The 144,179-nt window shown below is 37.4% G+C and overlaps 8 protein-coding genes across 13 annotated transcripts; 3 read left to right on the top strand and 5 right to left on the bottom strand.

Annotated features, from left to right (window-relative positions):
- The first annotated feature begins 4,283 nt into the window (after positions 1-4,283).
- fam13b (family with sequence similarity 13 member B) lies at positions 4,284-42,430 on the top strand. 4 transcript variants are annotated; one of them, XR_001610551.1, is made up of 24 exons: positions 4,284-4,440; positions 4,954-5,134; positions 7,241-7,450; positions 8,619-8,796; positions 9,785-9,929; positions 19,162-19,277; positions 24,084-24,125; positions 26,092-26,211; positions 26,335-26,458; positions 27,807-27,910; positions 29,588-29,642; positions 29,725-29,827; positions 30,651-30,716; positions 32,147-32,357; positions 32,437-32,575; positions 33,500-33,581; positions 33,911-34,060; positions 35,004-35,224; positions 36,377-36,460; positions 36,553-36,648; positions 36,935-37,200; positions 39,046-39,147; positions 40,638-41,369; positions 41,582-42,430. XR_001610551.1 is itself a non-coding variant. In XM_016289639.1 (23 exons), the coding sequence occupies exons 2-23, from the start codon at positions 4,984-4,986 to the stop codon at positions 40,759-40,761; spliced, it is 2,889 nt and encodes a 962-aa protein (XP_016145125.1). In that variant the 5' UTR covers positions 4,284-4,440; positions 4,954-4,983; the 3' UTR covers positions 40,762-42,430. The 4 variants fall into 4 exon arrangements, 3 of the variants coding, with proteins under 3 accessions (XP_016145125.1, XP_016145127.1, XP_016145126.1); XM_016289639.1 differs by having other exon boundaries at positions 40,638-42,430; XM_016289641.1 differs by lacking the exon at positions 33,911-34,060 and having other exon boundaries at positions 40,638-42,430.
- Positions 42,431-44,761: 2,331 nt separating this feature from the next.
- On the bottom strand, positions 44,762-63,628 carry klhl3 (kelch-like family member 3). The gene is made up of 15 exons (XM_016289642.1): positions 63,338-63,628; positions 62,672-62,794; positions 60,443-60,549; positions 59,815-59,936; positions 57,472-57,634; positions 57,239-57,348; positions 56,712-56,828; positions 53,341-53,490; positions 52,078-52,195; positions 50,876-51,073; positions 49,485-49,586; positions 49,132-49,260; positions 48,893-49,033; positions 47,284-47,427; positions 44,762-46,307 (listed from the first exon to the last, which is right to left on the bottom strand). The coding sequence occupies exons 1-15, from the start codon at positions 63,349-63,351 to the stop codon at positions 46,279-46,281; spliced, it is 1,767 nt and encodes a 588-aa protein (XP_016145128.1). The 5' UTR covers positions 63,352-63,628; the 3' UTR covers positions 44,762-46,278.
- A 173-nt stretch (positions 63,629-63,801) lies between these two features.
- Positions 63,802-70,894, bottom strand: LOC107598338 (heterogeneous nuclear ribonucleoprotein A0-like). Of its 3 annotated transcripts, none has more exons than XM_016289645.1 (4): positions 70,057-70,894; positions 66,753-66,865; positions 66,588-66,648; positions 63,802-63,962 (listed from the first exon to the last, which is right to left on the bottom strand). In XM_016289645.1, the coding sequence occupies exons 1-2, from the start codon at positions 70,853-70,855 to the stop codon at positions 66,810-66,812; spliced, it is 855 nt and encodes a 284-aa protein (XP_016145131.1). In that variant the 5' UTR covers positions 70,856-70,894; the 3' UTR covers positions 63,802-63,962; positions 66,588-66,648; positions 66,753-66,809. The 3 variants fall into 3 exon arrangements, with proteins under 3 accessions (XP_016145131.1, XP_016145129.1, XP_016145130.1); XM_016289643.1 differs by having other exon boundaries at positions 66,744-66,865; XM_016289644.1 differs by having other exon boundaries at positions 66,588-66,651; positions 66,744-66,865.
- A 3,474-nt stretch (positions 70,895-74,368) lies between these two features.
- Positions 74,369-86,098, top strand: LOC107598359 (zinc finger protein ubi-d4-like). The gene is made up of 11 exons (XM_016289666.1): positions 74,369-74,400; positions 74,779-74,786; positions 74,862-74,969; positions 76,150-76,346; positions 76,451-76,543; positions 77,281-77,365; positions 78,107-78,238; positions 78,536-78,667; positions 78,758-78,870; positions 81,185-81,266; positions 85,273-86,098. The coding sequence occupies exons 1-11, from the start codon at positions 74,369-74,371 to the stop codon at positions 85,353-85,355; spliced, it is 1,065 nt and encodes a 354-aa protein (XP_016145152.1). The 3' UTR covers positions 85,356-86,098.
- Positions 86,099-87,269: 1,171 nt separating this feature from the next.
- LOC107598360 (muscarinic acetylcholine receptor M3-like) lies at positions 87,270-90,547 on the bottom strand. The gene is made up of 2 exons (XM_016289667.1): positions 89,730-90,547; positions 87,270-88,054 (listed from the first exon to the last, which is right to left on the bottom strand). Exons 1-2 carry the CDS (start codon positions 90,456-90,458, stop codon positions 87,386-87,388), a joined length of 1,398 nt encoding a protein of 465 aa, XP_016145153.1. The 5' UTR covers positions 90,459-90,547; the 3' UTR covers positions 87,270-87,385.
- A 4,213-nt stretch (positions 90,548-94,760) lies between these two features.
- LOC107598374 (vesicle transport protein SEC20-like) lies at positions 94,761-96,213 on the top strand. Its single transcript, XM_016289682.1, has 6 exons — positions 94,761-94,851; positions 95,156-95,248; positions 95,317-95,408; positions 95,516-95,620; positions 95,698-95,816; positions 95,900-96,213. The coding sequence occupies exons 1-6, from the start codon at positions 94,768-94,770 to the stop codon at positions 96,094-96,096; spliced, it is 690 nt and encodes a 229-aa protein (XP_016145168.1). The 5' UTR covers positions 94,761-94,767; the 3' UTR covers positions 96,097-96,213.
- Positions 96,214-100,178: 3,965 nt separating this feature from the next.
- Positions 100,179-101,875, bottom strand: LOC107598375 (homeobox protein Nkx-2.5-like). Its single transcript, XM_016289683.1, has 2 exons — positions 101,530-101,875; positions 100,179-100,780 (listed from the first exon to the last, which is right to left on the bottom strand). Exons 1-2 carry the CDS (start codon positions 101,873-101,875, stop codon positions 100,179-100,181), a joined length of 948 nt encoding a protein of 315 aa, XP_016145169.1.
- An 8,535-nt stretch (positions 101,876-110,410) lies between these two features.
- Positions 110,411-116,714, bottom strand: LOC107598361 (stanniocalcin-2-like). The gene is made up of 4 exons (XM_016289669.1): positions 116,419-116,714; positions 114,276-114,418; positions 113,965-114,020; positions 110,411-112,114 (listed from the first exon to the last, which is right to left on the bottom strand). The coding sequence occupies exons 1-4, from the start codon at positions 116,555-116,557 to the stop codon at positions 111,742-111,744; spliced, it is 711 nt and encodes a 236-aa protein (XP_016145155.1). The 5' UTR covers positions 116,558-116,714; the 3' UTR covers positions 110,411-111,741.
- Between the last annotated feature and the right edge of the window lie 27,465 nt (positions 116,715-144,179).

Genomic DNA, 144,179 nt, shown 5'->3' on the forward strand with positions numbered 1-144,179 from the left:
CAAACTAATCTGGCTCTTCCATTCCAATGAGACCTGTTCAACACCATATATATATGTTAAGACAGCTATAGAATAGCCTAGTGTTAATATTTTGAGTGCGACTTATGTTTTGCATAAATGCAGTGCTGCATCAGAGGCGGTTTGCCGTTGTCATGGCACTCAGCATGCATGTTGTTTTCAGTCTGGAATCAGTACATAAAGCAACACCGTCTTCGCAGTCTAAAGGGGTCTGTAGATGCTTAAATAATCAGCAGATTCAAATAAATGCAAGAAAGAGGGCCCGTTGCAATTCAGTATGCAAATATTTCAATAGATCATCACTGCTGGTTCAAAACAAACTTAGAATGTGTTATAGGCTAGTTTATATATATATGGACACATTCCAAATTAGCGTCTCTTCACAAAATGACTTGAAAGCATAACAATTAGGCTAAACTAAAATGAATGAAAATGATTGAACTTAATGAATTATGGATATGTGGTGGTGTTTGAGACATCACTGATCATTTAATGTTTCTATAAAAAAAAATAACTAACAGTAATACTAATAAAATGGGAATGATACTAAAGCTCTATTCAGACAGTTATTGTTTCTCATGTGGACATCTGTAAAAATAAATTTGCGTGGCACCGCAGTGATAAACTCGTGCCTTCCGATGGTGATTTTATTTACATTGGAAGAGCGAGTTCTGTAATCCTACAAACCCGCTGCTCACATGGTCAGTCATGTGACTCATATTTAAATTAATAATAGGAAAATAATATCACGTTTATACTTGATATTAATATTTTAACTGGAAAATTGGCGTGCTATGGTTAAATGGTTTTCTGTCTTGCATTTTATCTCAAAATGATGGATGTGCTTTTGTAAAAGATTATTTTACAAAAGCACAAAGATTTGTTTTTATTGTGAATGTACACAAATAAAGGCAAACCTTTTACAATTCCGATTATCTTTAGGACTAAAAGGAGTAGTTTCTTCCACTGTTAGAAGGAAAAAATTCAAGTGATTGCACCGGCGCCGCATGCGCGCACACAGTTAAGCATTGCTACCTTGACGATGCAGCCAGTTCATTATCATAATAAAATACAGTCAGTCAAACATATGGAAAAAAAAATTTAGTAAAATATTGGAACTATTGGAAATATCGTGGATATTGGAACGCGAGTGAAGTAGGCTACATAATAAATAATAATTTGCCATTCAAATACATCGCAAATATGGACACATTTGATTTTGTTTGGAATGAGAGACCCAACGTTGGTTTCAGTTTCGTTTTATACATCTTTATTTTTAAAAGAATAATCACATCTGTTTTCTTTTTAATTTTAACAGTAAACCTCTGTTGTGCAGCACTTTGTTTGCCAAAAAATAAAAGGGTTTACTTTAATTTAATTTATCCTAATCAAATGAAATGTTTTATGCCTTCATCTGATTACCAGAAAAATTAAGAACATTTTATAGGGCCCTATTATTATTTTTTTAAATCGAGAGCTTGCGAATCGAAATCGGAATCGAATCGAATCGGGATATCTGAATCGATACCCAGCCCTACATTCATGCTGCTCACATATTATTGTAGCCCAGTTTGTGCTGAATACAGTGTTATCAGTCTTTAGTCATTAATATGTTTTTAAGATACATTTATATATATATATATTAGTGCTGTCAAACGATTAATCACGATTAATCGCATCCAAAATAAACATTTTTGTCTACATAATATATGTTTTGTGTACTGTGTTTATTCATTACGTGTATATATAAAAGCACACACATATAGTATATATTTTGAAAATATTTGCATGTATATATTTATATTCATATAATTTATATTATATTTAATATATAAACATTACATATTTTTCTTAAATGTATACATGCAAGTGTTTGTTTGTATTTATATATACATAATAAATATACACAGTACACCCACATATGTGTGTGTTTTTCTGTCAATATGGGGTGCTGTGTGTACATTAATGAGGAAATTTTTTTTACTTAAAATGATTTTAGCAAATGGCTGCAATATAACAAAGAGTGAAAAATTTAAGGGGGTCTGAATACTTTCCGTACCCACTGTATATATATATATATATAAATGTGAGTTTATATAACTATAGACTAATTAATTTACACAATGTATGTAGCGTTTCTTATTTTTGTAGTTTTTTTTGTCATATTGCTTGCAATTAGTTTCTTATCCTTATTTAATCAATGACTGTTTATTTATCTTCAGTGAGCTTGAATTAATTTTTTGTTTTTTTGTCTCTTTTTAGGCTTGAATTAGTTTGATATTGACTTTGGTGACAAGGATTATGAAAATGCTATGGTATCAAATATTTTAATATCATAAAGTATATCATGTTATATATCATTATTGTGATATAAAATTACTCATAACGTGATTTAAGATTTTGGTCATATGGCCCACCCCTACTAATGACAGACATTATTTAGTCACCTGGTGCAAAATTTAGTCGCGTGAGTGATTTACTCGTAGTGTAAAGGTTTGAGGTGAATTAATGACATACAATTATGAGGGAGAAAAATACAAAGTAGAGACATTTCAGTGCAGTGCTGCCTCGTGAGACAGTAAAAATTCATATCAAGAGTTTTTACTACTAGTGCCATAAAGTGTTATATCAGAATTTGAAGTGCTGCATTCAGCCCAGTTCCCCTGATTACCTGTTATTACCTGTTATCTGATTACCAGATACCACCTACAATAAAGTACTGAATGGCCAGATCTAGTTTTAACCTTGAGCACCTCCTAATTGCATATCCTTTTTAAAGACATCCCTAAAGATAGCTGTAGTTATGAATTAGTCATTGGCGTTTGAGATTTGGTTTGTGTGCTGTCAGTGGGCTGATAATCTCCTTGTTAGGTTGTCTTCAGGACACTGTTGTTCCAGGGAATGTTCTGGAATGTTTGCAGCCGCTCTTTGTGTATCTATCACATGCTTTTCTGTGACTGCATCTACAAACTTGCCAACTAACCAGTAACCAAGACAACTTCGCTTTGCAAACATCATGTCACCAAGGAGATGCGGAGAGATTTGCCTGCAGAAAATTCCAGCATCGTCCCATTATGTGTTCTCCAGAGCTCTGAGGAATGAGCCATGGTCATACTGTGCTCTCTGCTAACTGTCTCAGCACTGAGCCGCTTTTAGCTTCTCTAACAATGGCCAACATTGTGAGTGAAAGGTCATCGTGCGTGATATGTGGGATTAGAAGCATATCTACTCTCAATTGTCTGCAGATTATAACATCTGCTGTTAGGGGTCAGTTCGCACATCGTTCCTATTTGTTTTCGGGACGTCTTGTTCCTGTTCCACATGGTGTTGGGTAGTTAGTCGTGCCTTAAAGAGGTCTGTAATTTGGCACAGTGCTCTTAACATCTTAAAAGTCATTCGTGTAAATGATAGTACAAGTAATGGAGTAGCTCTAATGACCTGTAACACTGTATACATTTCAGAAAAAAGGTCCATCCTGGAAGACACTTGGAAAAGTGCCATTCAAAAAAATAATTTTTATTTTAGTTCTTTTGAACTTACTATTCATCAAAAAAGCCTGGGAAAAAATGCATCAGTTGTCACAAAAATATTAAGCAGCTGAACTGTTTTCATCATTGATGATAATCAGAAATGTTTTTTGAGTAGCAAATGAGAATATTTGGATTATTTCTGAAGGATCATATGACACTAAAGACTGGAGTAATGATGCTGAAAATTCAGCTTTGCATCACAGAAATAAATTACATTTTACAATATATTCAAATAGAAAACAGCTATTCTAAATTGTAATAATATTTCACAATATTTCTGTTTTTACTGTATTTTTTGATCAAATAAATACAGCTTTGGTGAGCATAAGAGACTTCCTTAAGAAACATTAACAAATCTTACAACCCAAAACTTTTAAACGGTAGGTTTGTCATGTTTAGAGTCTTTGAACACTTTTATTAACATTCCTTTTCCAAGAAAAATGAAAGTGAAGCATCAAGGCTTTCAGTTGCATGATTGGAAACCTTGTTTGGATTAAAATTCCACTTAGTATTAAATGTGGTTCATGTGATGCCATATGCAGCAGGGTGAGCAGATTGCCTGCCGTTTTTCTGCCTAATTGAGATTTAAACTTCACCAGATACGTTTTTCAGACCACAGATGTTCATAAGTGGTTTGAAAATGTGTCCCAGCTAGTATTTAATCAGAAAGATTATTATCCGTTTTGATGCATTTGCTGATGCTGCTATTCTCTGTGTGTTTTATTTCCTCCAGCTTAACCACTGAAGTCCTGAACAGGATTTGCGGTCCGTCAATGAGGAACTACAGGCTCATCTTCTGCCATAACCTGAAGCAACCATAGCTGAACAATTCGTTTACTACTAGTGAGTGGAGCAGGAGATAAAGTGAACTTCTGGGCATTTCTACAACAAGGTAAGCTCTGCTGTGACGAAAAAATCAATTCATGTTGCAATCATACTTGCTGAGATGAGATGTGTGAGACCAGCTGGTGTTGTCATGAAGACATCAGGTGTCTCGACGGATCAAGTTCAGATTGTGTGTACATTTCTGATCATGCCGAACGCTAATCAGATGCAGTCGCAGAGTTTTTCCTTAACGTGAACAGCTTGTTCGCTGTGTTTGTGATGGAATTTGCATGTTGAAGGAGAATCGCACCTGCTACCATCAACCAAATCGGCGTGCCGCATCTGACGACTGTACGATCCTTACACATGACAGTCGCTCTACTTATTTAAGCTCTCCTCCTCTCCACGCTCACACACGATAAGAATGGGAGAGGTCCCGCTCCAATTTTCTGCTTGTTTTGTTCTCGTTGTCCGGAGTTGGTCATTTGAGCTCGCGCCCCACCCATGATAGCGTGTTTGTACAGAGAGGTGACGAGCTGGCCGGTCGACGTGACCTTGTTCTGGGCATCTCTGTGTGCAGACGGACTGAAGCAGCTAGGCTGTGGAGGCGATGAGGAAGAGCCTCAATACTTCCCTCAGTGACTCCCTCAGCACGACCAGAGTGTTCGGGATCCCCCTGGAGGAGGTGCAGCACAGCGGGCAGCCAGGACATGAGGTCCCTCTGCTGGTCAGGAGCATCGTCGAGTACATTGAAGAGCATGGTGAGTCAGGGGGGACCCTGGTGATTCATGGGACTTTCTTTCTAGCCATCACTGATAGCAGCATCATAGTTACTGAAATTACTCCAGGGACAGAAATGAAGACCAGATAGTGCATATTTATCATTTGAATCATGGCTTTATGAGGTTTGCGAAACATTCAGGCAAATGAAAATGTTACATATACACATTCATACAGATATCAAAATATGTTCAAGAATATACTAAAGTCATCAAAGAATGTAAGCTTACTTACTTTACATTCTTTATACATAGATTACAGTATTCAGATAGTTGGAGCTTGTTGTGGTTTTCAAATACCATGCTGTTGTGATTTATTGTGTTTGTTTATTTATTTTTTAACAATCACTTGAATTTAGTTGGTTTTAACTTCATGAGTTTGTGTATCAAATATGCATTCCAATCCAAAAGTTTGGGGTCAATAAGACTTTTTGTTATTATTCAGCAAGGATGCATTAAATTGATTACAAGTGTCAGTAAAGACATTTAAAATGTTACAAAATATTTCAGACAAATGCTTTTCTATTAATCAAAGAATTCTGAAAATAAAAACATGTTTTCAACAAAAATATTAAGCATTACTACAGTTTGATAATTAATTTCAGCATAAAGTTCAACATAAAACCAAATCAGCATATTAAAATTATTTCTAAAGGATCTTGTTACACTGAAGACTGGAGTAATGATGCTGAAAATATATTTTATAATATATTAAAATAGAAAATATATATATAAAAATAGAAAACTATTTTAAATTGTAATAGTATTTCACAATATTACAGTTTTTACTTTATCAAATTAATTTAATGAGCAAAAGCGATTAATTTTTAAAAATATTAGGAAAAAAATACTTACTGTCCCCAAACTTTGGAAGGTTGTGTAATTGGTATGATGTGATGTCATAATAATTGTGTTTATATGCCTTCAAATCCCCCCAAAGTCGTTACTCTCAAATATGCAGCAAGGTTGTGTAACACAAGAGTATATAGCAGCTACATAAATAGTTTAAATATTTTTGTATTTATCAAAGTTGCAGAGCATGACATTTTCATCTTGATAAGGCCAAAAATGTTGTTTGGTTTGACTGTACGATAGGAGTGGCTTCCCTGTACTCCCAGATCAAAGATGTACTTCCTTTATTGTGCAAAATCACAGAGTTAAAAGCGAAAATAAGAAAATTTTTCGGCCCGAGGCTTTTTATAATACCACGGTATCAATACAGCGAGTCTCTCACCTACTAATTAACTGCTGCATGTAGAGACGTAAATGCAGAGTCCTTCACGTTTTACTCTTTTTCAAAGACTGGTATCTGCAAATTGCTGAACTTCTCACTCGCACATCCAGCAGACTGTGAGAATATTTTAAATTATCTTTAAAGAGATGAGGACTACAGCCTGATGTTTAAACTGCAGCACAGGCAGGATGTTGAAGATACGTTGGCAGGGCTGTTAAGTTCTTTAAAGGGCTTTAGCCGCCACTGTCGTCTCCAAACACCAGCTCTTCCTCTCTGAGTTCAGCACACTGGCAATTCTCCTCCACCGTTTCATACGGAAGGATGTTTTTGTACTGAAGCTAATTTAGACATAACAGCGAGCGACGTTGTGGCTTCCCCTCATGCGGTGAAGAGTCTTATATACACACACAGAGCACCAGGAATGGGAACCGAGACAGACCGGCTAATGCTGATTTGCCAACTGAGCTTTTAGGAAGCTTCTGATCTGATCTGGCAGAAATCTAGAGTTTATTTTAAAAGTGCTTCAGTCAAGAACCCAGCCGTAAAAATATCCATTATTGGTTTTATTCTAAACATTTGGGTTGAAGAATGTAAACTTGTTCCGTACTGAAATTAAAATTTGCCACAGTTCTCTTTAAAAAATCTGCAAGTCTGTTTCATTATCTCATAGATGGCAGACGGAGATAATGATCTGACAGATCTGACTAAAGGGATTACGAGTTTAACAAGCAACTGCTCCACTTAGTTAGCTTCTCTGTGCAATGATTCAGCGATTAGAGTCTCTTCGGTGAGATGTTTATATGTTATTCTGCACGTAGGTTTGTCTTAGTGAGCTGTGTGTTTGTGTTTTGTAGGAGGGCTGCACCTGGGTCTATTTCTAGTGAACGGGAACGCAGAACGCGTGGAATGGCTCAGGCAGCGCTACGACAGCGGCGTTGAAGTCAACCTGGAGAAGGAGGCCGACCTGGCATCCGCCGTCAGCCTGCTACGCCTCTTCCTGCAGGAGCTCCCCGAGCCCATCATCCCTGCAGGCTTACAGGCGCAAATAATGCAGCTCTATCAAGGTGGATGAAGCTCTGTTATCCTACCAGCTGTCCGAATTGGCTTGAAGAGATAATTCACCCAAAATTAAAATGACCCCATGATTTACTCACCCTCAATCCATCCTATGTGTATATGACTTTCTTCTTTCAGACAAATACTAGCGGAGATGCATTAAAAAATGTCCCGGCTCTTCCAAGCTTTATAATGGTAGTGAATGGAGGGTCGAGATTTTTAAAGTTTAAAAAAAAAAATTTCACCATCATAAAAAGTGCTCCACACGGGACCAGGGGGTTAATAAAGGCCTTGTGTAAGAAAGATCATCCTTCTGAGATGAATCAATGTGTCTGTGCAAGAATAAAATCCATATTTAAAACTTTATAAACCGTAATCTCTAGCTTCCTCTAACTGTCGTAGGCTCCGGTGAGAAGCGACAAACGTGGAAGCGCGGAAGAGAGAGCAAAACGGTCACGAATTAGAAGTACAAAACGAGGATTTGTAAAGAAAAATGTCGGAGGATTTCGATATAAGCCAAGAAGTGACAGACTGGTTTGCTGTAAACAAAACATGGTTCTGGCGAGTCTAGCATATTCTCTGGCTTACGCTACGGCTACATCCTACGTCATCCGCTGGAACACCACTCTCTCATGAACACTTGTAAGACAGTTAGCAGAAGCTAGAGATTACGGTTCATAAAGTTTTAAATATGGATATTATTCTTACACAGACACATTGATTCATCTCAGAAGGCCTTTATTAACCCTCTGGAGCCGTGTGGAGCACCTTTTATGATGGATGAACACACTTTTTTGTGCTTCAAAATCTCAGCACCCATTCACTGCCATTATAAAGCTTGGAATAGCCAGAACATTTTTTTTATATAACTCCAATTGTATTTTTCTAAAAGAAGAAAGTTATATACACCTAGGATGGCTCGAGGGTGAGAAAATCATGAGGTAATTGTCATTTGTGGGTGAACTATCCCTTTAAGTTGCATCTCTCTCCAAATGCTCGTTTTACCTTCTGGAATGTTCTGGCAATTTGACAGACTTGTAATATGATTGCATCATCAAAGCATGGCCATAGTCTTTCACGCCTTTACATCAGCCAGCTCACCTACTATCATAATAACTGCACGTCCCTCTGAACTTCCTCCTCATTCTGACCGCTGGTTTGTTTGCTCTCCTTTAGACTACAGCAGTGAGGAAGAGCTGGGCAGAAACATGAAGTACTTCCTTCAACAGCTGCCGCAGGTCAATTACAGTTTGCTCCGCTTCCTCTGCCGATTTCTGTCGGGTGTGGCGTCTCTTCAGGAGGAGAGCTGGAGCATAGGAGCTCTCGCTGCCGTCTTTGGGCCAGACATTTTCCAGTAAGATGCTTTTATAGTTTCTGATAATTCATATTAGCTATTTTGCTTGCGGAAGAGAAAATCATGTTGGAAGAGCGAACAGTCATTTTTTCCAGTGTAAGACTGTTTATACTGGTATACGCCCACACAGAATCTTCACAGTTTCGATTGTGTGGGAAAGTCTAAAATAGGGTCAGATGATAAACAGAGCTAAGATTAATTCAAAGGGCAGGGTAGATGATGTTGAGGTTGACTGTCGAATCAATTGTGTGGAGATCCGTGAGAAAATTAGCTCTGAAATGTATCATTTCTGCAGCATTAGGGGGCGTTCACACAAAACGCGTCTAAAAACCAGAAACGCAGTGCTCAGGAATGCTTTTTTTAAAAGCACAGTGCAGAATGCCTCCTCTGCCATGTTGCCGTCAAATAAAACAGTTGCCATGCCAACTTGCTACTGTAAAGAATAGCTCACACTGCTTGCCCCGCCTCCGGGGTCTTCTGATTGGTCCACTGTTTTGGAACTGACATTGATGAGTGACGCTATGTGTAAAAGTTTAAGTTCTTTTAACTTGACGTGGCATCTTAAAAATGTGGCACTCGCAAAAGACGCGAGCACAACGGTTACACATCCATCTAGCGTTTACATAGAAAAACAATGGAAAAGTAGCACATTGGAATGGAAAAAACGCGTTCTGTGTGAACGGCCCCTTAGACTCACCAAATGGAATAGCATTAAGTTTTCAAACTGATTCCCAAACACTCATTTCCTGTTAGACAGACAAGACAGTCTTGCCCCAAACTCACACGAATGGTTTAGCTCATGTTTTAGAGCCCAGATGGTTGGATTCTCAAACAAACAGAGCAATATTTTAATTATTTTGCACCAAAAAGTCAGCATTTACACAGTTGAGGAAATCAGTCTACAGACATATTAAGCTGATATAGAAGAAAGTATTTTACCATCAGAAAATGACACGCGTTTAAATACGTTGCTGTCTACGTTCTGCAGTTTAGACACGGATGCGGAGGATCTGAGAGAGCAGGAGTCGGTAAGCCGTATTCTGGCAGAACTGCTGGAGAACCAGGAGGACTTCTTTGACTCAGAGGACGATGACATTTCCAACACCAATGACTACAGCTCCATTAATGACCAGGTGAACTTTCTTTCTTATGTGCTTCAGCAGTGCTATTATTGACATAAGTGCTGCTCATCTGTATGAAACTGATGCTATTTATTCAAAGCCCAGAAAAGTTCATGACAAGGATGCACCATTCAATCAACCACTGATCTCTACCAGATGATATTGTGAATCGCTGCATGCATCACACAGTACACGGACACTAATAATGAATGAGCTTAGTCTCAGTGCTCTGCATATGACGGCAGCCACGGAAGTAAATTGTTGGATTCAATTCAAGTTTATTTATATAGCGCTTTTCACGATACAAATCGTTGCAAAGCAGCTTTACAGAAAATTATGTTTCTACATTTTATCTATCTATTTATTTATCCTAATTCCATTTTGTTCCATTTCAATTTTTCTGGACTCTTGTTAAGGGTTAAATTAAATTTGTCAAAAGCATGTCTAATTCAATAAATCATGAAACTTGTACAATTTAACATCAATTTTTTAAAAGTGTTTTTTTTAAATAATTTTTTTTCCTCCGTACTGTAAGAGACGGCATAAGAAACAGAAGGGACAGAAACAAATGTAAGCAGCATGGGAAAGGTCCTGGGTGACCTATCTGGATTCCGGCCAGTGCTCAAGGAGCTGGCATATGCTGAAATCAATATGGGCATAAATCACAGATTTATTTCTAAGCGTGTCCCGCTCCAGAGACTCTCCAAAACACTGATCATATGCCTCACCCGGGGCTCATTGAGATGAGATGGAGCTGACTTGTGTAATCGTTTGGCCCATGTCAAGGCTGGCGTCATTTAGCATTGAATAAAGCATTCTGAATTGGCAGAGTTTGTTACATAAGTGCCTAAGATTAAATCATTTTGATAATTGCATATTACTAAGAGATTGGACTTGGGACAGAGGTGGACGATGTTCTGTCCATATAAGGATGCACGGCTTATTATGAGCAGCCCTGACTGGTGACCGTGCCCTAATCTCCCTAGCAACACTTGCTGTTGTGTGTTTATCATTCAAACTCTGGTGATTGTAAAAAGGTTGTGTCCTTTTGTTTTTCAAATTCCTGTTTCTGCCCTGAAATGTTCAGACCTGTTGTGGCCAGACACTGAAGTAAAGCATGTCACCGTGCAACGCAGCAGATCTTTGCACACACAGTTGCTGAGCCTGTTTTTCTGATCCTCAGAGGCTGTGAGATGAGTTCTCCATTCGTGTGGGTTGTTTTTCCTCTTTGGTTTGCGTGTGGGGTTGACAGCGTTTTTACTAATTAATGAAGAGCGCCTTTAATTAGAGTCTCAGTCAGCTCTCTGCTGTTGGTTTTTGTATGCAGATGTTGTATAATCTGGAGGCGGCACATTAACAAAGCCTCTGAGGCCAAACAAAGGTCTCAAAGAGTTTCTGCGTGCTTCAGCTTCCTGGAGGTATTAAAACATCATGGATGAAGCTGCGAGGATGTTTTCCCCACGCTGGCTGCAGCATCAGTGCTTAAGACTATGTGGTCATGTTTTGAAAGCAGTAGTTTCTAATAATGAAACGGTGAGAGGCAGGGCTCATTTCCTTCACATCTGCAAGTTTTACTTTGTTGATTTTCTTACAACACCTCAGTTTTTGTGTCCATTGAGACATCAAAACAATTCTACATCAGTCCACAAATTATTAATATTAATAATAATTATGATTGTTATTTACTTATAACAAATAGAATAGCAATGATACATACTAATACTTCTACTCATAATAATAATTGTTGTTGGCATTATTATTTTTAGTTATAATAAACAAAATTAATAGTAATAATTGTATTAGTATTTTGTAATTTTATGTTATTATTATTAAGTTATAAGAAATAGAATAATGATATATACTAATAATAGTAGTTATTGTTGTTGGCATTATTATTAGTTATAATAAACACAATTAATAATAATTGTATTGGTATTTTGTAATTTTATATTATTATTTGTAATTAAGATATGAAATAGAATAATAATAATACATACTACTAATAATAATAATAATAATATTAATAATTATTGTTGTTGGCATTTATTAGTTATAATAAAATTAATAGTTGTATTAGTATTTTGTAATTGTATTATAATCTATTACTATTATTATTATGCATTTTGCCACTGTTGTTATTACTATTATTAATTCTGATAATTGACAAAAAAACATAGGAGGACAAATCATTACAGACATTACACTGCATGTAAGTTTTCGGCTAGAAAGCAACCAACTAGCATTTTGCATCATTATGTACATTTACTTTTATGCTTTTGGCACCTTTATCCAAAAGCAGTTTTACCCAAAGTGACTCAGAATGCGTTAAAGTTATACTTTTATGCTAGAGCTTTACATAGATGCACATTTTGAGCTGTGCTGTTGCTGAATAATCACAATGCATTGTCTTCCTGAAAAAAGCAGATCAAATCAAATGGTGAGGTCCCTAAGGATTCCCACCTCTAAGATGTGCAATATAACACTCTAGTCTGGAGAAATATAGTGTGAAAGGCAGGTAAGATGAAAGATCCTAAAATAAAAGGGCCTAAAATTGCAGAATCTGGGGCTTCAGTGTCCAAAAGATAAATGAGAGTGAACCGTGGCTGGAAGCATATAGAGATGTGTGAAGATGCAGTCATCCTCCGAGCCTTCGGCAGCCGTTCTGCACGCTGCATGTGACTCATATCTGCACGGTCGCTCAACAGCAGCCCCGCTCGGCCAATCAGATGTGGAGGGAAATGGTTGCTATGGCAACATGGCAGCAATACTGCAGCAGATGCAGGGTGCATTTGATGGTGTGCTAGTGCCAAAGTTTGTCTGATATTAAATACTGTCAGATGGATTTACACACGAATGTGCAGCCTTGAACGCCGTGTGCCGTGGTTTGAATTCCTCTGACTGACTGTTAGCACATATTTCATCAAAACCTATTTTTCACAAGACTCTTGTGTTACGTAATTCATTCAAGTCTTCAGGAAAGCCACACTAGTGATAAACGCATGCACTCAGATATACAGTGGTGGCCAAAATTATCAGAACACTAGTATTTTTTAACCAGCTAAAATGATTTTAAGTCAGTTATTTCTATCTTTCATATAAATTGTAGCATGTCTATTTTCACATTCAGCTGAAGCGCTGTCCAATTAGAGATAAAAACGAAAATGCAAACAGATGCAGAAGTGAATTAAACAACAAATACATTAGTGGTGGTAAATCTGTTGTATATGCAGATGTTGTATATGCAGTGTGTTTATCCTGGGTTAACATCACTGAGTAGTTTTGTAAATGCATTATTAAAAGTGGTTTGTGACAACTTAAACCAAGCCCCAAAGAGTAAACAAATCGCAGATGCCAATAATTATTTAGAGTTAGTATTGGATAAAGTGGGATCATTGCTAATATCCCAAAGAGTGAGAACAGAATATTACCATAAATGTTGACATTTTACAAAAAGACATTGTAAACCGATGATAAAAAAAGGCGTTAGAAAATTATCGGTGATTTGGATTCGTTTCAACCTGTAACAGTTTTAAAATGAATATATATTCATATTCATCATATTTCCTGATCAGTGCACGGCTAGTTGTTAGTGTAGCGCTTACAAATGCTTTAGATGAAGTTGTACATTTGTTTTCTAGATCAATGGGCTTAGTGTAAGTCGGTATTAGCTTTGTTCCTCATGAAATACTTGCCCAAACCTTGCAAATGCGATATTGCGATTTGAGTTTTAAAAGGTGATTATATCCTTACGCTCTGTGTTTGTTTAAAGCTTTTAAAATGTGTGCCGTTTGCCCAGTTCCTGGTGGAGGCAGCGCTTTACACAAGCAGATGTGAAGCACAGAAAAAGGAAAAGCAGTGTTAGAAGGATATTAACGTCTGCAGTGTTATGTAATCGACTGAAATCCATCCCAAGGCGTGTGTCCTGCGTTCGGTGTGTCTGTGAGCGTTTGCAGACTGCAGGTTCTCTCACGGTCATTTGTTTTCTTTGAAAGTGCAGATCGTTTTAAATCTCATTTGTATGACACTCACATCCTTTTAGGGAGCTTGAGATTTCTTACATCACCAGACTTTACATGTCTGGTTAATAATGGGCTGTAAGTTCTTTCCAAGAGTCTTCTCCTTCTCCTTCTCCCTTAAGTCAGACTGGCAAAAAAGAGGAAACAACCCTTTTGTACAAAGACAATACTAACCACAGTTACATAACCGAGTGATGAAAGTTTGGTTCTGGCACCTGCGCTGGTCTTTTCATAACAGGCAGAAATATACAGACCTGGGAAAGGTTCATCTAAACAGCATAACCTGGAGAGCTGCCTTGCTGTCTAATCTCTACATAGACAGCTGCCTTTTCAGTCAACACCTTAGCCATCATTAAACTGCTTTACATAGACGTAACTCACAACTGATTCCAGTGGACTGCTGCAGGGATGACGTGTTTTTGTAGGCCAAAAGACAAAGGGTTTTGAATGTGTTTTTGGTTAAATGCCAGACGTAGGGTATGTGGTTAACACAAGCTCAAAATATTTTCACATTTAATTCTATGACATACAATACTTCAGTAATACCTCAGTTGTGATTTTGTTCAAGCTTTTGCTTTTCTTGAAAGAGGCAGTTGCTAACAAGTCGCTAAATGGCACTACAGAGGTTGTCAGAAACATTAAATAGCATCACACTTTTTTAAATCAAGACTGAAAGAGCCGTTGGAAATGTTTGTTTCTGGCAGTTGTATAATGTATTTAGGCTTTAAAATTCATAGAAGTTGTGTTCATTTGTGAAGAATTTGATCATGAACAAAACGTAAGAATCATTAACGTTTGTTTTTCACTGGGCTTAATTTCTGCAATAATCCAGAAGCCAGCAAGAAAATCCTGTTGGGTTTTTGTCAAGGGAAACGACTTCTGTACTGTAACTTCCAGCTTGGCCTACTAAATACTTCATCACTGCAGCATTTAATAGTATTCGCATGCATTATGTAAAATAGTACAGGTGTGGTCATATAGCAACATTTCAGCAGAATTTCAGTATAGTGTTGTGGGCAAAAAAAAGGTCCACTGTCTATTGTCAACTTGAAGCTGGTGCCAAATCTGAATGTGAAAATCTTCCAGCCTCACATGAAATTCCAGATTGCACAGATTCCTATTGATATTACTGGATTTTGCATGCAAAAATAGCTAAAAACAGTAAATGTAACTGTACAATTTTGCTGCCAAATGAAATATTCGGGACCAGGCCTTCACATCGATGATGCCTTAAAATGCACACTATGTTCGAAGCTCATTAAGTTTTGGACCAGAGCTGTGAGCTAGTTGGGCCCTGTGAAATTAGTTTTATTTTTTCCCAAATTACATTTTATCTATCTATTTATTTATCCTAATTCCATTTTGTTCCATTTCAATTTTTCTGGACTCTTGTTAAGGGTTAAATTAAATTTGTCAAAAGCATGTCTAATTCAATAAATCATGAAACTTGTACAATTTAACATCAATTTTTTTAAAGTGTTTTTTTTAAATAATTTTTTTTCCTCCGTACTGTAAGAGACGGCATAAGAAACAGAAGGGACAGAAACAAATGTAAGCAGCATGGGAAAGGTCCTGGGTGACCTATCTGGATTCCGGCCAGTGCTCAAGGAGCTGGCATATGCTGAAATCAATATGGGCATAAATCACAGATTTATTTCTAAGCGTGTCCCGCTCCAGAGACTCTCCAAAACACTGATCATATGCCTCACCCGGGGCTCATTGAGATGAGATGGAGCTGACTTGTGTAATCGTTTGGCCCATGTCAAGGCTGGCGTCATTTAGCATTGAATAAAGCATTCTGAATTGGCAGAGTTTGTTACATAAGTGCCTAAGATTAAATCATTTTGATAATTGCATATTACTAAGAGATTGGACTTGGGACAGAGGTGGACGATGTTCTGTCCATATAAGGATGCACGGCTTATTATGAGCAGCCCTGACTGGTGACCGTGCCCTAATCTCCCTAGCAACACTTGCTGTTGTGTGTTTATCATTCAAACTCTGGTGACTGTAAAAAGGTTGTGTCCTTTTTGTTTTTCAAATTCCTGTTTCTGCCCTGAAATGTTCAGACCTGTTGTGGCCAGACACTGAAGTAAAGCATGTCACCGTGCAACGCAGCAGATCTTTGCACACACAGTTGCTGAGCCTGTTTTTCTGATCCTCAGAGGCTGTGAGATGAGTTCTCCATTCGTGTGGGTTGTTTTTCCTCTTTGGTTTGTGTGTGGGGTTGACAGCGTTTTTACTAATTAATGAAGAGTGCCTTTAATTAGAGTCTCAGTCAGCTCTCTGCTGTTGGTTTTTGTATGCAGATGTTGTTGTATAATCTGGAGGCGGCACATTAACAAAGCCTCTGAGGCCAAACAAAGGTCTCAAAGAGTTTCTGCGTGCTTCAGCTTCCTGGAGGTATTAAAACATCATGGATGAAGCTGCGAGGATGTTTTCCCCACGCTGGCTGCAGCATCAGTGCTTAAGACTATGTGGTCATGTTTTGAAAGCAGTAGTTTCTAATAATGAAACGGTGAGAGGCAGGGCTCATTTCCTTCACATCTGCAAGTTTTACTTTGTTGATTTTCTTACAACACCTCAGTTTTTGTGTCCATTGAGACATCAAAACAATTCTACATCAGTCCACAAATTATTAATATTAATAATAATTATGATTGTTATTTACTTATAACAAATAGAATAGCAATGATACATACTAATACTTCTACTCATAATAATAATTGTTGTTGGCATTATTATTTTTAGTTATAATAAACAAAATTAATAGTAATAATTGTATTAGTATTTTGTAATTTTATGTTATTATTATTAAGTTATAAGAAATAGAATAATGATATATACTAATAATAGTAGTTATTGTTGTTGGCATTATTATTAGTTATAATAAACACAATTAATAATAATTGTATTGGTATTTTGTAATTTTATATTATTATTTGTAATTAAGATATGAAATAGAATAATAATAATACATACTACTAATAATAATAATAATAATATTAATAATTATTGTTGTTGGCATTTATTAGTTATAATAAAATTAATAGTTGTATTAGTATTTTGTAATTGTATTATAATCTATTACTATTATTATTATGCATTTTGCCACTGTTGTTATTACTATTATTAATTCTGATAATTGACAAAAAAACATAGGAGGACAAATCATTACAGACATTACACTGCATGTAAGTTTTCGGCTAGAAAGCAACCAACTAGCATTTTGCATCATTATGTACATTTACTTTTATGCTTTTGGCACCTTTATCCAAAAGCAGTTTTACCCAAAGTGACTCAGAATGCGTTAAAGTTATACTTTTATGCTAGAGCTTTACATAGATGCACATTTTGAGCTGTGCTGTTGCTGAATAATCACAATGCATTGTCTTCCTGAAAAAAGCAGATCAAATCAAATGGTGAGGTCCCTAAGGATTCCCACCTCTAAGATGTGCAATATAACACTCTAGTCTGGAGAAATATAGTGTGAAAGGCAGGTAAGATGAAAGATCCTAAAATAAAAGGGCCTAAAATTGCAGAATCTGGGGCTTCAGTGTCCAAAAGATAAATGAGAGTGAACCGTGGCTGGAAGCATATAGAGATGTGTGAAGATGCAGTCATCCTCCGAGCCTTCGGCAGCCGTTCTGCACGCTGCATGTGACTCATATCTGCACGGTCGCTCAACAGCAGCCCCGCTCGGCCAATCAGATGTGGAGGGAAATGGTTGCTATGGCAACATGGCAGCAATACTGCAGCAGATGCAGGGTGCATTTGATGGTGTGCTAGTGCCAAAGTTTGTCTGATATTAAATACTGTCAGATGGATTTACACACGAATGTGCAGCCTTGAACGCCGTGTGCCGTGGTTTGAATTCCTCTGACTGACTGTTAGCACATATTTCATCAAAACCTATTTTTCACAAGACTCTTGTGTTACGTAATTCATTCAAGTCTTCAGGAAAGCCACACTAGTGATAAACGCATGCACTCAGATATACAGTGGTGGCCAAAATTATCAGAACACTAGTATTTTTTAACCAGCTAAAATGATTTTAAGTCAGTTATTTCTATCTTTCGCTGTAGTGTGTCAGTAGGAAATATCAGTTTACATTTCCAAACATGCCATTAAATGTAATAATCCAGTGAAATTTTTGTTTGCTCCACACAGAGATCTGATCTGATCATCATCAGTCTGTCTGGAATGACATGAAGAGACAGAACAAACTGAGACAGACTCAATCCAGAAGAACTGTGGAGAACAACGTCTCCAAGACGCTTCAAGAAACCTACCTGCAAAGCTACCTGAAAAACTATGCGCAAGTGCACCGAGGGCAAAAGCTGTTTTAAACACAAAGGATGCTCACACCAAATGTTGATTTCATTTAGTTAATAGAAGTTAATTGACAAAGAAAATCTATTTATGACATTATTTTAGACAGCATCCTCATTTTACAGCATTTTTACACAAGTGGCTAAAACTTTGAACAGTGCTGTAGCTTTGCAGGGAGGTTTCTTGAAGCGTCTTGGAGACGTTGTCCTCCACAGTTCTTCTGGATTGAGTCTGTCTCAGTTTGTTCTGTTTCTTCATGTCATTCCAGACAGACTGATGATGATCAGAGCAGATCTCTGTGTGGAGCACTCAGACAAAAATCTCAATGGATTATTACAATTAATGGCAAAATTGATGTTTGGAAATGTAAACTGATATTTCCTACTCACACACTACAGCAAAATATTTTTTAGCTGGAGAAAATACTAGTGTTCTAATAATTTTGGCCACCACTGTATAAAGATAAGATATGACTTAAAACTATTTAATGCACCATAATTGTCTAATATTACATTTGTTAAAATGTATATGAATTACATGCTCAAAATAAATAAAATAATAATTTTAATGAGTGTATCTAATTAATAACATCAGGATCCATGGCAGCATTATATAACATCCTGTAGTTATCACCATCGTATGTGTGATGTCACGAGTCAGCATGCGTGTAATCGCGTATGCAGGCGTGTAAATTAGGCTCCCTGCTGATAATCGGCGTAGGTGTGGGGTGTTGCATAATGCCTGGATCTCACAGGGGTGTAAGATGTTGACATGTAATGTAATAATACTAATGATGAATTAGACATAAATGCTGCTGAAGTGGTGTCAGCAGGCCTGTGGTATTCACATTTCCCTCTCTCTCTCTCTCTCTCTCTCTCTCTCTCTCTCCCCTGCAGATCACCGAGCTCCTGGAGGAAGAGAAGTTGGAGGCTTGTGAGGAGCTCCCACGGGACGGGGAGGATGGTCCCTCCTCCCTTTCACCTAAACATGCCCATGTCGCCCCCTCCCCCAGGTAAAAGCAGTTTTAGAAACATCTTCATCTGGGATCTGTCTAGTCTGAGATCCCTCTTAGGCATCTCCCTGTGCAATTTAATATGAGCTTGTGTGTGTGTGTGTGTGTGTATATATATATTTAAAGGTACAGTAACACAAGTTACCTTTACATAACCTCACATCTGTGCCACTTACCACATGCTGACATGTTTTCCATCAGCTCTTGCACCAGATATGAATCATTTGATTGTGTTAACGTAACAAAAATGTTGGTTCAATAAGATTTTTTTTATAGAAAGTAACTGATCAAAAGTGACAGCAAATACAGTTACAATGTTACAAAGGATTTCCATTTCAAATGCATTCTATTCTTTTGAATTTTCTATACATCAAAGAATTCTGGGAAAAAAATGTATCAAGTTTTTCCTTGCTAATATTAAGCAGTACCGCTGTTTTCAACATTGAAGATAATTACATTTTAAAATAAATTCAAATAGAAAAGTTATTCAATTTTTTTTTTTAAAACAAAGCCTTGGTGAGCAGAAAAGACTTCTTTCGAAAACATTTCAAAATCTTACTGAAAATTCGATACTAAAAGTTATGATGCTACAAAATGGTTCATTAGTCAGTCTGACAGTTTTTAGTTTCAGTTGATTAGTACATTTGATTTATATAGGCATGTTTTTAGCTTTTGCGGTGTGGGAAAGTGGAAAATCCTGTTCTGACAGTTCATGTAAACTAAATATTTATATAATTTAGCATGATATAAGTTAGGCAGTATTTCTGGTTATTTGCTGTGGATTTATCTGTCCAAGTTTATTGTTGTACCCTAAATGGGAGTTGACCTAAATGAACGAACAATAAATGAGTTAAATGAACCATGTTTCTGTGCAAGAAAAATATGCATCAGGTTAAATTATCAATTGCATGTCGATTAGTAAGTAGTTTAAAAAAATGCGTTTTTAAAAAAAAAAACATTTTGTCTTCAAGTAGCTTCAGTGTATTTAGCTACTTTTTGTTTGCATGTTGTAGTTTAGCTAATTACTTTACCTAAAGAGTAGCTTGATTATAGTTTAAAAATATGAGTAGCTTTTTTCTTTCTTAACACTGGTGTCTGCCCGCTGCGTTTGACACCCATAACTGACCTATCAGCCGTCTGAGCTGTGAACTCTCTTGGCCTTTGTTCCTCTGAAGTCGATCAGGACACACTTTCAGAGGGTGACTTCAAACTCCAGCGTCCTAAATGTCAGATGGCCTTGCCTTGATGCCATGTTATAAACCTAGCACTTCAGAGCCATACCAAGTCAATGAGTCTGGCATCTTTTTTTATGTGTAGCTGTTTTTATAGACATGCTCTAGATTTTAAACATGGTATGTAAGGGTGTGGAGAGTATGATTTATGGCTGTCATTAACCTGTAGCTCTTCCCGTGAGACATCGGGCGGTCTGCAGAAAGGTGTCTGGTATGGTAACACAAAATGGATTGGTAGCATGTTTCTGTCTGACACAAGCTAAATTGGATAAGTGTTTTGGATTGAGACGAAATGTGAAACGTTCGTGACTCAAATCAGTGATAATAAGGTAACGGTGTTTGGACAGTCGCTCCGTGTTTAAGGTGATTAAATGCTTCAACCTTTAATCCTAATAAACAGACGGCCATGAGAGTTGGCATGTGTCAAAACAACATTGAGAAATACTTGCTGAAGCGAGACAGATTTATATTCTTGCATTCTTTCCAAAAAAACTTATTTGTTTGGCTCTGCTGCTGTCATTGGTTTTGTTCCATTAGCCGCTCCCCTCTAAGGGTTCTCAGAAGTGAATTATTTATAGCATTCATAGGCATTGCATCATGGAAATAATGCACAAGAAACTTTATTCACAATTGATTTTTGATTTTGACTTTTGACATTGCTTTTATAACAATTTGACACTAATGAATGTTACAAAATACAGACCACACCAAAATATGGGCCAATTATTTTTTTTAATGATTTTTTGTTGATACTTTTTAATGTTTTTGAAAGAATTCTCTTATGCTCAACAAGACTGCATTAATTTTATCAAAAATGCAGTAAAATTCTGAAATATTATTGTAATTTTAAATAACTGCCCTCTATTTTAAAATATATTACAATGTAATTTATTCCTGTGATCAAAGCTGAATTTTCAGCATCATTACTCCAGTCTTCAGTGTCACATGATCCTAAAGGTTGTTCACACTGATATTGATAACTTGATGACTTACAAAGTGACTTTCAAGTTGTACGTGTAGCGTGTTCATTCCCTGGGAATCGAACCTGTGACCTTGGTCCTTGTGTTGCTAGTGCTGTAATCTACCGTTTGAGCAAAAGGAACACAAATTTCAACAGCTATCCCTCTGGAACGCAATGGAGATTGCTCATTGATTGACATTTGTGGGATTCAAACCTACAACCTTTTGGTTTCAAGCTTAGATCTTCAATCACTATGGCACACTACAGTTTGAGGACCGTGGTATATTGTGGCATTGGAGACCTCCTGGACAGATCTGTGTCAGCACATTTGAGTCTTCCCTCTGGATCAAGTCTCCTACTTTTCCCATGCACTCTTGTACTGAGCCATCAAAACAAGTGCAGTGTTGACTCGACGTGAACTCTTGGCCTATTTGGTCAGCCATTTATGGAAAGTGTAATAACTCATTTCCACTCGTCTTTTTAAGTGTTACCGCAGGCATCCAGCTACATTTATTGGGTTTCACCCTTCTTTCGACATCCTACCACCTGAGCATGTCAAGCAGCAGGCATAACACGCTGGGAAATTTGATACTCGCTGTGACCAAGCTATCAGAGTACATGCCATGAGGACAATGTCAGTATGACTCTGCGATCCTCTGTAACTCTCTTGTTTAATGGGGTTTCTCGTTCTCCTATTATCTCATCAGAATTACATTGGGAATGACAACTGGGTCATTTCACTGGTTACTGAAGTGGAACCTTCTTATTTTGTTTCCAGTTAATTGATACACTTGCTTATCCTTAGAACTCCAGGAAGTGTGACATGTACTCCATCTGGCTGAGGCCAGTGTCTAGTTGACAGTGTGCTGCTTAAAGGGATAGTTCACCCAAAAAGGATAATTCTGTCACCATCAACCCTTCAGTGGTAGCGATGAAAATAAATAATTTCTCTATTGAAACAGAAAAACTGAAAATATTTTTTTTTTCATTTACCCTCAAAAATGAAACACATATTTATTTAATAATCAACACTCAAATAAAACAATTAGTTGCGTATAAAAATTTAAATTGCACATAAGGCAGTTTTATGTCGACTTTTTCCATTACATAACCCTAAAAAGGCCAAGACCATAAAGAGACACCAGAAAATTAATTTATGGGTATTTTGCATCTTATTAGGATGCAAATAATACAAATTCATGATTTGTTTATTTGTTTTTTGATGATTTCTTTAATTTTTTTATTTAAATTTGCGATATCGAGCGATGCACTTTTCAGTGTTGACTAGCACAAAAAAAAACACATTTTTCAAAAAGTGCTTCTCTTGTCCAGTTGTCCCAGCAGCCGTTTGCTTTCTCCATGACACTTCCTCTTTTAATAGCAATGCTATTTTTAAATAGGCAATGCCATTTCAATGTGCCATAGATCTGCATTAAGTTAACTGAGATGATAAATGCAATGTGTCGTGATTCATTCAAAAATATGTTTTTTAGTTTTCTATTGTGGCTTTGTGGCCTCATATAATTGTACAGAGAAACATAGAAGCTTAAATGAGCACTAAGAAATTAGTATTATTTAGTATTTATAATTTTTTCTTAGTGTAAAGTACATTTTGAAGAACCCTTTTCCACCGTAAAGAACCTTTTGTGGAATGCAAAGATTTATTGGATATTAAAGGTTCTTCATGAATTAGAATGAAGTATTAGCTGGTTATGTGATTATATCTTATTTGTTGTGAGTGAACACTATAATTTATTTAAAATATTAATTATTTTTTGGGGGGGGGTGTAGTGGAAAAAGCTACTTGGTATACTTTTAAAATGAAGTTGTTGCTTTTTACAAATTAATGAATGAGGAAAGAGATCTCAAAAATCTTAAAATCAGAAAAACTGAGAGATTTAACAAAAAAAGTGAACTGGTCTGATTCGGTGGTCGTTTCTTTTTATAAATGCTCACATCCTAGAAATCAGGAAATCATTTGACGCTCTGACCTAGCACTAGACTGTAGTTTCTAGAAAGTGTCAGGTGTCAGGATTTTCCTTTTTCATGGGATCACATGGGTTGGACACAAGCCTTCCTAGCAGCCTAGAGAGCTTAAGGGGTCAAGACATTGTACCATAGACCGCACAGCTGCCGCCAAATGACACGGGACCTCACGCTTGTCCTGTTCCTGTACACGCTCATTTGCGTGTGTGTTTGTGTGCTGATGTGGCTCGGCCTGTGAGCACCTGCTGTATCAGTCAAGGCCTTATTTGTTCCTTTCCCAGAACCTGACACGGGTGCTAACAAGTAGCAGGCAGCTAGTGTTATTTAAGCAAGCGTTCCTAGCATGTCTGAATTTGTTTATGGGACAGCAAAGTCCCCCTGCCCCCAATTCGTCTCCGATGCCCACTTCCTGACACTTCTGACGTTTCCTGTGACCTTTACAGGAAATGAAAAACCATGTTTTTCTACAGTGTACGTGACTTGTGAAATGTACACTAAATGAGATGTATTTTCCCCGATGGCACATACAGAGATTATTGCATCAGGATGCTGGGTAGGAAAAATCATACAGTTATGTTAAATCATAAAAATCATCCTAATGTTTCCTTTTGTTTCCTCTCTTTCCAGTTCACACATTTCTTCCATCAGCATTCTTCCAGGATCTGCCGAGTAAGTGTCTACTTCTTTTTTTAAAACAGTTTAATGGCAACCATATATGTGACCCTGGAGCACAAAACCAGTATTAAGTAGCACAGGTATATTTGTAGCAATAGCCAAAAATACATTGTATGGGTCAAAATTATAGATTTTTCTTTTATGCCAAAAATCATTAGGATATTAAGTAAAGATCATGTTCCATGAAGATATTTTGTAAGTTTCCTACCGTAAATATATTAAACCTTAATTTTTGATTAGTAATATGCATTGCTAAGAACTTAATTTGGACAACTTTAAAGGTGATTTTCTCAATATTTTGATTTTTTTGCACCCTCAGATTCCAGATTGTCCTATCATAACAAACCATACATCAATGGAAAGCTTATTTATTCAGCTTTCAGATGACGTATAAATCTCAATTTAAAAAAATTGACCCTTATGACTGGTTTTGTGGTCCAGGGTCCCATATGTATGTGTAAATAATTCATACGTTTTATTCTTAGAAGTCTCATCTAGAACCATATGGTTTGCTCTGAGTCTTGTTTGTTTAATATTGACATGAACAGCATGCAAGATCTTTCTTTAACCAATAGGTCCATTTGAAGTTCATTTCTCTGACGTTAATTTGGACCATATGCAATTATCCTCTGGTCTAAATCAGATTTGTTGACTCAAACGGCCACAGTATGCAATAAACAGACCTTTTAGGTGGACAGAAGGCAAAATGTAGCTGAACAAATGTGATTATGGTCTTAAAAGCAGATAACTAGGGCATGCCGTCTTGCCGACAGAGAGACCGTCTGGACTTTGTGACTTAGAATTGAAAGTGGAATTCTGCCATGTTGCTGACATTCCGCTAATTGTGTTCATAATGAAAGAAACCCACCTGCAAATAGAGGGTTAAGCTTGTCTGTATTTTATTTATTTGATACGACAGAACTAAGAAAACTAGAGGAACAGCTATTAGACCAGAAAAACAACTGAAAATGTTTTTGGTCCGATTCGATGTTCGTTTCTTTTTATAAATGCTCACATCCTAGAAATCAGGAAATCATTTGACGATCTGACGTCAAAAACTTTTTGTTTGCTTTGAGGAACCAAAATTCTCAAAGCCTTGGAAAACTTGAATATATCATGTAGCCTTATTTTAAAAGTGTGATTTCTAGACGTGAAAAGGTTTTATTGCGTAGAAATTGCAAGTAAGAAAAAATGAAATCTGCATCCTTAGTCCTTATCCTGTAAAACACAAACAACTGGAAGAGGCATGTAGATTAATTGGTTTAAAAGAGTATGGCTCACTGAAGAACATTCAGCTCTAAACATTACATAAAGAACGGTGAAAAAATGACATTCAGCTTTTAGTTTCCTACTAGCAAATGGCTTTTCAGCTGAAGCCTTGACAATCAGCAGCGTATTGTGGCAGCAGGAAGAATATTATCCAATTTTGAAATGGCCTCGGACCAGAAAATGCATTAAAGTATCTGTAACCGAACAGCGGCTTCAGGCAAAACTAGTGCATCTGGCCATGAAATTCTGCTGCACTTAGGTGCACAGCACAAACAACACCATCCTCTAATGATCTATTGCTGGAATTTTGGTGAACACAGAGGCGGCGTGACTCAATGAGCCTTTTGGCCCAGATGGGCACGTGGAGGTTGGTTAGTTAGGCATGCTGAGGGTCCATTGTTCTTATGACTTCAACATAGCCAGAACCTCAGTGCAGGACACATCAGAGACTTGGATGTTGTAATACTGAAGGTCTAGTGCTCTCAAAACACTTCTATTTTCAGACACAAGAATCTGTGATACTCAGAATGGTTATTTGTTAGAACTTTGAGCTTGCGCTGAAAACTCTTTGGCTGACCTTGTTAAAAAGGTTGAACTGTGATAAATATGGATACTGTGTGTTCTGGCCTCAATAGGAATATTTTTTTTTATATATAGTTGTGTCAGACGCCTTGAATGTGTTTATTTGCAGTATAATCCAGAGGAGCATCCGTGCTGCAGTGGAACAGCACTTGTTAGACTTACAGACATCTATTGACAAGGAGCTCGGCAGCTATGAGAGTCAGGTGTTGGACTCCCAGCCCTTTCAGGGGTGAGTTTGACAATACACACAGCACATCTGTCGATGCTGAACCTGGTGTTTATTTGCTTGTAGCTGAAGTTTGAACGTTAATGTTTGGTGGAAATGTGAATCTATATGTATTTTCCTCCACAGAAACAGCCCTGCTCAGAAGACAGCAGGGCCTGAGGAGCATGAAGATGTGCAGTCTGAATCTGAGGCAGAGACTGAGACTCTCCCGGAGGTTACAGAGGAGGGCCTACCATCAGAGAATAGCGAGGTAAGCAAATAGAGGGTTAAGCTTGTCTGGATTTTATTTATTTGATACGACAGAACTAAGAAAGCCAGAGGAACAGCGATTAGTCCAGTGATTCTCAACCTAGCTGAAGCTAAAATCAACTGAACATAATTTTTTTTTTAATTAAAATTCACCCCCTCTGCACCTTTTTGTTTGCTTTGGAGAACCAGAATTCTCACAGCCTAGGAAAACCTTGAATATATAATGCAGCTGAATTTTTAAAGTGTTATAGACATGTAAAAGTCATGCAAATTAATAAAATCTTAAAAAAAAAAAAAAAAAAAATTTAAGCCATGTGCATTTTTAATGAATGCACATACTTACTAGTTATGCTAAGCTCTGAAATATTTTATTGGATAGAAATTGCAAGTAGGAAAAAATAAATAAATCTGTATCCTTAGTCCTTATTCTGAAAAACACAAACGACTGGAAGAGTCATGTAGATTAATTCGTTCAAAAGAGTATTGCTCCCTGAAGAACATTTCTGGAATCCTGAAATGTAATTATTTAAATTCAAATTATTTTAGAATGCACATAGATTACGTTTTCAAAAAAAAAAAATAGGGCTAGGGGGGCTTTGAATATTGCTGTGGACAGTGGAGTCAGAAAGGTAAAGAACCACTGCATTAGATCATTTCTGTAGTCCTTGAACATATTTAGTCTCTATGCTATCAGCAAGGTCTGTAATACCTCCTCCTCAGCAGAGTTAGAAACAAGGGCCTTCCTGTCAGATAAACAGACCATCATCTGTTCTCAGCGGCCACAAGCGCTCTTCCCCCGTTTAACACCATGCCAGAGCGAACGAAACATTTCAGATAAAGCACTTTCCTCAAGTAGCTAATTAAGTAATGAGATGAAGCTGGTTCTGAAGAACCGTCACCAGAGCTGATGATAAAGGTTTGCATCTCTTGACTGTGAGGTGTAATAAAATGACGAGCGTGTCTGGGGTCCTGGCTCGCTGATTAACAGTCTCTTTGGGAGGCTTCTCTTCCCTCCACACGCACGTGCATAAAGTTCTTGTGGCCTGGCCACAGGTTAGGAACATATGAACTGGGTCACCTTCTTTTAATAGCCATCCCTGAGGAATGACAGCGCCACCTGCTCAATGCAAACACTCCCTCCCTCAGAGAGCCACCCCATTCCTCAATGTTATCAGCTCCCGACCTTGAGACGCCGTCATCAGTAAACACACACAAGGCCTTGATGTTTTTGAGTGTTTAGAACATTTGGCATTGTGGATTATCTCCAGTGCAATGCCAAAATGTATTATCTTTTTCACTTGTAAACCTGTCAGTACAGTCAGTGGTAATTACTCTCCTTTTCCCCGCAGGAATCTCAAGGCTCTCAACTCAGCAGCCCTGTCACGGAAGAAAGTTCTGGGATGGACCTTGACACGGAGACTCTCATAGATGCTGAGAATCTCAACACAGAAAGGTTAGATTGAAAGCGTTGATATGCGATCACAATGAAGAGTTTGCACATTTTTTGGAGGCGAAATCCACTCATTTCAATAGTAATCCATGCATCTGGAATTGTGCCACTCATAATTTCCTCATGCAGATTTCTCTTTTAATCAAGATGTAAACATATGTCAAATTCCTCCCTCAGAGATCAGGCCTATTATTAATCGTTATATATGAAATGAGTGGCAAGAAGAGTGGGATACATGTACAAATAATAAATTACATGAAATGCATCCGGAAATTTCAAACAGATTTTTAATCTCTTTTAAAACTAGATTTTATCAAGTGGTATTTACCAGTTGTTGCATAGGTCATACAAGACCGACTCATGCATTTTTGCTTAAAGGTGAAGACCCTGCTCGATGCATGTTCTGCAAGATTCCCCTTTCTGTCAGACATATTTTATTGGACAGTCTAGCTTTTAATGTATGTAGAAAACTCTTTAATAAAGTGAACTCACTTAAAGAGTTATTTAGTATAATTTTGCCATCATATGATAATGTAAAAACTCTTGTGTAATATAACTTGTGTTTGTTTGTTTGCTGGTTTTTATTGTATTTGTTATTCTTTTTTTTAACCATTTTTGTAACGGTTTTTGCCATGAAAATAGCCTAAGATGCTGACATGGCATTAAATAAAATATACTACTACTACGAAAAATCATCTTTAGGCCTACATGAATGCAAATGCTTCTAGCTACTTTCAATATCACGTTGTTGCATTTAAAAAGCATGCATTGTAGGGTCATAAACAATTACAGTCACACTTTATTTTAAAGTCCAATTCTCATAAACTATGACTTTTGCCTCAATAAACTCCTAATTTGCTGCTTATTAATAGTTAGTAAGGTAGTTGTTAAGTTTAGGTATTGGGTAGGATTAGGGCTGTAGAATATAGTCATGCAAAATATGTGCTTTATACGTACTAATAAACAGCCACTATGTTAATAATAGGTATGATAATAAGCAACTAGCTAAAGGGGTCATATGATGCTTTTTTTAAAGATCATTATTTGGTGTAACAGAATATGTTGACATGCTTTAATGTTCAAAAAACACATTATTTTTCAAATACTGTACATTATTGTAGGTCCTCTATGCCCCGCCTCTCTCAAACGCTTCGTTTTCTACAAAGTCCCTCCTTCAATGCAGTGGCCAGGCATTCATGTCTGTGTTTGTGTACTCACGTGGAGTATATTTCTGGACTGATTTTGAAAGCTACCAAAAATAACATTTTACAAGGAACATACAAAATTGTTCTGTTCCTTTAATGGAAAATAATAATAATAGAAATCTCTAGCTAGAAATTCCTTGTAAACTTCAAATTGTGTTCTTGTAAAAACATTTGTAAGCCTGTTACACCTTGCATCGGTTAAGCTAGCGTCCTAGATTCCAGAGTCACAGTCTGTTAGCTTGTATAGTATGTGTGGGTGTGACTTGTAAAGTTTCAATACGCTTAAACTTTTGCCATCCTGCCTGAATTCTCTTTGCTTGTTTTACGCCCTTATTAATAGACTAAATATAACTAGGTTTTTTCCAAGCAAGACATTTAAAGAGCTCTGTAACTGACATGCGTGAAGGGAACAGATCACACAGTTGTCATCACCTCACTGTGGAGTTCATAGTCATTTGTTTCCATCTTCACACAGACTGGAGAACTACCCAGACTATGAGCAGATGGACCAGGCTGATGTTATCACCCATGTGAGTATTTTTGAATAGCACCAGGATTCGGTCTGTTTTTCTATACTGAAGCGTCTAATCAAAGCTCTTCAATGATTCGCAGGAGCCCGGAAGCTGTGACCTGAATGCTAATAATGAGTCGACAGAGCCAGACAGCGGCCCTCATTCTTTGACCAGAAGCATTTTCTCAGACAGTGAACAAGAAGGTAACTATTTCTGTTATTTCTCTATAAAAGATAAGTTGCACTGTATTAACTGCTAATGTGAAGAGAAAAAAAAATTAAAATAAACATTTAAGCAGTTTCCTATCCTTGAAATAATATGAAAGAACACTAATATTGTTATCTTGATTTTTTTAAAAATTCAACGTTAACCAGTTGCGTAAGCTAAGGGCAGCATCTGTGTAACTGACCAGTGGAAGTGGGGAAACTTTTTGAAATCAGTCATTATTTTTAAAATAAACATTTAAGCAGTTTCCTATCCTTGAAATAATATGAAAGAACACTAATATTGTTATCTTGATTTTTTTAAAAATTCAACGTTAACCAGTTGCGTAAGCTAAGGGCAGCATCTGTGTAGCTGACCAGTGGAAGTGGGGAAACTTTTTGAAATCAGTCATTATTTTTGAAAGTTCAATTTGGTACAGATTGTGGTGAAGAAAACACACACTTCACCTTTAAGCTCACATGGCTGGCTGAATGTTAACAGTGCCCTTGAATTTAAAACTCGAGAAAGATGAATTTAATGGATCACAGAGCTATAAATACGGAAAGTAAACCGTTATTATTGATAAACCACCAACATACACAGTTCTGCTTTCTCATGTATATGTAGATGTATGTGAATCATAAATATGGTTCATGTGGTCTTGAGTGAATGCTAGTTATGACTATGTTATTTATTTGTATTTCAGCCATAGATCCACAGCATTATGTGTCTGTTTGTGTGTGTGTGTGTGTGTGTGTGTGAGGCTCATAGCTCACTGCACTCTTCTGTGCTATCTCTCTCTCTCCGCCCATGTCTGGTCAGCATCATGCCCCATCAATTTCCCACCCATTGACTTCACATGTATGCACCTGCAGGGAGAAGGGAGCGGTAAGTCGCATCTCCACAGCCCTCGCCCCAGCTCGTCCATCGCCCGCTGCTGCTCTCAAGCTGTTTTCACTCGTTTCGAACCCGAGTTTGGCTCCGCCCCTTCCCTTTCCTTTTCCCACACAGCCACCTTCTCATGCTGCCTTATTCTGAATGCAAACCACAGTACACTGTCAACATCTACCACAGAGTTACATTGTGAATAGACACTAAAAATGTAAAGCTTGCCATTATTGTTTTTCTACCAAAACTGCACCCAGAACGACATGTGTGGATGCTCTTGTTGCTTGCCAGAGGTGATTTCTTCCAGGACAAGTAGCATTAAAGAGGTCCAAATGGAAACTATTGGGCCTTTTTTGTATTTTTCCACCTTGATTTTAAGGGAAAAACTGGAATTTTGCAGAAGGGATTTAAATGTGGAAATGCATGTTGAACGGAAATCAGAGTATTAAATTTAATGTATTAAATAATCCAAAATATTTAATATACATACATGACTATGAGGAATGTTGTGAATCGATGTTCCCAAAGCTCTGACAATTTGCAGAATTTTCTGTGTGGAGTTCTGTGGGCTCGGATTCCATGTAGAAATAAATGATCTTATAGTAGACAAATTACATTAAGTGTGCTTGTACAAAAGCAGTTTACTTCTGCAGATGGATTGCTTTCATACAAATGACCAGCTCCAACAATAACTATAACTGTAACGTTTTACAGAGTCTAGCATTCACGCCAACCAAATTCAGTTCTAACGTCAAATCTCTAGTGTGAAAACGCCTTCAGTTTGAGTTCGCCCCCTGAGACTGACTAACCCATCGGCTCCTCACATGCACCCAGTTGGTCCTGCTGACTCCCACTATTTACCATCTGCCATCAGCAAATGCATCAGCTTTCTCCTAATCAACCACCATGTCAGACATCTAGGCAGTGCACATTTGATCGGCTAAGTTTCCATAGCAAGCCCCAGTCCAGTACATTCTCTGCCCTCTCGGGTCAACGTGACTTCTGCTCCGAGCATGATTCCCTGCATCGAGCACGATAAACAATGGCTGCTGTCATTGCTGATGTGGCAGCTCTTTAAATACTTTGGCTCCAGAATGTATGTGTGTGAATGTTTGCCTGAGTGGATGACATTCAACTGTGCACTCTTACCCTGAATCGTCACTTGCCAAATAACACCGTGCTCGTCTATTTCCACAAAGCGTTCTGAGGAAGTCTTGGTTTTTATGTGCTGTATGGCTCGCTCACTATGTGTCAGAGTAGCTGTGATTTCTGCGCATCCGTTTAGACTTTGGGTAAATAGCACAAAGCAACCCAGGCCTGTTGTGTTGTGAACTTCTAACTCTGTGTGGAAGTGTATGCGATTGATGTGTTGAGTTATGCTGATGATATTGTTTTTAATGGCAGTGCATGTGTCTGTGTGTCTTTGTCAGACCCTGTGCCAGTGTTCATGCCATGGAAAGAGGAGACTGAGTCAGGGGAGGCCCAGCTGTCCCCGCTGGCGGGCCGCATGATGCCCCTGCCGCTAGAAGACGATACTCAGCCGCTGCTGGCCCGACGCTTCCTGGACTTTGGCCACAGTCAGCGGTTCTTGCAGCAGGACCACGATGCTACATCCTCCACCAAAGCTTTGCCCTGCGGGAGGTGAGCAGAGAGACCACAGACACTTATGAATACTCCGATACACTGACAGCCAAACTCACGCTCCTGTCACGTCTCCCAGGCCTCGCCGTGCTTCCCTCACTTCCAAAGACAGTCTGAAGGGAGACAACGTCTCCCACCAGCTCACCAAGAAACTCCAGAACCTCAAGAAGAAGATCAAGCAGTTTGAGGAACAGTTTGAAAAAGAGAGAAACTACAAGGTTAGAATGATATACACTAGTGGACAAAAGTAAATGTTTTTGAAGTAATCTCTTCTGCTCACCAAGGCTGCATTTATTCGATCTAAAATACAGCAATATTGTGAAATATTATTGCAATTTAAAATAACTCTCTTCTATTTTAATATATTTTAAAATTTAATTTATTCCTGTGATCAAAGCTGAATTTTCAGCATCATTACTCCAGTCTTCAGTGTCACATGATCCTTCGGAAATCATTCTAATATGCTGATTTTCTGCTCAAGAAACATTCATTATTATTATCAATGTTAAAGTCAGTTGTGTACAATTTTTCTCAGGATTATTTGATGAATAGAGCAGCATTTAGCTGAAATAGAAAGCTTTTGTAACGAAGTCTTTAATGCTACTTTTGGTCAATTTAATGCATCCCAGCTGAATAAAGGTATTCATTTCTTGCTGACCCCAAACTTTTAAACACAATAGTGTATATAATGTTACAAAAGCTTTCTATTTTAGATAAATGCTGTTCTTTTGAACTTTCTATTCATCAAAAAATGCAGAAAAAATTTTACACAACTGTTTTCAACATTGATAATAATCATAGATGTTTCTTGAGCAGCAAATTAGCATATTAGAATGATTTCTGAAGGATCATGTGACACTGAAGACTGGAGTAATGATGCTGAAAATTCAGCTTTGCATCAAAAGAATGAATTGCATTTTAACATGTATTCAAATAGAAAACAGTTCTTTTCAATTGCAAAAATATTTCACAATATTTTTTACTGTATTTTAGATCAAATAAATGCAGCCTTGATAAGCAGAAGAGGCTACTTAAAAAAAACATTTTAAAAATCGTACTGTTCTAAATCTTCTGAGCTGCAGCACATGCATTAATAATTTCAGAAATCATCAGTTAAATTGATATTTGTGCTTCGCTTGCAGCCGTCTCACGCTGAAAAGGCAGCTGATCCAAAGGTGCTGAAGTGGATGACTGATCTGACCAAAATCCGCAAGCAGCTCAAAGGTAAGAGTGGCTGTGTGGGCCGGGGGAGTGATATGGGTGTGGAGTTTCTGATAGTCAGTGTCATATGTTATTGGGCGGTCTTGGTCCAGGCCTGCTCCCCTGTCCTCTGTGGGAGAAGTGCACCTTACACTGCATGTCTGTAGAGGCTCTGGGGCTCTCTCTCATGGGACCACCCTCATACTCTACCGGAGAGTCCTCCGCTCACTGTGTTTGGCCCCCCACACTTCCCATCATCCATTTCCATTTGATGCCCCCCATCAGAGGTGCACTGTCGTATAAAGTCTCTCTTTCTTTTTAACTAAATCTACTCGGATGGCCCGCATCGGCAGGACGACAGCACCTCTTACCCAAAGGTTCCCTGAGGCACCAGGCCGTGCTTCAGTCATACAGACGCCACTCGTCCTCTTCCTCCGTCCCGAACACACCCCATTTTACACTGTCACGCCCCCTCAATGCCTCTAAACAGGCGCCCCACTTCTGTAAGTACTCTTAAGCAGCAGTAAGTAGACTTGAGTTTGACACTCTTTGCTCTCCTCTCTCTCTAAATTTCTCTGACCACGGTCTCGCAGACGCTTTCCCCCTACGGGACGCTCTCAGCCACGTGTCTCAGCTTCTTTAATCATCTAAAGTGTATGTTTATGAGGAATTTCATATCAGGTTCAAGGGCTCACAGGCTGTTCTCAGTCGCCGAGCCTGTGTTTCCAAAATGCTTCTTTGGCCCTCTGATAGTGTACTTTGTGAGGTTGTCAGTGCACTACTGATGGAATTTTTCGTAGTTTGTGGTGATGCTGAGTGAGGTCAATCACTGACCTTGTATTTCTTTCAGTTAGTGTTAGGACTGCGCGATAAATCGCAATGAAATCGCAATCGCGATTAGGCAGATGCTGCGATTGTCATGCGCATCTTGGCTGTGAAGCACAGTTCTGTGATCAGTAGTAAATCTCCATCCGAAGGCCAGAGGGCGCTCTCGCGCTGAAACTCCAAATATGCCCCGCAGAAGAAATCCAGGAAATCCCTGTAGTGGTAGCTAAATAAACAGAAGATTTAACGGCTTTCATTGATTCAGCGTGACTAATAAACACAGGACTATGACAATATCTGATTTATCTGAGTTCTTATAATTATTATTATAATTTTCATTATAATAAAGTATAAAATAATGCAATGCCTTTATCACTGCTTAGAATACTATGAAATTTGTTGCGTGCCTTATTCTATGTAAGAAGCCACATCTCACAGAAGGATTTATTTCAAACACTCGACTGACGTTATGAAGTGAGTTTGGAGGCTGATGAGATGCACATGACAATCGCATTCGATTAATCGTGCAGCCCTAGTTAGTGTGGTCAACTCCATCCTAAATGCTCCCGGCAAACCTCTTGGCCTCCTAATTCGGTCTTTCTTTTTGTCTCTCTCACCCAGATGCCAAACACAAGGCTGAGAGTGAGCTGACTCCGCAGACACGTCCACGCAGTAACACTCTGCCCAAGAGCTTTGGATCCACACTGGATCAGTCGGCTCACGAGGACCCCGCGGAGAGTGAGGCACGGGGTCACCGGCCCACAAGAGAAGAGACGCTGGAGCTCATTCAGCACTGCATCCAAACCAAAAGAGCAGAGGACGACTGGCCAGAGGACGTCAGAGTGAGTTCCAGCTTCTTAAACTTTAAAGGGTTAGTTCACCCAGAGACTTTCCAGAGAGCTCTTAGATTTTTGGATTTCTGGGTAAGATTTTTGGGTGAACTATCCCTTTAATCAGCAGCTTTGATGTATTTCGAATTCATCTAAAAAGTTCTCAGAAAGTTAGATTTGTAACATCTACATTCCATTCCATGACTTTTGCACAGATGTTTGCCCTGATTTACAGTCTGGATGAGTCAACGCTAGTTGTGGAAAGTCAGAGCTAGTCTTCAGATTTTGGGCTGCCGGTGTTGGCAAATTTCACAGAAAATCGAAGAGTGTGTAATGAGCACAGACTTTTTTTTTTAGCCTCAGACTATGATTCCATGCAGTTCAAGGATATCAAATGTGTAATTATTTAGGCTGATTTCAGAACACATTGTTTTCATTCATCATGTGCCGTTCAAAAGTTTGCGATCAGTGAGATTTTTTATGTTTTATAAAGAAGTCTCTCATGCTCATCACGGCTGCTTTTATCTGATCACAAATACAGAAAAAAAACGGTAATATTGTGAAATATTATTGCAATTTAAAATAATAGTTTTCTATTTAAAACTATTTGTTCCTGTGATGCAAAGCTGAATTTTCATCAGCCATTACTCAGAAATCATTCTAAAATGCTGATTTATTATTATTATCAATGTTGGAAACAGTTGTGCTGCTTAATATTTTTTGGGAACCTGTGATATTTTTTTTCAGAATTCTTTGATGAATAAAAAGTTGAAAAGAAAAGCATTTATTCAAATATATTAATGTATATTAAAAACAGAAAACATTTTACATTGTAATTAAATTTCAAAATATAACTTTTTTTCTGTATTTTTGATCAAATAAATGCAGCCTTGATGAGCATAAGAGACTTCTTTAAAAAGCATTAAAAATCCTACTGATCCTTTTGAACAGCAGTGTATTTCTGCATGGGTTTGTTGTGTTCAAAACAACCTAAACGTCTGTTATTGTTGTCATCAGCCGTTCAGTGCATGTTGCCCAGATTTTCTCTATCACCATTTAACGCAAGCTTTTTTTGATGGCTAGTATTTTAAATCGGTTCGGATATCATGTAGTTTATCCAGCCGTAACATTTAATTTGAGAGTTTAATTTGTTGCTTTATACAGAAAATGACCAAGGAGCAGCTTGCCAGTGAGAAAACAGTACTGCAGAAGAATCTTCTGTACTATGAGGGACTTCATGGGCGCCCAGTAGGTGTCTCTCTCTCTCACACTCACACACACACACTCACACACAAACTTCCTTGTGTATGCAGTTCTCTTACAAAAGTGTCCTCCTGCAGGTGACCCGAGAGGAGCGCTTGATTGTGAAACCCTTGTATGACAGATATCGGCTGGTCAAGCAGATGCTCACCCGTGTCAGCATCACCCCTATCATAGTAAGACACCCTGTTCCTCTTTTTTCCACACCCACATTAGCCTTTTGGATATTTGGTGTTATGAATAATACATAATTCATTTTTGCAATCTGAAACCAAGTCTGGAGTTTATAATTAATGCATATTCTAAGAATGATATTGAAATATGATAGGATTGTTAAATGAAAGCTGACACTGCTTTCTAGAGCTGAAATCGGATCTAGTGTTGTTTTAGGATCGTATGGTACGCTGGCTAGACGTTTAGCACAGAGGAAGCAGAATAACCAGACTCTCCTCTCTCGCACAGGCTTCTCCCTCCAGCAAACGGCGCAATCAGATGTTACAACCCATCATCGAGGGCGAAACTGCCCACTTCTGTGGTGAGATCGAAGAAGAGGAGGAGGAGGAGGGCAGGGGCCAGCAGGAAAATGTAGAGATGCAGAGCGAGGGCTCAGAAATCATCATGGACCCAGTAGCCCAGCCCAGCTCCCAGCAGCCCACTCAGGAGAACATCCTCAGCTCTGGGAAGCTCAATCTCGATCTGCGTCTGTCCAGTTCCAACGCCTCCTCAATGTGAGTGTGGACCAGAAAATCTAAATTGATACTACTTTCTTACTAACGGAGGTCAAATGGGAATGCTGTTTCATGTGGATTTAAAGGAATAGTTCAGCAAAATATGAAAGTTTCCTCCCCCTCAAGATAGAGCTGCACGATTAATCGTTAAAAAGATCGCCATTTCTCGATTCAGATCGACACCCACATGATCTAATTTCTAAATGATAACAATTCGACCTGTGTCTGTTAAACCTTTGAAAGAGTCATACCAGAACATTCAAATCTGTGGTCGCACTGCCGCTGACACAGAGAGCAGACATTTACCATGTTTAGCAGCTTCTTTTCAACTACACAGAATTATTTCTGTCTTGCAGTCATTCATGTTATGATAGAAATACTGGGATGAAAGTCAGCAAGTCACTGTTAAAAAATGTGTTTGTCATCGAATCATTCATTCAAGAGATTCGTTCAAACACGCTGATTCATCCAGTAATGAAACAAGTGAAGTATTTATGAGTGAGTCATTGAATCATTTCATAATTGTAATATAAAAAATTGGTGCATTAAATAATATATTATATTTTAAATATATATATTATATATTAAAATGTTAAACAATTCATTCAAATTAATTAAACAGACTGCAGCAATTAATATTTTTTCACACATTATTTTGTTTAGTTCAGAATCGTGGGAGAATCGTGATCTCTATTTGAGACAAAAAAAAAATTGTGATTCTCAATTTATCCAGAATCGTGCCGCTCTACCTCAAGATGAGTTCATCGTAACTGATTTGGGTGAAATGTAGCGTTACATCACTTGTTCAGCAATGGATGCTCTGCAGTGAATGGGTGCCGTCAGAATGAGAGTCCAAACAGCTGATAAAAACATCACAATAATCCACACCACTCCAGTCTATCAGTTAACATCTGGTCAAGTAACAAGCTGACAAGTGATGTTTTTAACTTCAAACTATTGTTTCTGGCATAAATACAAGTCCTCTACCCATAATACTGCTTTCTCCGGTGAAAAAGTCATCTGGTCTGAATCTGGAGAGAAATATGTGCAGATCAAGCACCGTTTACAAGTGAAAACAATTCAAAACAAATATGTAGGTGGATTTTGATGTGAGAGGACAACAGGGAATGGATTACTGTGATGCTTTTATCAGCTGTTTGGACTCTCATTCTGACGGCACCCATTCACTGCAGAGCATCCATTGCTGAGCAAGTGATGCAATGCTACATTTCTCCAAATCTGATGAAGAAACAAACAAATCTACATCTTGGATGGCCTGAGGGTAAATAAAAATATTATCAGAAAATTTGCATTCTTGGGTGAACTATTCCTTAAAAATCTGAAGCAATGTTGAAGGCCTCAGTCTGGAATTACCCAGCAGGTTTTGGGATTACAGTGTAACCTACATTAGCAGAGACCTCGATTTCTACACCTTGATTTATGTGCATGCACGTCTACGCACGTAGTCCCGCGGTTTATCAGGTAGGAGCAGCAATCGGCTCATGCTCTCATCATATGAGGTCTATTAATAGAGCTTGGCAGAGACCAGGAAATCTGCAGGAGTCAGTGGCCTGAAAGTCTCGAGCTGGATCAAGCCGTAATCCTGTATGAAGGAAAACAACTGTACTAGCAGCCAGATCTAAGTCTAGTGTACTGTATCGGGTGCCGCCGAGATCCATGTCACCTTGTTTCTAACTTTTACCGACCCGAATTAACCTCAGAGCCATTCAAAGGTTGTATCCCGCTTGGGAGTGTTTTGAGTACAGTTTTCTGTTGCTATAGCATCCGGAGAGTTACAGCTCCATATGTGGAAACCAGCAGTTTAACACCACTTGTATCCCACAGGCCCGAGCTCCTGGAACAGCTATGGAAGGCCAGAGCGGAGAAGAAGAAACTGAGGAGGACCATCAGAGAGTTTGAAGATGAGTTCTACCAACAGAATGGCAGGTAGGCCCTCCCACGCTCATTTCATCCGAACGCTCAGAGGGGGCGAACATACAGGATCAAACACACTAGCCGGGAGTCAGCGGAGGGCCATATACCACCTGAATTGATAAACCAGTAGAAATGTATGATGTTTTCAAGCAGGGAACATGAGGTACTTGTTCCAAAGAGCAGAATTGTCCTGCTAAGCTTCGCCCTCTTATTCTTGTCTGTATTGTACTTTTCTACTAGTGCCTTTTTTTAGATGTAATTAGATGAATTACTATAGAAATGAAGCCCAAAGATTATGATAGATAGATACAGAAAAGAAATTTAAAATACAGTTTATTCCTGTGGTGCAAACTGTATTTTCAGCATCATTTCTCCAGTCTTCAGTGTCACATGATCCTTCAGAAATCATTCTCATATGCTGATTTATTATCAGTGTTGGTTTTTGCTGCTTAATATTTTTTGGAACCTGTGATACTTTTTCAGGATGCTTTGTTAAAAAGTTAAAAAGAACAGCATTTATTCAAAATAGAAATCCTTTAATATATATGAACGTTCAACAGTTTAAGGTACTTTTTTTTTTTTGAAAGAAATGAATGCTTTTATTCAGCAAGGATGTGTTAAATTGGTCAAAAGTGATAGTAAAGATTTGTATTGTTAGAAAAGTTTTCTATTTTGAATACATGCTGTTCTTTTTGACTTTTTACTCATCGAAGAATCCTGAAAAAAGTATCACAGGTTCCAAAAAATATTTATCAGCACAACTGTTCCCAGCACTGATAATAATTAAGTAGCAAATCGTATAAAGAAATTAATACCTTTATTCAAATTGATTAATACAACACATTTATAATGTTACAAAGATTCATATTTCAAGTAAATTATGTTCTTTTCAGCTTTCTATTCATTAAAAAACCTGGAAAAAATGTATCAGTTTCCACAAAAATATGAAACGGAACATTTGTTTTTAGCATCAAACATAATAAATGTTTCTTGAGCAGTAAATCAGCATATTAGAATGATTTCTGAAGGATAATTGGCAATATTACTGTTTTTACTGACCAATATTGAAAAAATATTCAGATTGAAGACATTTTGCTTGTATTGTTTTGACTTGAAACAAATCCCAGCAGCATTGTAAACCAGAAAGCAGGAGTGTTTTCTATGTCTTTTAACACACTGTCTTGTCGTTGCGTGTTTTTGTTGTTAACAGGTTGTTGCAGTTTTCTTGTTGATATGTTGCACAAGTCATGGTAACAGACACTGCGTGATAAGAGCCTCCTCTGACACTCTACCAGACAAATGTTACAGTTGCTAAACACTTCGCCAGATTCTGTTCAGTTCATTGTTATACAACTGACATTGATCTGCTGTGGAACAAGCATTAACTTGACGCCGGCTTGTTGCATGAAACGCTGAACCAACCAGAATCAAAGAGCTCGCTTCATTTTACCTTCTTCATATCAGCATTGTTCTCAAACACAGTGTTTTTCTTTCCCCCACAGGAATGTTCAGAAGGAAGACCGCATGCCTATGATGGACGAATACAAGGAGTACAAGCGCATTAAAGCCAAACTGCGGCTTCTGGAGGTCCTCATCAGCAAGCAGGATTCATCCAAGTCCATCTAAATCAGACATGGCCTGCACCATCTCAAAGGCCCATCCTGACAGAAGTCCATCAACGTGCACCGCCGTCCCTCCTCACTCAACCACTACACCTGTGTCCTCCGTCATCCAAAAAATCACCTACAGGAAGAACGAAGTTCCCTTGAGTTTGATATTCAGACTTTTGTCTTTCTTTTCCACATTGACAAGCTTTCTCATACTGAGAATCATCTGCGTTGAGTATCACATCTACATGTGTGTGTGTGTGTATATATATATATATATATGGACATCAAGCACTAAACTCTTCCTCAGACCACACGGATGGTCATCATATCTCAACACCCACATCATACTCCTCCTCGCCCTATTCATAGGGGTCTTCATGCTCTCAGAGGGTGTGATTTGGGTTCTGTGTATGTATACTTGTACAGATCTATACTATTCTGTATGTAGGCTTAAATATTTCAGTGTTTTTCTTGATTGAGACGAATTATCCAGTGCGATTTTTCAGTTACAAATCAGAGGACTCTTGTATCAAGCTGGTGCTCTTTTTGTTTTTTGTAATGAGACTTGGATCATCTGATCGGACTGACAAAAGCTACTCCAGCTGGACTCTTCCTGATTCATATGTAAATATCATCTGTAATATGCATCTAACGGACGATGTAACGAAAGTGAATATATATATATATATGCCAAACTGACATGTTAGTTCACAGTGGTACATAGTAGATCATTGCTGACGCTATAGTTAGTATGAATAGATGGAGTTTGTTTGTTTGGGGTTTGTTTTGTTTGTTTGATACGTTAATGTGTCCTTATTGGTTTTTCTCACCTCTAGACTCTTGATTTGCAAGTGTGCACACATTCATCATTCAACTTCAGTCTGAAAGCACCCGCTCATGACCAATAATGCTATTAGTTGGAAGAACGTGATAATTAGATGACCGCGACTCCTGATGTGTGACGTGCATGCTGTCATAATCATGTGTCATGTGACTTCATGGCACAGGATGAGGTTTCCTGCACTTTGCAGCGTATCATCTGATCTGTCACGGTCACTTTTCGGCTGCCGGCTCATATCGTAACAGTATCGGCTTTACCGTGCTGCTGGCATTGAGCTCAACTGATGATAAAGTCTCATCGAAGAGAGCGTGAAGGGAGGATGCGAGGATGGAGAGGTCAGATGAGAGAAGCTACTGGTCAAGTTTTTGATATTGGCAAATGCACAGAAGGGATGTGTTCGTGACGGATGAAGGAGGTGATGGAGATTATTTGCACAGCATTCTGGGAATGCAGTATGTTTAGTTTGTTCCAGTTGTTTCTCATTTATTCAAGCACTACTTGCTGTGAGTGCGGGTTGTTATCGGACGTGTTCTGGCCCATCTATCACTGTGTTGTGTCGTCCTTTTTTATGACCATTATTTTGTATTCTGGTTTTTTTAATCGTCTCACTTTTCCGCAAGTTCATCTTAATGGCGTGATTTCCTCTGTATTAGTGAAGCACCTGCTTTGTCCTGTTTTGTATAAGCTTGTCAGTAGTAGGTGTTTGCATGGCAGAAATTTGTATTTCTGTTTTTGTGCCATGAAAATGAAGCAATAAATTAGCACCGGGGCCTGTATCAGTGGAATGAGAGCCCTCCTGTATCCAGTATGTGCATTTTCATTAAACAGCTTGTGAGTATTATTACCTGATGTGTTCGTGCCGTTTTGTGCCTGTAGGAGTGCTCCAAAATCAAAATCAAAAAAATAACATAAAACACCACAGAAGAAGTCTATGAAAAGGGTCCATGGTTGTGGCTAGAAACTAACAATAAATTAATACATTTTACTATTAGATTGTGTTTTATTAACGTCTACATCTACACCAACCCTAAACCTACCCCTTACAAGGATGCAAAAATAGTAATTATTGTTGCACAGTGACTAAAACGATGCTATATTGATGTGCGCATGCCCGGTTGCTGCAGCTGTATCCCTTCTAGCCTGAAGCACTGTCCATTGTCAATAGTGCAAATGTGTGACGCACAGCTCACACAGAAGTCACTTTCAGAGCAAGATCAATGCAGCGAGTCTGTGTGACCGACTTGAACGCATTGTGAAGTTTGTGTGGGAAATCTTTTGTCCTCACAAAATTCCTGGATTCCTGCTGCAAAAGCTGGGCTGCGTCTGTGAAAACATGCAATGGTAAACCTTGCTTGATTTTGCAACTGAATTTTGCATTCATTTCAAAGGTGCATTCTTTTTTCTTTTTTACTGAACTAAAGCATAAAATACCATATGTTTGCATATATTTAGGAAACGTACCAATTTCACATACTTGCTTCTCTGAAAAACAATGCTACAGACAGTTATTCTACTTCTCGTTCCATGTCGGAATGTCTGTTTTTGTTTTGGTCTGTGTGACTCCGCCCACTTTCAATTTATCCAACAGTATTTCCACATTTCAACGAACGGAGTCAAAGATCACAGTCTACCTGACCTAAAAAGGATCCTTGCTGTCTGTGGAGGGTCAGAGAGCTCTCGGAATTCATCAAAAATATCTTAATTTGTGTTCCGAAGATGAACGAAGGTCTTCCGGGTTTGGAACGACATGAGGGTGAGTAATTAACGACAGAATTTTCATTTGTTGGTGAACTATCCCTTTATCCGTTAGCTGTCAATATTACATACACCTTTAATTTTTTTATTAATTAGTTTTATCATGTACTACACTTTAGGTGTGTCCCTTATACACTTTTCTATGCTATTTTGTAGTATAAATAGTGTGAGTAGTGTTTACACCGAAAATTCCAATAAAAAGTGCACATTACCCATAGTATGCACTTAAAACTATAGGCAATGTTTTTCATAAACATTTTTGTTATAGTGGTTGAAAGTCGCTTGACATCCTGATAGCAATCAAATGATATTAAAATCTGTGAAAGCTTCAGGACCATAAAATGTTTGTCCAATCATTACATTGAACCCGAATGCAGTGATAGGATGTCTTACCTGCCTGTAAAATTGCAGCCAATAGCGAGAGTTTGGGGGCGTGGCTGCTGTTCAGTGTTGAGCAGGTGCGGGAAAAGACATTAAGATTGCCTTACAGAAGTGCAAGCCAAAAGGTGAAGATTTGTCAAATACACAGCGACAGACAGCAGGGTAAAACAACATTATTGGCAGTGTTTTTAGAAGATGTAGGAATTTCATGAAATGATTGTTTAAATCGAGAAGAATCAGAGTTCCCTGCTGGCTGCGGCAGGTAAAGTTAATGTTGTAAATAATGTTCAGTTTCTTGCACAGACCGATTGTTTCGCTTCATAAGACCTCAATATATTGTAAGGAGCCACGGGTATTCATTTTGTGTTCACCGATAATGCTTTTTTATTCTCAAACCCGGACAGTTGCTGACTTGCTGGTTTCAGCTAAAAATACTATTTGCTGTTCTAGTGAAGAAGAAAAGTCTCCTACATCTTGGATGGCCTGAGGGTGAGTAAATTAACAGCATATCTTCATTTTTGGGTGAACCTTTTAACTTCCGCCGGTGACGCTAAAAACAATACATGTAACACTGGAAAAGCCTTCAAAAACCATGAATTAACTGGAAAAAGGAAGTTTGTAATGTTGGACACTTAATGCATTCAGCGGTCACAGCTTTCCTTTTATAACGGCGAAGGATGAGCTATCAGACTTCAATACTGCATAAACTAATAAAGTCCATACACTAGACTAGACTGAGTGCATAAGTGCATAATAGTGTATAGTATGTCATTTGGGACACTGTTTGTTATTCTTCTAGTTTACCAGTAGAGGCTAATGAAACACAGGTCTGGCACATTCACAGAATAAATCATCTAATTATACTGTATAGGCTTAAAATCTGCTTGACTTTAATGCAAATCTAATGTAAATATGTAATCAGGTGTTTAAGATCATTTTCACTTTCATCTTGGCAATGCATGACTGACTGCTGCCCTCCAGTGACAGTTCATAGACTGGCATTCACAACACAGCAATCCAATTCTCTTAACAAAGCTTCATTTATTCATACATTTTGTTTAGAAATACATAAATACCTTGCTCACAAACCACATTCGTGCATACTCCATAGATGATGCACCGCACTGGAATGTCATAGTTTTAGAGCTGTGGATCATGATGTGTAAAGACAGCAGTTACACCAGGCATAGCACAAAATAAACTGAGTAACTGGGAACAACAAAAACAACGTTGTACTGCATAGTATGACTTTTAGATCAGTATATATCCAAATTAAAAAGAAAATAGGGCATTGTGAGAATGAGAATATGTGATATGTGAGCTGGGAATGTTTTTAATAATTCATATTTGTTACCAACGAAATTCGTTTTCATTTCACAATGATCAGTACTGTAAACAGGAACGGTCTACAGTGAAGCTTTACAGATCCTATAACCCAATAACGAGAAAAAGAACCTTAAGAAGGCTTGATATTTTTCAATATTTAAAATAAAAGAGTCTTCCAAAGTCCAGTTCTGTTGAACCACTGATGCAAATTACCCAGTCAGAATAGAACAGGATAAACGGTGAACTTGACATGAGCCTGTGCTATCTTGGTATTTGCCTGCGATTGAAATAGTACCAGCTCTACTGAACGAGATGAACAGTGCAATTTTACCAAAAAGACACCAAGCCAGTGCTATTTCAGTGGCTGCATCTATAGAGAGTGTTGTCGTGATCAAAGAAAGACGCTGTGTGTCCAACATGGACGATTGCACACCAAAGTGCTCATGTACAAGTAACTAACATACAGCATTATCCATATGAATTATGAGTTACATTTGGCACATTAACTGGTATGGTCACATTTACTGAATTTTCACAGACCAATTCCAGTCATTTCAATGAAAATCAATGTGCTCTTCGCAATGGATTCAAGTTGAAATTTCAAGCTGAAATGTGACCATACCTTTACCCTGTGAGATTTATATGATCGGTTTAGCAGTTTAATACCCTCAATACTATATGGCACGAAAGCAGCTGGTTAAAACAACTTATGGGCTTGTGCCCATAATACTTTTCATAAAAACATAAAGTAACCCTGTAACCAAACCAACAGAAGTCAGTGATATCCAGTCCTGATCCGCTTTAAAGGGTGTGATATGCATTAGTGTTAACCCGTAGAAACAGTTTTGACATCATATGGACTGGTCCTGCGATGCGAGTGTTTGTTCGGAGCGTTGTCAGTCAGTAGTAAAGCAGGCAGAGGCCTCTGTTGGCACAATCTTCACCTGCACCAGCTCATGTAGGCGTCCCATACGCACTCGGTCCTGGCAGACTATAAACGAGGTCTCATTTAATACACACTATACTGGGCGACCTCATGGCCTCTCTGTTAATAACAGAGCTAAAATGGCACTTTCTGGAGACTGGGAGAGGTCAGGGCTTGGTGTGTGTGTGTGTGAGGCAGCCAGGCTTTGAGATGGAGAGCTTCGAGCGCCTGTCTTAAATCACCGTCTGTCTGTCACAGCTCAGCCCTCGACAGGTGCGAAGAGACCTGCTGCCCAGAAATTTTAGTCATAATGGCTTGTCAATAACTGACACCCCTGAAACAGACAAGAGAGCAGTTGAGTTTAGTTTTAGGGTGTTTTCATACCTAGTTTGTTTGAGCCCTGCAAACGATCTCGGAGCGGTTCAGCTTGTATATGTAAACAAACATGTGATCTCAGACCCCCTAAAAGGACCCAAAAGCGAACCGTACTCCGACCACCTCCAGAGGTTCGGTCTGTTTGTGGTTCGATTTCCTCCTGATTTGTGAAAGCAATGAGGTCCCGGACCGACCAACATAACAGTAATGCTTGAGGTTGAACTCATTATTTGTATATATTTTTATGTATATCTTATTATTATTAATCAATGTTATTTCAGACGTTTCAATCTTGTTACATTTTTCAAAAGTAAATAAACAAACCAAATGTTAACTCAATGAATACAAAATAATTCTGTTGTCATTTATGTTATCTACGGCTAACTGTGCGTTAAATTATTTAATGCGGAGGCAAAGAACCACCCGACGCGCAGCGAAGATCTAGCTTTCTGCCCGCTTTAAATCAGACAGAGATGAAGTCGTGCGGTAAGATCACATTTATTTGAATGCATTGATTTGAATTAATGATCGAGAGAGAGATGAAAGTTGCATGTGTGAATTGCGTCTGTGCAAACAGTGAAGCTGTGAGTTTCGTTACTTCAAAACATCAATTTTACCCCTGAGTTGCTGAGAAATATAATGTAGCGGTTCAGTATCGAAGCTATTATATTAATAAAACAAGCATTGACAAGAGCCACCGCTGCACAGAAGCTGGGGTCTGAGTTCTTATGAAGTTGTGGTGTGAACAAGAAAGGGTCTGAGATCACTTCTGTGCTAAAGAGGGTTCTCTTTTAACTCCACTACATTGTGAACACTATAAGGACAGATCACTTTCGTCTGGTTCACTTTAAGTGAACTGGGTTTGGTTCTTTTAAAACAGACTATATGTGAAAACCCCCTTAGTTGAATATGGAGGTTGTGAGAGTGAAGCAGACCTGCGTAGCTGCGTCCGTTGCTCATGTTGGTGGGAATGAGACTCCATTTATCGGCGGCAGCGTCGTAGTACTCCACAGAGGACAGGTTACACGAGCCGTCGTCTCCTCCGATCACATACAGTAAACTGTTTATGGCACACACTCCTAGAGACAAACACACTTAACTCAGTTCTCCTTTTATAAACTATGATTTTAAAGGTCTTGAAACAGATCCAGTGTTTGACGGGAACCCTTGTGGACATACTGTTTTCATAAATGTGACCCTGCAGCACAAAAGCAGTGTTAAGTCGCTGGGGTATATTTGTAGCAATAGCCAACAATACACTGTATGGGTCAAAATAATAAATTTTTCCTTTATGCCAAAAATCATTAGGATATTAAGTAAAGTAAAATTTATGTTCCATGAAGATATTTTGTAAATTTCCTACCGTAATTATATCAAAACTTATTTTGTGATTAGTAATATGCATTGCTAAGAACTTAATTTGAACAACTTTAAAGATGATTTTCTCAATATTTAGATTTTTTTGCACCCTCAGATTCCAGATTTTCAAATAATTGCATCTCGGCCAAATATTGTCCGATCCTAACAAACCACATACATCAGTGGAAAGCGTATTTATTCAGCTATCAGATGATCTATAAATCTAAATTTGGAAAAATTGACACTTAAGACTGCCCTTATAATGCATTCAGGTCATTTTGAACTCGAATTGCTAAAAAAAATATGTCTAGACTATCAAAATACACATCATTCAATGTTTTAAACAGATATAATCATTTAAAAATGAAGGCAACTTTACACGTGGTATTTCTCAGAGATCTTTCTTAGAGTTAGATTTGCCTCAAAAATACTTTCCTATATCTCACACACACTTCTAAAACTTTTTTAATAAACATGAATATCAATGTAAACGGATAAATAAACTATATCAAATGAACTACTGCCCAAAGCGGTGTAAAGCAAAACACCAATGACCAAATAATCTAAACTCAACAAGGTTTGAAGAAGGAAAAGTCCATTCTGCTGCCACCTACTGATCGACCACTGCTGCATGAAAATTTGATCATGTTTTTCATTTCATTAAAATTAATATATTTTGTTTGAAAATATTCTAGAGTAATATTTATGTTGTTTTGATGTTATTTTGTTAGAAATGTAATATGTAGGTTTCATACATTTGGACAGTTTTTAAGCAGTCATGAGTTTTATGTAAGGGATTTAACTTATTAATTGATTTATTTTACACTGCTAATTCTATAAATTCATATAACGATACATTAATTTTAAAAAATCTCATGCAAGAGATTTAATTTAATATAAATATTCATCACACTGGTTTATTTATAATTTGAAATTTAAAAGAATTCCTTAATTATTAAAAAGTATAACACTGCAGCATGCAAAACTTTGAAATGTTTCACATTCACCGTTTAATGAGAAGCTATTTATTAAATATAATATGGTTTGTGTTGACCCCATGGCTGTTTTAACCTTATGTTTCAATGGTTCAAAAGTGACCCAGAATAGTCTGCTGTTTTATGCATTATGCAATTTGAAAATCTTGTTTTCAATTATTTGTCCTCCTAAAATGTTCATTAGTCTCACCTGCGTTCCTTCGGCACATGTTCATGTCACACACCTGTCTCCAGGTATTAGTGGCAGGATCATAGACCTCCACACTCTTCCTCACCAGAGGACCGTCGTGTCCACCTGCAGCATACAGCTGTCCACTGAGCACTCCGACACCTGTACAAACACACAATCACAGCACAGCCAGTGAATACACGGAGACCGCAAGAAGTGAGCCCAGTGCATATTCAAATCATGTCCAAAAAGGAACTAACCAGCTCCACTGCGTCTAGTGCTCATGTCTGCCACAAAGCACCACTTATTACTGACCGGGTTATACTCCTCTACAGTACTCAAACACTGCCGGGACGCTCCGTCATATCCTCCAACAGCATAAAGCTTTCCTGTACAAGCATCAGACACACTATGTGAAATCACTACACAAACAATCTACATGAGCTAACACAGCTGCACAGTTTAAATATGTAACAACAACAGCCAAAAGGTGAAATATTGAGAAATCATCTTTTATTGTCGCATGCATAATTTCATGACCATGTTTGCACTTGAACCTCAATACGTTGAGCATACGTTGATTAATCAACACACATGAACTCAAAATGCTCACCGTCGACCACTCCCACCCCAACACTGCTGCGCCTGGTGTTCATGGGAGCCACAAACATCCACTCATTAGCTTTGGGGCTGTACGCCTCCACTGACGACAGACCTACCGAGAGACATTCATCAGACAAATGCCAAAATGTCAGTCAAACAGGGCTAATGATGACGCTGCTTGTGCATGTGCTTAAACCAGGCAGAGTCATCTGTGAACATACAGTTCACTGAAAATATACGCTACACTACTGTTCGAAAATGCGGGGTTGGTGCGATTATTTTATTTATTTAGTCTCTTGTTCACCAAAGCCGCATTTACTTATTTAGAATATACAGTAAAAATACAGTAAAAGATTTATTTATAATTTCAGATAACTTTGTCAAAATGTAATTTATTTCTGTGATCAAAGCTGAATTTTCAGCATCATTTCTCCAGTCTTCAGTGTCACATGATCTTCAGAAATCATTGTAATATGCTGATTTGCTGCTCAAGAAACATTTCTGATTATTATCAATGTTGAAAACAGTTGTGCTGCTTCAAATTTTTGTGTAAAATGTGATGTATATTTTTGTCGGAATTCCTTGATGAATAGAAAGGTCAAAAGAACAGCATTTATTTGAAACGGAAATCTTTAGTGACATAAAATGGGTAGATTACTTACAAATTGTAGTCTGTTACAGATTACAGATTACATAAACTCTATTCAGTAATGTAATCTAGATTACTCATTTTAGATTACTGTATGTTTATCAAACTTGTTTTAAATTTACCGTTAAACATACCATATTGATATAAAAAAAGCAAAAGAAAGAAAATGTTTATGGTTTATTGATATCAACATCATAAAATGCATTAAGCATTACATTACAGCAGGGTCAGTAATCAACCGTTACTGAAGGTGATTGGACATGATGACGACTGTGTTTCACAGCTGTACATCACCAGTGTTCAGTAACTTGCATGATTACTTGTTTCATACATGGTCTAATTGCTTGAAAGTTTCTTTCTGCACCCAAATTCAGAAGCATGGTTTACAAATCTATTTACACAACATTTGTGAATATAGTCAAAGCTAAATGGTATGATGAGTAGGATTTTTAGAAATAAAAATTAAAAGAGAAAAAAAGAATTAGGATTAAAAAATTATGAATAATTTTCTAATCATGTGATTTTGTAATGCATAAAAAGTAACTGTAATCTGATTATAAGCATTTTAAAATTAAATGAGCATCTTAATTTTGGGAATCTGATTACCTAATCCAGATTACATGTAATCAGCACTGACTGTCACTTCTGATTAATGCATTTTTGCTAAAAAAAAAAAAAATAATAAAAATATATCTTACTGATCCCAAACTTTTGAACGAATACATCCTGAAATTCATTTTTCAAAGGTATACCTGTACTCCCGTCAAAGCCCCCTACAGCGTACAGCAGGTCCCCCAGTACAGCTGCTCCTAAAGTGCTGCGGCGCTCTTGCATGCTGGGAACAGAGCTCCACTGCTCCTTCAGCCCATCATACACGTCCACCGTCCGCACACGCAGGGAGCCGTTAAATCCACCCACCGCATACACCTTACCGGCCATATACACCACACCTACATGATACGCATGCAGAGCGTAAGACTAGGGCTGCACGATTAATCTAAATTCAATCGTAATCGCGATTAAGCAAAAGCTGCGATTGTCGTGCGTATCTTTCAGTGAAGCACAGTTCTGTGATCAGTAGTAAATCTCCATCCGAAGGCCAGAGGGCGCTCTCGCGCTGAAACTCCAAATATGCCCCGCAGAAGAAATATAATGCAGCTTGTTCCAGGAAACAGAATTCATGATTTAGCATGACTAATAATAAACACAGGACTATGACTATATACAGGTGCATCTCAATCCATTAGAATGTCATGGAAAAGTTCATTTATTTCAGTAATTCAACTCAAATTGTGAAACTCGTGTATTAAATAAATTCAATGCACACATGGTTTATTGGAGTTCTTTTTATTAGAATTTTCACTACAATAAAGTATATTTATAATGCAATGCTAAGTGAGTTCGGAAGAAATTAATTTATTAAATGTGGTATTCTGTGGGACAAGAGGTTCATAAATACTTCTCATGTTTGGAAAGATGTTGCTTTTTCAAATGCACGTTATAAACGACTCCAACTCACCGGGTAAAGGCTCGATGGTATTTAGAAGCGGTTTCAGGTGGAGCAGCGCTTACTACACAGAGCCATAATTGACAAGCTATGCAAACTGCTTTCGTAATCGCAGAACGTATTCATCAATTTCATAACCTCACGATTTTGAATGCAGTTTTGCGTAGCTTGTCAGTGAATTACAGCTTCATTGTTAGTTTCCGGCCGCAGCGGTATCCCTTCTAGAAACAACCCTGGAACGACGTGCATTATCTTTCTTCTGCGGGGCGTATTTGGAGTTTCAGCGAGAGAGCACCCTCTGGCTTTCGGATAAAGATTTACTACTGATCACAGAACTGTGCTTCACTGACAAGACGCGCATGACAATCGCATTCGATTAATCGTGCAGCCCTAGGTAAGACCAAGAGAAAAAGCTATTTAGAGATGAGGGACAGAACAGAGAACAACCTGCTCGACAGCGTCTGGAGGGTAAGTCGGCCACCTGGTACCAGCGGTCCTCTTGAAAGTCATAGCACTCCACGCTGCGGATGGCTTTAGGTGCCTGACCACCTACAACCATCATCACCTGTCAGATTCACAACAAAAATCAATCTGTCTGAGTTAATAAATTAATCCAGGTCTTCAGACTGCGACTAAGCTGGTAAAAAAAAATGCAGTCATAATTTATACGGTAGTCAGTTTATTGATGCCACATTGCTCAGTTTTGAAGTGGACGCTTGCTTGTCAGGCTTCAATACACTGAATTCAATACGTTGACTTCTATGAGGAAAGATCTGATCACTTTAATAACCTGACCGTTGATCTTAAAAGTGTTTACCAACTTTCATTTCTGAGTGATATTTTGAAATTACAAGGAAATAAATGTTGTTTATAAGAGAAGTCAGAGAATTTTGGTTTTATTCTTTTTAATTTTATTTTTATGGAATCCGCAAACAATGATCAACTGTTGTAAAGCTGAAAGCCATCATATGAGATAATCAGATAAAATAATAAACATATTTAAATCAAAGCAGTGTTTTTGATAATCAGGGACCATATTCACAAAATTAATCTTATATTCCTTAATCTTAAGGATAAAAGTAGCTCCTAACTTGCCGATTTAGGAGAAACTCTTTTAAATTATGTTTGTGTCAGTCATAATCTTAGGAGTATTTCACAAAGCGTTTTAGCACTAAAACCAGCTCCTAAATCTGTGAAAAGTAAGAGGTAGTTAAGAGGACTCCCAAGTCACTAAGACCAAATCACAAACCATCCTAAAATGGCTGTTGCTGGCAAACGGACTCGGAACGAAAACATTTCACGATAATTTCCCTTTAATTTAATTGTCCTTCTTTTCATGTACAAGTTGGGCAAGAAGTAACAGCTGTCCTTGCGTCCAGTTTGGTTTGCACAATGTCTTACTATCAGCCATGATTGCTCTAGTAGTCTGTTAATTAAAGGGCTGCTTATATCCAGGGAAGTCATTTCACTCTGCATCCATATTTGCAGCTATTTTGAACATGCAAGTGTGTTGCCCTTTTTCCCATTCGTAGTTATACAGGTAAGCAGTCTTGATATATACAGTGTTTAACAGAGCAACCTCAAGCTAACTTGTGAGTTACAGTTTGAATCAGACTTAGTGAATCACTCAGAAAACTAGTGATAATAAAGGACTAGTAAGTACACCCAAACTTGACTAGTACTGTACGTTTGAAGCGAATATGTTAATACCTTCGGCAAACTGACTGGTGTGCGTGGTCTGGTTCTGTCAGTTTTTATAAGGTGCCGCTGGTCTGCAGGTAAAAGGTGGTACTTCATCGCCTCGATGAGAAAGTCCTTACAAGTGTTGTTGTTTTTTATTAAGGGCTCCTCCTCTACAATCTGTACAAATACACATGTAAATCTTAAAAATAATGCACAAATAAATCACAATAAATACAGAGAAATCGCTAGTGATGTAACGATTCACTCAACTCGATGTGATACTGATTTCACAATACGATTTTCTCACGATTTTTTTTAACAAAATGAGATTTGACAAATTATTAATGAGAAGGTGTCCTTTTATTATTTCTCAGACAAAATGCTGCACATTTCTTTTGAAAGTGAAATATGTCAAATAAAACTAAACTGAAATTTAAAAAAAATCCCAAATCAATAAATAATACAAATAAAACAAATCTCTTCATATAAACAAACTAAGACTTTGTCTGTGCTCTTTGTCTGTTTGTCTCTAAAATTAGAGGCGACCACTGCATTTTAAAGAGATAGTTCACCCAAAAATAAAAATCCTGTCTTTAATTACTCACCCTTATGTCGTTCCAAACCCGACATGGTTACCACTGCAAACAAAGCAGCGCTGCACTTATGAAAAGAATCTAATCTAATGCTGTGGCCCGATTCGCCTACGTATACTATGCCCTAAAAGTATGTACTCTTTTTGTGAAGAAAAAGTATACTTTTAAGTCTGTAGCAGAATAGTAAGCAAGCTTTGGGACATAACTGCGTCTTTAACAGACACTCTGTTGCTTAGTTATGTGCATCCTGTCACCATTTAAACTGCACTATCATCAATCGTCTTTTCAATGTTAACATTATCCATATTTCGTTTAATTTCCAACCGTATTGGAGAGAAACGAAGAGGCACGTTGATCTACCAGTCTCGGGTCAATCATGCCGAGAACTCTCTTCCTATGTTTGCATGACGCATTTAAAAGTTAATGACCAAACGTATTATTATAAAAGTTCACAGCGTTGCTGCAGATGAAATATAACGTGGATAACATTAAATATATATTTTTCCAACAGGTTAAATATTGATTATTTATCACTTAAACCCCTTTCTCAGTCTCGCATATCCGCCATGTTTGTAGTTTTTTAACACTTTTTATGCGTGTTTGTAGTTCTAATCAAATCCTCCTGTTGTGAGCAATATTAGCCATTAGAGTGTGCATGGATCTGCACTTCAAATTTCTACCTGAAGTAGTAAACCATCCGGGTACCTCTGGAATACTCATTTCGACATGCTACGATTTGGGACATACTAACTCTAATTTAGAATACTATTTAGGATGGACAGTATGCAAATTGGGATGCAACATAAGGCTACATCTACATTAATCCGGATACATTTGAAAATGGTAAATTCGCAATAAAGCGAATTTAACGTTTTCTTATGTTCTTGTGAACTTTTGGAAAACGTTTGAAAACGCTAGTGTGGACGTGGAGCGTTTTAAAACGTTTTCCAAAAGTTCACAAGAACATCAGAAAACGTTAAATTCGCTTTATTGCGTATACATAAAGCCTCAAAAAAGCTCACTGACACGATACAGACGGAACAGACATGATACATTTTCATGCAATTCTTCTGGCAGGATCAATTAATTTAGGAAAATATCTCACCATTCACTGATACTAGAGGTCGACCGATAGTGGATTTTGCCGATACCGATAGCTAGGTTGGACCACACTGGCCGATACCGATTAATTAACCGATAGTTTTTAAAATGGACACTGAACAAAAACTGAAATAGTGCTTTATTAACAAAAACAGTTCTGAACCATACTAGTAGTAGTAGTAAAAATAATTATAATAATAATAGTAATAGTAAATGTTGAAATTAACACACTCTAACAAGGAACAATACTTACACTGCTTTCATTAATCTTAATGTTACAAATGGACTCTTATTTTAAAGTGTTACCATTTCATTTCAACTGTCATGCTTAAAGATGCACATTTTAAATATATACACAAAGGCCATAGCATTAAAATGATATACATATGGATATGGTATGTATACTCTCACATTTTAACTGCTTCTATTCTTGAACACTTGATGATTATCTAATCAAAATAAAAGCGCAGCGCTGAGTCTAGGAGAACTCACCGGTATCACACACACTCCGGACGCGTCGCGTTCAACTCGAGCAGCGGTCTAAAACAGTTTATTTAATCACCAAACGGACACAAGTTTACTTCAAGAATGAACAATTTGGCATGGATGAGTTTGAAGTTCGGTGTTTAAAAAAACGGAGCAATCGGAAAGAGAAAGCGTGCTCTATATTATAGCTCTATAAATAAAGCACACAGACTTTATTAGAGCCACAGAAAGACAAACGTTTCGCTGAAAATGCACAATACACAATTCATTATGTACATTAACAACGATTCGGGACAAATATAATGTAAATTAATGGAAAACTATGTGAATGGCGCTCTGTGGCGCGGCAGGAATTTCTGTCGGCTGCATTTGAATCCGCGTCTGAAGTTTCCCGCTCTGTTCAGCGTGCAGTATCACGTGTCTAAACAAATAGCACGTGCTGTCAGTGATTTCAACCACTAGAGGCCGCTCTCGCACTGTATAATGAGAGCAGACCCTTCTCAGCTGCTCCAGCAACAGACGCAACCCGGAAAACTATTGGCATGGATTTTTGCCGATAACCCATAGTTCCAGCAATCAACTATCGGTGCCGATTAATCGGCAAAACCGATACATCGGTCGACCTCTAACTGACACATCCAGGTCGCGCTAACTCATGATTGTATGTCTGACCTTAAAACGCAACTGCCCTCATGTTTTGCCGCAAACAGCAATCGCAAGTACATTTTCTGTTGCCTGTGCAGGACTGTGATATGAAGAGTGTACAAAGTAACCCATCTGTAGCAATAGTGTGCATAAACAGATATCTACTGGTACAATGTGTCACATGACTAAACATGCGTTATCATTTTTAAAAACCTCTGTTTTCACAGTCCACACTACAACGCGAAAATGGCGTTTTCAAGTTTATTCGCTTTGGAGAGCGTTTTCAAAAAGCTCAGTTTTCCTTGACAAAAATGCAGTCTCAGTGTGGACGGAATGCCAAAACGGAGAGACAAAGATGCGTTTTCAAATGAAAACGTATTAGTGTGGACAAGGCCTAAACTTTTCTGAAAACAGTCAGTTCCCCTCAGAGATACATTCATATAAACCCAACCGTATCACGATTCATTTAACATCTCAACCGACTTGAATCGTCACATTTGTATCTATTCTCAACCAGCCTGGGGTGCATCATTACATCCTGAGAACTCGCTATGAAATTGTGCGCAGTCATACCTGAACCAGGTAATCTCTGGATAGCAGGGGCAGTCGAACATGTTCCATGAGTTTAGGCATGTGCTCAAGACGGGCCTCTTTATCGTGCTTTATCCAGGTGATCATGGCTTCAAACACCTAGGGGTGTAACAGACGAGAACAATTATTATATATATTATATTGTATGAATGCAGCTCACAGCCACAGCAGACCAGGCCACCATCCTCCACTGCCTGTGTGTCGTGCTCAGATGACACTGAAGCATCTGAGAGATGACAGCTGCCATCAAGTGGGTGTGTGAGCGCAGACTGGAGACACAAGTTACTTGTAAGCAGACAGCAACTAATGCAGAGTGACTGACAGATGGCTTGTCGTCTCCTTCAGCGTCACACCAGTACGTACATGTAAAAACCAACCATCAACCTTCTGCTGTCTACAAATCACGCAAGGCTGAGCTAAAAACAGGCTCTGTGATGTGATGGATGAGGAAGAAACTGAGAAGCACAATAGAAAAGATACAACTGGGACAACAAACTCGGTAGTGTTACCTTCTCTTCAGTGGACACGGTCAGTTTGTCACTGGAGATCAGACTGCACACCTGCTGCAAGGAAAGGGCCATAAACTCCTCACCCACCATGACGTCTGTGAAGTGCTGCTCTGCTTGAAACAAGCAAACGTGCTCAAAAAGCTGTATCTTAGCATAAAAATACATATTGGTGGGTCGCTTAATCGACTAGCTTTTTCCCATCCCACAATGACTCAAGCAAGAAGAGAGCTCACCGGCGTAAGCGTGGGCCTGGCTGAGCAGTCCTGTGCAGGCGTGAAGGTCAGCGAACGCTCGGATGCCCAAGCAGTTGGTGGGATGAAGCTGCGTCTGCAGGAAGTCACAGCAAACCTGTCGAACATCCATCAACTGCAGCAGGCTGGCAGCTGGGAGCAACACCTGGACACAGCAGGAATAACACAAAAAGATGAAAACTCAACTCACACACACACACTAAAGATGAGGTAACCAGGCAGGCAGCCTGCAGACTGTATTTATGATGACTAACCAGTATAGGTTATGTAATGATGACTAGTTTTGTTTTTTAATACAGCAAAAGAATTGTGCATTATCGCAAACAATATAATACATATACATACACTACCAAGCAAAAAGATCTTTTAATGTTTTTGAAAGTAGTCTCTTACGTTCACCAAGGATGCATTTATTTGATTACAAATACTGTAAAAATAGCAATATTGTGCAATATTACAATTTAAAATAAGTGTTTTCTGTTTTAATATATTATTTACATTTTTTTTTTTTTTAATTGTATGTATTATTTTCAATATATATGTAGTTTATTCCTGTGATCAAAGCTGAATTTTCAGCATCATTACTTCAGTCTTCAGTGTCACATGATCTTCAGAAATCATTCTAATGTACTGAATCGCTGCTCAAGAAACATATCTTATTATTATCAATGCTGAAAACAGTTGTGCTGCTTAACATTTTTGTGGAAACCATGATTTTTTTTTTTTCAGGATTCTTTGATTATTAGTAAGTTCAAAAGAACAGCATGTAAAATTTCTTTACTGTTACTTTAGATCAATATAATGCATTCTTGATTAATAAAAATATGAATTTCTTCAACAACAAAAAAATATTACTAACTTAAACCTTTGATAGTAGTGTACATACTAATTAGAGAGAGTTCTGCCTATAATATTTCATCTTTTACCAGTGATGATTCAGTAAGGAAACTAAAATGAATTGCATTTCACTTTAAATATTATTATTGTTCATCATTTTAAATAAAACATTATTTTAATAGAGACTGAATTATTAACAGATCATTTCAAAAGCTATTGTCACCACCTCAACTGTTATACTAAATAAATTTTATTAAGTAAAATGATAAATTAGGAACATAAATGAATTTAACCCTGCATCAGCTACTTAGCATACAAGTAAAGGCCACAGGGGAAAACAAGACTAATATAGAAAAGCGCATCTGCACATTTTAGCTCAATAGCCACTTGGCCTATAGACGGTTTCAACGGCAATAACATAAACAAACGTTACTGCGCATGCGTACTTTTGTGGCCCTAACTTAACTTCCGGTAGACTTCCAAATAGAATTAATAACAGCAGCTAAGTAGTCCCTCTAGAGTAGATTATTTTTGATAAGCAAAATATGTTTGCTGGGTAAATCAGACGGACTTGCTGAAAATGCTAATTCATTCTCTGCCAGCAGGAGGTGCTTTAAAGCGGGAGAAACAGATGTTTCCCCAGTAACGGCTCACAAACCCTACTTTATCAGGCATATAACATGCAAGATGAAATGAAAATGACATCGAAAATTTTCTGAAGATAGTCTTCCTTCAGAAATACAGTGATATAAAAACACCCGTGCCTCGTTTTGATTTTTAAACGTGCAGTACGTGCTCATGTTTATTCAACGAAGCCTTTTGGAAAATCCGTCAGTTTTGATATTGTGGCGAGCGCCACAAATAAATAAATGTATGGGAAACACATCCCACAGCACAACCACCTGAGCCCAACTTCAGTCTACTCATCACCTTAACTTTAACTGCGTTTGTAGCCGGCGCCATAGCCAGACTGATAAACAAACACAGACCGGAAATTAACTTCGGGCCAGGCGCGTGCGCCCGATGAAACCGTCTATAGGGAAATATAACATAGGGTGAATCACTATACTGAATGGCATTGTTAAAATCCCCAAGGACCAACTAAGCCCTAAACAGCCGCTACCCCCAGCAGAGCATCTGTCCATCCTATCCAGATGAAAACTAGGCCACTTCATGCTGCTCCTGCATAAATGACATGAAGCTTCTCAGATCATCTGTTCTCCACCGTTGTATTCTGTACATCCAAACAAAAGCCCCACATACAAACAACAGAACGTACTGGGACAACAGAGCTCCAACACAAAGGGCAAAGTGCACATCACAGAAAACTTCCTCTCCAGCTCTGCTCATAATGAGAGGAAATACCCTGCCTCTCAGCACTCATAACAGAGCACCAGATCTCCAGAGCCAGGGAGCACAAACAGCCTTTACACAAAGAGCTAGTCATTAGTTATGTTTGAAACGGTACAGTCTTCAAAGGTACATTACCTGAACATTAGCCTCAGACACTTCGATCTCGGCAGTGTAAATATAATCCACCAGCTTCAAGAGCGTCTGTCCATCAACATCCCTGATCTCCACATGGTGAGCCTTGCTTTCACTCATGTCACCTGGACACATCAAGCACAACACAGAATCAGACACACAAACTCTTAAAAACTGTTCAAATGAGACTTATGAAGAATGAACATCATTTTTTTATTTTTTCCTCTTTATTTATATGTAACATCACTCATGCTGCTGCAAATTCCTTGCAAATAATTAGATGGTCTATCCTCAATTCCGTCATTTACTCGCCCTCATGTTGTTCCAAACCTGTTTTACTTTCTGTGGAGCATAGAAGATATTTTGAAAATCACAGTTTTTTTTTTTTTTTGTTTTGTTTAATTTTTTGGTCAATGGGCAACAAAACTGTTTGGCCACCAACATTCTTCAAAATATCTTCTTTTGTTTTCAGTTTGGAACGACATGACGGTGAGTAAATGATGACAGAATTTCCTCTTTTTAATTTTTTTAATTAGAAGTCATAATTATAGGTCTAAATTAAGTCTCGAGTGCCATGAGGAACATGTGGCTCCCATCAGTGTAAGAAAAGCATTAGGATGTGATGTAGTACCTGTGAACATGGCGCAGAAGTAAGGACTGCAGGACGCTAAAACTACTCTGTGTGCCGGTACCTCCACTTCACCCGCCACCAGCAGAACGTCACAAAGCATCCTCCGACTGCGATTAGAAATAAAACATAAAAATAAATATCTAGACAAGTAGCGTTTTCCCAAAAGTATTGTAAGCCCACACAGAGATCATAGAAACCATTGGTGCCAACAAATCTCTATGATCTACTTAAGACTTCCGATGCTTTTGGAGAACGCAGGCCAGAAATATCTTGGATAAGCAGACACGCTAACACGGTTGATAATTAACTTCAGGTCAAGTCAGATTTAGTTGTACGGTGCTTTTCACAATACACATTGTTCCAAAGCAGCATTGCAGAAAATCATGATTTTTTTATGTTTATAATATCTTAATATCTTCATGCCTTATAGTTGCATTAAGCAATTCGCATTAAGTCGAGCAGCTGAGAAATGCTATATAGTACATATCACCGTATGCAAGTATACTGCATGTATGCGGATAAAGTTGGATATACTTATATATATCCAACTTTATGTAAAGAACTGGGTGATTGTTACATTTTGCAACAAAATTGTATTTATTTATATTTTAAAATGAAAACTCTATTCCATATCAGTTCACCTCAAAATGTTAGGGGGATGTGTCCAGTGTTGCCATTTTGGGGATTTTGTCGCCAAATTTAGCAGCGATTTTTTTATTTTTTACTTCGCCACACCCTGCCATAGGCCCGTGACCTCTCACGTTTGCTCTCAATCATGCCAACAAGTCTGCGCAGTGAACACACCAGTATGCCACGCCTGCCATGACGCACACCATCATTTCATTATAAGCATCAATCAAGATGCCGGAGAAAAAAATGAACATCTTGTTTTAACCAGTTATACCACAATTCATGCACAGTCATGTCAACCAGATACTGAGAGAGAGAGACAGTGCATCATCGTGTCATGTGCAGTGTTGGGGAAAGTTACTTTTAAAAGTAATGCATTACAATATTGCGTTACTCCATAAAAAAGTAACTAATTACGTTACTTAGTTACTTTTTATTGAAAGTAATGTGCTATATTACTTTTGCATTACTTTTTAAGCTGGACAGGGCTTGCTTGTTTGTTTTTAAAATAAAAAAGTTATATTTTTGGCAAATATAAAAGCCTTTTCACACCAAAAGTGAAATGAATAAGCCTCAGGCTGAAGGGAAAGTAAATTTACGTCCGTACAGTAGAACGCAGAAGACGACATTTCAACACACTTCAGCAATAAAAAAAACACAAATGTTTGTCTAGAGTAATTTTGATTATTAGTACGCTTGAACTGAATCATCGAAGGTCAGACGCAAATAAAATGAGATTAAATGCATAAAGGATATTTGTGTTGTTTAACATTTCATTATTCCAGGTTTGCGTCATATTCTGAGTTGCATTCTTTTTATTAATTTTTGAGGAATACTGAATCTGTGTTTTTTTTGTGAGTGAGATGAATTAATGCATATTCATATTTATTTTTGAACTACAGTAACATCTGATTTCTCTCAACATAACAATCTCAACAATAAATTGGAGAAAAAAAAGTAACTTGCATTACTTATCCGAAAAAGTAACTTAAAAAGTTGTAAATTAAAAAGTAATGCGTTACTTTACTAGTTACTTGAAAAAAGTAATCTGATTACGTAACTCGCGTTACTTGTAATGAGTTACCCCCAACACTGATCATGTGTGCTGCTGGGATGCAGTATTTTGCACTTATTTTGTAGTAATAGAGTGTGTTGACTGAGATAAGTTTGTATGAATAAAGTTTTTGTTTTTGGAGAATCATAATATCTCTTATCTGTTGTATTTGAGCAGGACAGGGATGCACTTTGGTGACACATAAAACAAATTCCCAACATTATGTGTCTTTTGTGTCTTTCCGTCATGTTTGATGTGCTTGCAGATCACAAGCATTTCCTAATTTCACTTCAGGATTTTTATATTTTTTATACTTTTATCATTTGTAAAGTATATATACATATATATATATATATATTTCCCTTTACCTTTACCAAATGTACCTGTATTTACTTTGTTTTCATATTTGGCGACTTTTTGTGAAAAATGGAGACTTTTGAGGGTGGTTCTAGAGATTTTCTGAGGGAGGGGTTTGGCAACACTGGATGTGTCTCTCCGTCAGTGTCTATAGAGGATACCTAAATAAGTTGCATCAGTTTACCAACCTTCTCAAGTCATTCATGAGCCGAAAGGCTTTCCTCATGTGTGTGAGACTGAAGGTGTGCAGCCCTGGGTCTTTGGCATCTTCCTGTGAGTCCAAACTAGGCAGAGGACAAGCGACTCCAAATCTAATGAATAAATCAAAGAGATCTGTGCAACTAACATGTTTAATAATAATTAAAAAAAATTGTTTAATCAAAACATGTTAAATGTTTTAACCATAATGCTCGAAACACAAACTAACTTAACACTAGTACTAGTTTTGCATGACAGTTCTGCACCTACAATCTGGGGTTTGTGGAGCACTTCAGCGGATCGATCAGGAATCAGTTAAAGTTACTGCACAAAACGATTAGCACGAGATTATTTTGAACCTGCACTGCTGGCCTGCTAATGCAGCATTATTTCATATATAAATAATCGTAAACACCTTCGTAAATGTGTGAAGTATGATGTTAACATGTTAAAATACAGACTTTAAGTGAATACACAACAGACCGCTAGCAATTTAGCCGCTACAAATAGTACTAATAGCAAGTCAGAATGCGTTTAGTTCGTTTTACGGTTCAAATGACAGCTTTATCTATTACTGGTCACGTCGGTTTCCTCTTTACCAAAACACACATGTTGTTAGTTAACTGCATCTTTTTCCCCTCACAGCACACACTTACCCGTCACAGTCCATGGTTTGAGCAGATCGCGCTAGGTATACGGCTAGTTAGCTTGCTACATCATTTTCGGCAGGTTTTGTAAGTCTCAGGCATTCCGTTTATTGACGTCTGCGTTCGTTTAAAGCCTCCAGCTGAGCGTTTTCATCGGGCTGTTTCGTGCTCAGTGCGGTCTCTCGTGAGATGTTTCTCTCGTTGTTTACCTGACAGGTTAGCAGCTCGCGGACTTTTACACCCGAGAACGTCGTAACGGTCTTCCATCATCAGCGCGTCGCCTAGCAACAGTGACTCAATCGGTCACTCTCCAGAACACAATCACGCTAACATGCTTCCGTGGCCCTTATCAGCTGTATGAAAGTTAATCATTTATTGTGTTATAGCGTAAACGTTACTCATTACTTATCTTTTCTCCATCCTGTGTAACACCACTTGATGCATTCAAACATTAATAACAGACTCAAAAGATATCCAGTTAATTTTTTTTATTGAATTCATCAGACATTCGACGGAATGTTTATTCGTGTTCATGTGCACTTTGCCATTATGCATTTGATTCAGCTCCAGTCAAAGGAACCGAATGCAGTCGCCCTCCGAGTACCATTATCAGGGCATCATCTTGGCACCAGGTCTGTAAAAACAAACAGAAGACACATATAATACTTTGATGAGAGCCATCCCAGTAGGCTTAACCCTAAAATGTTAGCCATGTGAATCAAAAATGGCCTTAGATTCAGTAAAGGCAACAGTGTTTATCCGGCTTTACGTTTGGGTGGTATTAGGGTTGCAAAGGGGTGGAAACTTTCCAAAAATCCCTGGAATATTCCAAAACATCCTGGAAATTTTCCAAAATTGCAAAGGGGTGGTAAACTTCCTAAAATCCCTGGAATATTCCAAAACATCCTGGAAATTTTCCAAAATTGCAAAGGGGTGGTAAACTTCCTAAAATCCCTGGAATATTCCAAAAAATCCTGGAAATTTTCCACCTTTTTGCAACCCTAGGTGGTATCAATATTTTAGATTTGAAATGCAATAGACATATTCCCAAAATATTTCAGACAAAGAGAATGACTACTCCAAGAGGGAAATTCTACTGGGGTTCCTTTACAACAAATATAAATTGGAGAAAGGCTTAGCTTTTGCCAAGTACATTTTGTACATCTAACAAGGTTAAGGAGATTCATTATTAAATCCTTCATAAAAATGTATCCTGTTAATTTGTCCATTTCTAAATATTCTGAAGTTGATGAGTCTTGCTCATTTTGTGGTTCTGAGGAAACAGCTGCCCATTTGTTTTTTTGATTATAGTATTACCAACTAATTATGGGTTGATTTAAGCGCTTATGTATCTAAACTTACAGATGTGACCCATACTTTCCTCAAAGATGTTATTTTTTATTATGAAAGCTATTATCTGATGAATATGTTGTTAATTTTCTTGTATCGAATGTAACATTTTTCATTCATAAGCAAAAATGGCTAAAAATCTCCTTTTTCTTGCTGAACTTGATTCTCTCGTTTCATCTCTTAGACTTACAAATAACAAAGAGTGGCAAATTTTTGATGCATTATAACAACTTTTCTAAAATGATGTAATTTTATTTTTGTACTTTTAATATAGATAATATCATAAATTGACGTACGCAAATACAGAATATTTGTTTTCGGTCCTTTTCTGTCCTCTTTACAGGAATATATTCATGTATGTTTCTACAAGTTTTGTAATAAAACAAACAGAAGACACATTTTCCAGCGACGTGAGCAAATCTCAGTGATAAGGCCCACAAAAAGACCATGATGCTTGACAAACCATGGTAAACTTAAAAGGAGAACGTAATTAGGGTTGCACGATTATGACAAAAATCATAATTGTCCATTCTTCCCTTGAAATAATAATTGTGATTATTAAACTACGATTATCGCAATTTACATTGTTTTGAATAGCGTTATACTATTGTTTGAAAAAATGCACGGCATATTTTTAGATGAAAATAAACGAGCTGAAAACACTAACTGAAAAACGTATTGCTTTTCTAGAGTATTATGCCTCATGTCAACTATACATTGGATCGGTTTATTCTTTAAATAGAAACTACAAATAAGCACAGTATAATAATAATGTTAAACTAAATTAAAACAATGGAAAAACCCTTAAGATAACCTGTAGAAAGAAAAAAGCATCTAGAAATCTTAAGCACCTAGAATACTGTAAGTGGTAGGGATGTAACGATTAACCGCGAGCCGGTTGAAAATCGATTCAAATATGTGACGATTCAAATCGGTTGAGATGCTAAACAAATCACGATTCAGTTAGGTGTAGGAGTTTATATGAATGTATGTCTGAGGGGAACCTACTGAGTTTAGAAAAGTTTAGATGGTATTTTCTTTTCCTCTTGCCTCTGTATAATGCGTATTAAAGTTCATAAGTGCAGCGCTGCTTTGTTTACAGCGGAAACCAAGGAAAGGGTTTAAGCGTCACCTGCTGGCAGAGAGAGCATCTGCGTCTCATTCAGCTCATCTGCTGCTTCTGTTTCATGCAGATATTTGCATGTATAGTTTCACAAAACTGAAGTCAAACCATTCTGTTTTTGCTTCAAATTGAGAAATTATACAATCTAATTTAGATTAAAAACTGCTGATGTTGCGTGTATGCAGCATCTTTGTTTGGATCATGATTAAAATTCAGTGGTTGCCTCTAATTTTAAAAGGAAAGAGCACAGACATAGCCTTAGTTTGTTTATATGAAGAGATTTATTTGAGTTGTGTAACTTATTTATTTGATTTGGGACTTGTTTTAAAATTTCAATGTTGTTTTGTTATTTACATTATATTTAAATTTTGTCATTTAGCAGACACTTTTATCCAAAGCGACTAAAAAAAATGAGGACAATAGAAGCAATCAAAACCAACAAAAGAGCAATAATATGCAATTGCTATATTAGTATATTATTATAGTGTTATATTTCAATTTCACAAAGAAATGTGCAGCATTTTGTCCAAGCAATAATAAAAAGGCACATTTAATTTATAATTTGTCTTAAATCTCATTTTGTTAAAAAAAATAAATAATTGTGAATCTAATCGTGAAATCAAAATCGTGAATCGAATCGTGAGTTGAGTGAATCGTTACATCCCTAGTAAGTGGACTTTGTACGATTAATTGTCACTTAAGCCCTATATGTAATCGAAATATTTTGATTTCAAATCACTGTAATGCAAGACATTCATTGTCAGGGCTTAACATACAAAATCTTACCATGGGCATCTTGTCTCTCAGAGGTCTCTGGGAATCTGGCATATGCATTCATATGCAAACTCTGCTAGAACGCAAAGACGGGAAAAAAGGAAATTCTGTAAATACAATTGGTGTGACTTACTGTACAACACAGATTTAAAAAAAGAACCTGCTTACCAAACTCACTAGAGTGCTTTCTTCATCTTTCAGAGCATCTGGATTCACAGCCGCAGCAGAGGTTCATCAAGCGGCCGCGCATAGAAGTGAGATTTTATTTAAATCCTTCCATTGCGTTCTCTCTGTGGAAAAAGAAGACAGATGCAGAAGCATGTAAGCGTCAAGTCAACAAGCGGTGTCCTGAAACATGTCTAGCTACACAACCCCTTCAGATTTACACACTGTGCCGTTAAGAAGGGTCTATGTAGGAGGTGTGCTTTGAAAATGACAGCACTTTTGAAAAGGCCAATGCCAAGAGGTTGTACAGTTGCATTTTCACTAGTCTCACTCGATTATCAACAAAACCCACTGCCCTCTTAGATTGCCAGAAATGTAGGACAAAACACCGAGATGAGGAGGGGAGGGGGATTGATAAGATGTAAGGTAAATAACTGAAAGCACAAACCTTGCTTAATAAATGCTGATCTCCTTTGCATTTGATGTCATTAATATCTGGAACTAATGCGTCAAGTATACAGGAACTATAAGCTCCGTTCTCCGGTTTGACCTTAAACTGGAAATCGGCTAAAATATTGGATTAAGACATAACTACATAGACCACAATCACCACATAGAACTACAGAGCATGTTCTAATTTCCACTTTTCCTCTATGTTACATGGTCACCGCCAGTTAAAGCTATTCACAGCTAGAATTTAGGAAATGCTGAAATAAAGTTGCATGCACGCTTTACGTTAACGACTCACAAATACCTGATTTCGTTCCAGGTGGATCCAAAGTAGGTTAAAGACACACCCGATGTAATGTCTGGTGTATAAAGCATTTCTACAAACCTGGTGCGTTTATCCTATGGATTTTCAGCTGGGTTTCTACATCTCTGGAGTAGCCCTGGAGAATCCAATGACGTAGTAGTGGACACAGCTAAGGTATAGATCCGTCTTATTTGATCACTAAAAGTATTGGAACAAAGCTCTAAACATATTTTAAGAATAAAGACAACATATGGTTGGGAAAATATTGACATCCCCACATGTCTGATGCAAAGAAATGTCATTAATATGGAGCACTAGAGCCAATGCCTGATGACGGCAAAGGCTGGCCTCCAGTTTTACACGGGCCTCAGATGCGACCCAATAAATCTCAGCTGGCCATAAACCATACTGGCTACGGAATAATGACTTTTATTAACAGAAATACATACAGTTCAGTTGTATCTGAAATAAACAATATTCAATAGGTTATTCCGTTGAAGCAGTAATACAATGAGACAAGAGCATTTAAGTCCTTTACTAAATGTTTAAACGGTAGAAAAACAACTCAAATCGGTCTTCAGAGTCCCGACGAAAAGGTTCGTTGTAACACCAATGACAATATTTCCATAATGTGCTTGAACTATTTAACAAATGTCACTAATTGGGAGGAGACACACGTTAGTCACTATATTAATGGATGTTGAGGGCCGTTTTAGTGAGCCTGAAACTAGTTCTTTAACTTGCTACGGTTTTGAGACGCCAAAGAAATGTCTGTTTATTCCAACACGTTTCATATGTTAGGACGAACAGCTTCTAGTTGCCATCGAGCCTAATTAAAGAAAAGTTCAATCTTTCATTGGTTGGCGGCAGACTCTGCAGCAAATTGAGTTCAACAGTGTCCACTTTTTCAGCTGCCTTAATTTTCTGGAGTATTTTCCCCATTCATTTTTCAAAAGTAAAGAGTTATTCCCTCAATCAGCTATGCGTTTTATTTGAAACAAAATGGGTGCACGATGAAAAGTACTGCAATCCCAAGCAGCATTGCGAATGACGGATTAAACTATTGATTTAAAGATGTTGAGTGTGTATATCGAAACAATTTTACGTTTATTGCAAAATAAGCAAATATATACAAAATATTACATCATGCGGCATGCTTCATGGGAGTGGGTGGGCACTAACATGTTTTAAGATTTTTTTTGAAGAATCATTGTTAAAATGATTTAAAACAATGCCACTGACGGCTTCAACAAATGCATATAACATCCATTAACCTCATAGCTTACAGTAGGTCTTGTCTTATGAAGACAACGAATGGGATTTTTACTTCAGGTACTGATGCACTCAACAGATCATGTAATATGCAAATCATGCCTGCTGCCAGCCAATGAAGTTTTGAATCTCTACAGGGGTTCACTGTGATTGGCTCTCAATCAAAACCAAATTTAAATGTAGGGCTGCAAAACGATTAATCGCATACAAAATAAACGTGTTTACAAACTGCGTGTGTGCACGGTGTATATTTATTACGGATATATAAATACACAGTCATGTATACTTCATATAGTATATTTATATAATCTAAAAAAATTCCCTTGATGTATACACGTGTGTATTTATATATACATAACAAACATAAAATATGTAAACAAATGCGATTAATCGTTTTGCAACCCTATAATGTATTCAAAAAAGAACACACACAATAAAAATACAATACATATACTAAAAGTAGGAAAACGCATGCATACAATAATTAACAAGCAAAAAATACTACTCTTAACTTAACCCCAAAGCACAAAAAACGTGAGTAACAGTTTCGCGAACAAGTAGCCTGCCAAGACACCACTGGCCAGTCTTATAATAAGTAGAGATCCGGAGTAGTAGTCCTATGTCTTGCTGGGGAAAAAAACTCCCTAGTACTTCAGGGAAAAGAGCAAAAGGTGTGTAGTAGTAGCAGTAACAGCTGTGAGATGTTGAGTAAAGTCGGATAGGTGAGCCCTAACGTTACCTATGATCTGCTAGGCTGGATAAAGTGGTGAACTCCTGAATGGAGCTCGAGCGTTTCAGTCAATGCCACGCCTCATTAAGGTGGCTCAATCTGGCACACCACTGGCCAAGACACCACTGGCCAGTCTTATAATAAGTAGAGATCCGGAGTAGTAGTCCTATGTCTTGCTGGGGAAAAAAACTCCCTAGTACTTCAGGGAAAAGAGCAAAAGGTGTGTAGTAGTAGCAGTAACAGCTGTGAGATGTTGAGTAAAGTCGGATAGGTGAGCCCTAACGTTACCTATGATCTGCTAGGCTGGATAAAGTGGTGAACTCCTGAATGGAGCTCGAGCGTTTCAGTCAATGCCACGCCTCATTAAGGTGGCTCAATCTGGCTACTTAGCTGAAGATAATGTGTGGCCAAAACTGTGATGTGGGCTGGGGAAGGAGCTGCTCTTAATTTGTGACCTAATATACGCTCCTAATACGAGCCTCCGTAACCCCCCCTGCCGTAACCACCACCACCACCTCCTCCTCGGGAGTAAGGAGCGCTGCTTCTGCCCGAGTAATTACCTTTCATTGGGCCATAACCAGAGGACTGCTGGCCATAGCCGCTGCCAAAGTCATTGTAGCCGTTACCACCGCCGTAGCCCTCCATTTGGTCCCCGTAGCCTCCCCCATACCCGCCACCGTAGCCGTCATTGCCTCCATAGCCGCCGCCGCCGCTGTAGTTACCGTACCCGCCGCCGCGCCCGCCGTAGCCGTTCTGCGGTCTTCCCATCCCCCTTCCGCGGCCGCCGCGGCCACCGCGACTACCGGCGGCCTGCATCTCCTGCTTGGTCAGGGCTTTCTTCACCTCCACTTTATGCCCGTTAATAACGTGGTACTTGAGCACCACGGCTTTATCGGCCGAGTCGTTGTCTTCAAAATACACGAAGCCGAAGCCCCGCTTCTTGCCGGTCTCTTTGTCCGTGATCACCTCCGCCTTCTCCACCGCGCCGAACTGGGAGAAGCAGTCGAGGAGGTGATCCTCCTCGATATCGTCTTTAAGCCCGCCGATGAATATCTTCTTCACCTTCGCGAGGGCCTCGGGTTTGCCCGCGTCTTCCCGGGCCACGGCCCGCTTCAGCTCGACGTTGTTACCGTCCAGAACGTGCGGGCGGGCCGCCATGGCCGAGTCCGCCTCCTCGGGGCTCGAGTAGGTCACGAAACCGAAACAACGCGAGCGCTTCAGCTGCTGGTTCTGCACAACCACGCAGTCCGTGAGACTCCCGTATTGCTCGAAATGATTTCGCAGCCCGTCGTCGGTGGTCTGGACGTTGAGGCCACCGACAAACAGCTTGCACAGTTGACTTTCCATTTGAGCCGTCATCTTCGCAACCGATTTTCCGCTGGGTTGATGTAAAATGGCGGTGAAATATAAATGGCGGCGGCGGTGGTGCGGACGGATGATGTCATGTAAACGTAACCACGCCCACCGCGGTGAGATCAACGGGTGCAGTGTTGCCAAGTCTGCGGGTTTCCCGCGGAATTGGGCTACTAAAACACTACAGTAATATATAGTAAATAAATACTGTAGTGTTTTTGAACCATACTATAGTAAAGTACTTCAGTTAATTTGTTGTGGTAATTCTATAGTTGCTGTGCTAATATAACAACTATAGTAATATAAACAAATTACTTTACCCATTAACCTGCGTGTACCTAGTGTTCTACAACTATAGGGTGTATTATACTACAATACACTACCGTTTATTGTAGTAAAAACTAAAGTGTACTACAGTATTTATTACAGTTTATCAGTTCACTATAGTTAATACTACAGTATGCTATAGCATTCATTAACAACATGTTGTAAATACTATAATATATACAGTGTAATATAGTATGGTCCAAAACACTATTTACTATATTTACTATAGTATTTTTTCATGTGGGTATTGCCGCGGTTTGTTTTTCACGTCAACTGGACTTTGTGATCAGTGCCAAATACCTGAGAATGTAGAACATGTTCTTGTGTATTGCACAAAATGTGAAATTTAATGGATGATCTCCGTAAAAGACATGGCGGAAATGGGATTAACTGGACGTGGATCAAAGACATAGTGGAATGCAGTAGGAGCGGACAAGGAATTAAATATTTGATTAGTTTTTTGACTAAAACGGGACTAATATCAAGAATGTGAAAAAACCAAGATGCCGTACATGGGAAGTACACTCTAAAAAATACTGGGTTGTTTCAACCCAATGTTGGGTCAAATATGGACTAACCCAATTGTTGGGTTAAAAAGCTAATTTAAAAATTTAACCAAAATTTAACCCAACAGTTGGGTTAGTCCATATTTGACCCAACATTGGGTTGAAACAACCCAGCATTTTTTAGAGTGTAGCTAGCTCCAGAAGATGGCGGTAATGCAAGAAGACATAGTGGAATGCAGTAGGAGCGGACAAGGAATTAAATATTTGATGAGTTTTTTTACTAAAACGGGACTAATATCAAGAATGTGAAAAAACCAAGATGCCGTACATGGGAAGTACACTCTAAAAAATGCTGGGTTGTTTCAACCCAATGTTGGGTCAAATATGGACTAACCCAATTGTTGGGTTAAAAAGCTAATTTAAAAATTTAACCAAAATTTAACCCAACAGTTGGGTTAGTCCATATTTGACCCAACATTGGGTTGAAACAACCCAGTATTTTTTAGAGTGTAGCTAGCTCCAGAAGATGGCGGTAATGCAAGACCAAGGATGCAAGCTGCTATTAAAACCAAAAGAAGAATACGTTTTTCAATGTCCGAAGCGACCGCAATATCGTCATATAATGCTATACGAATTTTACCAGGGGAACCTCGTCAAAAAACATGTATTTTCCCCGCGGAACGCGATTTTTACAGAGGGCCCCCTCAAAACGCAATTGGGCTGGTTTGGCGGGCTTTTGTTGTGAACACCTGGCAACCCTGAGTTTGAGTTATTTTGATTACTTTAGTAGTACTAAATTAGTACTATTGTTTGTATTTCTGTAGTGGACCCTTTTCACAAGACTGTGATGACGCATTTAACGGTCATCAGCATCGTAAATCCTCAAAGGTTTTTCATATTTGTATTTTTTTAAAAATTGATGTATGTTTATAACACTATTCTTTGTATTATATCACCGTTGCATCAAATTACAAAAAACATTTAACGCTAATGCGAGGGTGTTTCTAATGCAGCGTCTATGGGAGGGACGGTACATTTAACATCGTTCTCTCTTCTGACCGCCGATATCAGTCTCTCGCAATTTTTTTCCTTTTATTGAAAGTCATGAAAACACTATCGTGGACTTTTTCTTTTGCTATTTGAGCAACTGGGAATGCAAAAAATATATATTTGTGGTACTCTCCCATTCACTGCTCTTCAAGTTAACCCAACTATGACGACTTCCGCTGCTGAGAAACCCGGAAATGTGAAAAAGGGTCCATATATGTGACCCTGGAGCACAAAACCAGTCTTAGGTAGCACGGGTAAATGTGGAGGGTTTCATTGCTGATAATATTTTTAAAACATTTTCCTTATCTTATAAACATGTGATTTTGGGTTATTATATCAAGCATCGCTCTTTAAAGGTTTTATTATACATTTTATTTTATTTTTATGTAAATTTCACATTCATAAATGCAAGTTTACAAAAGGCAGACCTCTTTTTATGGTGCTTGGAAAAGAGACATTTAACATCGTTCTCTCTTCTGACCGCCGATATCAGTCTCGTTATCAATTTTTTTCCTTTTATTGAAAGTCATGAAAACACTATCGTGGACTTTTTCTTTTGCTATTTGAGCAACTGGGAATGCAAAAAATATATATTTGTGGTACTCTCCCATTCACTGCTCTTCAAGTTAACCCAACTATGACGACTTCCGCTGCTGAGAAACCCGGAAATGTGAAAAAGGGTCCATATATGTGACCCTGGAGCACAAAACCAGTCTTAGGTAGCACGGGTAAATGTGGAGGGTTTCATTGCTGATAATATTTTTAAAACATTTTCCTTATCTTATAAACATGTGATTTTGGGTTATTATATCAAGCATCGCTCTTTAAAGGTTTTATTATACATTTTATTTTATTTTTATGTAAATTTCACATTCATAAATGCAAGTTTACAAAAGGCAGACCTCTTTTTATGGTGCTTGGAAAAGAGATTGAAATGTTTGTAGATGTGATGTCAAAATCTACAAATAGTAAAGCAATTAAAACGATTAATATATGCTCCTCCTTTAACATTTTCACATAATATAATAAAAACAATAATAATAATAAATAATGGTGCTGACCTGCAAAGTATATTGTGACCATGGAGCACAAAAGCAGTGTTAAGTCGCTGGGGTATATTTGTAGCAATAGCCAACATTACATTGTATGGGTCAAAATTATAGATTTTTCATTTATGCCAAAAATCATTAGGATATTAAGTAAAGATCATGTTCCATGAAGATATTTTGTACATGTCCTACCGTAATCAAAACTTAATTTTTGATTAGTAATATGCATTGCTAAAAACTTAATTTGGACAACTTTAAAGGTGATTTTCTCAATATTTAGATTTTTTTGCACCCTCAGATTCCAGATTTTCACATAGTTGTATCTCAGCCAAATATTGTCCTGTCCTAACAAACCATACATCAATGGAAAGCTTATTTATTCAGCTTTCAGATGATGTATAAATCTCAATTTCATAAAACTGACCCTTATGACTGGTTTTGTGGTCCAGGGTCACATTTATTGTGTACAGTTTTGCAGAAACTTGAGTCTGGCTAGCTTTCATCTGCTATGACGGATCAAACATTTCAAAAAGGAGAGCTAGTGCGCATGCGCAGTGAAGACAACAACAGCCCACTACAGCAAAACAATGGCGACTGCCGTGGAGAATATCGTTAAAGTGTGAGTACATGTAGTTTTTAAACTCTTTGAAGGAGTATCCGTGTGATATTCTCGATGTGTGGCTTGTTCGGGACGGGTTTATTGTCAACAGTAAGGTTGAAGCATTGGGGTGACGTTTGGCTAATAATGAAAATCTGCACCTCGTTCATTCATCGTTTTCTGACATCAAAGCGCTACATACAGCCATGTGTGCTCTTTTATCTGCTGCACTAACCAGTCACTAGCTCTTTTGCCTTCTTGTTGTGTTTTCTTGTCCAACTTTCAAAAAACAAAAACAAAAAAAAAGTCTATATTAGTGCTTCTTTTATACTGGCAAAAAATAGTACACCTCATTAGGGTCCATTGATGTCCATTGTTTGCATGTGTGACCCTACACAGGAGTGCAGGTTCAGCATCAGCCCAATACACTTATTCCATTCTCAGTCCGTCCTACTGCTGCTAACATATGATTTCTCTTTAAGGTACCGCACCGGGACAGCTGTACACATACCCTGCTCGCCGATGGAGGAAGAAGAGAAGAGCTCACCCACCAGAAGACCCTCCTCTGGCTTTTCCTCCACTCAAAGCTGGTATCTGTTATAGCATAGCCTGTTTGTAATGCTTAACATTATCTATTTCTATTTACCCGTTCTTGTGTTTAAATCTATAACACAATTTTTGCTACACAAATTTCTAAAGCCTCTGAAAACCATACACAATCTACTACATGGCTTCCTTTTATTTAGTAAATGTATTAATAACTTATATATTATTAGTAATATTTCAAGATGAACACTTACTGGATTGAAGCAACTTGGGTTTAATTGATTATGCGTGCATAATTATTTTTAGAAAAATCATGTTAAAATGTGAGCACCATATATTAGGCTTTTGGGTAACGTTTATTTGTTCATCTCTCAGTCATGTCTTTATTGCATTGCATTACATTTTTAATAATGAAAACTACAGAGCTTTGATCATAAAACTGAGCATTTAAATATCATCCGTATTAAAACATTTTTGGGAGGTATAAATTGAAAACTGATATTTATATGCATTTGTTATAAATATCTCACTGATTTACGTTACAAACTCAAAATTTCATATTCTTCTACATTATACTATATGAGCCATAAAAGCCTGGTGTATCAAATGTGATACTCAACATAAAACACATTTGTGACACTGGAGCACAAAACCAGTCATATTTGTAGCAATAGCCAACAATACATTGTATGGGTCAAAATGATCGATTTTTCTTTTATGCCAAAAATCATTAGGATATTAAGTAAAGATTATGTTCCATGAAGATATTTTGTAAATTTCCTACTGTAAATATATCAAAACTTAATTTTTGATTAGTAATATGCATTGCTAAGAACTTCATTTGGACAACTTTAAAGACGATTTTCTCAATATTTTGATTTTTTTGCACCCTCAGATTCCAGATTTTCAAATAGTTGTATCTCAGCCAAATATTGTCCGATCCTAACAAACCATACATCAATGGAAAGCTTATTTATCAGCTTTCAGATGATGCATAAATCTCAATTTCAAAAAATGTACCCTTATGACATATGCAAACTTTTTATCAAAAGGTTAAATAAACTGTTGCATTTAAAAAAAAATTTTCAGGTTATTTCAAATGTCAGACTTTATAGGGTTAATAAATATAAACAATATAGATTGAGATGGTTAAGTCAGAGAGAACATATTTAAAATTAGATTGCAAATCCTAACCAAATGATTTGAAACTGCATCTTTTCAAAGCTGAGCTGGAACTGAACCTGAAAAAGGATGTGTTGGGCCCGTTGGATGGGAGCAGTCTGGAGGCCTTGCTGAAAGGAGAGCCGCTGGATAAAAGAGTGTCCACGGAGCTTAGACCGCCTGAGGAAGAAGCCAGTCTGACTGAGATCACTGGAACCAGTGCAGCCAGCAGCCACAGCGGCTCCACACGCATCAGGAAGGTTTGAAGCAGGGCTTTTGTACTTATGTACTGTATACTCTGAGCACATAACTGATGGATCTTCCCTTATGAATACATATCCTGATCGTTTCCTGTCGTTCTCAGAGAATCCTTGAGCCGGAAGACTACTTGGATGATCTGGATGATGAAGATTTTGAGGAGGAGACCCCAAAAAGAAGAGGAAAAGGAAAGTCTAAGGTAACTAGTCTAAAAGTTCCTGTTAGTGTTAAGTCTAGTGTTCCTGTGGCTCAGTGGTAGAGCATTGCGTTAGCAGCGCAAAAGGTCGCTTTGGATAAAAGCGTCTGCTAAATGCATAAATGTATTTATTTTATTTATTTATTTAGTCTGCTGTTGCTTAATTAATTGAATATTGATACAGTATTAAAGGGATAGTTCACCCAAAAAGGCAAATTCTGTCATTAATTATTCACCCTCATGTCGTTCCAAACCCGGAAGACCTTTGTTCATCTTCGGAACACAAATTAAGATATTTTTGATGCATTCTGAGAGCTCTCTGACCCTCTATAGTCACAATGTAATTACCACGATCAAGGTCCAGAAACGTAGCAAGGAGATCGGTAAAATAATCCATGTGACATCAGGGGTTCAACCGTAATTTTACTAAGCTACGAGAATCCTTTTTGTGCTCAAAAATAACAACTTTATTTAACAATTCTGGACCTTGATAGTGTTAGGATCCTTGCTGTCTGTGGAGGGTCAGAGAGCTCTCGGAATTCATCAAAAATATCTTAATTTGTGTTCCGAAGATGAACGAAGGTCTTCCGGGTTTGGAACGACAAGAGGGTGAGTAATTAATGACAGAATTTTCATTTTTGGGTGAACTAACCCTTTAAGCAGTTATTATATGCTGATGTTCTTGGTCATGCGATGGCCTGGAGGAATAGTTTTATGAAAATGTCATTTTAATCTGCCAGGGTCGAGGAGTTGGAAATGGAAAAAAGAAAATGGAAGCTGCTGCAGCTGCCCAGGAAGACCGAGACAAACCGTATGCTTGTGACAGTGAGTTGTGACACATTTTATTTTGAGTGATTGTTGTTTTAAAAAGGCATTCTTTTGAAGCATTATGGTTATTTTTTGCAGAAATCACTTTAGAATTCGATTTTAGGCAACATTTAGTTAAATTGGATGTTTTTATTACGGTAAACTATGGTTCACTACTATTCAGAAGGTTTTTTTTCTTTTTTTTTCTTTCCCAAGTAACGGTAAGTGTTACTAAATTCTATTTTGAATGCTGTTCTTTTGAACTTTTAAATCATTAAAAAATCCTGAAAAAAATGTGTCACAGTTTAACAAAAACATTAAGCAGCACGATTGTTTTAACAAGAAGAAATGTATATAAGCTGCAAATCAGCATATTAGAATGATTTCTGAAGGATCATGTGACACTGAAGACTGGAGGAATGATGCTGAAAATACAGCTTTGATCACAGGAATAAATCATGTTTTATAATATATTCACATAGAAAACGTATATATATTTTAAATCATAATATTTCACAGTTTTTATAGTGTTTGTTTAAATAAATGCAGCCTTGGTGAGCAGAAGAAACTTATTAGTGTATGTGGCTAACCTTTGTGTAACGCTGTTGTTGCAGTAAATGCAGTTTGAGCATTATGAGAAATCGCATCTAAATGTGCTCATGGTTTAGATGTCAGGAGAGGGAGCTTTAGTACATTAAAAACCTTTGTTGAAATTCCTGTTCACTGCTGTTTTAATTTTAAACCTTTTCTTTTTATTAGTCTGTGGGAAACGCTATAAAAACAGACCAGGTTTGAGTTACCACTACACTCACTCTCACCTGGCTGATGAGGAGGGAGAAGATAGAGAAGAACCTGAGATGCACTCACCTACACCACAAGAGGAACCCAAGAGTGAGTTCATTCATGATGGAAAGTGCACTCCTGACACATCACTTTTATTGTTGTGCATGATCAATTTATAGGATTTAACGAGTACGAGATGTACCCGTTCTTCATGTTTGAACCATACCCTTTATACAATATTTAAAGAGTTAGATCCTTGTTTCTTAAGGATATTGTATATGACATTACAAATATTTGTAACTTTTGTTGCGACCACATTGATTGCAGCGTCAATTTGGATATTCCTGCCAGTTAAAACATTAATGAAAGCAGGTTCATCTGATCCTCTGTTTTTTTTTTTTACAGCCCCTAAGAAAGGACCAAATGGCCTGGCATTACCCAATGACTATTGTGACTTCTGCCTGGGCGACTCTAACATGAACCAGAAAACAGGCCAGTCTGAGGAACTGGTGTCCTGCTCTGACTGTGGGCGTTCAGGTATGACACAGAGACACACAACAAGCTCTAAACCTCCACGTTGAGATGCACATAATTCACACGTGGCCTTTTTCTCCCATCCCTCCTTAGGACATCCTTCGTGCCTGCAGTTCACCGCTGTGATGATGGCAGCTGTGAAGACTTATCGCTGGCAGTGCATTGAGTGCAAGTGCTGCAACGTTTGTGGCACATCTGAGAATGACGTGAGTCTCCTCACATGATCAGTCAGACACATAAAACCAGTGTTGGGGGAAATTACTTTTAAAGGGGTCCTATTATGCTCTTTTACAAAGTCTTGATTTTGTTTTGGGGGTGTACTAGAAAAGGCTCTCATACTAGGTTGTTCAAAAAACACATTATTTTTCACATATTTTACATTATTACAACACCTCTCTCCCCAGTCTGGCATGAACGGCTCGAATAGTTCCTGTATCAAATGAAGTCCCGCCTTCTGAAACACGAAATGTGCTGTGATTGGTTAGCTGGGCCAGTGTGTGCTGTGATTGGCAGCACTCTGGGCCTGGTCGGGAAATGTCACGCCCCTTATTATAGCTGCCTGCGAGCTTCAGTGTAAATATTGGGTCAAAATCAAATCAATTTGAGCGCGATTTAAACCTGGATGATTGTAACCACTCTAAGTTCGTCTGCCTTGGGAAAGCTAGCGTGTCTCCGACACAGTGATAACACTCGTTGCCTTCTCTAATGCAGCTTATCCAGGTCTCGTCCCATTTGTCGATATTTGTGATATCACAAATCCCGGAAAATATGCGTTGTAGTCCAAACGAGTCGTTCGTTGTAGTTTTTGAAAAGTGATTTCTGTTAAATAAAATTGTCTTTTTGAAGTGGACTTTAAACTTTGTAACTTCACAGAACTTTTTTATGCTCAAACAGCAACATTACAGACTAACTAAAGTTGAAAAAGTGAAAAAGCATAATAGGACCCCTTTAAAGTATTGTAGGGCTGTCAAAAAAAATTCTAATTTCGAATATTCATCGAATTTAAAATAAAAATCCACATTCGAATGCAAAAACGATGCATTCGAATTTTAGGTGAGCGTTTAGGAGGCAGCCCTTATCAGAGGTGCACGAGATACGATGACAATATAAGTGTCGTTGCATTGTAATGTTTTTGTTAGTCTATCCAGTTGAAGCCACTAGATGCGGGGCTGCTGCGTTGTTAATTACAAATATTGTGGGAAAAGAGAACATCAATGTGGAGAAGATCTTGTTTACATCAAAACTGAAACCAAGCCGTTCACACAGAACACACATTTTCTAGAGGGACATCTATCACTGTTGCACTCGCGTCTCGCACAAAAGAGCAATCTAATTTATTAAAATTAATGCAACTTTAACTGTGAAAAAAACATATAGAGAAAAATGTACTCTGTGTGATTGGCTTTCGGCCCTTTGTATTAAACTATGCATACATACATGATGCTGTTTTGTTTATAGTTGTTTAAGCAACTTAATTAATTATAATTGGTTTATAAACTTATTTTAAACATTATGCACTTTTTTCACAGATAGTCATGTTATCTTATATGCTTTGAATAAACGTTCATTGGTCGATGCGCCCTCTTGTGGCCTCAGGAGAGAAGCCAAAAGCTTTTCTTCACCCTAACTGAAATTATGCATTTTAAATTCCAATATAAATCGAATTTTGATCATATTGAAGTACAAAATTCTAATGTAGTTTTTCAGCCATTTTGACAGCCCTAAAGAAATGCATTACAGTATTGCGTTACTCCCTAAAAAAGTAACTAATTATGTTACTTAGTTACTTTTTGTGGAAAGTAATGCGTTACATTACTTTTGCGGTACTTTTTAAATCATGGCTATACTTACTTGTTTGTTTTAAATCTAAAAAGTTCTATTTTTGGCAAATGTAAAAGCCCTTTCACACCAGAAGTGAAATGAATAATGAATTATTAAGATGTGAATTAACATCTGTACGGTAGACGGCGCAGCTAAAACAAACCTTTCAGTTGTGCATGAAGAATAGGATGCAGGAGAATAAACTCTTCAGTAAAGAAAAAAAATTATGCTTATCTAAAGTAATTTTTGCTTGTTAGTATGGTCAGCAGCAAAGGCATTGCTTAATAAAATGGGATTAAACACAAAGCATATTTGTTGTTTAACAGATTTAATTATTGCAGGTTTGTGTCATATATTTTGTTGCATTTCACTGTTTTTATTCATTCTGAAGAACGCTGAATCTGTTTTTGTGCAAGTGAGATGAGTAAAAGCATGTTCACATTTTACTACACTAACATAGGTTCACACATCGCCTCTGCGCTTGCTCCCGATTTCACTCAACATGGAGACTGGAAAGCTGCCCGTCAATAAATGGGAAACCATATTTGAAAAAGTAACTTAGATATTTTCTTGTAAATTGAAAAGTAATGTTACTTGAGAAAAGTAATCTGATTATGTAACTCCTGTTACTCGTAATGCGTTACCCCCAACACTTCACAAAACCATCTGTTAATAATGTGTTTAAATCTTCTTGCGCAGGACCAGCTTCTGTTCTGTGATGACTGTGATCGAGGATACCACATGTACTGCCTCAGCCCTCCCATGTCAGACCCTCCAGAAGGTACGAGCAATCGCTTTTATCATCGTTTACTCAGTCTCGTGTTGTTCCAGACTCATACCACTTTTTTTTCTTCCATTAAATGCAAAAAGAAAGACATTTTCAAGAAAGTTTGCGCCTTTCACTGCTGTTCCATTCCAAAACCGTTTAAGCCAAAAGCTTTTCTTCACCCTAACTGAAATTATGCATTTTAAATTCCAATATAAATCGAATTTTGATCATATTGAAGTACAAAATTCTAATGTAGTTTTTCAGCCATTTTGACAGCCCTAAAGAAATGCATTACAGTATTGCGTTACTCCCTAAAAAAGTAACTAATTATGTTACTTAGTTACTTTTTGTGGAAAGTAATGCGTTACATTACTTTTGCGGTACTTTTTAAATCATGGCTATACTTACTTGTTTGTTTTAAATCTAAAAAGTTCTATTTTTGGCAAATGTAAAAGCCCTTTCACACCAGAAGTGAAATGAATAATGAATTATTAAGATGTGAATTAACATCTGTACGGTAGACGGCGCAGCTAAAACAAACCTTTCAGTTGTGCATGAAGAATAGGATGCAGGAGAATAAACTCTTCAGTAAAGAAAAAAAATTATGCTTATCTAAAGTAATTTTTGCTTGTTAGTATGGTCAGCAGCAAAGGCATTGCTTAATAAAATGGGATTAAACACAAAGCATATTTGTTGTTTAACAGATTTAATTATTGCAGGTTTGTGTCATATATTTTGTTGCATTTCACTGTTTTTATTCATTCTGAAGAACGCTGAATCTGTTTTTGTGCAAGTGAGATGAGTAAAAGCATGTTCACATTTTACTACACTAACATAGGTTCACACATCGCCTCTGCGCTTGCTCCCGATTTCACTCAACATGGAGACTGGAAAGCTGCCCGTCAATAAATGGGAAACCATATTTGAAAAAGTAACTTAGATATTTTCTTGTAAATTGAAAAGTAATGTTACTTGAGAAAAGTAATCTGATTATGTAACTCCTGTTACTCGTAATGCGTTACCCCCAACACTTCACAAAACCATCTGTTAATAATGTGTTTAAATCTTCTTGCGCAGGACCAGCTTCTGTTCTGTGATGACTGTGATCGAGGATACCACATGTACTGCCTCAGCCCTCCCATGTCAGACCCTCCAGAAGGTACGAGCAATCGCTTTTATCATCGTTTACTCAGTCTCGTGTTGTTCCAGACTCATACCACTTTTTTTTCTTCCATTAAATGCAAAAAGAAAGACATTTTCAAGAAAGTTTGCGCCTTTCACTGCTGTTCCATTCCAAAACCGTTTCTGATTCCTGGTTCTGGAATCGATTTGTCCACTGTTGTTTTCTATTATTTTTTTCTTTATAGACTGGTAGAACGTGCTCACTTTATCTCGCTGTAACTACGTGATATGAAGGCTTACTTCCTTTTAAACTTCCTTTGTAGTCATTGATTATTATCAGCATCTGTTATCTCTTCATGTAGTACAGAGTGGTGCTCAAAACCATTTTGGGCAACAGAACAAGCCAATTTCATCCTTTAAGCTAATTAATAGTTTGTTAATAATTAAGTATTATTCTTTTTATATACTTTAGATCTCAGAACAAATCCGTGTCTGTGTCCATATTATATGTTTTAGGTACAAAAACGTTATTGTAGGAAACTTGTCTAAAGCATAGGCTAATCGATATTTGTCAGACGTAAGCTATTGGACATGCAGGATCACTGAATGAAACCGTGACAACAAAACAAAGTGAATTAAAGGTAATAATCACAAATGTGACCCTGGAGCACAAAAGCAGTGTTAAGTCGCTGGGGTATATTTGTAGCAATAACCAAAAATACATTGCATGGGTCAAAATTATCGATTTTTCTTTTATGCCAAAAATCATTAGGATATTAAGTAAAGATCATGTTCCATGAAGATATTTTGTACATGTCCTACCGTAAATATAGCAGAACTTAATTTTTGATTAGTAATATGCATTGCTAAGAACTTAATTTGGACAACTTTAAAGGCGGTTTTCTCAGTATTTAGATTTTTTTGCACCCTCAGATTCCAGATTTTTAAATAGTTGTATCTCGACCAAATATTGTCCTATCCTAACAAACCTTACATCAATTGAAAGCTTATATATTCAGCTTTCAGGTGAAGTATAAATCTCAATTTCGAAAAATTTACTCTTATGACTGGTTTTGTGGTCCAGGGGTCACATATGGCTTTAAATGTGAGTGAAGTGACGTGTGGCCAAGTATTGTGTCCAATACTTGGAATTTGTGCTCTGCATTTAGGCACCCATCCAAGTGCACACACACAGCAGTGAACACACACTCAGAGCAGTGGGCAGCCAATACCTACAATCCCTGCCGGGCCTGAGACTCAAACCCTCGACCTTCGAGTTACAAGTCCGACTCTCTATCCATTAGGCCACGACTGCCCCCTCTATTTATTTAAACAATAACATTGTTTAAATAAATAGAGGTTTGTGGAGATGAATCGGACTTCCTGTTGAAATTAGAGGCCAAGAGGTTATTTAAATGTTTCAGTGTGACATACCATGACACCCGGGTATATGTACATGCAACCATGTAAAAAAACCAGCTGCAATCGTATTTTTGAATTGCTTCATTGAACAACCCATCCAAAAGAACAGGTTTGTGGAGATGAATCGGACTTCCTGTTGAAATTAGAGGCCAAGAGGTGAATGAATGATTGGCTCTATAAACTGAAAAGGCTATTAAAGAGGATTTGCCTTCGAGGGAATCAATTCCAGCTGTTGGGATCGATTCTCGATTCCCAAAACCTTGGAATCAAGGAATCAATTATTTTTGGATTGGCTTCCCAGGCCATACTGAATGGGGACAAGTCTATCAATCTCCAAAATCTTCACAAAAATTTAGAACACACAAAATTGGTCCATATGTTTCTATATGCACATACACACAAAAATCACATATTTCATGACTGCTACCAGCAGAGTAAAAAAAAACTGCACTGAAATTTACTTTAGTTCTATATCCCTGAGATCCATAAAGCAGTAGTAAATTATCCACATGTGAAATAATATGCATAATCGGAGAATAGTTTTTTTTTTATGTGCCATGACGAGTCATTTTTTTAATGGGCTGAAAATCCTTTAACTAATTTGGTGTTTGGTGTAAAAATGGCATGTAAATTTCTATTATCACCAAATCTTGGATTCAATATTATCAACTGGCTTTCTTTCAGTTAGCACAGGTTTTGTATTTCTTTTTGTAACTGATTGGTCATAGGCCTCAATGATCTGAGCTCATGCACCTCAGTTTAAGAGTGAAAAAATCATTATCGTGGATAATGTTCATGGAAAAGCAGAGGTGCATAAGCTCAGATCAGTGAGGCCTATGATCGATCAGTGTACAAAACCTGTGCTACTTGAAAGAAAACAAGATAGAAAAACAAAAAACCTGAATCCAATATTTGGTAAAAATACCGCATAAGAATTTGATAAGAAATCTTTAAAAGGCTGGGCATTCTCTATGGGGAACACCACAAGTGTAACAAAGTGAAGGACAAAAATCCCATAAAAAGATTAATTTTTTTATTTTTTTTTTTTTTTATTAAAGTTGGATGTTGTTTATACCCTGTGTGAGCAAAGTAAGTTGTATTCCAATGTGATAACATTAACTTGCATTTTGGGAAAAAGAAAATCCTCTCTGTCAAAATGACCGGAACACAACATTGGGGTTAACATTGAGTTTTGCATGTAACACTATTGACTTGTGTGCTATATTTCAAGTCTTGTGATGCAGTGCAATAGCATTGCATTAGGAACAGACCAAAACAATAAAGTCAGAAAGCTTTAAAAAGCAATCAAATCTCATGCGTGTGTGTGTGTGTGCATATTCAAACTTATCTTGTGAAGCCACATCTTTGACACCAAAATGATTGCACAAGTTTATGCATTTATCGTTTTAAGTTGGTAGTAGTTATAGTTATGTGTTTGCCACTGATTCATATTTGGCTTTAATCTTGTTTATAGGAAGCTGGAGTTGCCACCTGTGTCTGGCTCTTCTGAAGGACAAGGCCTCCATTTATCAGAGCCAAAACCCCGCGATGGAGTGATAATGAAAACAGTCTAGCTTGAAGAATGTGCAGCCCTCACAATCCACAGACGGTCGTGAGATTTTACAGAATGATGGAGAGGTAGAAAGAGACATCATTGGCCCTAACATAGCCATTGTTTTTGGTTTTGATCTCACTATGACTGTTACACACATCACAAGCAGTGTTTGAAATGAAAGAGTGCATAAAGGAAAGGTTTGAAATGGATCATATACTGTACACTTCATGCATTATGAGCAGTATTTCCACATTCCTTGATGTTAGGGCCAGTGGTTCAGATGATTAAGCACCTGTTTATGCATTGCCAAATATTATTATTTTTTTGTCTCGTTCACTCAAGATACATTTGTTTACATAGAGCAAACATATGGCTTAATCCTTCACGGATGTTATGGATTTAAATATTCATTTGTACAAGAAGTGTATCTCTGTCTTTGTCATAAATGATTATTTCTTGTAAGTTATTCTTTCAGGAAGTAATTGTGCCAAGGTCCAGATTCAAACACCAGAAGATGGTGCTGTGTTTTTATTTTTTCTGTTTCTTCATTTTCTGGATTCGCTCATTTTAATTCGACAAAAACACTCTCATGAGGCGGGTTATCTTTCGTAGCAGAATTTTGTATGTGATGATATATAACCAATATCTATTATTGTTGACCATATTGAATTATCGTGAGTACTGTATCGTTTTGTATTTGTTTTTGGTAAATCATGTCAGATTGTATTTGGTATTCAATGTAAATGCTGTATTTTTCAGTCTTTTTTTTATTTACATTTTTCATATTGGCCTTTCCATAATAAACATACGTGTAACAGAGATATTCATCTTAATCATGTGTATTTTTTATGAATGCTACCAGCAAAGTAAATAAAAGCTGCACTGAAATTTACTACAGTACTCTGAGACCCAGTAAAATGTATACATATGAAATAATAGACATGAGGTAAGAGTTTTTTTTTTTAAATATCATAGTTTTTAACATCAAGATTTTAGATTAAAATGTATATAATTATAATTTAAGAGCTTATATAATGCGGGATGACGTTTTTTTACATAATTCTCACTCTGCTGTTACTACTAAGTTCATGTCTGCAGCTCTGGTACACAGTTTGTATGTTAACCTTCTGGTTTTGCTCACATGATGATCAAAATGTATTTCAATTAAATTAATATACAATATTATAATGTTTTACATTTACCATTTTGTGCTTTTATGCTACTAAATTATATTTATGGAATAGCTGTGGTCCATTTATTAACCACTGAGCATAGACCTGAAAATGAATCGCTTGAATGCTTTGGAGCGCAGACTTAGGTTTGGTTTGGTCTCTTTTTAAATAAGACACTCGGCAAATTATAGCTGAAGTGAAAAAAAAAAAGTTATAGAAGTTTAGGTTTGTTATTACAAAAAAATATACAAAATGCTATTTTTAAATTTGATATGCAATATTTATTTTCCAAAACCTGTTTTACTCTAAACCTACACGAAAATCAAAGCCGTAAATCTAAATAAGCTCTGTTCCAAATTTGAGGTTGATATCACAAAAATATGAGCTTTCAGTAAGATTTAGTTTGGGTTTGGGTTCCCATTCGTTTCCAATGCGAACAATATAAGTGACTATTTTCTTCAGGACCAGTTAACATTTTTGAATTATGTCCATGATTTTTATTTATTTATTTATTTATTTTTGTTAATGTAACAAGTGCCAAAACCTTTACCAAGTCTTGTACAATTAAAAAAAAAATGTTTTTGACCAAACATCACCAGAGGGGTTATGCTTGATAAAAAAACACCCAGATGCTACATTTTATATTTTGAATGTGTCAAGTAAAGCAATTCAGATTTAAAAACTGCTACATACCCTGCCAAGACACCGATTTCACAAACAGCTGCTCTGAACTTCATTTGATGCACAACTTTGATCTCTAGGATCTTTTCAAGCCCACATGCTCTTTGGCATCATCATAAAGATCTGCATTTGTCAACCAGTGCTGAATCACTGATATAATCAAGAGAGAAAACCCAACATCAACCATTCCCCGTCGGGGTCCATCTGATCCCCTTCTTATGCTCCTTCCACCTGCAGAGCAGCAGCGCCCTGAACGTGACCCGGAAGTGCTTGTTACAGAGCGCGTAGCAGACGGGGTTGACCGTGCTGTTGACGTAGCAGAGCCAGTATCCCAGCTGCCACAGGCCCTCAGGAACGCAGTCGTCACAGAAAGTGGACACCAGGACCATGATGTTGTAGGGTGTCCATGTTACAATGAAAGCCAGGAGAATGGCACTGAGGGTCCGGGCCGCTTTCTTCTCCCTGATCAGACCCGAGGTCCGGGCTTTGCGGGCCAGCGATCGAGCCGGGGCGTGAGAAGCACTCGTGGTTATAGGATTCATAGGTGAATTAAGCGAATTCTGACTTCCGGACTCACAGCTCCTCTTGGTGGCGTTACGGTCATTGTGTAGATCACTGACCGCAGTCTTATCCATCCGAACGAGTGGAATGTATTTGTTATTGTCGTCCACCTGTGGATGGCTGTCTGTGGGATACGAGCTGGACATCTCGTCTCTTTCCCTTCGTTTCTTCCACCACGCTGCTGTCCGGTGGGTGATGATTGGACAGATGGTCTTGTGCTGGTTCTGGTCCGGGTCCGTTTGTGGTCTGACATCTTCAACGCTGCGAGAATTGCTGTGACAAGATCTCTGGGAGACATATTAAATGACAAAAAATGTTAACATCTTTGTTCTTTCATCAGTAAATAAATATCAAGTATTAGTTTACTTCAGAGCTTATTTAATAACCCTGTGAAATCCAAAGGAGTAGTTTGTTTCTTGTAGTCTAAAGCTGTGTCCGAAACCGCTCCCTATCCACTATAAAGTGTACTATATCAGGTGTTAGCCGTTTTGTAGTGCTGTCCGAATTCTGAGTGAATGACTTCATTCCCTACATTCGTTCACTCCTTTCTAATACGTGACCCTGGAGCACAAAAGCAGTGTTAAGTCGCTGGGGTATATTTGTAGCAATAGCCAACAATACATTGTATGGGTCGTATTTTCTCTTGTGGACTATAATATAAACATGAAATATCGTATTCAGGTCCGTACTAAAAAAAGAACATGCATTTTGTATGATCCCGCTTATTTTGTTAAAATAATTAACATTTTGCAGATCGATTTCAACTGTAAAAACCAAAGTTAAGTCAAAATATTAATGAATACAGTAAATAAACAATACTAAAATAACAATAGATCTCACTAGCAATAGCATGTAGCACATCATCTTTCTTTCAGGTTGCACTAATGCTTGCAACTTGTTTCTTTTAAAAAACATAATTTTTCTTGAGAAAATTGTTTTTATATTTGTTTTCTTTTTATGGTAAACATAGTTTCCCCCCCATTCTTTTATGTAATCCTGGAAGCTAAATTATTATTTTTTTAAATCCAGTTTCTTAAATTATCCTCAGAGAAGTCATTCTAGAAGAAAAAAAATAGCAGTATTAGCAATAGATGTTTTAAATTCTGTGTTTTGTGTGATTGGGTATTTGTTTGTCTCAGTGTACAGCACTACATCCTGTTTAGTCAATGTATTTTTACACAGTGTTATTAATACACAGTGGCCACAATTTAACAAAAAATAACTAAACTAAAGTAAACTAAAACCAATTATTAAAAATGAACCACAAATTAATAAGCTGTTGGAAGGAATTTGATTGCTAATTTTTATTTGGCGATATATATTATGTATAATGCTGTCAATCGATAAAAACAAATTAACTAACATTTTAAAATTTTTCTGTAATTAATCACGATTAATTGCATACAAATATATATATATATATTGTCATAATTTCACATTGTATCTCCAAATTAATGTAGAAACAACATAAAGAAGGTGTATTTAAAAGATGTGTTTAATGGCATCTTTTTACTAAGTAGCCTGTTAATTAAGGTCAGCATTAATTATAGCCATTCAACATTACAGTATAATTTACAGCCAATATTTTGATCATTTAATCGGCTTTGAAAAATATAACAACTTTTAATTTGAGTGAACTTAAAACAATCTTCACAAACAATACACTGTATATGCATAAACTATAAATTGAAAAAAAGGAAGATGCATTAATTGCATTTAAAAAATCTTTTTTTTTTGTTGTTGTTTTTTTTTAGGAAGAACCATTTTTGGTTCCCTAAAGAACCTTGCACCCTTCAGTGAACAGTTCTTAAAAGAACCATTTCTTTCACATTGTAAATCTAAAAACATTAAGAACGTAGGTTCCATGGTATTAAAGGTTCTTTATGGAACCACTGATGCTAACAAAGAACCTTTTTTAAGACCTAAAATGTAAAATAATAGACGAGCCCAGTTGAATCCCACCTGAGATGCGTTTCCCGTGCGTCCTCCCTGTGAAGCGATGAGTCCAGCGAGCTGCTGAGAGCGTTTCTCTGTCTCGCGGTACACCCGCCAGTACAGCGCCACCATCACGCTCACCGGCAGGTAAAACGCAGCGATGGCCGTCCCGAATGTGATCACAGGCTGAGACAGGAACTGCACTGAACACTCTCCCTCTGGAACAGTCCGTTCACCCACTATATACTGCCAGAACAAAATAGCTGGAGCCCAAAGCACAAACGAGACGGTCCACGCTAGAGTAATCAGCACCGCCGCTCTTCTGGGCGTTCTAGTGGCCCGATAGGTCAGAGGTCGCATGACAGAGAGGTAGCGGTCCACGCTGATGGCCAGCAGGTTCATAACAGAGGCATTGCTTGCCACATAATCCACAGTCAACCACACATCACAGGCTAGGTGTCCTAAAGTCCACTGGCCGATCAGGATGTAGGTAGTGTAGAGGTTCATCGAGACGGCGCCTAAAATGAAGTCAGCCACGGCCAAGCTTAAGAGGAAGTAGTTGCTCACTGTCCTCAGGAGAGGGTTGACTCGAAAAGAGATCATGACCAGAACGTTGCCTATGATGGTGATGATGGAGAGTGGGACGGTTATGAGAGTGATCATGGCCATCCTCCAGGTGACGGGACCAGAGACCGCCACATCTGTCCCGTTGCTTAAACTGGAGAGATTCGGTGTGAATGAGGTGCTGTTCATCATGAACTGAAGGTGGCAGGATAGATGAGATTATCTTTGTGCTTTAAAACTCCAGTGCATGCTTCATATCGCATCTTTTAGGGGATTCCTGATGTTTGATCATTCTGCGTAGACAAAAAAGACATGTGACCACAAAACCAGTCATAAGGGTCAATTTAATTCTAATTGAGATTTATACATCATCTGAAAGCTGAATAAATAAGCTTTCCATTGATGTATGGTTTGTTAGGATAGGACAATATTTGTTCGAGATACAACTATTTGAAAATCTGAGGGTGCAAAAAAATCGAAATATTGAGAAAATCATCTTTAAAGTTGTCCAAATGAAGTTCTTAGCAATGCATATTACTAATCAAAAATGAAGTTTTGATATATTTACGGCAGGAAATTTACAAAATATCTTCATGGAACATGATCTTTACTTAATAGCCTAATGATTTTTGGCATAAAAGAAAAATCAATCATTTTGACCCATGCAATGTTTTTTTAATTTAATTGCTACAAATATACCCCAGCGACTTATTTTTCAACATAAACTAACTAACCTTTACTTAATAAAAAATGTGATTTCCGCAATGCAGAAAAGGCAGATGGAATTGCAGACTCCAGTCATGTCATTTATTGTATAATGTCACAGAATTTGTCAAATTTTGGATAAATAAATCAAAAGTAGGTCAGTACATTATTAATGAAATGGCGATATTTCTGTGAATATCAAACAGCAAAAAGATTCCTGCACATATGAATCCTGCATGCTCTGTGTCTCTGTGTGAATGAACGGCACAGACGTGAGGTTTCAGCGTCTGCCATCTCACTATATGGGGACATAAACTCATGAATTTGATCTCCAGAGCTGCTCTGAGAGTCACTTCATGAGCATTTTACCGTTTCTTTTGAGAAAATCTCTCCTCATTTCACATACACACAGAAACTGAAGGTCTTCAAGGTAACCCGTCAAAATAAAAGTTCGGTTTAGCTTGAAGAAATTGTGACAGAAATTGTGACAGAATGTACATCTTAATGTAGTAGTAGTAATAATAATAATAATAATAATAATCACAATTTTTCTTCCATGTTTTAATTTTTACAGTATGTTTGATTACCATAAAAATGAAAATACACAACATTTCACAGGGCCTCATTATTGCGAGAAAATTAATCAATTAAGTTGTTTTTATGAATTCAATTAAGTTTGATTATTAAAATTTAATTAAGCCATTAAAATGGAATCTAGAAAAATTAAAAAGCTAAACAGAGAATTTGTTAATAATTAAACAGAATTTGAGAAGAAAAAAAACGGATATCATAAGGCTCTAAAATGTCATTTTTCTTAAACTTTTAAGAAATTGCTGTAACATTGTATATGTTTCATTATTTAAATTAATTACACATGCTTCTTGATTACTAAAATTTAATTTAACCATTAAAAGTCATGAGGGTCATTAGGGGCCCTCTCTGTGACATCATTTCCTGTTTTATTTTTCTGAACTTTTCGTTGGTTAGACTTGGTTGACAAGACTTTTTTAAATAATAATTTTGAATGTCTTTTTTTTTTACATTCTGATATCAGATATTTCAACCTGACATTTTTCTTATCTTATGCCCCTAAAAATATCAAAATGAATTTTAATGCAGAAATTAGAAGCGCCGCTGTATTTCGTTATAATGTATATTTTAATAAATTAATAGATAAAACAAAAAACTGAGCATCAGGTCATTAGTGCTTTACTTCTTTGAAGCCTTTATTTGATCAATGTTTGTTTACTTTATGATTACAAACTAAAATACTGAGACTTTTTACCCTGGTGATGATGACTGTAAGGAAACTAAAACTATACAGTATAAAAATTTTCCATCAAAATGATTGGTCATGATGACTGCAACAATAAAATACTGAAAAAACATCCGCCATGACCCTTAATAAGAACAGTAACCTCCCATTAGTACTAAAGTCAGGGAGTATTTGTTCATGTTAGCCTGTTTATTGATGGCCGCCTGAAACACACGCTAGCCAGCGCTGCAAAGTCAACATCGTCATCCTGAAATGTATATTTAATTTACTTGTGCTATAGCAACTCAAGGCATAACACTGTCTCGCAAACACTGTACAGTCACTGTGTATTAAAGCATCTGTTAAATGCCAGAGTACATTTGTTGTTATATAATCATAGATGTTTTTACAGCAGTCGCCTCACAGGAGTCAGTCTGTTAAAGCTAGCAATGAAGTGAATAAATGTAAAAGACAGTGGCATTAGGAGTACGACTTCTAGGGTTACTACACTCTCAGAAAAAAAGGTACAAAAGCTGTCACTGGGGCGGTACACCTTTGTACCTAAACAGTCCATGTTAGTGCCTTAAAGGTACATATTAGTACCTAAAGTGTACATATTAGTTCCTAAATGATACAAAAAGTGTGCCTTCTGAAAAGGTACTGCCCCAGTGACAGCTTTTGTACCTTTTTTTCTGAGAGTGTATAGTACACTATTAATATAGACTAATGTCGCTTGCTTTATAAAAAAGACTTTAAGTACTTGACAAACAGCACGTTCTAGTCCACGGATACAGATCCTTTTTCTGAATGCCGTGGTTAATCCCGTTAGACAGGTTCCTCTGTATGAAAAACCATCACTCACTAAATGAGGAGCATGGAGATCAATGAAGCAAGTGTGGAAAACAGGTCAGTGCAGACCACTAATGTGTCCACATTTGCTTTAATTAAAGATTTTCAAATAATAATGTAACGATTAGAAAGCTATGGTCATTCTGAAGCCTCAATCTGTTTTAGCCAATGCGAGCATACGATTAGACTTATTGCAACAAATGTACATTAAATGCTGAATTTTGAAAGCTAATTGTGGTCTTATTTTGGTCCCATACACACTTCAGTCCATGGGTTAACAAATGTGAATAAGTCCCTCTAAGCCCCTCTAATTATTTCAACAAAGGAGCACACAGTGTCAAGAAAGGGTCAAGGACAAAAAGGTTGGGGGTAAATGAAAGAACTGCAGAGGGTTTATGAGTTAATGAAAAGATCATATTAGCCTAATTAAATCAGAAAAATGTCAAACTAACATGCATACATTAAATTACGTTTTTACATCTTGTTTTTATTTGTTTACCTGCATGTCAGTGTGACCATTAATCGAGATCAGAGAACTGTGAACATGTGAATTTATTAAAAATTATTAAAATATTAACATGGTATAGTTGACTGAGGGGTGCTTAAATTCAGAGGCGTGGATCACAAATTAATTTATTTTTATTTGTTTACCTGCATGTCAGTGTGACCATTAATCGAGATCAGAGAACTGTGAACGTGAATTTATTAAAAATTATTAAAATATTAACATGGTATAGTTGACTGAGGGGTGCTTAAATTCAGAGGCGTGGATCACAAATTAATTTACCTGACATTTACCTAGCCATTCGATATTGTGAGTTTTCAAAGCTAAATGATATGACACACAGTAGAATTTTTGAGAAAGGAACATTTAAAAGAGAAAAAAAGAATCAATAAACTGCATATAAATCATTTACTGCTAATGTGTGAATCACTTGTAATCGTGTAATCCATAATGTAACTGTGATCCAATTATGAGCATTTTAAAATGTAATATAACCAAATTACAAGTACTAATATTTTGGAATCTGATTATGTAATCCAGATTACATGTGTTTTGTTACCCAGCACTGGTTTTGAGTCAACTCTCCAAAGTATGTTTTGCGGTTATTTTGCATGTTTTAAACTAAGAAAATGTTTTTCTCTCTGAACTAAAATTCCAGGATAGTTATATCAGACAAGAGTCAATTATATAATTAAGGCAGATTTCAATTGGTTGAGATGTGCTCTCTAGAGTGTTTATCACAGTCGTCAAGCTGGGGCAAGTCCTCACACATATTTGAATGTTATAAGGTTATACAATTGATTAATAACACAAATTATTTGTTGTTTTCAAAATTTGGCTGAAACGCATGGGCTGTTTAATGGCAGGCTACATTGTGACAACTTACCCCACACAGTGTGAAAATATGCCCCAGGACTGCATTTTGTAAAATGTCCATATTTAACTGGTGCATCTACCCTCTATATTCAGGGTAAAAGTGTTGATAATCAAGCTGATAAACTGCATTTTAAAGCACTAAAGCATATCCTAAAAAATCAAACAAAAAATAATGAATGCCTTCAATTTTCAACATCCTTTACAGTCTATGGTTAACATTCAGTCCTCAAACAATAACTAAACAGGAGTGTCACGACTTTTATTTTGACATCGGCAGTGAGTGTACTTCCGGAAGTGCTCAGACTGCAGCGATGGCATCCTCTGCAGATGTACACATCCGAATATGTGAACAAGAAATCATCAAGTATGATTTAGAAATAAAAGCTCTCGTTCAGGTATTAATGTTTTATTGTTCATATTTATAAAACTTAAACATTACGATTGTTGTCATATTAGTGTTGTTTTGGGGACAGTATTAAAAAAAAAAAAAAAATAGAAATGCTGATGAAATTAATGAATTACAAGGACCATAAAAAGCTACTAAGTGACGAATGGCATTTTAATGTTATTATGGAAAATTAAGAATTTTGTCGTTTGTTAGTGCCATGTTAAATGATCATTTTTATGTGTCTTGCTAAATATTCTTCTCCTGTAACTAGCTGCACATATTGATCCATATCATGTTTTCAAACATTGCAGGATGTGAGTGAATGCACAGGACCACAGAGCAAACTGACAGATTTCAATTCACAAGTAAAAGAACAATTCTGCAATCTTAGACAACGGATTCAGGTGAGAAACAATGTGTGCACATTTGCTGCTTATTAAGCGAATTCTAAACTTAAGACCTTTTTAAACAGGATCTGGAGCAAATGGGAAAAGAACAGGACAAAGAGTCTGACAAGCTGACCCTACTCAATAAAGCAGAAGGACATCGGAAACAGATGCTTAGGTTCTTCTCAGTTTCAATGCATTTTATAGAGTAATGCACAGTTTGCATTATTCAAGTGGAAGGAGTGCAGTGTAATTGGTCTTAAATGAAGAGTGTTTTTCTTGCAGTAATCAGACGGCTTGGAGGAAGGCCAATCTCGCCTGTAAACTCTCCATTGATAAGCTGGAGAAGGAAGATTTGTTCAATTCAGAGGACATGTCGATAAGACACAGGTGAGTTCGAAAGCAGCATTTTTTCACTGAAGGAGGTTTTTAATGCTACTTCCGATCGCCTGAGTTCATTCTCGCAGAAAGATGACCAAAGAAAGCCTCGCTCAGACCTCCAGTGGCATAACAGAGAGTCTGATGAGCATCAGCCGGATGATGGCACAGCAGGTTCAGCAGAGCGAGGAGACCATGAGCACATTAGGTGGGCATCCCGCAGGTTTTCCATTTTTATCCACGTCTGCACGCTGGGAAACTAATGCTGTATTGTTCGTTTAACTCCTGTAGCGACGTCTTCCAGGACCGTGCAGGAAACTAATGAAGAGTTTAAAGCCATGACAGGAACGATACAGCTGGGCAGAAAGCTGATCATTAAATACAATCGTCGGGAACTGACAGACAAGCTGCTTATTTTCCTCGCTCTCGCGCTCTTCCTGGCCACGGTCTTGTACATCCTGAAGAAAAGACTTTTTCCTTTCTTTTAAATACTGACCAAAGTATGAGCAATGAATATGATTCATAAATGATAAAAGAAGAGAAAGGCACCTACAAGCCGTAAAAACGTTTTGCTTTCCTTGTGAAACGGTTGATCATGTCATGAAAATATATATGACCAACTAATTTGTCTCGTCATTTTGTTGCCGTCATAATTTATTTTCATACCATAACACTTTTTGCGCTTAACTATAATGCTTCATATATTTATGATAACGGTATTATTAAGAGTACCATAAAGAGACATTTTCTGAAGTTAGAAATCTTGCAAAAGAAGTGAATTATGAATCAAATCTCTTCATTTTAAAACGTTTTACAGTGTAAGCCGAGGATTATTTCTTATGAGAAACCTGGAATTACAAATTTTGTGTCATGGGTTTTTAATTAGTGATGTAGCTAAAAAAAAGTATCTAATTGAGTCTGGTATATCAAAGTTGTTCTAGATTGGAAAGCCTGAAAGTTAAATATTCAAAGTAGTTTAGTTTATGTGCACTGCTGTTCAAAAGTTTTATTCTCTTCAAAATATATTGAAAATAATTCAAAAATATAGTAAAAACAGTACTATTGTGAAATATTATAAATAACTGTTTTATGCTGAATACATGTTAAAATGTAATTTATTATATTATGTGGTGGCAACGCTGAATTTTAGCTGAACAAGTACTCCGGACTTAAGTGTCACATGATCTTTCAGAAATCATTCTAATATGCTGATCTGAAACATTAATTATTATTATCAGCGTTGAAAAGAGTTGTGCTGGAAATCTTTTTTTTATATATATATATTTTTGATGAATAGAAAGTGAAAACATAAATGTCTGTCTCTTTTGATCAATTTAATGTGTCCTTGCTGAATAAAAGCATTAATTGCTAACTCAAAACCTTTGAACAGTTGTGTGTTTTGATCTGCATCGTATCAATTTATTTTCTCATATGTGACCCTGCAGCACAAAAGCAGTGTTAAGTCGCTGGGGTATATTTGTAGCAATAGCCAACAATACACTGTATGGGTCAAAATTATAGATTTTTCTTTTATGCCAAAAATCATTAGGATATTAAGTAAAGATCATGTTCCTTGAAGATATTTTGTACATTTCCTACTGTAAATATATCAAAACTTAATTTTTGATTAGTAATATGCATTGCTAAGAACTTAATTTGGACAACTTTAAAGATGATTTTCTCAATATTTAGATTTTTTTCACCCTCAGATTCCAGATTTTCAAATAGTTGTATCTCATCCAAATATTGTCCGATCCTAACAAACCATACATCAATGGAACGCTTATCTATTCAGCTTTCAGATGATGTATACATCTCAATTTCGAAAAATTGACTCTTAAGACTGGTTTTGTGGTCCAGGGTCACATTTGTATTACATACAGTTAATCTAATTTAAGTCTTATTTTTATGAAAACTACACATAATGTACTTTTTAGGATAAGCCTTCACGGTTTAACAGTCAGCCCTCAGTTTTGAACCCATGCTACACAGCAAAATCCCCAGAGTTAAATCAACTCTGCTCAGAGTACATATTGTCCCAATCTACAGAGTGTTAAAAATAACACTGAAGCCGAGTTAAAGTTAATGGGATACTTAGGCAATTAATTAAGTAATGATTGAGCGTTAGTAAAGAAAACCCGCTGTTAACAATGTCGAAGATGAACAACTTCTGCTCAGGCTTTTAGACATGAAAACTTTCCACACAATCCTCAACAGTGGTAACTCTGCTTCAGTGTTACTATAACACTCTGTAGATTGGGACAATATGTACTCTGAGCAGAGTTGATTTAACTCTGGGGACAGTCAGCCCTCAGTTTTGAACCCATGCTACACAGCAAAATCCCCAGAGTTAAATCAACTCTGCTCAGAGTACATATTGTCCCAATCTACAGAGTGTTAAAAATAACACTGAAGCCGAGTTAAAGTTAATGGGATACTTAGGCAATTAATTAAGTAATGATTGAGCGTTAGTAAAGAAAACCCGCTGTTAACAATGTCGAAGATGAACAACTTCTGCTCAGGCTTTTAGACATGAAAACTTTCCACACAATCCTCAACAGTGGTAACTCTGCTTCAGTGTTACTATAACACTCTGTAGATTGGGAAAATATGTACTCTGAGCAGAGTTGATTTAACTCTGGGGACACTGGAGGCTGTCACATGGACACCTACAGTATGACAGGCAATTTAGGTGAGTTAAACTCACATCCCGCGCAGTGATGAAGCAGCAGCGGGACAGAACCAGAGTATCACAGGGGGAAAAGCTCAGAAAAGCCATGGCCATAATCAGAGCTCCGCTGATAAAGAGGCATGCGACCCTGTCTTTGCTCCGATAAGACCCGGAAAAGCTGATTATTCCATCCCTGGTCTCTTTCTCGCTCTCTCTCTCTCTCTCTGTCATTCTCCTTCCATTGTGGCCGGAGGACAAGGCCTGTTATTTTTAGAGATGTGCGTCCATGTTATCTGACTTGTTCTTTTCAACGCCTCTGAAGAGTGGGCCACTATTATTACTGTGTGACCTTTCTCTGTACATCTCAGTGGCCCTGTATTTGACTTGAAACGACAATCATTTCCACAGTAAGCTTGCTATTGTAATATATATATATTTCAGCTAGACGCTGGCTCAGTTGTAGGTAGATGCAGTGGAGAGGGGGAATTGTACTGATATGTGTGGAGAGGCCAGAGAGATGCCCGAGGGCAATCTATTACTCATTTTAAGTGGCAGCAAATGTGGATCTCCTTCCCTCCTCCATCCAAGTCTTTGCATGCGCAGCCATGCACCCTTACCTCTCCATGTCAAGCAAATTGTGCCATTCTGCACACTAAGCAGAGCACTTTTGTGTTGTCAATCAAGTGTGAAATCAACCTTTGCAAGAATAGCATACAAAAAAAAGTAAATGGTCTAGGTTTGAGCATCTGTTGCGATCGACCAAAAGCATTTTGCTGGTGGATGCGCGATTAGAGAGTTTAGTTTAACTTAAACTCAGCTGCACGTTTTACTCTGACGACCTGACAAATCAAATCACACGATACAGAAAAATGATAAATGCTGAATTAGGCCTTTTTGCAATCTGGGGTTATTTCTGCAGGTTTACAGCGCAAGAATGAACCTTTAATAAGTCTTTATTAAATATTATATTTATTTAAAATCTTTTTTTATTTGATTTACACGAATAAGTCATAGAAAAGTAGGTATATCTCAGGTTCACCTTTGGTAAAACAGTGACCCCGAAAATGTTTAAACTTGCAAAATCGTGTTTAGCCAAAATTAAGGTATAAAAAAGGGTAAAACAACAACAAAACACTTTAATGGAAAATATCGATGAAGTCGTCAAGGCCTACAAATAAGGAACAGGAATAAGATAACTTTTATAATAATAAAGTGTTTATCAATTTTAGGAATGTAATTTGTAAATACAAATATAGTTTTAATTATCCTACACGTCAAATATCAATTATTAGTACTGTTTATGCTAACATTTTAATAGTTATTCTCAAACCAAATAATAACTGCATAGGCTACATTCTTGAAAAGCCTTTATTATTTTCTCTTAAAAGGTTTACATATCAGACTTACACAAGCAAATGAATAACAACACCTTAATACGAGCCGTATTCGTGCGGTACTTTCTGGATATTAACAATAGTTCATTAATTGTTGCGCATTATTGGTTACAGTTAATATGAATGGTCTATTAATTTTTGATAAAAATGAGACTGGCCTTGAAAAGAAAAAAAGAAAGATAAAACATAGGAACTTCTTTCGAGATTTATAAAAGCCTCATAATACATCTGGTGAAAATGATAAATAATCTACCTATTCCACGTGCGGTTTATCTCTCATAATTTAACTCAAGTGCAAGCAAATTATTCAGACATGTTTTTAAAGAAAACGATGCGTCGGCTATACGGAAAAATAGCTATTAAAGCATAAGAAAGAATGCATCTTGCATCTGACAGAGCAAAACCATCACCGGCCCGCATTCTGTCTATTCAAATAGTAATCATCAATTATGAAAATATTATTTGAATATAAATGTCCATACATGCAATTCAAGTTCTTTTTTTTTCACCAAGCTCGGATGCCGTGTAGTGAGGGAACCCCGCTGCTGGACTGAAACGGAGCCTGCACGTTATTTAGATCCCCGACTCCAAAGTTGATGTAGCTGCTGTTGGACTGTGAGGGCTGGATGGAGGACATGCTCGACGGATAGCTGCAGGAGTAGTTCGTGTTGCCCGGACTCGGGAAATTACTAAAAGCAGGGTAGCTGTTGTAGGTGAAATGATTGATCCCCACATTGTAAGAGGTGTTGTATGTGGAAGCGTCGCCCAGGCACGGCTTTCCATCCCGAACCAAAACCGGCACCGAGATGCGTCTCGGAGGAGCGATGCCCACCATCTCCAGGGTCTGGTCCTGACGCTGCCTCTTGCACTTGTAGCGTCTGTTCTGGAACCAGATCTTGACCTGTGTGGAGGTGAGTTTGAGCACGCTGGCTAGATGATCTCTCTCAGGTGCGGAGAGGTATTTCTGCTGTTTGAAGCGGCGCTCCAGCTCGTACACCTGCGCTTGAGAGAACAGAACACGAGGCTTCCTCCTTTTCCTCTGCTTGGGTCGATCCGCATCATCCAGCTTCAGATCTTCACTTGGATCTTCCTGAGAGCAGCTGATGTCTGAAAATGGATGATTTATTTCATAGATGGGACACAGATCATCAATATAATAACACTTAGGCCTACGTTTGTATCCAATCATTCCATTTAGAAATGAAACAATTTCATTTCTACGGTTTTTTTAATTCATAGGGACTAATAAGTGACCTTTTCGCTGCAGGTTGTAACCTCTTGGGAGGTTTGAACCTCTTGGATTTTACTTAAAAAATGTAAAACATAATTTAAAACTTTTTCAACTTAAAACATTTTCAATTTCAGTGAGTTGAATTGTATGCACTGCGCCGTTTTATCCCATCATACGTTCTTTAAAATAAAGGTTCCAAATGGAGTTTTCGCAGCGATGACATAAAACAACTATTTCAAATTCCCTAAAGAACTTTTCTGAACAGTTCTTAAAATAACCATTTTCCCTAAGTGTGAGGCACATTTTATTCCGAAGAAGGATCGGTGGATGCTAAACTTTCTCTATGGATCCTAAGATATATAAAGAAATTTAATCATGAACTTTGAAAACGGCAGCTTTATTAGCCTACTAAAAAACGTAATAAAAATAACTAAAAAACTACGGAAAATGTACAATTATGGTAGTCTAATTAGTGTTAGAATCAATCTAGACACGTGCGCATATTTAATTGTTTTTTTATTTAACTCAATATTATGAGTTATTATGCATTTTTCAGCCAAGTTTTTAATCATCATGAAACGCATCTTTAGTTTCCAATAAATGTCCGAGTCTTGTGAACGCTCACCTTTTTTCTCTTTGTCTTCAAACGTGTCGTCCGTCTTTGCGTCTTTAACATAGTCCATTTCTAGGAAGTTCTTCCCATAAAAGGCAGCGGTACCGAAGTTCAGAGAGCTGTTTTTGTTGCCTTTGTCGTCCTGAAGGTCTTCGCCGAACAGAGAGACTCCGGATGGCATTTCCATGAACTGCTCTTGTTTGAAAGTGGACAGCATGCAGGATGAGGTCGGAATAAGTGCACTGTCCAGCCGCTGAGACATGTCCAGAGAGACCAAGTCCTCCTGATTCTGCTCCAGGTTCAATATGTCCCGCACTGAGAAAGGAGTGGAAGTCATCTGGCTGGAGAACATTGCCATGGAATGATGGTCCTCTTGGGCGACCCGGTTGGCATTTATCAGGGGTGCCTAGTCGTTTAATGAATAGGGTAAAACTTTTGTGTTTAGAGGTAGCCTATAAACCCACGCTTATGTTTCTAATAGAGCCCTCATAACACACTTTTGGGGTGACTGCATGCTGTAATGAGGCAGGGGGCATGGCTCAACATTTCAGAGCTTGTCATTGGCCAAATGAGGCATAATATTAAAATGACTTGTGAGAGTTCCATACAAGTCCATGCATATAATATCCACCAATTATAGCAACTTTACTAACACCAACAAACATTGCTGCTATCCATATTAATCTTGCTATTTTTTAACGTTCGCTCGGTGTTGCCTGTTTTTATTAGTTGCAGTGCTGCAATTCAAGTCAACGCTTTATTATCAAGTGAAGTCTGTCAGCTCTGAGAGAGATGGATTTAAATAGATAGATAGTATATATTTATGTAATGCCATGTCAGCATCAAAGGCTATTTGAGATGGATTTAAATCATCCCTTAGCTACTAACTACGAGGCTGCAAATGTCCCTTTTGGCTTGAACTGGCACTGAGCGCAAGAGTGCGCACTCGGTTTGTTTGTTTTCCTCTTAATTGCTTAATCCAGAGGAAACTACAGGCCAGAGAAGAGTTTTCTCCAAGGGATCAGACAGTGCCATTGCTGGAACCTGAAACCTGCAATGACAAACCCAACTGTCTACCACTGAAAGATTCTGGTGCCACTGGGTTTGTTATCAAGACGTGATAACAGATGACAACAAACCAGAAACCCACCCACGCCGAACAGCCGCATGCAGCAGAAGAGCAACACATGGCAATTCATATAATAATAAAATATAGATCTGTGTGGCGGAAATGATATAATACAAAAACACATATAGCCTACAGATTAGACTTAGACATCTGTGACTGATAGTGTGATAGTTACAGATACCAGTTTGGACATCTTTTATTTTATACTTTTGAATAAATTTGTAATTATCATGTAATTATATTCATGTAATTATAATAAAAAAATTATGTAACTATATATATATATAGGCCTATACGTTCATTTTAGATCAAATATTTTGCGTGCATTTTCTATTTAAACAATGCATTTAGACGACAGACAATACAGTAGACAATTGTAGACAATAGGCCTACAGAAAGGCTACTAGTTTCTTTATTTTCTCATTTATGTTAATTAGTTCTAATTAAAAGTGTTTATTTCAAATTGAAGTGAATCTGCATTTATTTCAGTTTTATTTAATCAAATAGGCTCGTTTTGGACATTTGTGATCATTCGGTAATACCAATGTTACACTGTCTGTTACACGTTACTCAGCCTATCAGTTACTGTAATACATTACTGTAATACATGCTTAGTGACTCATCAATAATAATAATAAACTAACTACAAGCTCCTTAAAGCAATTGCATATTAAGTAGTTAGTTCCTATATGTTAAAGCTGTAATTACACTGCAATATGGACACTAGTCCAGATTTTTGGCAGCAGCATTGGACAGTGGTGCCGTTCCTCTGGATATTAGTCATCGTTTGTGCTTGTGCAGAGGAGACAGACAGTATTATCGTTTATTTGATCTCTAACGGTTAATGCTGCAGAGTAAATGGTGCTCGTGTCTGCACTAGACCTTCATGTTTATAGTTTTGGAGAAAATCAGTGCGTCCGAGTCTCAGACAGGCGTTTCTGATAAATGAACGCGAGCACTTTCCTCTATGAGCGAATCAACACTCCCTTATCCGTCGCTGCAATAATTGGTGAAATAAAGTAAACTGACTCCGCAGCTTATGGAAACTGCTTTATATCACGGTGATTTATGAAGCATCTCCTCCACCGAGCGCCACTGCAGTCAGTGACAGTCCAACCCGATCTCATGAAAGTGCGTATAAATAGTACGCCAAATAAAAACGAAAACTCGTGGTATTGATACGCAAAAATTTATTTGGCGTGTATATGCTACGCGATGGGTGGGTTTAGGGTTGTGGGGTAGATGCGTATCATATGCACGCGAAAACTGCGTATTATATGTACGCCAAACACATGCGTATCATATGAACGCCAAAGTCAATTTTTGCGTATCGATACGTGCAAATGTTTCTGAGAGTTTACTACGGTTTTCTGAGACAGAGCTTGCTTGGAGCACAGTCGAATAATTCGTCTTGTTTGATGCATTTCTGAAATAAATATTATGACAGACTAGTCATGGTCGAGAGAAGAAGAGGCACAAACTCCCGCAAAGCAACTGCGTCTGCAGGTTTATCTTTCAACAGCGCATTTGGAGCAGATAAAGAGTTGGATAACGTTCTTGAAAACTTCCTGTAGGCCGACCTGTTTAGGAAACGATGGGGCAGAGGGGTGAGATGGGTGTTATCTAAATGAGTCTGCTGCAGTGATGAAACCACAGAGCTCTTCATCCCTGTCAATCACTTGCACATTTAACACCTCCTGAAGGAAGCTCATGCACGAGACCTGGCTGCATGCGTGGGGATTTTTAATGGATTTATATTTAATCTAACACGTTTTCAACACTTAATTTAAGGCAGCTGTGTTTAGACTTGCTTCAACTAAATATGACCCGTGCTAAATGTCAAGACTTATTATAGAATTAAATATTCACAAATGGTTTTTTTATAAATAAAAAAAAATCATTATGTAAAATTCAATTTCATCGTGTAACATTAAACACTGGATTATGTGTGCAATTAGATAGGCCTATATACGTTTATAGCCAATTAAGGAATTGTGCTTATCTTTATTTTGTATCAAGAATCAACCCGATCTCATGAAAGTGCGTATACATAGTACGCCAAATAAAAACGAAAACTAGTGGTATTGATATGCAAAAATGGACTTTGGCGTGTATATGCTACGCGATGGGTGGGTTTAGGGTTGTGGGGTAGATGCGTATCATATGCACGCGAAAACTGCGTATTATATGCACGCCAAACACATGCGTAGCATATACACGCCAAAGTAAATTTTTGCGTATCGATACCACGAGTTTTCGTTTTTATTTAGCGAACTATTTATACGCATTTTCATGAGACCGGGCTCCAAGAATCCGCTTTTCTAGGCTAGCCTACTTTCTTGCTTTGCTACGTTTTACAATTTTTTTGTAATGTGTTTATTCGTGGATTTATCCAGTAATTTTGACGACATAATTGATCCTGCGTCGGTTAAATTATTATAAACACTGCTTTAAAGTAGCTATAAGAAAGAAAAGCTAAAATGTCTTTTCATGTGTAGTTTTTGTAGGCTAGTCATTACTTATTATTACAATGATTTAAATGTTTAACTAGCCTAAATTAAACTATAAAAGTCTTTTAAAAAGCATAAATATAATGCATTTGTGTAGTTCATCCCTAAAAGTTAATGCACATTATTAATTCATGCCAGTATTGAAGGAAATTAAAATAAAAACTACGAGGTTGAAGTTGCAAAACAAAACAAAACACTGTAAAATCAGATGTGGATAATCTGTAATATTGCACGAAAAACAAGAAGAAAATCATTACGGCGATTCAGAGCTGTGCGTTTAGTCATCACATCATTTGTCTCGCATGTCTCGGGGAATAAGAGTTTTCTTTATGAACTCATGTTCACAGCTTTGGCAGTGGATTAGTCGGGCAGACAGGAACATGATTGCTCCCGATGGGAGTCAGATGACCTGCTCTCCTTTGGATGCCTCAGAATAGTTTTGACTACTCGCTCACACTGAAACATGTTCATAAGCTCATATTTCAAAAAGACTTTGTCACTATATTAATCATAATTAAAGAGGGCTTTTGCAGCTGGTTGCTCCCGTATGATTTCACAGACCCTCCTGCAGCTGAGTTCATGAGTGCCACTGGATGTGGAGTTTATAGTCTCTCTATAAGTGACTGTTTTCCAAAAAACATTCCCTGTTCAGAAGACAGAAGCTCCACACTTTTTCCATAGCACTTCATTTTTTATAATCTTTTTCTTTAAATCATTTTATTTTACAATATAGCTAATGTATAACACTTATTATGTTGCCTGTGAAATTAAACTACATTGTAGCACATTTGCTAATCTAGACTCCTTTCTGTCCTGAAGTTTTGCAGAATCTGCCTCCTGGGGGCGGATTTGAACATAGCAGTGATATTGCTGCCTCTGTTTCATTCATTCCTGTATTACAGTCAACAGAGTATAGACATAAGTAATAACCTCTTCACAAAAACAAACACATGTCTGTCTTGCAGTTATATTGGCAGAAATATGTATACTTATCCGATGCTTAAAGTGATAGTTCACCTAAAAAATTTAAATGCTGTCATCCTTTACTCGCCCCCGTGTTGTTCCAAACCTGTATGACTTTCTTTATTCTGCAGAACACAAATAAAGCTATTTTGAAGAATGTAGGTAAACAAACAGTTTTCATTATAACTCACTTCTATTATAGACTAATTGAGAAAATAGAGTTTTTCAAGGTTCAGTGAAAGTGAATGGCTACATATATTTGGTCAGAATAACAAAAAAGAAGCAAAGAACATTGCTGTTAAGCTGTTTCATAACTCAACTTTGATATTTTAGGCTGCCTTCTAGTATAGGTAAGCATCTGAATTCTTCCAGGAAAAATGAAATCCAAAATTTAAATCCAATTTAATTAAATTTAAATTGAATTGAATTTAATCCAAAATTTAGTAAATCTATAAAAAAGAAAACTAATAATTTTGTGAATTACACTGTTAATTTTTAATTTTGTTCAGAAAATGTTTATTCATTGTAAAAAATTCTCTAATTCGTATTCATATTCTTTAAATATTATATATATATACATACACACACACACACACATATACATACATACATACACATATATATATATATATATATATATACTGTACACACACACACACACACACACATATATATATATACTGTATACACACACACACACACACACACATATATACATACATACATACATACATACATACATACACACACACACATATACACACATATATATATACTGTATACACACACACACACACACACACACATATATATATTTGTAATACCACTGATGCATAAGGAGTTCCTCTATATATTTTTACAATGTTATATTTGTTCATTTTATATTTATTTGTGTTTTATTACTTATTCTTATTTAATTTTGTTTGTGAAACTTTACATGCAGATTTGATGCAATTTTATATTCCTGTAGAGGTTCTATCCATTCTGTCTGTTCAGACACCTGTTGTTTGATGCATTAAAAAAATACAAACACATTTAAGCTATTTTTTTAATGCAAATTGAATTTTTTTTAAATTAAGTTTAGGCTTACTCATGAACAAATATGAAACAAAAAGAACAAATGTCAACCCTATTTTACAAGATATTTTTCAAATAAGTCACTCCAGTTACTTTGCTTTCCCATTTATTGACTGACTCTGGTGTCGGCATGTTGAGAAATCGGGAGTAAGTGCAGAGGTGTTGTGTGCGCTGTGTGAACATGATGTTACTGTAGTTCTAGAATGTCAACATGCATTTAGGCCTACTAATCTCACTTGCACAAAAACTAATCTCACTCACACAAAAACCATCCGCCTAGAACGGCTTCCGCCTACGACAGTTAGTGGAAGTGAGAGAAAAGTGTTTATAACATTTTAAATATGAATTTTTCTTACAAAAACATATCGAGTCGCTACAGGAGGCCTTTATGCACTCCCATTTTTGGGTGAACTAACCCTTTAAGTGTTTTTTCTTTAATTGCTAATGTGACCTTTTTACACCACAGACTGAACAAAAAATAATCATTGCTAACTGGTTGACCTAAACTGGTATTATCTAATTGTGTAATTAAATATAACAGTTGAATAATTTTTGTTTAATTTTAATCCATTGCTTCCCTTCCTATCAAAGTTATCTGACATTTTAAAGATGCTTTTTTCTGACACAGTTTAACTCGAGTTCTTGTCATATTTTATTACCATTTTCTAAACTATAGCAAATAAACTGTGATAATGTGAGAAATTTTGAAGGTGCCTGAATAATTTTTGGTTTGACTGTAAGTCCCTGGTTTGTCCAGATGTTGCAGGATGAAGTGTAGACCCAAGCAAACTGCAGGAGCTCCAGCAAGGGTCCAGTGATGTTCTTCAATTGACCACAGAGGTTAGGGCAACAGGTCTGTAGACATTATGTCCTATGATTTTGTGTTTTTTGGGATAGGGATTGTGTGGCTTATGTGATATTAAGTTTATACAACAGTTCGATGGCACAAGTGTGTAAATAAATAAGAAACCACAAAACATTCCATGTGCGGAATGAATCCTTCCACCACGGATACAAATCTCAAGTTACCAGTTTGAAGCCGAAAACATTAGAAAACGTCAATTTAGAACTTTTTAGAATTAGAATTGGTTGCTTCATTGAAATCTTATTGTATTATGTAGAGCAGAGAATTATCAGAGGTGTGTGTGATTACCTGCATTTGATACAGTATTCATTCTTCAGCTCAATATATTCACAATGAAACAGTTTGAATGTCCGCTGAGGAAAGCGATATCTTTGTCGTACTAGCCTTTCATCCGTTGAGGGAGATTTTCGATGAAAACACTGCTCAATTAATTTTCTGATAGAGTCTTTACGATGTCGAAAAGTTTAAATAACTTCTTATTAGTTATGGTCCTTTTCAAAATAAAAGTCATTGCCGCTGACTCACTCATTAAAACAGTCGCCATCTAATGGCGGAACAATGTAAGAAAAATGACCATCACTACAAACTGGGCTGCGTTTCCCAAAAGCATAGCAAGCCAAAATTGATCGTTGAACCATTGTCACCAATGGAGCTACGATCAACTTAGGCTTACCATGCTTTTGGGAAAGGCAGCCCAGGCCGTTTCTCAATACCAAATATTATTATTAAATAATACTATTATTAAATAATAAAATGTGTGTTTTTCTGTAAACGTTTTATATACAATATACTGAATATTTAATTCTAATATATTAAATTATATTAATTATATCAACTATCATATAATTTATAATAAAATTTGCGCCCGCACACACACACAGTCTATATAGACGTATGGGCATATTTAGCCACAATTAGCTGATTTAAAGCCAAAGCCAAAAAATTATTAACAACGATCACAATAAAAAAAGTTATAATAATATAATAAATATATTATAAATACATTTCTAAATACTCACTTTTGTTGTGCTAAAATGCTGTGTGTGAAAAAAGAAAATCCAGAAAGACACATCTGAGTAAGAAATGAGCTTTAGTATTTATTTTTCCTAAAACAATTGGAACACATGCTATCTGTACTGATATGGAATCTATTATTCAATGTAATAGTTGTACACAGATTTTTTTCATTTCTTGTAACAATCTAAAAATGTTTTCCAGGTTTAAACCCAAAGTTGATCACATTTTTGCCCACATGTTCATTGGAATACCTGAGTGAATTAAGAAGATGATTGGTCAAAGTAACTACTGTTGTCTTTAGGCTGATGAATAGCAGAACTGTACAGGCCATTCCTTATTCTTAAACCAACAATCAGCTCCGAACATTTTATTAACCAATCACGTGGCAAGGACCCAAATCAAGTCAATTTAGAACTTTTTAGAATTAGAATTGGTTGCTTCATTGAAATCTTATTGTATTATGTAGAGCAGAGAATTATCAGAGGTGTGTGTGATTACCTGCATTTGATACAGTATTCATTCTTCAGCTCAATATATTCACAATGAAACAGTTTGAATGTCCGCTGAGGAAAGCGATATCTTTGTCGTACTAGCCTTTCATCCGTTGAGGGAGATTTTCGATGAAAACACTGCTCAATTAATTTTCTGATAGAGTCTTTACGATGTCGAAAAGTTTAAATAACTTCTTATTAGTTATGGTCCTTTTCAAAATAAAAGTCATTGCCGCTGACTCACTCATTAAAACAGTCGCCATCTAATGGCGGAACAATGTAAGAAAAATGACCATCACTACAAACTGGGCTGCGTTTCCCAAAAGCATAGCAAGCCAAAATTGATCGTTGAACCATTGTCACCAATGGAGCTACGATCAACTTAGGCTTACCATGCTTTTGGGAAAGGCAGCCCAGGCCGTTTCTCAATACCAAATATTATTATTAAATAATACTATTATTAAATAATAAAATGTGTGTTTTTCTGTAAACGTTTTATATACAATATACTGAATATTTAATTCTAATATATTAAATTATATTAATTATATCAACTATCATATAATTTATAATAAAATTTGCGCCCGCACACACACACAGTCTATATAGACGTATGGGCATATTTAGCCACAATTAGCTGATTTAAAGCCAAAGCCAAAAAATTATTAACAACGATCACAATAAAAAAAGTTATAATAATATAATAAATATATTATAAATACATTTCTAAATACTCACTTTTGTTGTGCTAAAATGCTGTGTGTGAAAAAAGAAAATCCAGAAAGACACATCTGAGTAAGAAATGAGCTTTAGTATTTATTTTTCCTAAAACAATTGGAACACATGCTATCTGTACTGATATGGAATCTATTATTCAATGTAATAGTTGTACACAGATTTTTTTCATTTCTTGTAACAATCTAAAAATGTTTTCCAGGTTTAAACCCAAAGTTGATCACATTTTTGCCCACATGTTCATTGGAATACCTGAGTGAATTAAGAAGATGATTGGTCAAAGTAACTACTGTTGTCTTTAGGCTGATGAATAGCAGAACTGTACAGGCCATTCCTTATTCTTAAACCAACAATCAGCTCCGAACATTTTATTAACCAATCACGTGGCAAGGACCCAAAACAATTCTTTTCGTAGCTATAGTAAACAATAATTCACCCATTTCAATATTATTGTCAGTAATACCCTGAGCTATGTAGACTTAACCCAGTTCCTGGGTCTAAGGCCAGTCGACTGCAATTCCAGCTTCTGGCTCTTCTCAGTGGCTCTGGGAGAAAACTGCTATTTTTTACTTGGAAACACCAGCGGCTGACTGTGGACTTGGCCAGAGCACAGGCAGGCCTGCTTTCCATGAGACACTGTGCGCTAAAGTTGTTCCTATGTTCAACTAATCTGTTTGGGATGTGAAATGTAGCACACACATTAGACTTAAGCGATACTATCAGGGCGCTTTATCATACTGAGACGTGAGGCAGCTAGAAGTTTTTACTATCATACATCTGCTCGGGTTCCACAGTTCATTTTGGGGTAAAGCCTCTATGTAATATTCTCAAGGCACAATAAGCTTGTTACTGGACGTTGTTTTGACTTCGCTTTCCTTCTAAGAAGCACAGAGCGTCGTACTGTTTGTGCTAGACCTGGACTTCAATCCTGTACAGCTTATATTTAATCAAGTATTTCAAATAACAATTACACACATTTTTGAAACAAGCAAACGTATCTTACATATCTACAGTCAGATGTGTAATTGGTGCAATAATGTAACTAGTACAACAGCAAGCACTATATTACATATAGTATATCGTTACTGAATATGGAGGCTATATTTAGACGTGTTTATATAAATATAGATATACATAGATTTATATGTACATGTTTTATATTCAAATGTTGCATGAAGCATAAAATAAATAAACAAGGTGATTGATATGATTTGCAAAATAGAGATGCTGTATTAGAACTAAAATAAAAGCAATTCTACAAAATTAACAATCTGTCCTATAATATGGAGTATCAAAAAAGTTGCACCACATTTACCCTGCAAAATGTGCTGGAATGACTGTGGAGATGTGAGGATGGATGGGTTGAATTAAGAGGTCTGCTGAGTCTGTGAAGTGGGGAATTGGGGTGTCATGGTCAGTTTAGGTGATCCTGCTATTTCACCTCCGAATGTCGCTGATCTTTGAGTGTTCCTGCTCGGCGGGGCCGGCCTCTAAACTGGCGCGGCGTGGGCCTTGGCTCCGACTTCTTGTGTGGGAACTGAAGCCGACCTTGCCGGGTTTGTCCTTGTCTCCTGTTCGAGCGCTCTTGTGGTGCTCGGCGTCTGACTGGGAGGAAAGCGCCGGGCGTCGCTCGAGGCCGCCTGATGCTGGAGCGGCGGTGATGGATGTACAGATGCTCAGGCTGTCGCACAGAGCGCCCCAGTTCTGCTCGCACTGCAGACGCACGCTCCGCGTAATGGCTTCCTTCACCTCCTCTCCACAGCTGAGCAAGATGTTCACCAGCTCGACGTATGGCCTAAGAAAGCGGGATGATAGCGGTCAGTCCAGGCCTGGTTCTACGGGGGTGCTAAGCACCCTCAAACAAAATCAATAGCACCCTCAGTTAAAGCTGCATTAATGGCATTTCATTGCAGATTTGGCAAACTATCCATTGCGTTATGGTTTGGGCTCTGGAGATTGATTTCTGTTTGCAGCGTTGAGCAATGTAGCCAATCACAGACATATCTGTTGATTTCTTGAATCAGAGGCTTTAAAGATACAGTAGAATCCACTCACCACTCAAATCACCGGAGTTTTTGTTCAGGTATTGTGTTCAGCACGAATCATCTCATTATAAAAAAAATGTAGACGCGATGTAAATAAGAGATTCATTGTGCAGCATAGAGAACATTGATTAAAACGTGTCTTTGTGAGATCGCGATGAACTAAGATGAGTGACAGCTTTTTAGTGATTATAAACGGAGCGCTCTTTGCACCATAGCAACGGACGCCACTAATATATATAGATATTAGTGGTGTCAAACGATTAATCGCATCCAAAATAAAAAATTTTGTTCACATAATATATATGCGTGTACTGTGTATATTTATTATGTATATATAAAAACAAACACATGCATGTATATATTTAAGAAAAATATGTTATGTTTATATATTAAATATATATAATATAAATTATATGAATGTAAAAATATGCATGTAAATATTTTCAAAATATATACTGTATGTGTGTGTCTTTATATATACATAATAATATACACAGTACACACACATATATTGAGTAAACAAACTTTTATTTTGGATGCGATTAATCGCGATTATTCGTTTGACAGCACTAATATATATATATATATATATATATATATATACACGCACATGCATACAGCATATATATTTTAGTGCTGTCAATATTAGCGCTCTAATGCAGACGATTAGTTTTTTTTCAGTTTAACTCAATTCAATTAGTAGAGACTTTAAGACCTGAAGTGGGTCAGAATAGGTAAAGAGAGATGCGTCAGATCAGATGAGTCTCACATTCAGCAGCGGAAGCTCTTAAAGAATTAGCAGCCGAAAAACCTAATAATCAGCTGCTGTGATGTCTATTAATCAAAGATCAAAAGGAAATCAATAACTTTTGTAGCTTTAAGGATTCATCTATTTAATTTATAATTTAGTGTTTTTAACTTTATTCAATTTCTGTGTATTTCCTACTTGCTGAAGGGCACAGGTAACTAAATATGACATTTATTATAATGGGTTTATGTGAAGATTGTTTTAAGTTCACTTAAATTAGAAGTTATTTTAAGTAGTCTAATAAATGTTAAAATTGATAGCTCTTGTGATGTTGAATGGCTGTAGTCAATGGTTAAATATCAGGGGGGAAAAACAATTTCCTAGAGACATCAGTAGTATTGGTATCAGTGATACTGGCCTTCAGTCATAAAAAAACATGCCATTATACAAATATTACAGCTATACTGTCTTTATGTTGTTTCTACATTAATGTGAAGATTGAATGTGAAATAACTGCAATGTAAAAGTATTTTTAAAAACTTTAATGTTAGGTGAGATATATATATATATATATATTAAGGTTGGAGCACCCTAATTTAAGTAGCACCCTCAGTGATTTGATTCTGGAGCTGGGCCTGTGTCAGTCGCGGTTAAAGTCAAGCGGGCGAAAGCTTGCCAGCACTGCTGCTCTACTTCAAAATGACCGACTCTGCTCCCTGTTGTCCTCATATGTTCATTATAGGCCAGTGCTGGAAAAGACACTGCAATGACAGTTTATGTCGCTGTACAGTGACTGTGTGGACCTTTCATGAAATGCAGCTGCTCCTCAGACTCAACACGGAGTGTGATTAAATGAATTAACTAAACTTGTGCCTTAAGCCGTGAGCCATGCACTTCAGTGCATCCTTGATGAAGGACTTGCCCTGTGAGTGTTTAAAACAGAGTCTTATCAGTCATAAACAGCCTTTCTTTCTCTGCTGGGATAACATGGACTAATAGTATGACTGTTTTTGCTAGACACACATCTTGAGACCGCGTTATAAGCGTCTCTGCTTCAAATCCACCTGCACCTTGTGAAACACGAGCCAGGCTGGAGGCGGTGCCAGTCGCTGGGCCATCATCTGGACGCATCTGAGGGACATGAACCCCGTGGGTGACTGGGGCAACCATGTGCTTACCTGCGAGTCGAACTTGCCAGCATTGTGCAGGAAGGTCATGCAGATTTCCTGAAGGCCCCGGATTTCGCAGGAGTTGTTCTCGAAACACTCGAAAACGCCGCAGCCCACGTCTCCTGCGCTCACGAGACAGTGCTGGATCTCAGCTGCGGAGGATAGAAAGACAGAGCATGCTGTTTAAAGCTAAATAAAGAGTTTGCGTCACTCGATTTTGGCCGATCCAAAGCGATCTCTACAACAGGTCTATGTTTAAATAAGAAATAAAAATGCTTTAGAAATATACTTTGCATAACCTTTTACACATGAATGCGGAAGCCTATTTTCCGGCTTTGTTTCTTCTGTGAAAATTGAAGAACTGTATTTAGGGGACAAATTTAGCTGAGAGCGCGCTGTGGTAATTAAGGTATGCCATTAAAGTCCATCAAACTGGGAGGCATCTTGCAGTAACCGCCTGAGATGTGGAAAAGCAAGGTTAACTGTATATAGGGCAGGACGAGATTGCTTTTACCTTGCTGAAGAGATCAGCAATGACTACTGAGATTCAGAAAAAGAACCAGGGAAATATAACAAGAATGTGAATCTTTTCGACTTGAAAAAGCAATTCTGATACACAAAGGAGCACTTTATTCGCTTATTTAGAGATTGCAAAAGCACTGATGAATGTTTGATACATTAGATCAACTCACAACTCATTGGCAGCAGTATTTATGAAATAGTTTGTGATGAGTCTGTTAGTCGTGTCCTACTAAAGAAGAGTAGTAAGAGAAAGGCTGCATGAACTGCATTAAATATTTAAGTTTTACAACTGCAACTAGAGGGTAAACACAAACATTATGTAAACTGGCCATTTAAAGACTTTAATTTTAAAATGAACAAATCCTGTGCAGTAATAAGACAAAAATGATTAAATATGTCATGGTATTTGCTCTAATGCAAGGCGTAACAGTTAATAAAAGTTACTGTGAAATTCAAACCCCATCGTGTTCCGTAAAAAAGCCAAAGTATAAAGCATAAATCAGTTCATGAAAAGTAAAAAGCTCTGCAAACTGCCTGCACTTATTATTTTTTTTATGTTATTTCTAGGGACCTCGCAATGGCTACTTCAATCCTCATGCTTTTGTAAAGAGATTAAATAAAAATACAGACCGACTGTCTATTTCTAACGTGACATTATATGAGCCAATCTAACTGTTAAACACATGAGCACAACAATGTCTGTCTTCACCAAAAGGAGATCATCAGAGCCAGATCATTCTCTGAATATCTCCCTTTTTTGTTAATGTTTGTGACAAAAGACGTGTGGTTATTATTTGAACACAAAGATTCCCAGATTCGAATTTTTGAAATGTTCTAAATGAAATAGTAGGCTATTTCTATTATACCTGAATGTTCTGATTTAGGTATTCCAAAAGCTTTTCGAGTTTTCCTAAAGCATTTCAGCTTTACAGAAAACAGGTTTTTAAGGTCTTGTATATGAATACTACCCAATATCAGTGTAAATGCATTGCAGTGGATCTCTGCTGATGGAGGTGCACAGGTAAAGTGAGGACGTGTGGATCGTGCGTGGAATCACACAGTACTGAGCTCTTCTGCTGTAATAAACTAGACTGGGCCAGTCCCGTGCAAAAGTTGAAACGATTTGATGCCTGACATCGCTGCTGTATTTCATTGTCATAATGCACGGGATTAAATTGCCTTTCTGCCGTGAGAACGGTTAAGTTTGACCCACCTAGTGCAACACGTAGAGCCATTGCATCACTCCACACTACAGGTTTAACTTGCTCGCCCGCACAATGCAACAAAAGTTGCGCACGTTTATATTTGATACTCTTTATAATGAGCACTTTGCATGGCAGTTAATAATAAAATACGTGCGTAAACACGAATCCACGAAAATAAGACGCACGCGCGAACCTGACAGCAATGTCACCGTATATCTCTGCCTACCTTGTGCCACGCTATTAATAGTTTACGAAGATATTGGATTTCTCTGCGTGTGCTCCGTATTTACGAGTTATCGTCTTCCTGCGTATTCGGAAAATGAGATGTGCATTGGTCGGTTTTGCGCTGAAATCGCGTTCTGACCGCACAAGACTCAGTCTGGAGCGCGATCGATCGCAGCTTCGCAACACTTGCTTTCTCTTACCTGTGTTCTGTAAGGAGAGACGTCCCTTCTGACTGGCCGGCTTCTCAGGGTGACTCTCGTGAACGTCAACGGTATCCGTTCCCACCAATTCCCCCCAAACGGAGACAAGCAGCAAGGCTAGTGCGCATTTGATCAACATTTCTCCACTCAGTTTGCGCGATAAATAATAACAGGCTGTCAGCGCGGGATCTGATGTGGAGACTGTCGAGATGACACAGGGAGCGTGTGTGTGAGAGTGGAGAAGGGATGGATGCTGGATATATTTCCCAGAGTCCGGGTGTCAATGTGGATGAGGGAGTTAAGCAGGTGTTGTCAGTCGCGCTTCCCGACCAATCAGAAACGCAGACCACCACGTCCAAGTTTTAGGGGTGTGTCTGGCGAAAGTTGTCTCTACTTGACATAAACTAAGCTTGTAAAATGTGCAAGGGTGGGTGAGTATTTACTCTACAAACGCTTATTGGGCATCAGACAGCTGTAAGGACAAGAGCACGCGAGCCTGTGATTATAGGTGATTATTGCTGTTAATACTGTAACTGATGGATTTATAGAGGAGCGAATATGACTCAAATCTAAAAGGAAGCGTTTATGAAATGTTGCATTTGCAATGCATGAATTTCTAGATATCTAGTCACAAAGAACTCCATATCTGTAATAGGAAATATTTTTCATGAAAGAAATAAAAACAAATTGCACTGACCACTGCTGTGACTATAGCTGTTTCAATTACACAAAATATATATTTGAAAATTTAAGCTTAGCATGTTGTGTTCACATGCTGTTTATATAATAGAAGCATTACATAGAGTGCAACTAAATAATCAATTCTTTATAAATCAGTTGGATAGATATAAATACTATGTACAGTAAATACATGGAATCTATTAAAACAATGTCCACAATTGACATAATATACACAGTGTATGCTCCATGATCTTAATAAGTATGAAGAAGAGGTAGAAAGGATTTGAGGATTTCCAAAAACCCTTCTAAATAAATAAATATGGCACTGACAGGGAATGGCACCTTCTGTTCTGCTTGCTGCTGGTATATTGGTGACCCAGCAGATGAACATGAAAAAAAAGGAACATAATGATTATGTGAGTTTTTACTTTGCAGTTTTTGAAAACTCACCAGTCGACACAGCTAATTATATAGTCCCGCTGTCAAAATGTGCTCCACGCGGCGCAGAAAATGGGACAAATTAGCTAATGGATGGCAGGGATTGCATCATTCAAACCACCCCCGCTAGGCAGCTGCCATACACAGACAAAGCAACACAAAAGGCATATAGACATGTGTGCACATCTGACTGTGACACACACATGCACAGCATATATAGGCACGCCGCTGAATCAGAGCTTTGATGTTATTAAGCCTCATTTTATATTTCTTGCAATGAATTCTTAGATCAAATCAATCCCATAACTGCGTTCACTAGTAATCACCCAATTATGAAATTTTGATAATTACATAGAACACATCTATTTTGATTTACTCTTTGGTGACTATGGTTTATGACAATACTCTGATGGGATCCAATTCAAGCCATGCAAATCTATTGCAAATGAGAGATATGCCTCAAATGGATTGCAGGCCATTCTCATGGATGTGGTACTACTAAGAAACTGTCAGTATGGCAAGCTAAGTTATCACTCCTAGAATCTAATTTTATTTGATTAATCTTTTTTTATTATTATTAGTTGTACGTAATCCAGTAGTGACTAATAAGTATTTCAGTTTCACAATTAACTGTTTATTAGATACATCAGTTAAGCCTCTGCCATTTTAGGATGTCTGGTCTTATTTTGTATAAATTTACTTTGTTCTATATTTTATACAGGTTTATTGTCTGTATTTTACCCTATATGTTGTGTAATAATGTGTTGTTTTAATTGTCATTTATTGGCTATTTAGTTATACTAATAGTTAGACTAATAGTATAATAGTATACTAATAGTACTAATAGTTAGACTAATAGTATACTAATAGTATTTAGTTTATAGTTTTCTAGTTACTATCTCCATAATAGGCAAGCACATTTTTTATGACAATATAACGTTACCAGTAACATTTCGTTAACATTTTATTTTAAGGTGTCCTTGTTACACCTAAACAATAAATTATGTATAATTACATGCAAGTAACCCTAAGCCAAACCCTAATCCTAACTCTAACCATATAGTTAATTAATATTGCTCAGTACATAAATGTATAACTACACTGTAACATGGACACTTTAAAATAAAATGTAACCAACATTTCTTATCTCACTAGTTATACTTGCATTTTACTTGTTATATGTAATTACTAGTGAGAATGGTTACTTAATATTTCAAATAAATTACTTACTATTGTGATTACAAATTTTATACCAACAACTGGAATAGTTGCTAAATTAGGTGCAGCAGTTACTACTATCAGGACAGAATCTAGTTAGGGCTGCCACCTTCAGCAAGGCAAAATAAGGGACACCCTTTCACAACCCCCAACCCCCCACCCCCCCCACACACAGAAACAAAAACAAAACAAGGACACAAATAATCAGTGAGGGACTCATACCTCAACAAAACAACAAACCATGAGAAAACATGTTCAAGTATGTAAACTTCCAAAATATATATGACTTAATTTCAAGCAATAAATGTTACAACAGCTTGCCATACTGAGAATTGAGAATTTCATGTGCGGCCACCCGTAGGCGAAAAAATAGATGAACAGCGCTGAAGCTGCAGACAAATATTTGGACAACACACTCTTGTGCTGAGAGGAGAATAAAACATGGTTAGACTGTCAAAGCTTTTTTATAGGCTATTAAGCACTTCAAATGTTATTGGCAAGATTATTCACAACAGAAAGCCTATAAATTAAAATCTGGTATTTTAGTTCTCTAAGCTTTGCTTTCCAGGAAATGAAAGAATGAATGCTTCTGTGGCTTCAAGGGATGCATAATGTGCCCATACTCTGCTATATGGCATTCTGGCGAGACTCTGTGTGTTGCTTTACCTTTTTGGTGCGGTGGTTTAGTTTGTGCAGTGAGTCTATAAGTCAGAGTCTGTAAGAAAGCCAGTCCATGATGTGCACACACCCTCGGTATCCACCAATCAGCATGCGTTCACAGACCGCAACCTCGTAATGACGCGTGTCACCACAGACGACTGGAGCGCCGAAAAGGGTACTGATGGTTTATCCATATATTTTGTACTTCTGTGATGCCTAAAAGCGTGTCTCAAAGAGAGAGAGAGAGAGAGAGAGAGAGAGAGAGAGAGAGAGAGAGAGAGAGAGAGAGAGAGAGAGAGAGAGAGAGAGAGCGAGCGCACCGTGGCAGCCCGAAATGTGCTATTACTGAACGAAAAGATAGCCTATATTTATTTTAATGCACTTTCAACATGACGTCTACATCATAATTTAAAAGAAGAGGTGCAGTCATCTGGCATTATCAGATGCCTCTCAATAATTAAAGGCAATCACATCCGCATAAACGGGGATGAAGCAGACCAAAACCATGTATAAAATACATAAACATCTCTCAGGAGGGTCTTTAATCATGCTGTAATTTATGTCTTGCGTTCAGTCACTGTGTTGCTGGAAAATGCCAGCCTTGCTCACAGATTGCATGAGGCTGTCAACAAGAGTGCTTATTAATTCTCTCTTGGCAGTGACGGTCTGTTAAAATGTGAGCTATCATATTGAAATGCATCAATTTCTGTTTTGCTTAGCTTGCTAATCCCATCAGTCCATCATCATTTTGGACTAGTGTTGCTTCGAATCCTTCTACGAAATGAAAGGCTGCATCTTCTGACTCGGTGGTAAATTTTTAATCAGCGATTTCTCTGATCTACCTGCTAATGTGCCCTGACATCACGATGATCAGGTGTTATTGATAAGAGGACTGTGCTGTGCCGGGCTGGAAGCGTCTCGGATGTCCCATTAATCCCACATTCCAGGGGGCTCAGTGTGATCCCGGGTGAAATGGAGAGGGCCCAGGAAGCTCGGTGACCTGGAAGCAGAGAAGGAGACCAGGAATCTCCGAGCTTCTTCCAGGAACCGTGACGGTGGAGAAAAAAAGATATGCGAGTATCAGCAGGTCATAAAGCACTCCGACTCGCAATGCCGTTGCGACATGAAAGCTTGCTCAACTCACCTGACTCGTGAAAAGAGCGTTTTTTACAAGCCGAGCACAATGCGCCAAAATGCACTTTCATTCCAAATGTGTGAAAATAGTGCCTTGGACCCCAGCTTTTACTGGCTTTGAACAATGTGCTATTATAGAGTGTTTTTTATGCTGTGATTTATATTGCAGCAGTGTTGGCAGATTACAGCCAAGCCCTCCAGCTCATTACAGTCTGTGTGGCTTTCCCACTGCAGCACAATAGACTCAGTGATGCTGCCATGTGACCCTTTACCTTGCTTGCACTGTCGATCAGGAGAGGGGTTGATGTCATCTGCTTTTGGAAAGCTCCGGGAAGGACACACTTTCGGTGTGGGAGGTGGGTCAGCGATGCGTCAGGACACAATGGGAACCTGGAAAGCGATTCGGGTCGGTGGCATGAATTACGGAAAGGCTTCTGTTATGCAAGGCGAGACTTGGATTTCAGTGGGTTATGCTGTTTTGAACCCATAACACAGGATGCTAAATTTATCTCCGTGGAGGGCCAAAGACAACAAGCCAATGCGCTGTGACACACTTACTCCTCATTAGAGATGAATAGCACATTGTGGTGGGTCTGAGATCTCAGATGATCATTAAAACCTCTCCTCACTGCTGTATTTACTCATTGTCAATCAAGAGAAGATTGTGTGCCTCGTGACCCACATTCGCTGAAGTGAATAGCCACCGGATGGGGAACGAACTGACAATGCTCAGGAAAGAGCATAAGACTGAGAGCTTCTCCTTGTCGTCAAGAGTTGCTTTGTCCACATTCACCCTCTGACATGAATGGCAATAGGAATGAACACAAGTTTGAATAGTTAACAGGTGAACATAGGCTATATTTTAAGTATTTCTTTCTCTAATAAACATGGTTTACAAATCACTACAGCATCATTTCCCAACACACTAGTAAGCTACCTTACTATTTACTACTACTAAAACTAGTTGCGCTACAGTCCAGTGTATTTACAATTACAACAATACAATAATATAATATGATAAGAAATACCAGTTTGCAATATCAAGTAGCATAATGAGCTGTTTTGTAAAGCTAAAATAACTGGAAGCGAATGACAGCGGAAGCTTCACACATTTAATGGCTGCACCCATTCTTACGTTAAAAATAACATGGATAACACAGAGAAACATATATCTAGGTTCAGTTGTGAAACTCTATATGGAACAGACTGATTGGTTCTTTACATGCAATCTGCTAGCGATCACTGATTTTCACAGCACAAGCTGTTTTGCAGCTAATTAACCCTCCACCTCCCCAAGCTCCACCTGTCTACAGGATTTATGAATGCCTATTCATGCAGCAGCAGCATATCTTACATGCTCACAGCAGTGTGTTTAGTCCACCTAGATCAAGTTCACCAATGCCAAAGCCGCTAACATGCTCAAGCCATTCCGAGAGTTGCCATGATTGAGTTGCAGTTTCACAAAATGACTATATAGAGCTCATTCCAGAGGTTGCTTGAAATGGAATGATTGCACCCTTGACTTGTGGCAATGGTGTTTGGGCATGCATCTACTCATTTGAGTATGTATGGATGCCTCATCTGCCACCATTGCCTATGTGACTGGGAGCATGCGATCGCCTGAAGCCCGAGGGATGGGGGGTTCTCTGACCCTGCCTGAGGCACAGGAAGGGCAACAGCAGACACCCTCTTTTCTCAACTTCCCGCCTAAATCCTTGGGGAGAAGGCAATCAGCTTATGGGCCTTTTGTTGAGCGGCAGCACTCTCTCCCATACCTCCCCCGCTCACAAATCTTGTGTAAACACCAATGATTGATCTGCCATCTCTTATTGGAGGGTTTATGTTAATCAGATAGCATGAAGAGGGATTAGTTCAACAGCAGGTAAATTACAATGTTTTCCATTCTTTCTATGACAATTTTGGTGCAAATAAAGGGTTAGTTTGCCCAAAAATGAAAATTCTGCCATCATTTATTCCACCGCATGTCACTTCAAAACCTGTATGACTTCCTTTTGTGGAACATAAAAGAAGAAGTCTTTTTGTACATAGAGTTGGAGGTATCCAAGCCAGTTTGGTTATCAACATTTTTCTAAATATCATAAGAAAGTCATTCATATGGGTGAGTAAATAATTATAGACCTTTTATTTGTGGGTGAACTATCCATTTAACTGTAAGTATCAACAGACAATAGTAAATTGTCAATTGCAGGCTTTGTCCATGAAGCCAGGCCGTTAAAGATGAAAGTACCCTTCCTATAATTTAATTCTAATTAATGTGAGTGATATAAAGAACTGTTCAGGTCTATATTTGTCTCTGTGAAGTAACATTTCGTAATTTCAGTGCAGAAATTCAAAACCTGACTTCATTACTGCATTTTTTTCTTCACTCTCAGAACAAACATACCCTTGTTTGCCTCCTTGTTAAAAATGTTGTTTTTCATTTGCCTGGCTTTATCATCTGAAAACTTTGTAAAAGCAGGTCTGTAACCAAAGAAAACTACTGAAACATTGCTTATTGAATATCAGCAATAAATTCTGTGAAACCATAAATCTTATTTCAAGCCAATTCCATGGTGCCTCTGACATTTCCAATGAAATTGATCACACATTTAGATTTAATAAAGTTGTATTATTATACAAAAGCTTGAGAAAATACAGAGTGAACTGTGCGTATTTCTTGTCCCGCTTCTCCCCACTTATACACTGGCACAATCCTTACATTTCACAGCAGCTCTCAGACACGAAGGTTTTCAAAAATGTTTTCCACACAGACTTGCAATTTCATAATGGACGGGAATGTATCAAATGTGCCAATTTGTGACAGATGAAATCTCCTGATAAGAGTCCAGACTGGCTCTGTATAATGATAGGTCAGTCATATCAACCTGATTCAGAAATGCATCGCAAGACACCCTAATAATATAACAACTCTATAAAAACTATGGCATCTTTGCTTCAGTGGTGGTGATACAGAGTGTTTTGCCAAGGCTTGAAGAAATTGACTTTATAATCTTGATCTCCTGGACCTTTGTTTATCTTTTCTCCCTTTGTCTGTTGGCACATGTTGAATTTTTCCTAAGGCTTGCTTCCTTAGACATTGTGACAGATACAGAGATCCCAGAGAGACGAGCCTCCAGAGGAATTCCAAAAGCTACCTCTGAGGCATCTGAGGTGCTTCTGACACTTCTGTATTCTTCATTTTCCCCCCAGTAGTGTCCAGTCTTCACTGATCACAGAATATGCCAGTAGGAGCACAAGTTGTCTATGTGTGGAATCTTCTATGCGGTTCATACATGGTAGTTATGAATAAATCAAGACAGACTCCTCTTTCGTTATGCAGTTTGCAGTAGTTTCTAGCAACTGTCCCTCTACTTTGAGCATGACACATCTTTCTGAAAGAGAAGTCATGATGAAGGACAACTTTGATATCAGATCAGAGCGGGTACTGACATGACGAGTCACTTGGCTTCTGACCTACAGGTGAAAGTTCATCATCTATCATCGCTTCCTGAGGAATCACTGGACTACGTTCATTCATTCTCACTATGACATGGCCTGATCAAACAAGGAGGATGTGGAGCGTCTCAAGCTCAGGTCATCACAGATTCAAGATGTCAGGTTTCTGTTCTGTTATTTCTTTGGTTCTTTAACATTTCCATAAATTATTTTAGTACTTCAATGGAATAAATATTTGTGGGGAAGATACAATTTCATTGCCAAGTGACAAAATTTCCAATAATATCAATAATATTTAATCATTTAAAAATATCAAAAATTAAATACTTTCAATGATAAATGTAAATTTTTTTTGTTGCAAAATGTATATTTACATGTTACACTGAATGTTTAAAGGTTACATTGGCTAAGTGGCTTTATTTTATTGATTAAAAAAGCCAAGTATAGACCTATTTAAACATGCAGGTTTTTTTATTTTATGTTATTTTAATATTTCTAGCAATTGTACATGCATTTAGACTGCACTTACAAATTGCATAATGCTATGAGATTAATGTTTTAAATATAAAAACTGGAATATAGAAATATACTAGAAAAAAATTGAATGATACTATTAAATATGAAACTAAAATTACCAGTAGGTGGCGGTAAGCCATTGTCTTGATAAGTTGCTGAGTCATTTATTCAATTGATTCTTTCCAAATGACTGATTCATTCAAGAACGAAGTAAGAAACTGTTTTTATGCATGGATCAGTGAATCATTGACTCACCGATTTGTTCAAAACTCTCTCACATGTTTAGAGTGAGAGAAGTAGACTCAAAAATACAATAAAAATGTTTCTTGAACAGCAAATCAGCATATCAGAATGATTTCTGAAGGATCATGTGACACTGAAGACTGGAGTAATGATGCTGAAAATTCAGCTTTGATCACAGAAATAAATTACATTTTAAAATATATTCAAAAAGAAAGCAGTTATTTTAAATAGTAAACATATTTCACAATATTACTGCTTTTGATGTATTTTGGATCAAATAAATGCAGGCTTGGTGAGCAGAAGAGACTTCTTTAAAAACATTAAAAATCTTACTGTTCAAAAACCTTTGACTGGTAGTGTATATACACACATATTTAAAATATAAGATAATAGATTTAACAAATTATCAAGTTTAAAGTGAGATTACAAATAAATAATAAATAAAACAAATAATTAGATAAAAGATAAAAGATCTTTAAAAAAAAATAATTCACCCCCAAAAAATGAACATTCTGTCATGATTTGCATGTTTTAGGTGAACTGCCCAAATACAGCAGGTGATCAGTGTTAGTACAGACCTGTGCACTTAACTGAGTCTGTGGACTGAATCGATGGCCATCACCATCTCAGCCAGGTAGAACTGAGCCATGTCCTCCGGGATACCATCACCAAACTTACTCAGCTACGTCAGCCGATCTCTACTGACATAGTAATCCATGAGCAGATCCTGCAGAGCAGAAGCGGAGAGACACTCATAAAACAGAATGAACAGACAGAACTGTACATCTGACAAACACTAGATCACTGATGAGCACTGGAACACAACAGACTACAGAACTGAATCATTCTGAATGAATCTTTTCAACACATTTCACTGTTCTGTGTTCATCTGCTTCTCCCATTTGCTCTTTTTACATTGATTCTCACTCTATATAGACTAATACTATCAGATACAACAATAATATCTCAAATACTTATTACAGTATATACTGATAAATTTAACATTAACTTCAGTGGTATGAGATGACTGGATGCTTGCAACTGATTTCCCATTGAACTATCTCAGTGGTCAAACTATTTAAAATGTAGTTAATTAAGCTACAAACTCGATCATAATGCACAATGATTTACACCTAACATGCATTTTGTGGTGCAGCTCGTCAAAGTAATGGAGTGTTTTCTAGCTGAATATGTTTGTAAATTTGTGTTGGATATCTTCGACGTGGAAAGCAGTTATATTCGGAATGGACATTTGGATATTTACATTTGGATTTGCTGCTGCAAATGATTCAAACTAAAACTCATGACTTATTCAGTTCAAGCTCTTCACTAGCAAAAAAACAGTTCAAACAAGCCATTCATTTTTGAATTTCGACATCGCTTGTAATGACTTTAAAAAGCACAAAATGATGTGTGAAATCGGATCGCATATTGCAAATCATTTGATTCATCTGATTTAGATCAGAACTTCGGAGTGCATATCGTGAATCATTTGATTTAGATCAGAACTTCGGAGTGCATATCATGAATCATCTGATTTAGATCAGAACTTCGGAGTGCATATCGTGAATCATCTGATTTAGATCAGAACTTCGGAGTGCATATCGTGAATCATCTGATTTAGATCAGAACTTCGGAGTGCATATCGTGAATCATCTGATTTAGATCGGGACTTCGGAGTGCATATCGTGAATCATCTGATTTAGATCAGAACTTCGGAGCTCGATTCATATCGGGACTTCGTAGCATGTATCATGAATCATTTGATTCAGACAGGAAGTAAGCATGTTTGTGAATCTTTTGATTTAGATAGGGACTTTGGAGCATGTATCGTGAATCATTTGATTTAGATCAGAACTTCGGAGCGGGTTCGTGAATCATTATTCAGATTGGGACTTCGGAACGCGTATCTCGAATCATTTGTTTCAGATCGGAACTAAGCCGGTTCGCAAATCTTTTGATTCAGATCAGGACTTCGGAGCACATATCGCAAATCATTTCGGATCGGGGGTCATTATTCAGATCGGGATTTCTTGAGAGCGTATGTGAATCGACTTAGATTGGATCTTCGGTGTGGATTCGTGAATTTTTAATTCAGATCGGAACTTCGGAGCACATTTCGTAAATAATTTGATTTAAATCGGAACTTCAGAGCGGGTTCATTGATCTTGTGATTTAGGTCGGAACTTCGAAGCAGGTTAGTGAATCATTTGATTCAAATCGGGACTTCGGAGCACACATAGTAAATTTTCGGGTTTTCTGAGCGGGTTCGAGAACAGAAAGTGAACATTATTGAGGTCCAGTACTTTTTGATTTCCCAACCCTATTTTAAACGGTGAAAATAGCATCTTAATGAGCTAGCTTTATGTTATGGTTTCCTGTATCTTTGTCTCTTCCTGTGTTCATCCATCTGTTAGTATGTATCTCTTTCTCATTCTCTGTGGGAGTCCATTGTGCTGTGGAGGGAGACGCGTCAGAGACATGCACAGCAGTGAGAAATATGTGGTAATTATTATCTTCAGGATGGCCATCTGTCATCTCTTCCCCTCCAGCTATTGGCTGCTCCCACATTCTTGGTGCTGTGAAGCTGGCTCAGAGAGGACAGTTGTTGGGGTTCAAGGCGGCTGGAGGACGGTGGTGTGGGCAAAAGCTGACCGGTGCTGGCAACTGTGAGGGGGTTGAGTGTGATGGTGAACAGACCTCGGCTTTGACCATAATTGTCTTCTGACTTGCTTCTTATTTTACTATCATTGTTTTTCCTCTCCTCCCTTTGATGATTTTCCAGTGTTTAATTCATTTACAAGCGCTGCAACAAATTATCCCCACACAACACGAATGACAGGACACCTTCAAAATCCACACGCAACACTCAAGTGAGTCTTGGTCAAAACAATGTGGCTTGACTATCAAAAGCTTATGGTGAGTGACACGGTCTCCATACAGACGGAATCCGTACTGATTCTGGAAGAAATTGAGGGCTTAATGAGGGTCTTTAAAGTTCAGATTGAGCACAGACGTCAATGTGAGCTTGTGCATTCATGCATCGTTCCTTAAAGGTTCGATGTGGGACAAGTTTCAATGCCTTTTAGCTGGAGGAAATATGACGTCATCAGACTCGATTTGCATAAATGCGCACTTGTTTTATTAGGGTGTTTTTCTAAATCTAGCTGCTGTGTAGTTGTTGAGAGTCGTTGCACTCTTGCAGAGTAATGCTTATCAGGGCAGTTCTAGGAACTAACATGGTTTTTGACATGCAGTAAATCAAGATTTATAAGACACAAGACATCGGGCATACTATTCACATAACCAAATAAGCCTAATTATGTGTGATTCCAGGAAAGCAGAGAAGACATACACTGTTTTGGGTCAGCAAAATCTACAGTATATTTAAAAAAAGAAGAAGAATTATTTTATTTGGCAAAGATGCATTAAACTGATCAAAAGTGACAGTAGACTTTTACATTTTTACAAAAGATTTCTATTTCAAAGAAATGCTGTTCTTATGAAGTTTCTACTCCGATTCCTGGATGCTAAAAGAGGGAATCACATTTCTACCAAAATATTAAGCAGCACAGCTGTTTTCACCACTGTAAGTCAGAAATATTTAATATGATTGATTCAACTCGACTACTAGGTAATGGCAACTTTTCATAAAATTATTAAACAGCACAACAGTTTTCAACATTTATAATAATAATAATAATAATAATAAGTGTTTCTTGAGCAGCAAATCAGCATATTAGAATGATTTCTGAAGGATCATGTGACACTGAAGCCTGGAGTAATGATGTTGAAAATTCAACATAATCTTAAATTTGAAAAGAATTTAGAAGTATATTCAAATAGAAACAGTTATTGTAATTTGTAATAATTTTTCACAATATTACTGTTTTTACAGTAGTTTTGATCAAATAAATGCAGCCTTGGTGAACAAGAAACTTATTAAAATGACATTTACATATTTTATAATAATTTTTAAAAAATCGACCCCAAAGTTTTGAAAGGTCTGTGTGTGTGAAATTTTAATGCATTTTAATTTTATGTTGTATACTTCATGCACAGTGGTATTTTATTTTATTTTGGCTCATATCAATGAATATGATCAACATCAGAGGCCTTTTACAAGAGTTCTGCACAGAAATACTGCTTGTCATTTTCCTTCACCGAACACCAGACCCAGAACCTTGAACCAGAATAAGCATGGCTGCTCTCAAACCTCAGCTGTGTTTGAGTAACGGAGGGTTTAATTAGAAAGGGCAGATTTCTCAGATGTAAGTTACGGGGGTCTGTGCGGCCCATAGTATTTGAACCTATTCCCCATGGTCTCATACGAGAGATCAACGCTCCACAGATGTGGCTTTTCAAGTTATACAAGAACCCAGTGATTCGGAATGATATTTTATTGACTTATGAAACAGTCGTGTCAACAGAGTCCCCTCAGGCTGCAGAGAGGCTCTAGACCCATAAACCAAAGGCTCACAGATGCTACGGTGTGTTTGTTTGTATGCATGCAAGTTTTTTTTTCAGCGAAAGCACTGAGTCACCAGAGGTAGCGTTGAGATCATGTCACCTTTCACAGTGTTAAATAAAGACGTGTGACACCTTCTTCTTAGAAACCAGGCCTGCTTTTCCAGGAATGTTTGGGAGTAAGTCACTAGATATACGTGCACTGGCTGCCAGGTTCTAATGCATACAGGAGTTTGCCAAACATAGCTGCTCATCTCTGGTCCAAATAGGCCAACTCAGAATGACTTATGTATGATATACTGCGTAGTCATTAATATAAAATGAGCCTTTAGCACTTATTCATGCCATCCCAGTGAGTAAGGTATTTTGATATGAAAAGTCAGCCAAGCCAAAGGGAGTGAAAAGAAAGGCATTGGTCAACGCTGCATATGACACAGGAGAAAAGCTCTTATTTTACGATTTCTGAGTCATTCGTAGAGTCACAGTGAGTCGTTATATTCCTAAATATAAAGAAAAGCATTCAGTCTAGCAATGCACTTAGTGACACGTTCAACTTTTTTCATTGTGTGCAATTTCAGGTTTAATTATTTTCACTATGCATAAAGACTGGAAAATGTGCACAATGTGTTTTTTAGGTCAGCCCCTCCTCCAGAAAACTGGACCTTTACAAAAATCTACCATGTCATTGTCAAGTGACATCTAGTTCAGTAAATATGCTGTAAACCATAGATTTTGGTGAAATATATAGTTACTGTGGGATTAAAAGATCATTTACATTAGTGTTAAAAAAGTCTGGGTAACACTTTACAATAAGGTCCCATTAGTTAACATTAGTTAATGCATTAGCTAACATTAACAGTGAGCAAGACATTTGTTACTGCATTTATTAATCTTTGTTAACTGTTCATTGTTAGTTCATGTTAGCTCAGGTCCATTAAATAACAGAATAATGCATTAGTAAATATTGATATTAACATTATTAATGCTTATAAGTAATGCTTCATAAGTATTTTTAATTGTTAGTTTATCTTAACTAATTCAGTTAACTAATATTTATTGTAAAGTCTGTTATGCTCACAGAGGCTGCATTTATTTGCGCAGTAATATTGTGAAATAATATTTTCTATTATTATATATGCTCTATTTTAATGTTTTAAAATGTAACTTATTTCTGTGATCAAAGCTGATTTTTTAGCATAATTACACATGATCCTTCAGAAATTATTCTAATGTGATTTAATGCTTTAGAACTAGTTATTATTATTAATATGATCGATATTGAAAACTGTTATGCACATCAATGCTTTTGAGGAAACTGATTTTTCCAGGATTCTTCAAAAATAAAAAAAATGATCTGAAATGGAAATTTACTAACACATTTGGCCAATTTAATGTGTCCTTGTGGAATACATGCTTACTTTAATTTAAAAAAAAATTAGGTAACACTTTATTTCGATAGTCCACTTTAGACATTCTATTAACAGTAAGTAACTTTGCAACTACATGTCAACTAGCAGTTAGTACAGTATCAGTAGACTGTCTGCTTAATATCTTCTAACACTTTCTTTGTCAACTTATTCTACTAACCCTAAACCTACCCTAACAGTCTACTCTGAGAGTTAGTAGACATGTAGTTGCAAATGAATGAGAATTAGTTGACATGTAGTTGACATGTAGTTACAAAGTTACTTATAGTTAGTAGAATGTCTAAAGTGGACTATCGAAATAAAGTGTAACCAAAAATTAATCTTGACCCCAAATTTTTGAACAGCCCCATTTTTAATAACTGTTCAGAACACCCTAAAATTCAACATTCTGTTCGCTGAACTCTATTGTAGGAGCCACAGACGTCACCCTCTGGTTGCAGATGTGGGTTAAACGGTGTTAAGCGGCTTGTGTCACTTGCTGAGAAACCACCTGGAATGTAGGTGGTACGGCTCTCACATCTCCCGCTGCGCTCAGCGGTCCCATGCAAATCTGGACTGCAACGTCGACGCAGAAAGAGAAGAGCCAGAACCATGGAAGCAAATACATGGAGTGCCTGAGGTTTCTTAAGTGGCCAGATTTTATGAGTAAATGATTAATTCCTCACATTTGGACACTTTTGCCTTTCCACAGTAACATATTTGCAGGCTAGACAGCTGGTACCAATTTTTGTACCCCAGTCGCTTCAAGGTCCAAGTGCATGCGTGTGTCTCGTGGCTCATTGTTACAGTAATTCACTCCTTCCTCTCACAGCCGAGTTATTAATAGTTCTTTTTTCCTCACGGTATTTTTAGTCACGCTTACATCTCTGGGTCATTGAAGTTTTGTGCGTGTCACAGCTGCTGATTGTTGGTCTCCAGTCTCTGGTGCCAGACCGTGACACCCTGCATCATCTTCTCCATGCCATGTCTTCCTCCATCTGTTGTTTGAGGGACTCCTGCTCCTCAAGCGCCTTCACCGCAAAGCCATAATTGCATTAAAAGAAGAATGCCTGGCTTTTGAGTGTTGAGTTAGGATTTCATTTTGAGGAGAGAACTGGATTTTATTGGAATTGGCAAAATGAAAACAAATAAAAATAAACTCTACATAATCAACGGAATGGTCAATAAATCCTGATTTAACGGTCTCATCACCAAAGACGTGCATTTTTGCACAGCTTTCTAATCATGTGAGTTCAGGTGATTGAAGAGACACATAGCTGATCGCATAAATTCTGGGTTTTGCTCTGCCATAACCTGTCAAACCTTTGAGGAATCACATTTATCTCCATAAACACACTAGATCTGTTCCAAAACGTAGTGAGTCACCTATGGAGGCGGTATTTTAAGGCAACATGGGCACAAGGCAGCAATGATCACGAGTCTCTGACACAGAGTCTTTGTCACAAGTCTAAATACATTCTCGATTCTACTTTTGGTAATAATTTTAGGACAAGTTATAGGACAAGTTTAATCAATTCTTAAAAATGTATTATTTTGAGGGATTTTTAAAAATTCTGTCAACAGTTACTCACCCTCAAGTTGTTCCGAATCTTGGTAACCAAATGGTTGATGGTAGCCATACTATGGATGGGTCCACCGACCACTTTTTGGTTACCAGCATTCTTCAAAATATCTTCTTTTGTGCTTAAAAGATAGAAACTCATACGGGTTTGGAACAACATGAGGGTGAGTATTTACATTTTTGGGTGAACTATCACTTTAAGCCAGACTTATCTAAAAGAAAATTTGTGAAATAAAAATAATAGTTTGATAATTATAAAGTATAAAAAATAACAAACTTCACTGTAAACTTGAATAAGTTAGAAGAACTCAAACCAACTGAGGTAATCAGTTACATCAGCATTTTTTAAGTTTTAAATAAGCAGAACCCAGATTTTTTATTTGTACTCATGGTAACGGTCACGAATCCGGTCCATGATCTTCCATCCACTTGCCACCAGAGGTCGCCCTCCCATGATATTGACTCTCACACCACACAGACTGTTACACATCACCCTGGACTACATTTCCTATACTCCATTGCACTAATCACAAGCTCACCTGAAACCAATCACACACAGCTACTACCAATAACACACACTATATAAATCAGTCTCACACCACCATTCGACACCGAGTATTGTTTGCGTTTATCGCTCTCCTAGTGGTAGCACATTACGGAGCCAGTTTCCTGCCGTAGTTTCTAGTCCTTAGTTCCTAGGCATAGTCTTGTCTTGCCTGCTTTCCCGTGTTACCTGATTTTTGCCTGTTTATCTTGGATTAACCCTTTGCCTGTTGTTTCGGACTGTTTGCACTTCGCCTGGACTACTGCTCATGTTATTGGATTTCCCCTCGTCAAGCCCTCTGGATAGCGTTCGCTGTCGACTGACTCACACCCGGTTTGGATTACTCTTTTGTCTTGCCCTCAGTATACCTGTTTGCCATTGTCAGAACCTTGCCTGTTTTTATGACCACGCCTTTAAATAAAAGCTTTGCAGATGGATCCGCACGTCTCGCGTCTCGTTCGCCCCGTAACAGTAACGAAATATTTGAGTAACTCATATTCTGATGACACTTAAAATGATCATGTACTCTCAACTTAGATATTTTTAGTAGTGCAAACTTAAGTAGTTTGTTCAGTAAATTTAAATATGCTAATTGGTAACAATGCTTTGATTAATATAGCAATTACTAAATGAGTAAGGCAATATAGAACATTTAACATATACCTGTTCTTAAACTAAACTCATGCAACAACTGTCACCGGGATGGTAAAACATTAAACACTACTAAATCTCCAACTTAATCTTGCACCTAAAGAAATGAAGAATAAAAAAATAAAAGAGAAAAAATTTATATTCCACCTCTATTGGAAATGTGTCTTGTTTTCATTACACATGAGACTTTTTTTTCTTTATATAAACTAAATGTTCATTTCAAATGTTTCCTTTATGGTAAAAGCAAACCCATAATGCAATGTGATGACGTCAGTGAAAAATGAAATCCAAAAAGTGAGAGTAATGTCAGAATTGTTATCACTGTATTTAAAAGTAAACTGGGCAGAAGTACCCAATATTTGTGTATGCCATATACTTTTATTGTCAACGTGCTAACGTCAAACTCTGTATAGAAAGCTTCGAATCACTCACTTATGAGGTTACATTAATAGTTCAAATGCTGCCTTAGAAGGTAGCTGTAGATTGGAAGCCGGACTAGAGTTTGGAACAGCACTAACAAACAGGTTTAGAAAGGCCATAGATGGGCTGCACACATTGTTTCTTTCGTATCAGGGTAGGATTAAGTTCATTTGTTAAAATGCTTCTTTGCTCCAGTTTTGCTCTCAACAAACGTTTGGAGAGCTCAGTGGCTTCTTCCACCGCTCTCCAGAGGCTCGACTACAGGGTAATGAAAGAGTGTTTAAAAACCTGGGAGTGACAATGGAGAGGAGTAGAAACCAAATCCTTGTGGAATTTGGTTTTTGCTGTCAAAATGTTTTTGCATGAATGGCATTTAAGGATGTTAGGCCAAGTGTAATCCTTTTGTGGTGAGTCTTTTCATTCCATCAGGTTTTTGCATACATAGACAGACTACATTTTTCACTTTACGTTGAGACCAAAGTTGATATTAATGGCTTTCTTTTGCCAACCGCAGGACTGGCCCGAGGCTCCAAAAATCAGCTTATGTGCAGCAAAGTAGAGGCTCCGATGGCTCACGTTCAGTCACGAGCGAGTCCGTGCCAGAAGATAGTGGCAAAGAGGAGCCCAGCTCCGCATACTGTCTGCATATCCAGGCCAAGATGTAAGCACTCGACTGAGTGGATAAGTGGAGGACAAAGCAGGCATTTTCTGGGTAGCATTCATTACCTCAACTACCCCGAATCAAGAGGTAAGGAGAGCGTGAAACTAAAATGAAGGAATTGCTGAGATTATGGAGAATTCGCAGGTCAAATAAAGACATCATTCCAGCACTAAACTTATCCAGTGACTCAGTTTTATGTGATGTAACTCAAAGCTCCCACGTTGTTGATGTCTGGTAAACCTGGCCGTCACGGAAAAAAAATAGTAATTCATCAGTGGCCGTAAAGGTGCTCGTCGATACGCTTGCCAAGAACAGCTTCAAAATTCTTGTTTTTTTTGCAGCGTCTCGCCCACATTTAAGCCTCAAATTCTTGTACTGTGTTTCAGATCACCACATTGGTCTGGTACCACTGGCCTTAGTCCTGTGACCACTAACAACACCAGAACCACAACAGCCACTGCTGCTATTTATACAGCCACAACTACTACTTTTGATACTACTCCATCTACTTTTACTACAATTACTAATACTATTACTACAACGGCTGCGCTTGTTTTCACTACTGCTAACTGTGCTAGTGCTGTAACAGCTTCTAGTATTATTCTATAACCACTGCAATCTGTAATACTTCTGCCTTACAGTGATTACAATGTCACTGTGTTAAAAGTGCTATTAAAAACTACATGGCAGGTTGAGGAGTAACGGAATGCCTGTAACTTAAAATACAAAATATGAGTAGCTGTATTTCATTAGTTACATTTTAAATTACAGTTGCATCCCAAAAGTATTTTAGATTAGCAAAGTGTCATATATTTTCATTTAAACTGTAACCTGCAATTAATGAAAACCATGTTAACCGTGAAATTATCATAACAAATGCATCTTATTTTTACACTCCACAAGACAAAAGAACTGAAATTATAAAAATGGCCCCAATCAAAAATGTATATACCCTTGAATCTTAACTGTCTGTTGTCTGTCTTAACAACTGTTTTCATGTTTTGTGACAGTTGTTTGTGTTTGTTCTAAACCGTTAAACTATCCACTGTTCTTCCGAAAAATCCTTTTTCCAGCATTCTTCTGCATTGACACCTTTCCAACAATAATTGATGATTTTGAGATCCATCTTTTCACACTAAGGGCAACTGAGGGACTCATACACAACTATTACAAATGGTGAAAACATTTACTGATGCTGAAGAAGGAAATGCAATGCATTAAGAGCAGGGGGTGTAAACTTTTGAACAGGATGATGTGTACATTTTTCTTATTTTGTTTAAAGATCAAATTTGTCATTTAGTACAACCCTTCAGAAGTACTAACAAGTTTCCCAGAGTATAAAATAAGTACAATTTACCCTGTTCATCCAAAAAAGTTTACACACCCTGCATTGTTGACTACTTGAGCATCAGTAAATTTATTTATATTATGTATTTTTTATTATTTTTTTGCATTTTCCCTTCAAGAAGTATTGCGGAAAACTGATGTTATTAAAAATGTATTTATGGAAAACCAAGTCCTATGTTTGGTAGATGCCATTTTTTGTCTAGAAGACCCTTTGCATTAGTATTGCAAAGTAATTTAAAGTATTTATATGAAGTTACGAAACTTGTGCATTCTAATGAAATACATTACAAATGTGTTTTTTATTTATTTATTTATTTATTTTTATCTGTAGTGAAATACATTTTAAAATTAACCTTCCCAACTTCATGCACAATTGAAAAAGATATGCAAACATACTAAATAATGCATGAAAATAGCACAGAGAAAGAATAATACAACACCTGCTGCCAACAATGCCTATTATTACTACAAACACTTCATCTATTGCTAAAGTTATTATTGCTAACTTTTCAATGTCAAGTGTTATGCACATAGGGCTTAATAGCGATCTCATTGTACATTCCCATGCCACAACAATCTCCTTATCTCATATTACGCAACCGACACAGCAAGTGCACTGACTGCGCTACAAAGTTTCATTTTCATTAGAAATTTAAAAGAGCCGAGAGCACAGAGGATTCGTTTGACATCTAATGGTTTGCCTCAAGTGGAGATTGAGAAACAGTTGCTGGAACTCAGGAACCCTGCAGAGAGCCTGATCCCGCTGGCTTATGCAGATCAGTGTGAACTCATTAAAATATCTCCCCTAAAATGAACTTTGTCCAGTACTGAGGAGGAAATCTGAGTCTGACTTTTTTGTCAGTCTCCAGTATAACATTTTTACAGGAGTCTGGAATTAAGTATTTGTTCTTTTAGAAGTACAGAATGTACTACTACTGCATGTTAATCCCAAATGTTTTTTTATGTCAGATATAAAAAGCATTAGATTAATTAGGAAGGACGTGTTTTGAGAGCTTTAATTCTTTGATCTGGAGCTGAAACCAGCCTTTTAAAATTCCCAGATGTTTGCACCTACACTAGAGTGAGTATAGGTGCAAACATCTGGCAATTTTAAACATTGAGACAAAAAAAGGTACACTTTAGTACATTATTTATCCCTGAAAGGTGTATATTAGTACCTTAAGTGTGCATATTAGTATCGTATTGGTACATATTAGTATCTTTTGAAAGGATACAGAATCGGCGATAACATTTGTATAATTTTTTTTCTGAGAATGGGACACAAAAATAATGCACTGCAAAAAATTATTTTCTTATTTACAGTACATATATCTAAACATTCTTAAAACAAGATCAAGCCAAATGACTTAAGATATTACGTCTTGTTTTCTGAAAAAACGATCAAAATTACGTGAGTCCAAGTTTAAAATAAGAACAAATATTTCATTTATTTTATTTATAAAGCACAATAAAACAACAATGGTTGACCATTGTGCTGAACAATATAGTTTAAAAGGACTCAAAATACATAAAATGGTAAGACATGACAAACAAATAATATTTGCCAGTGGGGTCAGAAAAATAATCGGTAACACTTTAGATTACAACCTATGTACTGATTAATGTACTGCATAAGTAAACAGAATTTACAGCGTAACTTTTTTGTAATTACAGTGTACCTATTCAGTACCTCCATAGGTATAAGGTAACAATATGCGAAGTTTGGAGAATAAAGGAGTAATAATCTGTAAAATTACAAATTATTTCTACTGTAAGTATTTTGAAAGTAAGGGGTACCTATCCTAATATTACAGGGTATGTATGACCTCTTATATTTGCAAGAGATTAAGCAAAAACATACACTGTGTACTTTTTTTATAGCCTACACACATAAAACACGCTGGTAATTGTTTCAATCCAAACGCTCGGTTGAGACTGTTGGGTTAGGAAGCTGGCTTGATGTGACCCAATTTGGGTTGATATCAGTAAGTAACCCGACGTTGCTGGGTTATGAATGTGGAGGACGTGAATGAGAGCATGCAGCAAGTCACGTGAGTTCAAACGTGAACAGCTCTGTGTGCGACGAAATCCGTGACTGCGGTGCTTAAGACGGGCATATGTGGAAAATAGGAGAAAACTAATCAAAGTGCAGACGAGGGACAACTTTGAAACTGTCTAGAGTGTGTTCCTTTAAAACTGCAGCAGTGAATGTGGTGAGCGCGAACTGGAAACTGCTGGAATGGCGCATGAGGCCAGTCTATCCGTGTTTGCGACACTCATGACAGGAATATGTGTAGAAAATACAAGAAAACTAACACGACACGAAGAGGAGAGAGATTTTTGAAACTGACTGGAATGTGTTCTTTTAAAACTGGAGGGTTTTGTCCGAGTATGTTCTCACAACATTGAGCAGCGACTGATGAGCGGTAAAACCGGGAACTGAAATATGTTCGTCAAAATGGTGCTTGAGGACGTGGATCAAAACGGTAAATCAAAGATGGTAAAATCCTGTCAGTTCGCTATAATACACAGTTTAATCTTGACTTTCAGTGTTTATTGGCGTGATGGTTTGGCCATAATAGTTTAACTACTCATTACTAGTTGGGAGGAACAAGTGGGACTTAAACACAGAACAAGTGTATATTTGCACAGTATTTACAGAGAAAATTATTGCACTAGTTTTAATTTAATTGTTCGATGCCAAATTAAACCCTCTAAATTTTTTTTGCTATAAAAACACCACAGTATACATCCACTGAAATACAAATGTTGTATCATGTATTTTTTCTGCGAACAGCTGGAAAGAGGTAAACTTGTTTTAAGCTGCATTGAACCTTGATGGTATATCATGCAAAGTTATTTGGTGATAGTGGTGTTGAGAAGTTGCTGGTGTGAAGTTGCTGAAATCGACGAATACTCTTTCATAAGGTAAGTAGACTTGTGAATTATAAATCATAGCAGAAACTCATTAACTCATTTCACTAGATGTCCAGTTTTGTTGTTCAGTAATCTCCATCATGTCCGTCCTTTTATAATAGAATGTATACCCCATGGTTAAAAAATACCTATACGCCTATAATAAAATATAAAATTATAAAAAGTATATATCGTCTTTCTAAATCATTCCCAAACATAAGATTGTTGTTTAGGCCATACATACCACGTAATATTAGAATAAGCACCTCTTAGTTTCAAAATACTTACAGTATAAATGATTTGTAATTTTACAGGTTGTTACCCCTTTATTCCCCAAACTTCGCATATTTTTCCCTTATACCTACACGGAGGTACTGAATAGGTACACTATAATTACAAAAAAAGTTACACTGTAACTTCCGTTTACTTATGCAGTTCTTTGCAGGTTGCATATCTGGTTGTTACCCCCTTATTACCCAAACGTACACATTGTTCCCTTATACCTACACGTATGTTCTTTATAGGTACACTATAATTACAGAAACGTACACCGTAAATTCAGTATACTTACATAGTTCTTTGCGGGTTGTAATCTAAAGCGTTACCAAATAATCTTGTTTTCCCTTTAAACTAAGTTTATTTTCTGACCTTATTAGCAAATAACTTTTTCTTGTTTGAACTATAAACTCACTTGATTTTGAGACATTTTTTTCAAGAAAACAAGACTTCTTATCCTGAGTCATTTTGCTTCTCAAATAAATGTATCCTGATAAAAAAAATAAATATATATATTTTTTTATATTTGCACTGGAAAACAGTGGACCAAACACTGGACCAAAAAAAGAAATATTTTTGCAGTGTGAAATATTCTTCAAAATATCTTCGTAGTCATACAGGTTTCTAGATTTTAAGGTGAGTAAATGATGACAGAATTTTCATTTTTGTGTGAACTGTCCCTTTAAATGTCAGTTCAAAATAATAAAAGTGAGTAAAGACTACCAACTACCAACTACAAATTTAAAGACTACAAATATATCTTCTACTAATCAACGTTTGGGTTCAGTGCAGTTCATTTAAAATATGGCCTGTGTACGGTAATCAGGGCAGAACGTGATGGTTTTGAAGGTTGTTGGTCTCTTATAGAGAGGTACAAAGATCCTGCAGAAGTGGGAATGGTGGTTGCAAATGATCTGTAAACATGGAGGAACAAATGAAGTACAGTGTAAAGCCAAATTTGGGCCCCTAAATCATTACCCCTCTGTGTGACAACCCTGGCAGATGCTTGCCAGCGCTCTTCAAAAAAGTGGGTGTTCTGCTAACCCAAGAGCATTCAATGCATCTGGCCAAACTCAACACTGGCGGCGTGCCTACCCGTTTGCTGTGCTGGCGCGAGCCCACATCCAGCGCAGCCTCGGCGATCTGCGGGTAACACTGGGAAAGGTTGCAGGTACTTCAAACCCACGGGCACTGTAAACCGATCACACAGACCGTATTATATGCAACCGTTTGCTGAAATTGTAGCAGAAATCAAGCGATTGAGACAACTTGTGATTTTTGTGATTTTTATCTTGTATATGTGACCCTGGAGCACAAAACGTAAGTCTTAAGTCGCTGGGGTATATTTGTAGCAATAGCCAAAAATACATTCTATGGGTCAAAATTATAGATTTTTCTTTTATGCCAAAAATAATTAGGATATTAAGTAAAGATCATGTTCCATGAAGATATTTTGTAAATTTCCTACCATAAATATATTAAATCTTAATTTTTGATTAGTAATATACATTGCTAAGAACTTCATTTGAACAACTTTAAAGATGATTTTCTCAGTATTTAGATTTTTTTTTTTGCACCCTCAGATTCCAGATTTTCAAATAGTTGTATCTCAGCCAAATATTGTCCTATCCTAACAAACCATACATCTATGGAAAGCTCATTTATTCAGCTTTCAGATGATGTATAAATCTCAATTTCGAAAAATTGACCCTTATGACTGGTTTTGTGGTCCAGGGTCACACATTTGTAAAACTGATTTGACAAGATTGAAAAAAGACAATAATAGCTTGAAAAAAAACTGTATTATTTGTCTGACTGAAAGGAATAGTTCAACCCAAAATGCACATTGCTGAAAATGTACAGGCCTTCCAAAATGTTGATAAGTATGTTTTTCATCGTAACAGATTTGGAGAAATGTAGCATTGCATCACTTGCTCACCAATGGATGCTCTGCAGTGAATGGGTGCCATCAGAATGAGAGTCCAAACAGCTGATAAAAACATCACAATAATCCACACCACTCCAGTCCATCAGTTAATGTCTTGTGAAGCCAAAAGCTAATTTAATAGACATTTAATACAGATCCATCAAGTTTTAATTTCTTAAATAATATTGCTGTCCAACATATTGCTTTGAAAAAATCATCTGGTCTGAATCAGGAGAGAAATATGCACAGGTCAACCACCATTTATAAGTGAAATTAAAACACTTCTAAACAAATATGTGGGTGGATTTTGATGTGAGAGAACAACAGGAGATGAACTTTTTCACAGGCGGAAGTGTTTTTATGGATGTTGGACTGTCATTTTGACCAGAAGTGACGGTTTAAAGTTAAAATCAAATAGAATCGAATCTGCTAAAACACATCTCTTCCATCTTTTTTTTGACCCTCTAACTTTCTATTCTAATTCTATAAACAACTAACACTAGCTTTTCTAATCTTTTTGTATTCTATTTGTTTTCTTTTTATTTATTATACAATTATCAAAAGCAAAAAAGACCTCTAACACTAGCTTGCTCTATTCTTTTTCTATTCTATCTGTTTTTTTCTTTTTATTTATTATGTATAGTTTAAAAAAAATCCTTGTTACGTGTTACGCTAAGCTAACTGAGACTTGTTATAGCACTTGCATATCATCATTGCTCTTTTGTTGATTTTGATTGCTTCCATTGTCCTCATTTGTAAGTCCCTTTGGATAAAAGCATCTGCTAAATGACTAAATGTAAATGTAAAATGCCTCAATGGTGAATTTGTTTCTTATAAACACACAGCTTTTCACTTCTCCAGATGTTAACTGATGGACTGGAGTGGTGTGGATTACTTGTGGATTATTGTGATGTTTTTATCAGCTGTTGTGACACTCATTCTGACGGCACCCATTCACACCAAGTGATGTAATGCTACATTTCTTCAAATCTTTTCTACATTTCTTCCAAGGCTCGTCTACATCTTGATTTGCCCAAGGATGAGTCAATTTTAACCAATTTTCTTTATTGTTGGCTGAACTATTCCTTAATTTTGCCACCCTTTAATTCAAGGTTACTCAGTCCAGACCTGTTTCATAAATCTTCACATTTTTCATCTGTTCCTGGTGTCCTGGTCTGCTGCTGTATGATATCGTTTTTTTAGAAGCTAATGTCAGTGTTGACACTAAATAAAGCAGACTACAAGTATGCGCTAGTTCCAATGTCATGACAGCCTTGGAAAAATGTCATATTTATTTTGCATGCAATTAGACTGGGGCCTGTTTTCTTCAGTCTCTTGTGGTTGATATTTTTATCAGCCAGCTAGGGTTTAATTTTTTGCAAAGTGCCAACACATTTTTCTTAGTGTGCCTGTTGTGTGTGTTTGCATTCATACTGTATGCATATCCAAAGCACACCTTTCTCCCAGTGCCCTTTACCACACTTGGACTGAGGAAACTTTCTCGAGAAAAGTTACAACTGGTCCCAGTGCGCACTGCATATACATAGACCAGCAGCTCTGCCAGGATGGCTGCAATCAGTGGTGTGTGACAGCCAAAAAAATTGAGATGTAGTCTTGAGGTTTCAATGTACTTTGCTTTCCAGGGGAATGTGAAGAGGGCATTTCAGCATGCCACCTGAGATAATTTCAAAATGAAGCTCTTGGCCAGTATTGCTGGGAAGCCAATGAATGGTGATAGCACAGGCCAGTTCTTTTTAGGGATAATTGATTTATGGTTGATTTATTAAGGGACACTCATTCTGACGGCACCCATTCACACCAAGTGATGTAATGCTACATTTCTTCAAATCTTTTCTACATTTCTTCCAAGGCTCGTCTACATCTTGATTTGCCCAAGGATGAGTCAATTTTAACCAATTTTCTTTATTGTTGGCTGAACTATTCCTTAATTTTGCCACCCTTTAATTCAAGGTTACTCAGTCCAGACCTGTTTCATAAATCTTCACATTTTTCATCTGTTCCTGGTGTCCTGGTCTGCTGCTGTATGATATCGTTTTTTTAGAAGCTAATGTCAGTGTTGACACTAAATAAAGCAGACTACAAGTATGCGCTAGTTCCAATGTCATGACAGCCTTGGAAAAATGTCATATTTATTTTGCATGCAATTAGACTGGGGCCTGTTTTCTTCAGTCTCTTGTGGTTGATATTTTTATCAGCCAGCTAGGGTTTAATTTTTTGCAAAGTGCCAACACATTTTTCTTAGTGTGCCTGTTGTGTGTGTTTGCATTCATACTGTATGCATATCCAAAGCACACCTTTCTCCCAGTGCCCTTTACCACACTTGGACTGAGGAAACTTTCTCGATAAAAGTTACAACTGGTCCCAGTGCGCACTGCATATACATAGACCAGCAGCTCTGCCAGGATGGCTGCAATCAGTGGTGTGTGACAGCCAAAAAAATTGAGATGTAGTCTTGAGGTTTCAATGTACTTTGCTTTCCAGGGGAATGTGAAGAGGGCATTTCAGCATGCCACCTGAGATAACTTCAAAATGAAGCTCTTGGCCAGTATTGCTGGGAAGCGAATGAATGGTGATAGCACAGGCCAGTTCTTTTTAGGGATAATTGATTTATGGTTGATTTATTAAGGACATCATTCAGGAATGAATTGTGGAGGCCAAATTCAATGCATATATCTCTTAACTGGCATGAGTGTTTTAGACTCATATTCATTAAAGGCTGTGTGCTGATGAATGATTCAGGGAAGCTATGTTAGGCAGCAACTTGAGACGAACATGAAAACAGACTTGGCAAAAGCTTCACAAATACCACATCAGGACTTTGAAAACCATAATTGTGGGTTACATTTTTCGGCATTGTTTATTTCAGAGTCTGGGGTTACAATTAAGGGAATTTGCCTTGCAATTAGTATGTTAAAAATAATAAAACAATTTACCTAAAATACCTGCATTTTGTGTAATGATTCGGACCAACAAATTGAAATTACAATGTCTCAACATTGCAGAGTTCTGTTTAGATATTTAAGCGAAGGTACCGCAGTTTTGCGAATTAGAAGCAAATTGAGAATGACAAGCCAACGGCATCCGTTGGAATTTTATTTTGAGAATCTGCGAATTGATCCTCCGACTTATTATTACTTCTGAGTGATGATGTCATTTTAAAGTGATAGTTCACTCTAAAAAATCATTTACTCACCCTC

Source organism: Sinocyclocheilus grahami, unplaced genomic scaffold (assembly GCF_001515645.1).
Source record: "Sinocyclocheilus grahami isolate Dianchi unplaced genomic scaffold, SAMN03320097.WGS_v1.1 scaffold250.1, whole genome shotgun sequence".
Lineage (NCBI taxonomy): Eukaryota > Metazoa > Chordata > Actinopteri > Cypriniformes > Cyprinidae > Sinocyclocheilus > Sinocyclocheilus grahami.

Excerpts from the sequence above, each read along its gene's own strand:
- LOC107598360 (XM_016289667.1), bottom strand. The coding sequence starts at position 90,458 with ATGATGAACAGCACCTCATTCACACCGAATCTCTCCAGTTTAAGCAAC. Across the intron at positions 88,055-89,729 it reads GCACGGGAAACGCATCTCAG|AGATCTTGTCACAGCAATTC; the intron begins GTGGGATTCAAC and ends TATGTCTCCCAG.
- LOC107598375 (XM_016289683.1), bottom strand. The coding sequence starts at position 101,875 with ATGGCAATGTTCTCCAGCCAGATGACTTCCACTCCTTTCTCAGTGCGG. Across the intron at positions 100,781-101,529 it reads TGAAGACAAAGAGAAAAAAG|ACATCAGCTGCTCTCAGGAA; the intron begins GTGAGCGTTCAC and ends ATCCATTTTCAG.
- klhl3 (XM_016289642.1), bottom strand. Across the intron at positions 56,829-57,238 it reads CCGTGTCCACTGAAGAGAAG|GTGTTTGAAGCCATGATCAC; the intron begins GTAACACTACCG and ends TTACACCCCTAG. Across the intron at positions 52,196-53,340 it reads CACCAGTCAGTTTGCCGAAG|GTGATGATGGTTGTAGGTGG; the intron begins GTATTAACATAT and ends TGAATCTGACAG.
- LOC107598338 (XM_016289645.1), bottom strand. The coding sequence starts at position 70,855 with ATGACGGCTCAAATGGAAAGTCAACTGTGCAAGCTGTTTGTCGGTGGC. Across the intron at positions 66,866-70,056 it reads TGGTTATGGCCCAATGAAAG|AGAGAACGCAATGGAAGGAT; the intron begins GTAATTACTCGG and ends CTTTTTCCACAG.
- LOC107598361 (XM_016289669.1), bottom strand. The coding sequence starts at position 116,557 with ATGTTGATCAAATGCGCACTAGCCTTGCTGCTTGTCTCCGTTTGGGGG. Across the intron at positions 114,419-116,418 it reads TCTCTCCTTACAGAACACAG|CTGAGATCCAGCACTGTCTC; the intron begins GTAAGAGAAAGC and ends TATCCTCCGCAG. Across the intron at positions 112,115-113,964 it reads GCTCACGGCTTAAGGCACAA|ATCCCGCTTTCTTAGGCCAT; the intron begins GTTTAGTTAATT and ends CTGACCGCTATC.
- LOC107598374 (XM_016289682.1), top strand. The coding sequence starts at position 94,768 with ATGGCATCCTCTGCAGATGTACACATCCGAATATGTGAACAAGAAATC. Across the intron at positions 94,852-95,155 it reads AAATAAAAGCTCTCGTTCAG|GATGTGAGTGAATGCACAGG; the intron begins GTATTAATGTTT and ends CAAACATTGCAG. Across the intron at positions 95,249-95,316 it reads ATCTTAGACAACGGATTCAG|GATCTGGAGCAAATGGGAAA; the intron begins GTGAGAAACAAT and ends CTTTTTAAACAG.
- fam13b (XM_016289639.1), top strand. The coding sequence starts at position 4,984 with ATGAGGAAGAGCCTCAATACTTCCCTCAGTGACTCCCTCAGCACGACC. Across the intron at positions 5,135-7,240 it reads CGAGTACATTGAAGAGCATG|GAGGGCTGCACCTGGGTCTA; the intron begins GTGAGTCAGGGG and ends TGTGTTTTGTAG. Across the intron at positions 8,797-9,784 it reads TTTGGGCCAGACATTTTCCA|TTTAGACACGGATGCGGAGG; the intron begins GTAAGATGCTTT and ends TACGTTCTGCAG.
- LOC107598359 (XM_016289666.1), top strand. The coding sequence starts at position 74,369 with ATGGCGACTGCCGTGGAGAATATCGTTAAAGT. Across the intron at positions 76,347-76,450 it reads GCTCCACACGCATCAGGAAG|AGAATCCTTGAGCCGGAAGA; the intron begins GTTTGAAGCAGG and ends TGTCGTTCTCAG. Across the intron at positions 78,871-81,184 it reads GTGGCACATCTGAGAATGAC|GACCAGCTTCTGTTCTGTGA; the intron begins GTGAGTCTCCTC and ends CTTCTTGCGCAG.